Source organism: Lithobates pipiens, unplaced genomic scaffold, assembly GCF_037356315.1.
Source record: "Lithobates pipiens isolate NorthernLeopardFrog02 unplaced genomic scaffold, aLitPip1_a1.2 Scaffold_8, whole genome shotgun sequence".
Taxonomy (NCBI): domain Eukaryota; kingdom Metazoa; phylum Chordata; class Amphibia; order Anura; family Ranidae; genus Lithobates; species Lithobates pipiens.
This window is the reverse complement of record NW_027507903.1, coordinates 536,376,745-536,520,923: the sequence shown is the minus strand read 5'-3', so window position 1 is coordinate 536,520,923 and position 144,179 is coordinate 536,376,745. Positions and strand designations below refer to the sequence as shown.

The window sequence follows — 144,179 nt, the reverse complement described above, 5'->3', positions numbered from 1 at the left end:
ATACACTGACCTACCTACCTGACATACATACACTGACCTACCTGACCAGGAGACAGACTTCATGTGTCCTGCAGCAGCTCAGCTCAGCCGTGGTGTTCGGTGCACCCAACATCACAGCAGGCAGCCAGAGGAGGAGAAGAGAGCCGCCTACCCGAGCGCCGAGCGGGGATCTTACAGTGATGTGGCGCGGCGGCCGCATTGTAATTCCTGCCTTCTGGAGCCTGCAGCGCTAAGGTGGACGTCACACATCCTGCGGTCCCAGAATTGGACCAGTGGGACGTCCATCATAGGCTCTGCAGGCTCAAGAAGGCAGGACCTGCTATGTCACTCGGCCGCACTCAGTGGCGCTCGAGATAAGATTGTTCCACACTCGGTGGCGCCGGAGGCGCTCGGAGCTGACAATGGAATGGTGCATGCCTGAGACCCAGGCCTTTTCAGGGACCCAACTGTGGCTTCCCCCCCCTCCTGATGCTACTGAGCACGACGTATAAATAACTACACTGTCTTATGACCCTTATGCCCTGTACACACGGTTGGACATTCCGACAACAAAATCCGTCAGATTTTTTTCCGATGGATTTTGGCCCAAACTTGTCTTGCATACATACGGTTGCACAAAGTTGTCAGAAAATTTGATCGCTCAGAACGAGGTGATGTAAAATACATACGACGGGACTATAAAGTGGCCAGTAGCCAATAGCTTTCATCTTGTAATTTATTCTGAGCATGCATGGCACTTTGTGCGTCGGAATTGTCTACACATGATCGGAATTTAAACGATCGGATTTTGTTGTCGGAAAATTTTAGATCCAGATCTCAAACTTTGTGTGTCGCAAATTGCTTTAAAGTAATGTAGATAAAACTATTGTTCTAAATAACATGTGTCAAACACAAGGCCTGCAGGCCAACTCCGGCCCTCTAGGCCATTTAATGTGGTCCTCGCACCAGTCCTGCAACTGAGGTACCCCTTTGTCTCTGCCTCCACCTTGTCTCAGCACTTGGCAGCAGAAAGGAGAACAGATCTCCTCCACTGCATTCTGTGCTTCTCTGTGAAGCCTTGGAGAGACTCGTCTCTGCCCCCTGCCTCAGCAGTCGGCAGCAGAGAGGAGGACATAATTCCTCCTACAGATTCTGTACCTCTTTGTACAGCCGCAGCACCCCCTCATCTCCGCCTCCCCTGGTCTCAGCATTCGGTAGACTCTGGCAGCTGACTCCAGCCTTCCTCTGGTCCTCCTCCAGACCCTGCACTTTCTGCTTTCCAACTCTGCTGCAAGCTTCTTCCTGGCAGCAGCACAAGGGGGGTACACTGTGATGTAAGGGAGGGTGGAGGGCTCTTGACTTTTGATGGTGGGGGATGCACTTGACATCTTATGTAAGGAGGGGTGAGGTGCTCTGGACATCTGCTTATAATTATTATGGGAATAATACAATTCTGTTCCAGTCGGAAAGGTGGGTTACACAGCATGTGAATCAACCACAAGAAACTGTATTGGACCATGGAACCATGTTCTGTCTGAGCAGTCGCCAATGAAGATTCTAGTGCATGATATCAGTGGTATAAAAAACTTTTTTTTTTTAAATGTAAAATTGATGGATTTACTTCCACCTTATTACTAAAACCAGTAATCATTGAGTGCATGGGGCAAGTACAGTATGTATTATGATAAAGTGATACATTTGTATAGTATTACAGATACAACTGGCCCTTTCAAGGCAACCATAATGTTGATGTTGTCCATGATGAAATTGAATTTGACACCCCTGCTCTATATGGTAGGAAATGTTTTAAAAAATGAGCTTTAAAGTCTAAGTTCATCTTTTTACAAAAAAACCCCGAAAAGATAAACTATACCCCCATACTAACCCTCCACCCCCCCAGTCCCCGTGTATGATTAGCCTTCACTACCCTTGAAGACAGTACAGGGGTCCAGGGATTTGAAAACTATGGTCTTCTTTCAGGACAAATCAGAGTGCTTCTGACTTGTCCAGTCTTCGCACGTGACCACTTCAACCAATCAGAATCACTGTGATCCATCCCGGTGTCCTTAAGTAAAGAAGGGGAAGAAGACTGCGGCTTTCAAATTTACTGTCATTCAGGCTTTAGGGGGGCCGACCGTGGGGAGTAGAAAATGCCCCAACGTCAGAGAGAGGAAACCATGCCCCATCATTGGTTTTAGTGGGAGGAATAGGGTCCCTTTGTTGGTATCAGTGGGGGAATAATGCCCCATCATTGGTGTCAGTGGGAGAAATGGTGCTGCATCATTTTGTGTCTGTGGAAGGAATAATTCCAAGGGCAGGGCAAAGGCAGGCAAGGGGCAGTTTGGAGACCAGGCAATTACTCCCCCTGTTAACAGCTGTTGAGATAAGATATTAGCTGTAAAGGGTGTATTTTTCCTGAGTTGGCCAACTCTTAGGCTTGCATTGTCAGAAGAAGCAGTAAAAGCATAACCATCATATAATGATCAAATATGGCTGACCTCATATACTTAGATCATTACAATTGATATGCTCAATAAAAAAAAAAGTTTTTAAAATAAATTTGCCCAAGTATTAATAAAATAAAATATTTTTATCAAGCTGATTTGTTTCATATCAATCTTAAATAAACAAAATAAATAAAAAGACTATATGACTTACTAGAATGTAAGTGGCTGGAAAAGTCTGGGATGGGAGCTGCAGATTTACTAAAACTAATTAATATGAGGTCAAACCTAAACACTTTCAGTTTATATGCAATCAGGCAGGCCCTTAGGCCTGATTCACAGCTATGCATTTTTAGTGCTTTTTGCATTCTGCAGATTTGCACTACAGTCCATTTATCACTAAAAATGCAAAAGTGTGAATCAGGCCTTATACTACACTACAAAGTTAAAGGCAAATCTATAGGAAATTGAACAAAAAATAAATAAATTGTATAATACTGGCCATACACAGTTCGAATTTCGAAAGAATTATCTTTCGAAAATTGTATCTAAGAATTTTCATACGAATTTCGCACCATTAGCGGCTGCAGCAACGGACAATTTTTGTGCAGCAATCAAATTTGAGGAATTGGACATGTTGGAATTTTTTTTTAAAAACAAACGATTTTCTAATCAATGATGGGTGAATCATGCGAGAAATGTAATAAGAAAAAAAAATGCGCATGTGCAAGAACAGAAAATTTACGGAGAGAAAAAAGACTATTCCCGGCCACGAAAATTCTTTTCTGTAGCAACATGAGGTGAAATTGAAGGCTTGGTAAGTCAAATTTCAAAAATCAATGTCATCGGATCATAAAAAATACAAACTTTCTGATTTTGAAAAGAAAATTTGTTCGAAATTCGACCATGTATGGCCTGCTTAACACTTTTAGATTTTCTGCAGATTTTTATCTTTAGATTTACCAAAACCAGATAATAAGGTCAAACCTTAACCACTTGCTGACCAGCCTCCGCAGTTTTACTGCCGCAGAATGGCACGGCTGGGCAAAACAACATTATGTTACGCCGCTTCGCCCAGTGGCCACTAGGGGCGCGCTCGCATGCCGCTGCTCTCCCCCAGAGCCAATGCCAGTGCCTGGCGGTCATGATCACCTCCGGGCTCCTACGATCGCTGCTGACACACCGAGAACCGGGATCTGTGTGTGTAAGAAACAGATTGTCTGTTCATACAGAGTATGAACAGCGATCTGTCGTCTCCCCTACACAGCCTCCCTCCCCCCTTCAGTTAGAACACACACAATAGAGAACACAATTAACCCCTTGATCGCCCCCTAGTGTTAACCCCTTCCCTGCCAGTAACATTTTACAGTAATCGGTGCATTTTTATAGCACTGATCGCTGTATAAATGCCAATGGTCCCAAAAATGTGTCAAAAGTGTCCGATGTGTCCCGCCATAATGTCGCCACCATTACTAATAAAATAAATAAATAATAAAAATGCCATAAAAGCATCCCCTATTTTGTAGATGCTATAACTTTTGCGCAAACCAATCAATATATGCTTATTGCAATTTTTTTTACCAAAAATATGTAGAAGAATACATATCGGCCTAAACTGAGGAAAAAAATCGTTTTTTAAAATATTTTTGGGGGATATTCATTATAGCAAAAATGTAAAAATACTGTGTTTTTTTTCAAAATTGTCACTATTTTTTTGTTTATAACGCAAAAAATAAAAACCGCAGGGGTGATCAAATACCACTAAAAGAAAGCTCTATTTGTGGGAAAAAAGGACGTCAATTTTGTTTGGGTGCCATGTCGCACGGCCGCGCAATTGTCAGTTAAAGCGACACTGTGTCGAATCGTAAAAAGTGCTCTGGTCAGGAAGGGGGTAAAATCTTCCAGGGCTGAAGCGGTTAAGAGTTTAAATTTGCTTGTAATCAGGCAGGCCCTTGCACTACATGGTTTTGGTAAATCTGAATTGATGTCTTGAGAGAACTCGGTGTGTGCGGAGGAAGGCGCAAAAAATAAAAACTGCAGAGGTGATCAAATACCACTAAAAGAAAAGCTCTATTTGTGAAAAAAAAAGGACGTCAATTTTGTTTGGGTACAGCGTCGCTTTAACTGACAATTGCGCGGTCGTGCAACGTTGTAACCAAACAAAACTGACGTCCTTTTTTTCTCACAAATAGAGCTTTTCATTTAGTGGTATTTGATCAACTCTGCAGTTTTTTTTTTTTGCTCCTTCCTCCGCACACACCGAGCTCTCTCGAGACGTCTATTTAGATTTACCAAAATCTGCCTGATTACAAATTGAAACTCTTAACCACTTCAGCCCCGGAAGGATTTACCCACTACGTGACCAGGCCATGTTTTGCGATTTATGTGGTGGTGGATTCACAGTGTCCTTTGAATATTGAAGATCCCTCACAGGGTGTTTCAACATTCATTCCCCACTGAGAAGCACTCTGGAAGAGTCTTTTATAGACTATTTTATTTTATTTTTACACGTTTTAAATTTTTTGTTACATTTGTTGGTTCACCTACTATACTGTATTATTTATGACAGTCACCTATTTGTTGAATTTGTTTATGTTTATTAGATCACGCAGATTTACCGGGGCTTAGAACCGGAGATTACTGCGGTCCAGGTCAGTGGAGGCCGGGGGGGGGGGGGGGGGGTTGCAAGCAGGGGAACCTGTGTAAGTTCACCTTACAGAGTTTTCTTTAAAATGCTTTACTGAAGCTCTCATAGTGTAAACATTACAGTCACATAAGTAACATTCACAGATTCCTCCTACTAACTATCTTGGGCTGCCCAGGCATACCTTTGCAGGTAGAGATCCATACTTGGTAAAGTCCTTGCAGGTGAGCCCCCTTAGGATGGTAGTTGAGTGGTGCTCTGGGCTACATCTTCTCTTCACAATGGACTTTTTTGCTTCCCATGCAATTCCGTTGATGATCTTTTGAGTCCAGCCTTTCCCCTTTATATTTACAGACCAGCAGTGATGGCAGCCCCCCCATTCATACATCCAGCCCCCTAATCTACATGCAGGGTACCGGAGGAAAGGATTCCAATGGGTTTTGTTTTTTTTAAGCACGGGATTAGAGCCGGAGGCTCTAATAGCTTATAAAAAGCGGTCCCAGTTGTGTGACTATATGACTAATTGAGACCCGTTTCCTGATTCCTGATTGGCCAAAAGGAGAAGTGATCCTATTGGCCTAAGAGGAGGAGGAAGGAGATGCAGGGCCACCCTAATGTTGAGGAGAAGACGTAGGAGAAGTCGCTGCCCTGGAGGGAAGCGCCATAGATGGGGTAAGTGCAGGGCTGACTGACCATGGGGGGAATCGATTGACCCGACTGACCCACTGGGGGGGAATGCAGGTGACCCAACTGTCCGGAGAAGGTGGGGCTGTGGGTGCATTGTTTGCTTCTAGCTTTAAGCAGGCCATACACGGTGGTGTATTTGGATCTGTAACAGCAAATGATCCTGCTTCAGTCAACTTTCTGTTTTTATGTTCTCTGAGCAGCATACCAGCCTTTACACACAATGCAGTTTCATCCAGAACTGCCAACAATAAAAAACTTTCCTAGACTGTATCTTCCTGTATTCATAAGCCCTTGTACACACGGTCGGAGATTCCAATGGAATGTGTCCTATCGGACCGTTTTGTCAGATATTCCGACTGTGTGTGGTCTCCATCGGACTGTTTCCATCGGAATATCCGGCGGACCAACTTTTCCAACTTGCCGGTAAAATTTTCCGACAAAATGCTCCGATCGGACATACTCCGATCATGTGTAGCCTACTCCGACGGACAAAGTGCCACGCATGCTCAGATCAAATTCCTAGACCAAAGCTATTGGCTACTAGCCTGAACGTAGTCCCGTCGTAACGAAATAACGTCATTACGTTATGTACAATCGGATTTTCCGACAACTTTGTCCGACCGTGTGTATGCAACAGTTTCGGACAAAATCCGTCGGACAAAATCCAACGGATTTGGTTGTCAGAATATCCGACCGTGTATACAAGGGCTAAGACTATGGGGGAGATTTACTAAAACTGGAGAGTGAAACATCTGGTGCAGCTGTGCATGGTAGCCAATCAGCTTCTAACTTCAGCTTGTTCAATTAAGCTTTGAGAATAAAACCTGGAAGCTGATTGGTTTCTGTGCAAAGCTGCACCAATTTTTGCACTCTCCATTTTTAGTAAATATAACCTATGTTTTTTCAATTACAAGGCTAACCTTTGGTTAAGCCTTACTAGCCTACTGGAGGCTCAATCTGCACACATGAAAAGAGAAAAAGGTATCCATACAGAAGAGAACGCTGAATTGATTGGTAAAGAATGCAATGCACACACAGTTGATCAATAAGAAGGAGAGGTCATGGCCTGGATCTTTGACCTCAGACCAAAGAGCATTTGCACCCATGTAGCATAGAAAACCACACATTGATGTGATAATATCTGAAACCACTGAGTCATTGCTGTGCTCAAACAATTGCTGCAATGCTCTACCATGTAGTTTCTTTAGCCGCTGGCTTCACTGTAAAATTTTTAGACTCGATTCAAACTACTGTGATGCAACTTTGATGCATATTCAATGCAATTATGTAGTGCGACTTTGATGCAACTTTGCCTATTCTATGGGGCTGAGTTGCACAGAAATCACACCAAAGTAGTCAGTGGCGGCCCGTCCATAGGGGGCACCCCGGGCGCCGCCCCCCCCCCCCCCCCAGTGTAAAAAAGTAAAAAAAAAAAAAAAAAAAAACGGGCCCTTTAAGACATTTAAAAAAATAAAAATGTCATTTAACAATTTAACATAGTGTACTGTGGCGCCGGTCGCAGTGCACTATGAGAAGCGCCACGTCGATGCAATCACAAGATTGCATCCATGGCGCTTCATTTGCGGGTTAAAAACCCACCTTGCGGCGCACTGTAGAGCGCCGACTAGCTTCCGCTCGTAAAATCACTGTGATTCTACAGGCGGGAGCATTGTCATTCTTAGACAGGCAGGTCACTTCCGGCTTTCGGCTGCTTCACGAAACCTGGGAGTGACGACGGCAGCTCCGTTCCTCAGCCCGAGCGGAGCTGCAAGAACGGTGAGTGGCATAATTGAATCTCTGTGGAAATTTTTTTAATAATGAAGTAAATAAAAATAATAATTAATTACCAAATGCACTCCGGCCGGCCTAAGCCTTTACTAGACCACTCTCTGTGTGCTGTGCACTTGTGCAGGTCAGGAATTATTATATTAGAGGAGCAATAAGCAATTTGTAAAAGAAACAAATAATTTCATGCTTCTTGCAGGAGGATCACATCATGCCATGCGGTATTCTTATTCAGCAAAGTGCAAAAAGTAATGGTCTGCTGATGCTCTGTTGCTTGTTACTCACAGTTAATTTGCTGGCAAAGACATTTTATAAACCTTTTTTGTATTTTAGTGTAAAAATTAGATCTGAGGACTTTTTGACCCAGATCTCATATTTAAGAGGACCTGTCATGCTTTTTTCTATTACAAGGAATGTTTACATTCCTTGTAATAGGAATAAAAGTGACACCATTTTTTTTTTAAAACTGTGTAAAAAAATGTTTTTTAAAGCACCTAGTCCCGACGATCTTACGTGCATAAGCGTACGCATACGTGAGTACTGCGCCCGGCCGCCCGCATATGAAAATGGTGGTCAAACCACACATGTGAGGTATCGCCGCGATCGTTAGACTGAGCTCAATAATTCTAGCCCTAGACCTCCTCTATAACTTAAAAGATTCAACCTGTAGAATTCTTATCTTATTTTTTTATTTAAAAAAATGAATTTTTTTCCAAATAAAGTGCGCTTGTAAGACCATTGTGCAAATACAGTATGAAAATAAGTATTGCAATGACCGCAATTTTATTCTCCAGGGTGTTAGAAAAAAAAAACAATATATAATGTTTGGGGGTTTCTAAGTAATTTTATAGCAAAAAAAACTGTTTTAAAGATGTAAACACCTAAATTATAAAACGAGGCTGGTCCTTAAGTGGTTCAGAAGGCATTTGCTGTATATAACGTTTAAGACTGATAATATCACTGCTCGGTCAGATACATAAACCCAGGGCAGGGACATCTTTAAGGCCGGGCAAAAGGGGCAGCTGCCCTGGGCCCTGGCATTGTTGTGTGTCCCCAAGCAGCTGCCTCATACTTGCAAACTATCCCAGTTTAAATTCCCTTGTCCCTTGAGGTTTTAGTCCTGTGATATGTCCCAATATCTCAGTGTGAAGTTCTGTTACTAAAGCTGCCCAGCCCTATTGTTGTGTACAGATAAATCACTATGACACTATGGGTGGAAGGAAGTGGAATACAGGGGACGGATTAGGTGGATTACATAAGGGGCGTGGTTTATTAGAAGTGGGAGGGACCAAAAATGATGGGCGGGTCATGATGGGCGGGGTCTGGCGCCCCCCCATCCAAAAACTTCACCAGCCGCCACTGAAAGTAGTGCAGGAACCTTTTCCACGATCAGACTGTGCTGAGCAGTGTTGGCCAGAATGGGCACCATTAAATATAATGGGATTTTCCTTATCATGTGATTCTGTGTGACTCAAGTCGTATCAGAAGTCACACTAGTGTGACCCAGTTGTGGGAATTGTATGACTATTTGTGGTTAATTTTGTGCATTGTAAGTGGTTATTATAGCATTAAAGGTTCTCCCAGAATGTGGCCTTTTGAACTCTGCCTGTAACAGCACCTTCTATTTCTACAGCTCCTTCCTTCCCTGTATATCCTCTGGTCTGCACGTCTGCAGATGACATTATGTTCTGTTCAGATAGTACAGTGCAGGCTGTGCACGTCTATTCCGCTCCTCCACTCAGCAGTACTATGTCCAGACCAACAGCTCCATCCACACATTAAACAGTCCATCCTCTTTTTTATTCATGGCTTTCATAGATGCCAAATGTCCTGGATTTACCAGGACAGTCCTACATCTCGGTCCTTTGCCCTGATGATGCTGTGTCCAGGATCATTTCATCACCCTTATTTGGAGTTACTAAGCATGAACATTAAGAGAATAGGATTGTTTGTGGTTACCCAGGGGAGATTGATGTGAATAGGTGCGAATGGAAAGCTCCATTAAAAGTAATAGGAGCCCAACAATGGTCGCCTCTTTTCATAGCCATTTGCAGGTAATTGCTCGTGCAGTGATTACATGCAGACATAGGTGTGCGCATGGGGTGTGCCAGGTGTGCCTGGGCACACCCTAATCACCCCATGCAGCACAGATTCCCCCTGCTGACATTTCACCAAAGCCCCCCAACAGGGATTCTAAAAACAAATTGTAAAAAATAATAAAAAATACAATTGTAAAAATAATAATAATAAAAAAACAATAATAATAAACATGAAAAACTACTGACAGCGTCCACTGCCCTACTGACACCGTTCACTGCCCTACTAACACCACCCACTGCCATACTGACACCGTCCACTGCCCTACTAACACCGTCTACTGCCCTTCTGACACCGTCCACTGCCCTACTAACACCGTCCACTGCCCTACTAACACCGCCCACTGCCCTACTGACACCGTCCACTGCCCTACTGACACCGTCCACTGCCCTATTGACACCGCCCACTGCCCTACTGACACCGTCCACTACCCTACTGACACCAACCTCTGACCTTATTTATAAGAGTGTGTGTGTGTGTGTATATAAATATATATATATATATATATATACATATATATATACATATACATATACACACACACATAGGCATGTGTGTTTGAGCTGTGGGGTGCACACCATAATGCAATAGGCTGCGCACACCTATGGCTCCGGATGATTGCCCTTGGATGCAAACAGTCTGCATGGACCCTTCCTGAGTCTTTCATGGGTAATTGCAAAAGGGCCTCATTTGTGTGAAGTGTGAATTTTCTTTTGAGACATTTTTCCACAAACCTCCTACAGGCATCTCCTACTGCAGCATCTCAAGCATATTTTACAATCCACCCTTCAGTTGTCAAAAAAGTGCTTTGTTATTACATACCTTTAGGCTGTACATGGTCTGTCTAGCAAAAAAACGTAACAAAAAAAGTGCAACAGCTGCAGAGGGAGCAATTGCACACTGCGCATGCACGGTCTTTTGAGTATGTCGACAGACTCAGTCATTAATTGTTGGATTTTAGGAGCATACTTGTATCCTCTGGTCCATCCTGCCTAAATGGGAGGGTTGGGAATTCTGTACTAAGTTTTTGCAGACAGGCAGTGTACTGCTTACGGGTATGGGATGGAGGAATACAGGACTTTTAAAAAAATCAGTGGATTGAATGGAGCGGATTGTAATGTGCTTGAGATGCTGTAGTGTGTGGGGGTTTTATGGAAAATGTTCCTAAAGGTGAACTAACCCTTTAATCCAAAAAAGGGTATTAGTTGAAGGAATTGTGCCTGTGAGTAGGTGGTTCCTGTATAAGGCCCCTTTCACACTTATGCGACTTGTCCTGCGGCTTGGGACTGCAAAGTTGCATGACAAGTCATATCCCATGATTTCCAATGAGTACCATTCATATCTGTGCGACTTCAAAGTAGTCCCTGTACAACTTTGGTCCGACTTTGATGCAAATTTAGGTCCAAAGCCCTCAAGTTTACACAAGCATTCCCTGAAATGATGGCAAAATCACGTCAAAATCATGGTAAAATTGTGCGCCTTTCAAGTCTCAGCAGTGTGAAAGGGGCCTTATTAGGGGTGGCTGTGGTACTGTCCAGAAAGATCTGGTTGGACCAACCAGAAGATGGGTGTATTAAATGTGGGCCATGGGTGGGGGCCAGGGTTGGACTGGGAATAAAAACCAGCCCTGGAAAAAAAATTCATACCAGCCCCATAGCATTATTATACCAGCCCAACAGCATAACGTCATTATTTTTTTGTTCATGAAAGGGAAAATCATACATTTTAAAGCACATTTGATGAAGAGCGTATTATAGATATGAAATCACATAGGGATATATATATATATATATATATATATATATATATATATATATATGCAAATTCCAGTTAAAAGTGGTAAGTGGACAATCATCAAGGGGGACCCCAGGAACTCAGAACGTGGGGGACCACCTTCCACAGAAAGAATACACTAAGGTAAGGGGGTGGGTGCCCACCAAATGCAGCTTTACTCTGCCCGTGAATGCAGTCTTATTGTGCCCACCATTGCGGCCTCACTGTGCCCATCATTGTGGCTTCACTGTGCCCATCAAATGCAGCTTTACTGTGCCGTGAATGCAGCCCACTGTGCCCATGAATGCAGCCCCTCCTGTGTCCCATGTCCCAGTCTGCAGTCCCTGTCTGTGGGAAGGTGTGTTGTTGGTACCTTGCATACCAGCAGGATATCCATGACAGGCAGCAGCAGGCAGGGTCTGTTCTCATTTTGGATGGGGACGATGCTCCTTCCAGAGGATCTGTTTGCTGTGAGATGAAGTGGTCCCTGGTCACCTGCACCTTCAGCCATCCCCATTTTCCGGCCCCAGTCAGCCTGTCCTCTGGTCCTGGGGAAGTGGAGAGCACTGGGTGGGAGCTGGAGAGAAGGGTGAGCAGAGAGTACTGGCAGGGTTGGAGAACACATGGGTGGGGGCAAAGAGCAGGGGGTAGTGGAGATTACAGGAGTGGGGAGCAGAGAGCGCTGGGGGGGGCCAAAAAGAACAGTGGTGGAGAGCATGGTAGGCTGAGAGCACTGAGGGGGCTAAGAGTGTGGGGTGGCGAAGAACACTGGGGGGGGGGGGTCAGAAAAACAAGGGTGGAGAGCACGGGGGCTGGAGAGTACTGGGGGGGTACAAAGAGTAGGGGGGATAGCTTAAGAGCACCAGTGGGGGCCAGAAAGAACAGGGGGAAAAGCACGGGGGACTGGAGAGCATTATGGGAGGTGGAGAGCATTGGCAGGGTTGGAGAGCACATGGGTGGGGGCAAAATGCAGGGGGGAGTGGAGAGTACAGGGGTGGGGAGTGGAGAGTGCTGGGGGGAGCCAAAAAGAACAGGAGTGGAGAGCAGGGGGGGGGGGGTAGAGAGCACGGGGGGCTGGAGAGTGATGGGTGGAGCTTGAGAGCACCAGGGGGCCAGAAAGAACAGAGGTGGGGAGAATGGAGGGCTGGAGAGCACTGGGGTGGAGGCTGGAGAGTGATGGGGAGAGCTGGAGAGCACTGGGGGGGAGGGCAGTAAAAGAAGTTGGATAGGAGGATCAGCAGGGGGGCTGCATATAGAGGAAATAAGCTTTCTATATTCCTCCATGCAGCCACTGAATGCTTGATTCTCCTCCTCTCCCTAGAAAGCTAATTTCCTCTATATGCAGCTCCCCTGCTGATCCTCCTATCCAGGCACACAGGGCGGGCTGTATGGGCTGCATGTCACCCTCTTGATCACAGCGCTGGCTGGCTCTGTGTTCGGCGGCCGCTCTGCAACACGGCCCCGCCCACCCAGACCGGCTCATGTGAGCGTTGATTCTCTCTACTCTACAGGGCAGGCGGCCTACCGGGAAATCTCCCGGTCTCCCGGTAGGCCAGTGCGGCCCTGGTGGGGGCAGAGGCGTAGCTTGAAGCTTGTGGGCCCCCGATGAAAAAGTTGACCTGGGCCCCTCCCCACTACCACCCATCACTTCTACCGTGCGCTCAGATACATCCACTGCATGCCAAGATACTCAAAGTGACTTAAGAGTTTGAGTTTCCACACAATATGTGTTGCAATACACTAGCTGATAGCATACCATTGGAAATCCCCATCGGTACCTCTAGTCCATTTGAAAATTAGAATTAACAATATTAATCTCATGGAAAAAATATTTTACACCTTACATAATACAAATCATTTATATGATAAAAATGGGACCCCTGGTTCAATCATTCTAAACACTTCTTAAACCCTGAATAATAATACTTTGCATCAGAGATCATTGAAAAATATAAGTTGTTTATGGTATTTAAGGATATTACTGTCAATTTGTTAGTCAACTATAAAAAAGTACATCTATCAACTACTGTATACTTTTACATAGTCTTTCTTACTTATAAATCTCATCTAATGCATTTCTCTTGACATATGATATCACTTTTTTGTACCAATTTTTTTTGTGCCCAATAAAAAATAGTTTGTAAACAAAAAAAGATTTTGAGTTTACAGAGTTCCTCCTTACATAAGAGGACAGGGAGAGAGAGAGTGGCTGTGGGGCCCTAGGGCAGATCGGAGCTGGACTTTGTGGAGGATATGATAATATGACAGGGAGGCTGCAGGGGCCCCCTGGAGATAGGGGCGGGGTTGCGATTACGACCCCTGCAACCCCTTATGCTACACCCATGGTTGGAGGGTGTTGATAGTGTCCTGGAGACTGAGACAAATATTTGGGGGGGGGGGGGTGCAGATGGCTCCGGCTCTTAGCTGCTCACTGAGAGGTTGAGCTGCTGGTCCAAGTATCTGGGTGAAACTTTCCTGAGCCTGGACCAACTGAGTGACATCAAACCACAGCAGGATTTAGCCTGCTGTCAGCTGAATGCGGTTCACAGGAGTGCAGAATTAACTGCATTCCTGTGATCCATAAGAGAATCATAGCAAAAATAGCTTTGGCTATACTTCTCTTTTAGAGTCTTTGTATAGCAAAAACATATTTTTGTTAGTTTTGGAGAGCGTAGCGAAGGGTTAAATCCCTGAAAGTTTCATTTTCACTTCCTGTCTCAAAAATGCAACAGGAAGGTACAGGGAATTTGTCAAAGTGAAGGGAATTTTCTTTTTAGATCTTTGTCCACTTTGGAAGATTTCCCCTACCTTTTGTTGCCAGGATAGCGTTAAATTTTAGATTTGCTCTTAATATCTTTCTCAGGGACGCTGGTCATCTTTACACACTGAAGAGTGAATATCCTCAGTGGGGATACGGACAGCAATAAAAACCTGACAGAGAGTCTAATCCTTAATCACTCTAACTAGAAAAAATAACAATAGTTTAAAAAATGCCTTGAGATACTGTCCACTTTAAGCAGAACACTGCCACCTAGTGTACACTTTGTGGAAATTAGATGCCTTGCTTGAAATTTATTTGAAGCGATATTAAAGCTTAATTTTGTGTATGTAAATGTATACATACACAATCTGTATGCATATAAAGACCTGCCTCTGCGCCCACTTCCAGCCTGACTCTGTGCCCACTTCCAGCCTGCCTCTGTGCCCACTTCCTGCCTGCCTCTGTGTTCACCTCCAGAAGTGGTGTAATGTGTGTTCGCACATGCGCAAAGGTGTTAGGCACAATGGAACTTGAAATTTTCCTTAATAAATTTCATTTTAAACACCGCCGATCACTCAGTTCTTAGGGCTCCTTGAGCAGAGAGCTGGTGACTGGCAGTCACTGCTGTCTGCCCTGCCCCCCACTCACTGAGCTGGCTTTGTGATGTCAGCCGACAGCAGGCTGCTGAAAACGGGTCACAGGAGTGCAGAACACTCCTGTGATCCACAGGAAAAGTACAGCTAAATGAGCTTAAAGTGATTGTAAAGGATCGTTTTTTTTGTTTTTTTTTAAATAACAAACATGTCATACTTACCTCCACTGTGCAGCTCGCTTTGCACAGAGTGGCTCTGATCCTCTTCTTCTGGGGTCCCCCAGCGCTCTCTTGGCTCCTCCCTTCATCAGATAACCCCCTAGGAGAAGCGCTCTCCCGAGGGGTTACCTTGCGGGCGTGCTCCCAAGTCCAGCATTTGCGTCCATAGACACGAATGACGGACTCGGCCCCTCCCCCTGGCAACCACGTCATTGGATTTGATTGACAGCAGCGGGAGCCAGTGGCTGCGCTGCTATAAATCTATCCAATCAAGAGCCTGGACCCCATGGAGAGAGAGACAGCACGTTTCCGCCAAAGAGCAGAAGGGGCTCAGGTAAGTAAAACATGGGAGTTGGGGGGGATGGTGACTGACAGGTGTTTGCTGCGTGTTTTTGTTTTTTCATAAACATGTGAGCACCAGGCTTAACTTTATTTGAGTTGGCTACTGACCAAAAAAATGCTATAAATCTTTCATTTTATTCCATATTTCCTGGGTCAGAACACTGCTCAACACAATGTGCAGAGGTCAGGGTCTCTAGCTCTTTGATATGCCCCCTGCCCAGTTCTCCAAGAAACAGCCCTGCCCATTAGGCGTAAGCATTGCTGTTTTGAGCACTGAGCATAGAGAGTAAATTATTAACAAAGCTTCAAATAGACTCTAGGGTTCTATATATATATATATATATATATATATATATATATATATATATATATATATATATATAAAACATTCCCTGTGCAAATACTTCTGGTATTCTCACAATCATCACAAATAATTGCCCTAAAATGTGGATTATGTTCACTTCCTATGATCATCAGCTCCATCTAGTGACCATAATCTGGTATTTTCATAAAAAAACTCAAAATTACAAACTTACCAACTTATCAGGGGCGGCTGTCCATTAACCTCCCTGGCGGTAATCCCGAGTCTGGCTCGGGTTGGGATTTTACTATCATAAGCGGTAACCCCGAGCCAGACTCGGGATTGCATCGTTGGATACAGGGAGGACACGGAGAAGTTACTTACCTTGTCCCCTGGATCCAGCGATGTCCTCCGCGCTGTGTGATCGAGCTGTCCTCCGACAGTGCCGAATGCCGCCGAGCTCCGTTCCCTGCAACGTTACGGCGCACGGGAGCGGAGATCTGCGCCAAATTCAAAAAAGTAAAAGTACACAAAACACACACAGTACTGTAATCTTACAGATTACAGTACTGTATAAAAAAATTACACACCCCCTTTGTCCCTAGTGGTCTGTGCAATGCCCTGCATGCACTTTTATATTATAAATACTGTTTTTTCTGCCTGGAATTTGGAGATTGTCCATAGCAACAAAAAAGTGTCCCTTTTATTATTATTTAATTTATTATAAACTTTATCATACCTGGGATGTCTGCTAGACTCTGGTTTGAACAGATTTAAGAGAGTTATTCCTAAGAATTACAGGACTACAATATAAAATGCCAAATTTCCATGCAAAATAATTACCGTATTTTTCGCACTATAAGGTGCACCTAAAAGCCTTATATTTTCCTCCAGATCAGCCGCGCGCCTTATAATCCGGTGCGCCTTATGTGTGCACGGAGTTCCAAAATAAAAAAAAATCAAATCAAATAATTTCCCTCTCTGACACAGGGACGTACGCTGGCAGGCATAAACCAATCAGAGAACAGTGCTGAAATGCGGCATCATTGCTGAACAGCCACCTGGCAACGAGACTGATACCAACAATGATGACAATGAGGATAGGGAACCTGGCATGCTTGATGGCGAAATTGCCCAGATGTTCAATTCAGACACAGAAGATGAGGACTTTGATGGATTTGTGGGAGAAGATTGATTAACAAATAATGTGAGTGGTATTGTTAAATAGTGGAATAAAGTACAAGTGAACTCACTGTTTTGCTTCCGTTACCTTTTTTTTATAGAGTGTATTGTTTAGCATGCGCCTTATAATGCAGTGCGCCTTATTTATGGGTCAAGTACAGAAATAGTACCCGTAATTGAGACTGCGCCTTATAATCCGGAGCGCCTTATAGTGCGAAAAATACGGTATACCGCTTTCAGCACATAAAAACAAAATGAATCATACCGCCAGGGAGGTTAAAGGCGCATGGGCGCCACCCCCCCATCCATCACTGCCTCCCTCTATCCATGCGTCCAGACCCTTGCAGGACGCGGGATGCATGAATTCCAAAGGCGGGGGTGTTTTTTTGAAGCACCTTATTAGAACCAGAGGCTCTACGGGCATACCCCACTTTTAAGTACACAATGGGGTTTATTAACTAAAGCTGGATAGTGGAAAATCAGGCTCACTTCTGCATAGAAACCAATGAGCTTCTAACCTCGGCTTGTTCAATTAAGCTTTGGTAGCTTAATGGTAGCTTAAGCTTAAGCTTTTGGTAGCTGGAAGCACATTGGTTTCTATCCAGAAGTGAGCCTGATTTTTCACTTTCCAGCTTTAGTAAATAAACCCCATTGCGTACGTAAAAGTGGGGTATGCCTGTAATAGGTTTCAAAATAGGGTGGGTTCGGGGTGCAGAGAATGCGAACGGAGCTCACCCAGGTGTGTTACAACAGCGAATGAATATTCACTTTTGTAACCCTGATCCTCCTCCTGGCCAATTGGGAAGTGGGTTTTGAGACCCATCACGTGATTGGCTGAAAGGACAGGTGATCATATTGGACGCCTAGGAGGAGAGGAGGAGCCGCATGCTGGAAGCCACTGCCTGCCACCTGCTACCCGCCTAGATGGGGCCACTCCCAAAAAAAAACACCAGCCGCCATTGCGTATTATGATCACTAAATGGAGCTAACGATCATAGAAACAAAACCTATTAACCACTTCAGCCCCGGACCAATTGTCAGCCTAAGGACCAGAGGTATTTTTACAATTTCGCACTGCACTGCTTTAACTGGTAATTGCGCGGTCATGCAATGTTGTACCCAAACGAAATTTGCGTCCTTTTCTTCCCACAAATAGAGCTTTCTTTTGATGGTATTTGATTGCCTCTGCAATTTTTATTTTTTGCAATATAAATGGAAAAAGACAGAAAATTTCGAGAAAAAAATATATTTTCTACTTTTGTTATAAGAAAAATCGAATAAACTCAATTTTAGTCATACATTTATGCCAAAATGTATTCAGCCACATGTCTTTAGTAAAAAAAATGTCAATAAGCGTATATTTATTGGTTTGCGCAAAAGTTATAGCGTCTACAAACTAGAGTACATTTTCTGGAATTTACACAGCTTTTAATTTATGACTGCCTATCTCATTTCTTGAGGTGCTATAATGGCAGGGCAGTACAACCCCCCCCCCCAAATGACCCAATTTTGGAAAGTAGACACCCCAAGGAAATTGCTGAGGGGCATGTTGAGCCCATTGAATATTTTTTTTTTGTCCCAAGTGATTGAATAATGACACAAAAAAAAAAAATAAGTTTACAAAAAGTTGTCACTAAATTATATATTGCTCACACATGCCATAGTTATATGTGGAATTGCACCCCAAAATATATTCTGCTGCTTCTCCTGAGTATGGGGATACCACATATGTGGGACTTTTTGGGAGTCTAGCCGCGTACGGGACCCCAAAAACCAATCACTGCCTTCAGGATTTCTAAGGGTGCAAATTTTTGATTTCACTCCTCACTACCTATCACAGTTTCGAAGGCCATAAAATGCCAAAATAGCACAAAACCCCCCCAAATGACCCCATTTTGGAAAGTAGACACCCCAAGCTATTTACTGAGAGGCATGTTGAGTCCATTAAATATTTTATATTTTGCCACAAGTTGCAGGAATATTACAATTTTTTTTTTTGCACAAAGTTGTCACTAAATGATATATTGCTCACACATGCTATGGGCATAAGTGAAATTACACCCCAAAATAAATTCTGCTGCTTCTCCCGAGTACGGGGATACCACATGTTGGGGACTTTTTGGGAGCCTAGCCACGTACGGGACCCCGAAAACCAAGCACTGCCTTCAGGATTTAAATATAAAACGCTACCAAAAAAAACTGTTAGCGATCGCAGGGATTAGGCCTGACTCTGCGAATGCTGCAGTTATGTGTTTAGTGTTTTGTAAGTGACAGTGATCGATCGATACTGCACTTGGGTGGGCTGGGCGGAGGCGCAAAACGCAGGTGCCAGCAGGTATCTGGGCTGATCCCGCTAACAATGCGTTTTTTTGGAACCCTAAACTGCTGGGGACGCTAGTATAGATCTGATCAGATCAGATATTGATCTGTTCAGATTCTATACCACTACGGGAGGTTTATGCTTTGCACGTGGGTGTTAGCGGTACTGGCACTAACCTAGTGCTGCCTGGGGCGACGCAGACCCTGACCCTAAAAACTAATTGATATCACCCGCCGGGTGATCATGGGGTTAAACCTTTATTGGGTAATAAATGGTGGGTGCCCTGATGCTATAAAAAGCAAACTAACTAACCAGAGTCACCCGTAACACTTATACGGTGATCACTGGTGAAAGGGTTAACTAGGGGCAATCAGGGGGTTAAAATCTTTATTAGGTATTATATGGGGGTCCCTGGCGCTATATAAAAACCTGACGGGGAACCTAAATAACTAACTGGCTAACCAGCGTCACCAGTGGCACTTATACGGTGATCGCTGGTGAAAGGGTTAACTAGGGGCAATCAGGGGGTTAAAACCATTATTGGGTAGTATATGGGGGTACCTAGTGCTATAAAAACCTGGCGGTGAACCTAAAAAAATAACTAGCTACCTAGCGGCATCAGTGATACTAATGCAGCGATCAGAAAAATGATTGCTTAGTGATACTGGCAAAAGGGGGTGAAAGGGTTAACTAGGGGAAATCAGGGGGTTAAAACCATTATTGGGTAGTATATTGGGGTACCTAGCGCTATAAAAACCTGGCGGTGAACCTAAAAAAATAACTAGCTACCTAGCGGCATCAGTGACACTAATGCAGCGATCAGAAAAACGATCGCTTAGTGACACTGGCAAAAGGGGGTGAAAGGGTTAACTAGGGGCAATCAGGGGGTTAAAATCATTATTGGGTAGTATATCGGGGTACCTAGCGCTATAAAAACCTGGCGGTGAACCTAAAAAAATAACTAGCTACTTAGCGGCACCAGTGACACTAATGCAGCGATTAGAAAAACGATCGCTTAGTGACACTGGCAAAAGGGGGTGAAAGGGTTAACTCTAGGAGCAATCAGGGGGTTAAACTTTTATTGGGGGGTAGGGGGCTACCCTGGACCTAACACTAACTGCCCTGACACTTTTTACTGTCACAACTGACACTGAATGCAGTGATCAGTAAATAAATGATCACTGCAATCAGTGACACTGTGACTGGGAGGAGGAGGGGGGCGTGATCGGGGGGGATTTGTGTGCCTATGTGTACCTACATGTCAGTGTAGTGCTGGTGCACACTTACTTTTACTGTTCTCCTCGCAGTCCGGTCAAAAAGACCGCCCTGAGGAGAATGACATCACTTCCTCTCTGCCTGTGTTTACTATACACAGCGGGGGAAGCTTCTCATTCGCCAGGAGCGATCGAGAGGGGATGGTCAGAAACCAACAGCCATCCCCTCATCTCGGATCACTCCTACGGTGAAACGGACCGCCGCATCCAGCGGGAGGGAGTCTGATCGGACCCCCCACCTGCTGGAAGGCGAGCACGTACATGTACGTGCTTGTGCCTGTCGGTGCCATTGCACCGACGTACATTGCCATGCGGCGGTCCTTAAGTGGTTAAACAATTACGTTGTTTTTTTCAATATTCGTTTACCAAAAATGTGTCAACTTCAGGAAAAATGTAAAATAGAATTGAATAAAACAATATAACCCCCGTAGAATGCAAGGGTTAATTGTTTAGATTAGGATTAGGATATAAATACTTACCTTACCAGTTAAAAGTAAAAAAAAAAAAACCTGAAAAAAAGAAAACAAATGCAGCCACAACATCTAAAGTATAGTAAACTGCAATATATAAAAATTTTGAAACTAGGTTTAGGTACATTTTCAGAAAATACCTTTATTGTGCATTTGAAAATTGCAACATAATATCCCATAGGGGTAGAAAAACAATTTACAAGCTATTGTACAACAACATTATTTAAAAAAATATATATATATTAATGATTAGCACTTTGTAGCATTGTTCAGTTTCAATTCTTGGCCTGAATTGAGGGTCATATGAGGTGTGTCTAAAAAGTTTGGTGAATGGTATCAGAAAACAAACAAAACAGTAGATAGAAATGATCTTTTTTGGCCTTCAAAATAATCGCCATCCAACACACTATTGTCAACATTTGTAAAGCTTCTAGAAACTGTCAGCAAAGGTTTTTTTTAGTAATCGTTCGCTGAACCGCTGTCACACATTCTTGGATTGCTGCCATGTCTGCAAAATGTGCGCCTTTCATGATTTCTTGATCTTTTGCAGGTGACTTTTTTTGGGTCATGGGAAAGACGGCGAATGCCATTCCATCGATTGCTACTTGGATTCCGGATCAAACTGGTAGCACCAGGTCTCATCCCCTGTGACGATGGTTCACAGAAAGGATGTATCCTGGTCACACATGCTAATGAAATCTCCAGAGGTTTCCATCCATTTTTCTTTCTGTTTCGACTGTTAGCTTGTGCGGCACACACCGAACACAGATCTTCCGCTTACCCAAGTCTTCATGGACAGTGGTGCTAATGCCCAATTCCATCAATCGTAGAGTCAGTCGGCACTCTCGCAACGGCATTTCTCGCACTCGCTTCATTATGTCTGGGGTTCTGCTGGTCGATGGCTAACACAAACGTGGCTCATCTTCAGTCCTTTCCTTCCTGTCGTGAAAGCATTTGAAACGCGTAAACACATTTGCTTGCAGCTTCCGTCCCGTACATTTGCACCAACATTTCATGGGTCTCCATCGCCATTTTTCCCAATTTGTAGCAGAACTTGATGTTCACTCATTGCTCCTGTGACCCTACCTCTCACACTGACTACGTCTGACTGCCCGCAGCGGGTTTATCCCAACAGTCATGTGCACTCCACGCCCATGTTGCTGTTGAGATATTGGACCATTCACCAAACTTTTTACACACACCTCGTATATAAGGGTAAAAAAAAAACACATGTGGCCCAAATATAATCTTGATATGCAGTATTGATTTACAGCACTCAGCTAGAAATGCCCCTCTTGAGGAAAAACATAGAGGAAAGGAATGTATATACTCTACAGTAAAAACTTGGTTTGAGAGTAACTTGGTTTGAGAGCATTTTGCAAGACAAGCAACATTTTTAAATAAATTGTGACTTGATATACAAGTGATGTCTTGATATACAAGTAGCATCATGTCACAACTGAGTATAAAAGAAAAGAGAGGCGCCTCTAAGCGTAGCAATATGGTTTCGTTTAATGAAGGTACAACATTTAGCAACTCATATGGTTCTTGATTAAAAGAGGCACATCCAAGTATGGAGGCATCTGGGGAGTTGCTAAATGTTGTACTATCATTAAATGTAACCATATCGCTACACTTAGAGGCGCCTCTCTTCTCCTTTATCTGTAGTGCCTGCTGGAGTTTGCTTCTAATCCCCTTTGTGGAGGCTTCCATTTGTGGATGGATATTTTATGTTTACACAACCTATCACATTGCTATAATCTTTTTATATGGACTATAAACTGAAGGAGATATGGGGAAAAAGGAGGGAGCACCCACAGTGCCACATCCGCATATATCAAGGGAAAACAAGTAAGATACCGAATAGATATCAAAAGGTCAGACTTTTAAGGCATGGAAGCAAATAAGATAGCAGCAAAAATTGTTTATTAGAGAATATACAATGTCATAACAGTGTTCAAAACAATATAAAAATCATATAAAATGATACAATTTGTACATCAGAACGTGGAAAAAAGGGTAATTTTATTGATGGTAAAAAAGTGAATAAGACTTCTTTCCTGCCCCTGCTATAAGCAACTACTAATTTTTGTCTGGTAGGTATCTTCTTTGTACAACCAACCTGCAATATTGTGCATATATATATATATATATATATATTTATATATATATATATAATACACTCAAGTTAGATGGCATTTATTATCGTTTTTTTATTTTATTTATTTTTCTCCTATGTTAGTACTCATCAGAACGTGCCACTTGCTGTCTACTCTATCACAGTGCGGTTGACTGTCTCCATACATTTGGATGTGTCCGTGTTGCTATGAAATTTGTACCTGAGGTGTAGCCTTAGTTGAAGGTATTTTCAAATTTTGTTCTTCGATCATTTTTGATTATGTTTGTCTCTCTGTTTTCTGGATAGTTGAGCACATGCTTTTTTAATGTGACATACAATGCAAAGTCTATGTATATATGCGTTGTTTTGAATTTTAACTCTGATATATCTCATTTCAGATAGTGAGATTTATTTTTGCTCTCTCTTGCTACGTCTTTGAACCTCCTGAGGAAGCCTTTACGGCAAAATGCGTAGACGCGACGCACAAGGGCTCAATGTACAAATTGTATCATTTTACATGATTTTTATATTGTTTTGAACACTGTTATGGCATTGTATATTCTTTAATAAACAATTTTTGCTACTATCTTATTTGCTTCCATGCCTTAAAAGTCCGACCTTTTGATCTATTCGGTATCTTCCTTGTTTTCCCTATAAACTGAAGGCCTTATGAATAACTGGTTGTGGAACAAATCATTTGAGTTTCCATTATTTCTTATGGGGAAATTCGCTTTAATATTCAAGTGCTTTGGATTACAAGCATGTTTCTGGAATGAATTATGCTCGCAATCCAAGGTTTTACTGTACTTATAAACAGAAGAAAAAACAAAATGAAATATCCTCTTTGTACATTGCTCTCTGTCTGTATATCTCACTGACTGTAAGCCCTTGCACACACGGTCGGACATTCCGACAACAAAATCCGTCGGATTTTGTCCGAAACTGGTGTTGCATACACACGGTCAGACAAAGTTGTCGGAAAATCTGATCGTTTGGAACGTGATGACGTTATTTAATTACGATGGGACTACGTTTAGGTTAGTAGCCAATAGCTTTGGTCTAGGAATTTGATCTGAGCATGCGTGGCACTTTGTCCGATCGGAATTCTCTACAAACGATTGGACAAAGTCCGATCGGATCATGTTGTTGGAAAATTTTTATATCCAGCTCTCAAACTTTGTTGGTTGGACATTCCGGCGGAAAAAGTCCGATGAAGCCCACACGGTCGGATTTTCCGACAACACGGTCTGATCGGGCATTTTCCGTTGGAATGTCCGACCATGTGTACAATGGCTAACGCCTTACATTCACAATGGACAAATCTCAAATCTCTCAAATGTTTTATGTGAGCAAACTATTGAGTAGGGATGAGTCGAGAGGCCAGTTGAACACAAGCCTAATCATTTATTGATGTTTACTCAGGAACTTGTTGACATGAGTAAAAAATGCTGCGTATAGGCGAGTAAAGGTGCGTAAGCGTATAAGGTAGCATTCACACCTGAGCGTAGCGTTTTCAAGCAGAAAATCGCGTGAATTTACCGCACTTTGCGGTGTTTTTTGCAGCGTTTAACCGCGTTTCGCTGCGTTTTTTACCGCAATTTTGTGCACGGCAAAAGGTCACCAATGTTAAAAGAAGAAAAACACCCAAATTTGCTCAATTCGAGCGACAAAAAAGGGTCCAGAACTTGTTTGAGCTTCAGGCGTTCGGCTTCAGGCGACGTGGAGTGGAGATGTGAACCATCTCCATTGAGAATAATAGATTTTTTTCCCCTCTAGCGTTTTGTAGCTTCAGGCTTCAAGCTACAAAACGTTCAGGTGTGAATGGGGTCTAAAGGAGTACTATTCATCTTCATTGCCAGTGTTGTAATATACTCATTTATACTTGTGTAAACATGCTTATAGATGAGTAAACACACGTATGCGAATAAATTAGTGCACTCAAATGTAAAAATTTCTATTTTTGTTTTACTGCTCTCTACTCATCTCTGTACTACTGATCTTTACTCAACTGTGTGTATGGTTCCATAGACAATACATCTCATATTAAATCAGTAAAAAATGTGATGTTTTACTCCCGTGTGCATGAGACCTTAAAGAAATTTGGATGTCAAACCCAAACCTCACTGAAATCAATGGGAGCCGAATCTGTCAAATTAAAATTACCCATTTTCATAGGCAAGGAAGTGATTTGTTTTTAAATGCTTAAAGCAGGCATGTCCAAAGTCAGCAGCTCATGTTCTGGTTTTGAATGGCCTGCCTGGTAATTTGGACATGTATATCTTTTTTGTGCCCCCCAATGAATCTCTGAGCACTGGGGGCCACAAAAGATATACATGCTGGCTGTCTTGGAAGGGACAGGGAGGAGGCAGGACAAGGTGAATTTCCTGTTTGCACGGCGGCCTCTGTATGAGGAAGTCCCCTCTCCTGCGCTGCCATTGGATGACTGTTCTGTCCATTATAGGAGGCGGGGCTTTGTATTAAAGAGGCCACTGAGAAAACAGATTCCTCTATGTAATCGGTTGGCACTCGTTCCGCCCCCTCCCTGTCCCATCCGAGGCTGCAGATGGGCATCAATCAGGGGCTGCACTGATTGCAATGGGGAGGCTGCATTCATGGTAATGGGGGTGTTGAATTCCTGGCAATGGTAAGGCATTGCAATGGTAAGGCTACATTCATGGCAACGGTGGGCCTGCATTCATAGCAACGATGGGCCTGCATTCATGGCAAAGGTGGGTCTGGATTCATAGCAAACGTGAGTCTGGATTCATGGCAACAGTGGGCCTACATTCATGGCAACGGTGTGTCTGCATTCATGGCAATGGTGGCTCTACATTCATGGCAACGGTGGGTCTGCATTCATGGCAACGGTGGGTCTGCAGATGGGCACTAATTAGGCTGCATTGATGGGCACTGACCCTTATTTTATTTCACAGTTCTTTATTTAAAATGTGTTTTTTTTTCCCTGAAACTTCCCTCTTATGCCCCATACACACTATTAGATTTTCTGCAGACTTTTGTCTTCAGATTTACCAAAACCATATAATATGAGGTAAAACCTTAAGAGTTTTAATTTGTATGCAATCATGCGGGCCCTTGCACTACATGATTTTGGTAAATCTGAAGACAAAAGTCTGCATAAAGTCTAATAGTGTGTATGGGGCCTAGAAGTGAAGGTGCATGTTATACGTAGATAAATACGGTAATAGAAATAATACAAATAACATGCCTGAGCTCATTTCTTCACTACACACAGCCACAAAGGCAAGAGAATTCTTCTCGGACGAACACACTTAGACCAAACTTTAATGGTTCAAAGAATGTCAGACATGTTCACTTCATCAAATCTGGCCCTCTTTCAAAAGAGTTTGGACACCCCAGGCATAAAGGGTTATTAAACCCTTGTTTTTTTTTTTTAATAGCAAACATGTCATACTTACCTCTTCTGTGCAGTTGGTTTTGCAGAGAGTGGCCTCCGATCCTCCTCTTCTGGGGTTCCTCAGTGGTGCTCGTGGCTCCTCCTCTTCTCGAGTGCCCCATCGCTCTCCTTTGGGACACCGTCAGCAGGTCTCGGTCCCCAGGACCCACGTCATTGGATTTGATTGGCTGTGCTGCTATCAATCTATCCAATCAGGACATGAGACACAGGCTAGAGCTGGTGTGCTCATCCCCGGGGTGAGAAAGAACGGGTTCAGGTAAGTAAAACAGGGGGGTCTGGGGGGGCTGCATAGGATGCATTAAGATGAAAAAACACAAGGGTTTACATCCCCTTTATCATTGGACCTTCATCCTAAAGGTCATGTTGTATTGTCCTGCCTCCATTCCCTTCCCTTTTCTATAAATGGAATTCTTTTTTGTAACAAAATTATTTATTTGGGCTGCATGTGCCGGTTTTCCCAGCCATCTGCGCGCACACATGTTTTTCTGTACATGTGAAAAGACTGCTACCAGGGAAATCTGAAGCCTTCTCTGCCTGTACATGCGTGCATCTATGCAGATGTGCTAGTGGGCTCTTCCAGGACCCTAAGACCGGGCAGAGATTGTGGGCACATCTGTGGTACAACCAACCTGGGAGGCCGACGGTAGTGCCACTTTAAAGTGTAACATTAAAAATGCCTGATTCCTTTACATTGCATGCCTGGGGTGCCCTAATGCCTAAAATATGCAGAAGGTTTGACACCCCCCCCCCACCCCCGCCCCATGTATTGTGATTGTGGGGTACCTTTGTAGGGGTCTGTGTGCTGTTTTTTTTCTCTTTTTAAATGTCACTTTTAATGTAGCACATCCTACAGCAAGAATTGAAAACCTAATTGCATAGAGTCCCCCCATAATACATATCAGACCTTTTGGGTGAGATTTACTAAAACTGGAACACAGAATCTGGTGCAGCTGTGCATAGTAACCAATCAGCTTCCAGGTTTTATTGTCAAAGCCTAATTGAACAAGCTGAAGTTAAAAGCTGTTAGGGCCGGTTCACACAGCGAGGCGCGGCGAGGCGTCTCCGACTTGCCTCGCCGCGACCTGCGGGGACCTCAGCGGCGACTTGCAGAGGACTTCTGTATAGAAGTCAATGCAAGTCGCCCCCGAAGTCACCCAGAAGTAGTACAGGAACCTTTTTTCTGAGTCGGAGCGACTCGAGTCGCTCCTCTCAGAACGGTTCCATTGTACAGAACGGGGGCGACTTGCGGGAGCGAGGCGAGGCGAGTCGTGTCGCCTCGCATCGCCTCGCTGTGTGAACCGGCCCTTAGGGCCGGTTCACACAGGGGGCGATGCGAAGCGACACCGACTTGCCTCGCCGCGACCTGCCGCGACCTCAGCGGTGACTTGCAAATGACTTCTGTATAGAAGTCAATGCAAGTCGCCCCGAGGTCGCCCAAAAGTAGTACAGGAACCTTTTTTCTGAGTCGGAGCGACTCGAGTCGCTCCTCTCAGAACGGTTCCATTGTGCAGAACGGGTCGACTTGTCAGGTCGCAGCGAGGCAAGTCGTGTCGCCTCGCATCGCCCCCAGTGTGAACCGGCCCTTACTGTGCAGAGCTGCACCAGATTCTGTGTGCTCCAATTGTAGTAAATCTTCCCCTTTGTGTCTGATATGGATTTTAAGGGTGTACCTCACGCAAGAAAAAAAAATGCCTGAAGTTCTCCTAAAATCCATTCCAGATCCATAATCAAAGCATGACAAGGGAAAGGGGAGGGCAGAATTATCATGCTGCTTCCCTAACCTGAACTATACTAGGCCACTTGCCCTCAATATGGGGGGACCCTTCTGTCAAAGTACCCTTTCCCCATGTTGATGAGGACAGGAACCTCTTCCCCACAACCTTGACCTGGTACTTGTGGGGGTCTGTGGGCAGGGGGCTTATCGAAATCTGGAAACCCCCTTTAATAATAAGGGGCCTCCGGACACCAATCTCCCCATCTGAATGAGTATAGATGAGTATGGAAAAAAAACAAGTAACCTACAAATAAACACACCCAAACCTTTGACAAATCCTTTATTTAAAAAAATGACCCCCCCCCCCAAAAAAAATGTCTCTCATTATAAATCTATTGCTGCCTACTGACCCCCCCCAAAAAAAAATAACAGTGCTTACAACCCGTCCCATCAATACCACTGGCCAAATAACAGCTCCCAGAGGACAGTCAGGGGCAGGGATAGCTGTGACATCGTTGCCTAAATATGGCCATGTAAGGTAATGGGCTGTGACATCAGCACTTCCTAGGGGTGCGATGGGAGTAAGCACCAGCTACTTAGGAGCCAGTGACAGTGGGAAGCTGTTATGCATTGTGTATATACGTGTAGCGCACTACTTCCTTGGGAGCTGCTGGGTTGTTCATACTTTACTGCTAACATTCCTCCGTTCTTCCACCCCTGCACAAGTCACATCAGAAACAGTCTGGAAGGTTGAACAGATAACTTTATTCTCTTGGTTGTAGTCCGTTACAATTGTATTAAAGGGAAATATGAGCTGCCTCCTCCTTCTGGTTCCTTAGAGTAGTTAAGTCCCTCTCCCTTAATGAACTGACCAGTGCTCCTCTGAAAAGCACCTTGGTAAATGGATTCTGGAAGTCCCAAGTCTCAACTGCCTATATTGTCTCCTGCGATCCTCCCAGGTCAGTTCAGGAAAGTCTGGATGACATCCCGGTCTTCTCCATCCACTTTGCAACTACTTCCCACTTCTTGTAGATAGAACCATCCCAGCCCGGGATGCCTGGTTCACTTCTCCCAGGGTTTCCTTTTAGGTGTAATGGTGTTGTTGAACCATCCAGCACTGAGGTCTCTGAACCCTCAGGCCTTCAGGTTTTGGTTCCTGCTCTCCAGCACTGAGGTCTCTGAACCCTCAGGCCTTCCTGTTTTGGTTCCTGCTCTCCAGCGCTGGGGTCTCTGAACCCCCAGGCCTTCAAGCCTGCTCCTTAGAGTCACATTTTGGCTGCTTCTCTCCACTCAGTTTCTTCCCATCCTTGCCAGGAAGCATGTGCCCTCAGTTTATATATCAGTCCCGCCCCTGCCCATACAAATTAATGATTGGACCAGGGCCATCTATACAAACTACCTGCACTCCAGTCCCCAGCCCGTCTTCTTTCCAGAACATTTCTTAGGGAAAGCAAGGGAGGTTTTTCCAGGGCAGAGTACAGGTGGTCAAACCCCCCTCTATTCTACCACTCCTCCCAAACCAGATTAAACAACCAGGCCTAAACAAACAGGGTAAGGCACTGGCAATTTACTTAACACTTACCTACTAGCACCCACCTAAAGGTGGTTGGCGCTACATACAGTATATAGAAGCAGTAGAAATACTACTTCTATTTATGTTACTTCGCTACCTCCGAACAGGGGGCTGGATAGGCAAAAGTCCATCTGAACACCAGAACAGTTTGGACCAAACCATTGGCTCAGCCATACTATCGAGTTCCCTTCCGGTAAGCAATAATAGCTGAGGGATTAACTGCAAAAGAAAGCACTCTAGGGAACTACAATATAGACAGATGTAAAGACTGCTGATGTTGAGTTGATACCAGGGCTCAGCATACACTGTACGAGAATGGACTTATTGCCATACAATGTTCAGCTCCCAGTCCCCAGACCATCTGTATAAATGGGATGTTTGACAAATGCTGAATCATGAATTGAACTATGTCCCAGAAATGCTCAATACAACCAAACCCAAAGGACTAGTAGAATATACTGTATGTTGTATATATAAAAATATTGAAATTAAAGCGTATAATTGTGTGCGCAAAAGACAACATACAAGGCAATGAAATGTTCCTTTTATTTATTTATATTTTTGTTACGTGAATTAAATATTCATGGTATCATTTAACCTGTAAGCTATGAAAACCTGAAGCGATTTGCTGTATAAATGGATTCTGTTTCTACTAAAATACTGAGTTGGTCCCAGCTGTGCTGTTCTGCCAGTAATTACAGTTGTTCCAGCCATGCACGCTGACTGCTGGACATCTGCAGACTAAGAAGAGCTGACTGTATAGCAGAACCATTTATTAGGATGCAGAAGGAACATTTTTAATGATGAGATTTTGGGCACTTGTGTAATTCCTAAAATGTTTGTGTGTGTCTCAGTACAGCATGGTCGACTGCTGAAAGGGATGGGGAAGTTTCATTTAGCTGTGTGTTGGAATTCTGTTATTTACAATGTGATGGGTTGACCTTTTGTGGCAATCCTGTTAAATAATATGTTACTCCAACATTTCATATTCCAGATATATGTCTGTTGTACCATGCACTTGCTTGAGATAGTATCCTCTTCTCTTTGTATTGCTTTCCTTGTGTGAAATATCTGGTAAACCTGTCAGTCCACCTGCTTTCCTATTTTAAACTGACCATACTAGGAATGACAGCACATTCATCTCACCATAGTCAGTTTTCAGGCTGTGCTGGGAGAACAGCCTACTGTCCTCCAATGAACAGACTTGTGTTGACATGTCCCCCTGCACCACCATTCAATGAGAAGTTCAACGATTTTGACCTTTAATATTAAAGAGGAAGTAAACCCTGATGGATTTACTTCCTCTTTTTTTCCCTGCAAAGGTAAAGCATAATGGACTACTATGCATCGCATAGTAGCTCATTATGTGTCACTTACCTGACACAGGAGCCAGCGAAGTCACCGCTGTCCCCTGTAGTCCGCCGCATCCATGTTGCTGGTGGCGTCTCGCAGCTCCGACGAATCACAGCGGCGCAGCCGCGATGACGTCACTCCCGCGCATGCGCACGGGAGTCGCGTCTCGCAGCTCCGCCGCTGCCATACGGCGAAGCCGCGATGACGTCACTCCCGCGTATGCGCACGGGAGTCGACAAATTAGGCAAATCCATTCTTGGATTTGCCGCATTTAGTGCGCCTGCGCGCCGCTGTCTACGGTGCATGCGCCGTAGACAGCGGTGCCCATTTTCGGGCAAATATCTCCTAAACCATATAGGTTTAGGAGATATTGCTTGGACCTACAGGTAAGCCTTAATCTAGGCTTACCTATAGGTCCAAGTTGTTTGGAAGGGTTTACTTCCTCTTTAAGATGGTGCAAGTAAGCCAGCTGAATAACAGAAGGGGATGAACTGAAATAGGACTAAGGAAAGGATCATAATGGTGTTACCTGTCTCACAGAGAGCCCGCACAAGCAGGGCCGGTGCTACCACTAGGCAAACTAGGAAGCCGCCTAGGCCACATTACTCACTAATCCTACTAGTTCAACCAAGCCCGGGAGGTAAACCCCTAGATCCTGGGGAATTGTAATGCCAGAGAGATTAGTAATATATTTCAATAACCTAGACCAGTAGAGGGTACAGGACCAAAACACATGTGTGAAATCAGCTGGGGTGTGAGAACATCTCCAGCAGGTGGAAGAATGTTGGGTGGAAAGCTTACTCAGCCTTGTTGGTGTGAGGTAGGTACGGTAAACTATTTTGAATTGTATGAGCCTATCCCTGGCTGAAAGCAGAGGTTGGAATGGGTAATCTCAGATATCCCCCCAGTCCTGGTTGGCCAGAGAGGCCAGATCTCAAGACCATTTCTCTCTTTATCTGGGTGGATAGGGTGATGTAAGGCCTTATAAATGTTTGAGTGTTTATTTGAAAGGGGCTCAGTTCTCAAGAGGGATTCCAGCCTCGTAACAGAGAGGATAATAGTGCGGGGATCAGATTGAGAGGTACAAAGCATGTTGAAGCTGTAGAAAGCGAAAAAAAAATACCAATTTGAGAGAGAACACTGGCTTTGTAATGTAGAAAACCGTAAGTTTCTTGCGTTCAAATAAATTATATATGTACAAGGGGCCAACTATATTTGCTCCATAATCTGCATTCTTTACTGTATCTGTAACACAGTTCAAGTCTGGATCAGTGTTTGTCAACCTTTCTTCAGTCAAGGCACCCTTTAAAATTGTACAAAATCTTAAGGCACCACATTCTAAAATATAAAAACTAAACAAATAGTTTTACATATCAAAGCAGCATCCATGCATGTAGAACCCTAAGCAATGGAGGTCATTTATTCTTCCAAAGTAAATACTGCTTTGTGTACCATTGCTGACTAGTATCCCAATGTTTCTTTCCCTCGATCAGCTAATTTGCACCCAAGTGCTGATGGAGAGGGGCAGGGGAGGGGCAAACAAGGATGTTGTGCAGGGGCCCGATGTCTTCCTTATCAACCAATGATGTCATTGGTTGTTAGGAGGCCAGGGGTTGGAAGGTTGTTATGGTGCACGATGAAAACCCATGGCTTTGTGCAACTAAAAGGCAGGCTTGATACACCAGCTGGCTTGTATTAAAATATTGGGCAATGTTTAGGCATTGCACAATGCTAAGGCCCTGCTGAAGAAACCTGAAGGCACCCTGGTTGAAAAAGGCTGGTCTAGACTATGGGTCAGTCCAGACTCAATTGAGAACTATACACTCTCCGGGCAGTTTACTATGCAGTTCGTTTATCCAAGATATCCAAACAGTTGTTTAGCAAAGGTTCAGTTTCTAGAACAGAAACTAGAAGATGAATCTTAAAATATATACGTAATCATGTAATTATGTGACTTCAAACAAGTAGAACATTGACACACATTACTTAGGTAAGTTTTAGAATAAGATTTTTAACATGTTTAGCAAGGCAGATAGCAAAGTGATAGGTACAGCAACCCACAGCAGTTACGTGGTTTGTCTGGTTGCTATGCACTTCTGCACTTCACTCTTTTGCAATGCCCTATTGAAGAAGCCCAATACTGCATGCACATTGAAAATCCACTATGGAGTCCTTTTATAATACTTAAACATGCTTCTTTTTGGTATACAAACCTTGGATTTATAAAATGAAATTTTACCATGAATTGTATTTTTTCTCTAAGCTTGGTTTCAGCATACTTCTCAAGCCTTGTGGGAACACAGCAACTAGTGGGTTGCAGGATTGTGTTTTCTCTTCTCAACTTCATTGAATGGGAGATCCTCTTATCTGATCTGGCATGAGCTGTTCTATTACCCAACCTCATATACTAGAAGGGGTAGGAACAAGCACATCATTTGTGACTTAGCGAACTAAGATGGCCATACACTGAACAAATTTCTTCCAGTTCCTAATGAACTGGCTGAAATCTGCTCAGCCTGCACTACTCTGCTCTATAAATGTCGATCGATCGGTAGACTTTTGTCAATGGTTCCTGCTGGAAAATGTGTGGGTGAACAGAGGCTGCATTCATTCAGATGCAGCCACTGCTCGGGTATTCTGACAGCTGCTGGAGGCTTTTAGAACACAATAGCTGAGCAGGGATTTGACCATCTGCTCTGTTTAATGTGGCTGGAGGAATCCAATAGATGTCTTTTGTTCAGCCCTAAGGAAACATCAGCCATAAGCAGAATCTGCAAATGTAATACAAGTAGCGACCTAGTATGTTTCCAAATTCTGTTTTGTACTTGTGTGTGATGTGTAGGAAGCAGTAGGGTGCAATTAGTTTATATAGAAACATCTGCTGTAATTGCAAACAGCCATATGTCTCCTACCTCAGTCAGTCCCATCCCCACACAGTTAGAAACACTAACTAGGGAACACATTTAACCCCTTGATCGCCCCCTAGTGTTAACCCCTTCCCTGCCAGTGACATTTACACAGTAATCAGTGAATTTTTATAGCACTGATTGCTGTGTAAGTGTCAGTGGTCCCAAAAATGTGTCAAAAGTGTCTGATCTGTCCGCCCGCAATGTCGCAGTCCTGCTAAAAATCGCAGTTCACCACCCTTACTAGTAAAAAATAATAATAAATAGAAATGCCAAAAATCTATCCCCTATTTTGTAGACACTATAACTTTTGCGCAAACCAATCAATATACGCTTATTGGGATTTTTTTTTACCAAAAATATGTAGAAGAAGACATATTGGCCTAAACTGATGAAGAAATATGTTTTTGAAAAAACATTTTTGGGATATTTATTATAGCAAAAAGTAAAAATGATTGTTTTTTTTGTTTTTTTTTTAATGTAATTCTTTTTGTTTATAGCACAAAAAATTAAAACCGCAGATATGAGCAAATACCACCAAAAGAAAGATTTATTTATACTATTTGTGGGAAAAAAAGGATGTTAATTTTGTTTGGGTTTAACGTTGCAAGACCGCGCAATTGTCAGTTATAGCGACGCAGTGCCGTATCGCAAAAAATGGCCTGGTCATTAAAGAGGAAGTAAACCCTGATGGGTTTACTTCCTCTTTCATTCCCTGCAAAGGTAAAGCATAATGGACTACTATGCATCGCATAGTAGTCCATTATGTGTCACTTACCTGACACAGGAGCCAGCGAAGTCACCGCTGTCCCCTGTAGTCCGGCGCATCCATCTTCTCGTGGGTCTTGCCGCTCCGCCGCTGTCATTTGGCAAAGCCGCGATGACGTCACTCCCGCGCATGCGCATATCGCCGTTGACCGCGGCGCGCTCAGTGCGCCTGCGTGCCGCTGTCTACGATGCATGCGCCGTAGACAGCGGTGCCTGTCTTTCGGCAAATATCTCCTAAACCGTGTAGGTTTAGGTGATATTTCTTGGACCTACAGGTAAGCCTTAATCTAGGCTTACCTGTAGGTCAAAGTTGGTTGTAAGGGTTTACAACCACTTTAAGGGAGCAAATCCTTTCAGGGCTGAAGTGGCATGCTCCAGCTCTCTTTGTACGGGGGTTAACAGTCGGTGTTACGAATATTTATAACCCAACCAATTACTGGGATGTGGGGACCTGGTAATGTGCGTTATGGAGGTATTAAATATTGGGGACACTTCCTGCCACATTGTCTTTTCCTTCTTTCCTCTGCTTACGCCTTCAGAGGATAGTGCTTGAAGTGTGTTGCTGCATAGATGGAAGCTACAGATGTCTCCTCTTCTACGAGGAATCCTAAAGATTCTGGCTGTTTTTTAGCCAAACCTAGAGGAACTAACTGTGGCTCTCCCCCACAAGAGAAGCTGAAAGTGACCTACTAAGTGAGAAATCTACACATTAACCTTCTCAGCTCTCCTGCCTTAGAACACCATGATCAAGACACCACTAAAACCTTGGTCTCCAAGAAGCCATATTCTGAGTATGTATTCCCACCAGCACAGCCTGTAAGATCGTTAAGACAGAAAGGGGAATTTATCAAAACTTGAGCAGACAAAATGTGGAGCAGTTGTGCAACCAATCAGCTTCTATCTTTCATCTTTAAAGCTTAACCAAAGAAGCTGAAGCTAGAAGCTGATGCGTTGTCATACACAGCTGCTCCAGATTCTGGCTATTGCAATTTTGATAAATATCCCCCAGCATCTAAAAAAGATGTGCAGAAGACTAAGAAGCCTTTGGGTGTTTTGTGTTCCTCTACCTTTCTTTTCTTTAATGCAGTTTCTAATTAATTAATTTCTAATTAATTGTTCACCTTTAAAGTGTATCAAAATTCAAAAAGAAAATATAATATACCGGTAATATATTGCAGTTTACCAGTCCTTAGATGTGGTAGCTGCTTTTGTTTTCATTTCTCATGCAAGTACAAATTATTAGCAGCAGGATCACTAGTGGCAGATTTGCTCATCTGTGAGCAGCTTATACACTACAACAGTGGTCTCCAAACTGCAGCCCGTGGGCCGGATGCAACCCTTTGCTTGCCTTTATCCAGCCCTTGGGACACCATGTAATCCACTTACACCAATGATGGGACATCATTCCTCCTACAGACACCAGTGATGGGGCACCATTCCTCCTACAGACACCAGTGATGGGGCACCATTCCTCCAACAGATACCAACAATGGGGTACCATTCCTCCCACAGATAACAATAATGGCATAACATTCCCTCTTACAGAAACCAATAATGGGGCACCATTCCACCCACAGACACCAATGATGGGGCACCATTCCCCCAACAGATACCAATGATGGGGTACAATTTCTCCCACAGATACCAATAATGGGGTATTATTCCCTCTTAAGCCGCGTACACACGTAGCAGACTATCCGGCAGATTTAGTCTGGCGGTCTTTCCGAACGAGCTACTTGCCCACACATGGTACTTTTGCAGCGGACTAATACGGCGTACTAAGTCCGCCGGACTATCCGCCGTACTTTTGAAATGAACGGACTCGCCCACACACGCGGAGGAAAGTCCGCTCATTTTGAGCGCGTCTGCAGGTAGCCGGGGCCAGCAAAGGAGGCGTCGCTGACCCCGTCACCTGGTATGGACTTAAAGGGGAGTCCCTACGCTGAAAAATCAGCGTGGGGGTCCCCCCAGGTCCATATCAGACCCTTATCCGAGAATGCTACCCGGCCGGCCAGGAAAGGGGGTGGGGACGAGCGAGCGAGCGAGCACCCCCCATCCTGAGCCGTACCAGGCCACGTGCCCTCAACATGGGGGGGTGCCTTGGGGAAGGGGGGGCCGTGCGGCCCCCCACCCCAAAGCACCTTGTCCCCATGTTGATGAGGACAAGGGCCTCTTCCCAGGATGCTGGGACTGTGACATCATAATGGGCGGGGACATCATCCGGTATAAGTCGCCGCATGCCGCGCCTCTGTCATTGTGACCGGAGACAGTGACGAGGCAACATCTCCTGAAGAGAAGAACAGAAGGCGGCGACAGCGGCGACAGAAGACCGGGCCACCGCTTGTAAAAGAGCTAGAAGAAGGCGCGGTGGCCTGGCAAGAAGAACCGAAGAGGGGGACAAGACCCCCAAAGTCGGAAGAAGAGGGCGGCAGCGAAGAAGAAAGCCGGGCTCCTCCGCTAGCAAAAGAGCTAGTAGAAGATAGTGGAGGAGTCCGGCGAGAAGACCCCCGAAGACGGAAGAAGACCCCCGGAGCTGTGCAATAAACTATTTTAACCCTTGTGTGTTGTGTTTTTTTTTTTACTTTTTTTCACAGGTGAATGGGTAGGGGTACATTGTACCCCATACTCATTCACATAGGGTGGGGGAACGGTATCCGGGGCCCCCTTATTAAAGGGGGCTCCCGGATTCCGATAAGCCCCCCTCCCGCAGACCCCGACAACCAACGGCCAGGGTTGTCGGGAAGAGGCCCTTGTCCTCATCAACATGGGGACAAGGTGCTTTGGGGTGGGGGGGCGCATGGCCCCCCTTCCCCAAGGCACCCCCCCCCATGTTGAGGGCACGCGGCCTGGTATGGCTAAAGAGGGGGGGCACTCGCTCGTCCCTACCCCCTTTCCTGGCCGGCCGGGTAGCGTGCTCGGATAAGGGTCTCATATGGACCTAGGGGGGGACCCCCACATCGATTTTTCGGTGTAGGGATTCCCCTTTAAGTCCATACCAGGTGACGGGGCCAGCGACGCCCCGGCTACCTGGAGATGAGCTCAAAATGAGCAGACTTTTCTCCGGGCGGGAAAAGTCCATTAATTTCAAAAGTACGGTGGACTGGCACACACACGGCCGTACTGTCCACCGAAATGCGAGTCCGGCGCACAGATTGGGGTGCAAAAATACTTTCTTAGTCCGCCGGACTTTTGGGTAAAAAAAAGTCAGCCGGAGCCTACATACGGGACTTTTCCACCGGATTGTTTGATTATGTGTACGAGGCAATACAGAAACCAATGATAGGGCACCATTCCTCCCATAGACACCAAAGATTGGGCAAGGTAATGGAATGTAGGGCACTCTGGAATAACAGAACTGGCCAGAGAGGAAACTCCACAATGTGGGATAAGGTGCAGATCAGGCAAACAGAATGTCTTAGCCCTTGTACACACGGTCTGAGAATCCGTCGGAATGTGTCCTATCGGACCGTGTTGTCGGATAATCCGACTGTGTGTGGTATGCATCGGACTGATTCCGTCGGAATATCCGTCGGACCCAATTTTACAACTTGTTGGAAATTTTTCCCGACCAACTGGGCCGATCGGACATACTACAATCATGTGTAGAGAATTTTGGTCGGACCAAGTGCCACGCATGCTCAGATCAAATTCCTACATCAAAGCTATTGGCTACTAGCCTGAATGTAGTCCCATCGAAATTACGTCATCACGTTCTGAAAGATCGGATTTTTCGACAACTTTGTCCGACCGTGTGTATGCAACAGTTTCGGACAAGATCCGACGGACAAAATCCGACAGATTTGGTTGTCGAAATCTCCGATCGTGTGTACAGGGGCTTAGACAGCACTCAAGTAGCACTCCAAGAGGGAAAGCAATTCTCTAGTAAGGATAAACAAACAATAAGATGCTTCTAAGTGCAGTAAACACAAGACTTTTATTGCCCAAAAAAGTAAAAACACACTTACTAGTTGTAAAATAGAAATAGGCTTATCATAGCAGATGGATAGATAGTTCAGCGGTAAGCAGTCCCAGAAGATATCCAAGTCGCATCACGATGGAGTGGATCCCAGCCAACCAGCAGTGGGGGCTTTCACGTGTTTTTTTCAAATCTTCTGGAGAGTTCTGAAGCCTGTCAGATGACCTAAAGAACCTTATCCCTTGCTGTATTTCTTAGAAAGCTTCATCACATCCCGATATTAGATGTAGGACGCAGAAACCAATAAACCATTACTGGTCTTAATTGCTTTTGTATCCTACATCTAATATCGGGTTGTGATGAAGCTTTCTAAGAAATACATCAAGGAATAAGGTGCTTTAGGTCTCCTGACAGGCTGCAGAACTCTCCAGAAGATTTGAAAAAACACGCGAAAGCCCCCACTGCTGGTTGGCTGGGATCCACTCCATCGTGCTGCGACTTGGACTTCATCTGGGACTGTTTACCTCTGGACCATCTATCCATCTGCTATGATGAGCCTATTTCTATTTTACTTCTAGTAAGTGTGTATTTACTTTTTTGGGCAAAAAAAGTCATGTGTTTACAGCACTTAGAAGAGCCTTTTTGTTACCTTTTTTTTCTTACCTTGAATACCAATAATGGGGGACCAAGCCTTCCACTGATACCAACAATGGGGCACCATTCCTGCCACTGATACCAATAGAGCACTATTACTTCAAGTAAAACCAATATAGGGGCACTGTTTGCTTTCATCGACACCTCAGTATTTTCTAAACCCACTGACCACAATCTGACCCCTCTAAAGCCTCACGGACATTAAACTGGCTCTTTGTTCAGAAAGTTTGGAGACCCCTGGTCTACAAGATTGAGACTAACAGCATAACCCCAATGCTGGATACACTGACGTTTTTACATTGTACTCTCACAACTTTGTTATGTCATTGTTTGTTATGTAGTCTTTAATAAGAACTATCTAAAAAGTCTATATCAACCAAAATCTAACGTTCACTGCAGGTTTGAATGTGATTGGTTGCTGTGCGTCAACACCAGTTCTTCTAGTGACAAGAATGGCAACATATGAGATTGAGACGTGAAGCAGAGAGGATGAAGGGACATTACTTTTCAAATGTGTATGTTGCGGAAATTTACAGTATGTTATGAGTAGATAGTCATACAATCTCATTATATTTTACAGGCTGATATTTGAGTTAGAGAGGATGCATGATAGTCAGGCAGAGAATTAGGAACAGAAGGGATGGGGAGAGGAGGGGGTGCTGGAACACGAGTAGGAGGGAGGGATGAGCAGCGGCTGACCCCTTCTGATAACATAATCTGCAGAAGAAGATAGACCCTTGGACCTGTGAGTGTTTAGCTTTTAGGGATATGGCACTCAGAGCAGATTCAGAGCAGCCTTGAGCACAACTCAGTTCACAGCTGGCTGAAGATACACAGCAGCCATGGGCAGCATCAGCAAGGAGCACAATGTAGTCAGTGACAGCCACCAGCTGCTTGACCAACAACTTTGCTCTATAGACCCCAGCAATATTGACTTACGGACATTGAAAAGGGACTACCACCACAGGTAAGTACCAGAGACCCCAGGTCATCTCTTTCTTTACCAACACAGCTTATTGTCAGTTTAGAGCATGGGCTTGCATACATGGGCATTTACACAGGCATTGATGTCAACCACTATCTTTTACATTCAAACGCATGCGCTCAAACGCAAGTCACAGCAAATATCTGTGTTTGACCTAGCTATTGGGATGTGCATGCGTTTAAGACAAGGCAACAAAAGTCTGTTTGACCTGCCTTGACTTTAACACAAAAACATCACAACAGGACATGGTGCGTCTCAAGAGAGGCAAGAGAGACGCAGATTTAGAACTGTCCTCCACTCTTCAGACTCTGCTGACTTGCATTTGATGTGCATTTTCAAATGAACTCCAACGCAGGGAAACAACACCCGTGCACGCAAGCTTGCCAACATCTAAGGTCATACACAGCATGTGACAAATTCTTGCATCACTTGTGATAATGAGACTGAAGGGGTTAATTTCCAGATGGCAACAAGCACTTTTTGAGTTTCGGAAGTGCATGTTAACACAAATAGACTTTTCCCAACATGTTGGAAAAATATTTGCACTTCCTTAGCGATAACTACTTTTATCAGAGTTGCAGGGCAACTCATACACACAATGGTTGGGTCTTGGAGAAACTTTGTAGCGGGACCTGATATGTGTGAAGCATATTTACAACCCATATAGACATTTACAGCCCAGATTTCTGGAGCTCTGTTGAAGCATGACCATGCTTCATAGATTTATTCATTAGGTTACATTTTTTACTCAATGACACCAAGGTGCGACCATTGATTTCAATAAATGAGTAGTGCATAGGTATTTAAAAACAGTTACAAAAGGTGGAGATTTTCTAAAACTGGAGCACACAGAATCTAGTGCAGCTGTGCATGTTAGCCAAACAATTTCTAACTTCAGCTTGTTTAATTAAGCTTTGACAATAAAACCTGGAAGCTGATTGGTTTCTTTGCAATGCTTCATCAGATTTTGCACTTTCCAGATTTAGGAAATCAACCACAAAGTGTCAAACATTTATATTGTCAAATGGAAATCAGAGGTACACCCAACCTCTGATTTCAGGTAAATGGCAACATTCTATAGGTATTTTTTTTTTTTGCATAATAATCACCCATGATGGAAAATAGTCAACAATTAGCTAACGCTGTAAAAAACAATGTAGCACCACCAGCAACTCCAAGCATATTTTAAATGAACCAGTGCAGTAACCTGGAGTAACCAGATTTAATTTTAATTACATGGGCAAAATATGAATTCTCCTTGCTCTGTCCGTTATATATGTGCAGATATGTAGAAGTATTGCATTCACTCAGCTGCTTCATGGATTTATATGCTACATGAGATATCAGATTTTGTGGCTACTCACATAGTCATAAAGCGATTTTGGGAACCACTTGCAGAGTATCATAATATTGGAAAAATTAGAAGTGTGTGGATGTAATTATTATTATACAGGATTTATATAGCGCAAACAGTTTACGCAGTGCTTGGTTGTAATAGAAATATTACATGGGCACTTGAGGGTCAAAATACTGGGACACTGACAGTATCTTACTTGGGGTTCTTTAACACTTTATTGATTTACTAAAGGAGTACAGGCTGTTCACTTAAGCCGGCCATACATGGATCAAAATTCGGGTGGTTCAGCAGGGACTGGCCAAAATTTTGATCCATATTTGGGCTTGCTGGTTGATCAACTATTGATCGGCTTGAATACAATCAGCCTGTCGGGTTTCTCCTGAATGATCAGTGCTGCCTGCTATAGCTGGCAACACTGATCATTGTATTCTGCCAGCAGGAGAAGCTCCACACATCGAATATGTGGATGGGCAATCGATTCATTTAAAAAAAATAAAATAATGACTCATTCATGGCCTGCCTTAGCAAAATGGATTTTCACTTTTCTTAGTGAATGAATGAAATTGTTTTGCATTCAACCAATAATGTGCAAGCAAAAATCTTTTTTTTTTTTTTTTTTTTACATTTTCCAAGCACATTCTTTGCTATGTAAATTTCCACTTAGCTTCACCTTACTTGGGGGTTCAGTAACACTCAAGTTGGTTTACTAAAGGAATATAGGCTTTTCGCATAGCAAAGTTTATTTTCCCTTAGCTTAATGAATGGATGAAGCTGTGTTGGTGTGTTGACTTCAATCAATCATGTGTGAGCCATTTTTTTATTTTATTTTTTATTGCACATGATTGTTTTATTTATTGTTTTTTTTTTTTTTTTTTTTACACTTCCCCTTAGTTTTATCTTATTCACTGGAAACCTATAATAATGGCATGCATAAGCTTATGTCCCACAACAGAAAATAGCTGAGCAGCAAAGATCTAGATGACCGAATAGTTATCGCTAAAACCGCACAATCACCATGGCTAGCTTGTGATTAGACAGCAATTCTGTAGAGTGCCACTATCATTACTGCCAATTTCCTCTCTAGGAACATCCACCCACAAACCACAACTCTCAGATATCACAAATCACATGGGTCATTGTACTCAACACATGTTTATTTAGAAAAGCAATAGTAAACCACCTAAGCATTGTTGTACCCGGTTAGGCACAAGACATAACTGAATGTAAATTGTTACAAGTGGCTTCATACTAGTGCTTACATACATGTAGGCTATGTTGTATGGTAACCAATCACAAGGCTGGCACACCAGAGAACAGTGACAACAACCCCCATCAAATCATTCTCTGCAGCTATTACCTTTTGTACCTCCACCCCGTCCCTTTAGAATGTAAGCTGTACGAGCAGGGCCCTCCTGTACCTTTTGTATTGTACTGTAATTGTGTTGTCCCCCCTATACATTGTAAAGCGCTGCGTAAACTGTTGGCGCTATATAAATCGTGAGTAATAATAATAATTATAATAACTGTGCACACCCTATGACTCTCCACAGGTGTGTTTAGGCCCCATATCACTAAGAAAGTAACTACCAATCCGGGAGATTATTACATAATATAGTTTGTACTTACATCACAGCATCACACTGTATCATTTATAAAAGTTTCTGCAATGCTCATAAACAGAATTAACTGCCAATCTAAAATTATAGTAACAATCTAGTTGTTTTTATATGTAACCCAGAAATTTGCAATCTCTGGAACTTGGATAAATAAGGCTTTACCTGATAAAGGGTGTATTTATAAATAATTTGCAAAGCTATTCATCTTCTGAAACTGCATGTAAATTTATTGTGTGCATATAAAGGCAAAATCAAATGTTATTAGGCTATTTTCTCTCCATGTCAAATGTTTCTCATTCATAAAAATAGAGTGAATCAGGAAAATACCTAATTAAAGCCACTAGATGTAGATGATGATCATTGTATAAAGTATTTATTTCCTATGATCATCAGCTCCATTTAGTGGTCATAATGCAGTAGTTTCCTGATTCACTCTATTCTTATTTTTGTTTAATATGTGTTTATTGAAAAGAAAAAAAGAGAAAACATGACAAAGAAATACGAACAATGAGCTTGGCACACATATGGCATAACGTAAAGAGACACCTGAGTTATAAACAGCACAGGGCAGAGCTATTGACCTGGGACATTACATTACACCTGCCAGCAACCTAACAATAAGCGTCTGTCTATATGTCCATGACAACCAAGCTAGTGAAAAGAGGTAACCCCCAACCACAGTTTGTATATGCCAATGCAATGACTAGGAACATCTGGTGCGCCAGTCCACTTGCGGTAAACCCAAGCATTGAAAAAGTAGAAAACAAAAAAATATAAGTAAAAGAAAGTGAGAGCGGGGGAGAAGGAATAGGGTAGAGGAAAGAGGGAGGGAAAGAGAGAGAGAAAAAGAAAAAGGAGAGAGAAAAAGAGAAAGAGAAAAAACTGCCTCGGCCGTATCCCTGTCACCAAAATCGAATACATAAAATATATCATATATGGTATGCAATGTAAAGTAAAGTAAAATCACCGATATTCAATTAGTTTGCGCCATAATCTCTGCGTATGCAGCTGTATACTTAAAGGCTACCCAGCAGGACCAAATCCGTTTCCCCACCTCAGACTTATTTCGGAGAGAGTAAGTAAGATCTTCCAGGTGGTAAGTGCGATCAACTTCCGCAAACCATTGCTGTAAGGAAGGTACCGAACGTTCTTTCCACCAACGTGGTATAAGCGCCTTTGCCGCATTGAGCAAATGGGGGGTCACAGACTTTGTATAAGATCCTGCTGGGGAGTCCGTACAGTGAAACAGCATAACCCAAGGATCGTTCGGTATCTCATAACCCAAAATATTTTGCAACCAATGTAGGATAGATGCCCAGTAGGGCCTAATAAGGGGGCAAGACCACCAAATATGTGCATGTGAGGCAGATTCACCACAACCCCTCCAGCATAAAGGAGAAATATGCGAAAAGAGTTTATTTAGGACAGCAGGGGTATAATGCCACCTCGACAACAGTTTATAGTTCACTTCTGCCGATCTAGAAGCCGAAGATGATATATGGGCCATGGATAATACAGTCGATTTCTGTACGTCCGTAACCTTATTTTGCAAATCTTTTTCCCAATTGGACAAAAAGGTGGGATAACCCTTAATCAAAAGTTGCTGTAGGGTGTGATAGAAATAGGACAAAGGTCTCTCCACTGGTTGGGCTTCCAAAAAGGCAGTTTCAATCAGATTTAAATCTGCTAAGGAGCGAAGTGGTTTTGGGAGAGTGCGTACAAAGTCCGCCAGTTGACGATAAGTCCAGTGATCCATGGGTGTGGCCTGAGAAGGGGGCATTATGCGGGAAAGTGGGAGAATGCTATCTTGATTGGCTACGTGGTGTAACAACGGTGTAGTGCCCAGGTTCCAAGCGTAAATTCTAGGGTCAATGTTCCCCGGGGGGAAGTAGTTATGTCCGGTCAAAGGCATAATAGGAGAGTGGGGTAACCACTTGTGTTGTTTGCAAATCGAGTCCCAGACTTGTAGAGTGGAAAAGGTGAGGGGAGAGGTAGCGGGTGCAAGCGAACGATATTTGCGAGGAATCCAAATTTGGGTATATAAATCCGAACCACTAAGTGCCCTGTCGATAGCAACCCACAGCTTTGAGCGTTGGTGGTATTTCCAGTCAGATATCCTGCTGAGAGCTCCAGCCCAGGAATAAAGTTTAACGTTCGGCAAATCCAGACCCCCCATCCGTTTAGGTCTGTACAAAAGGGATCGGGACAATCTCGGACACCCTCTGTTCCACAAGTATTTGCCTATCAAAGAGTCCAAGAGCCTAAAAAAACTCGACGGCACACCCACCGGAATCATCTGCATCAGGAACAATACCCTGGGCAGAACATTCATCTTAATCACGCTAATCTTCCCTAACCAGGAATGTGCAATTTGGGACCAATGTTGGAAATCTATTCTAATAGAGTTTAGCAGGGGAATATAATTCGCGTTAAAGAGGGCCTGGGGCTTTGAAGTGAGATAGATGCCTAAATATTTCATTTTGTGTTTTTGCCAAGTAAACGGGAATGAGGTCTTGAGGAGATGGACAGTTTCCGCCGGGACCGAGATATTCAAAATTTCAGATTTGGACATGTTAATTTTAAAATTAGAAATGGGACTGAATTGTGAGAAGGCAGACAACAAATTGGGGGGAGAGATCATAGGCTGTTGAATGTAGAACAGAATATCATTGGCGTACACCGCATATTTATGTTCCCGATCACCGACCGTGATCCCATGGATATTTGGGTTGTTTCTAATTGTAGAGAGGAAGGGTTCTAAAGACAAAGCAAAAAGGATCGGGGAAAGGGGGCAGCCTTGATGTGTGCCATTATATAGTGTAAAAGGGTCACTTAAAGTGCCGTTGATACGAATTTGTGCCGTAGGAGAATGGTATAGTGCTGTAATGTGAGCTAACAAATTTTGACCAAGGCCTAAATAAGATACAGTAGTCAAAAGGTACTCCCAATCCACCCTGTCAAACGCTTTTTCTGCGTCCGTGGAAAGTAAAGCCCCGTACACACGAGCGGACTTTTCAACATCCAAAGTCCGTCAGACCGAGTCCGTCAGACTATCCGATCGTGTGTGGGCTGCAACGGACTTTAGCTCCGCAAAAGTCTGACGGACTTTAGAAATGAAGCATGCTTCAAATTTTCCCGACGGAACTCCGCCGGACCCGGTCCCCTTCGAAAAATCCGCTCGTGTGTATGCTACTCCGACGGACTAAAACCGACGCTAGGGCAGCTATTGGCTACTGGCTATGAACTTCCTTATTCGAGTCGGGTCGTACGTCATCACGTTCGAATCCGTCGGAGTTTAGTGTGATCGTGTGTGGCCAAGTCCGTTCGGCCGAAAAGTCTGTCAGAACTCCGGCGGAACTCCGGCGGAACTCCTTTGGAAGTCTGTCGGACATAAGTCCTCTCGTGTGTACGGGGCTTAACAGGGTGGACTGGGATGACCCCCGCACAAAAGACATCAGGGAGAGGGTGGGAAGGGCATTGTCCCGTGCCTCCCTACCCGTAATGAACCCAGTCTGATCGCTAGAAACCCAACTCGGAAGGAGAGGAAGTAACCTGTTTGCGATAACTTTAGCGTAAAGTTTTGCGTCCAAATTCAGGAGAGATATGGGACAATAACTCCCGCAAAGACTGGGGTCCTTCCCTGGCTTGGGAAGCACCGAGATGTGTGCGTGCAGAGTTTCCGGGCGAAAAACCCCGCCCCTCGAGATCGTGTTAGCATAGGAAGCCAGGCGTGGCAGCAAGACCCCGCAAAGGTCTTGTAGTATAAGGCCGTAAAGCCGTCAGGTCCAGGGGCCTTGCCGCTCGCCATAGCCTTCAACGGCACGTTGAACTCTTGGGTAGAAAACTCCCCTTCCAATGTAGCGAGGACTTCCGGATCCAATCTGGGCAAGTTGGCCTGCTGTAAATAATCTCGGATCAGATTTCTCTTGGTTTCCGAGTCCGACGCAGCTGGAGGGACATGGTATAAACTTTGATAAAAAGTATGGAACTCTTTAGCTATACTGGTGGTCTCATGCGTAAGGGAATCGGAAGGTGTCTTGATTTTTTCAATAAAAGTCCTAGTCTTTGCCTGCTGGAGGGACCGAGCAAGTAGCCTCCCCGGTTTATTACCCCATTCATGAAATCTTTGGGACACCCTACAGGCCTCTCTCTTCCATTGCTCATGGAATAAGGTTTTTAACTCCTCCCTTTTCACCATCAAGGTATGGAACGTCGCTTGTGCGAGGCTAGCTTTGTGTTGCGACTCAAGGACAGCGATCTCGGACAATAGTTTAGATTGTAACCGAGTGGCCTCCTTTTTCCTTCTGGACCCCAACTCCATGAGTTTACCCCTTATGTGAGCTTTATGGGCTTCCCACAGCACGCCAGGTGAAATGTCTGGGAGGTCATTGTCGTTAAAATATTTAGTGAGTTCCTCCCGCAGGAGAGAGATATCTGCCTCCTCACTAATAAGATTCTCATTCAATTTCCAGTTATTTGATTTACGGGGCATATACGATAAATTGAGTGTGATTAAAATGGGGGAGTGATCTGAGATGGGTGATGACGCTATACTTGATTTAGACAAGAGGGAGAGATGGTGGTGGTCGAGGAAAAAGAAATCAATCCTGGAGTAAGATTTATGAACACTTGAAAAAAAGGAGTAGTCCCTGTCCCGCGGATGCATCGTCCTCTACACGTCTATCAACTGGGCGTCACCCAAGCGCCTACGTATGAACGCAAGACGCTTATGGGGAACCGAAGATTTCCCCAAGGAGGTATCTAGTGCGGGTTCCAAAGAGGTATTAAAATCCCCAGCTAGGACCACGCATCCGCGGGCAAAGTCCCTCAACTTCTTCAATGTGGTAGCAATAAAGTTAGCTTGATCTCGGTTAGGTGCATAAAGGGTCGCCAGTGTGCACTGCATCCCTCCCAAACTACCCTTGAGGAACAAAAAACGTCCGAGAGGATCACTTTGCATTTCCACCAAATTAAAAGGGGTGCCTCTGCGGAACCCAATGGCCACACCCTTTGCCTTATGCACACACTCTATTCTTATAAATGAAACACGTTTGACCTGGATAGAAAATAGCCTAACAACATTTGTTTTTGATCCCATTCACACATAATGAAAGAAAATGCAATTTCCCAGGATTAATAGCTCTTCAAGTTTTTTTTTTTTTTTACAAATAAACCCTAGAAATACACTCAAACTGTATCTGATTAAATCCAATGTTAATAAATAAACCTCTAGTCTAGTGAATGCAAAGTATCTAATAAAACGTGACTACATTGTCTCCAATATCCGACAAGACGCTATATTTAATCTTAAAGACTTGTATTAATGAAATTTTTTTGCGCACAGAATTTTTGTCAATCGGAGCCTTAGCCTGGAGAAGATAAAATGTTTTGGTTTCGATATGGATTATACATTGGCAAGTAAGTTAAAGATTTTTCTCATGGCACATAAACAAATGTTTTTGGAAATCCATAAATGTTATACTAGCTCAACTGACATTTGGTGTATTACCCTGTTTCCCTGAAAATAAGACCTAGCGTGATTATCGGTGATGGCTGCAATATAAGCCCTACCCCCCAAATAAGCCCTTCCCTGTTTCCCCGAAAATAAGCCCTACCCTGAAAATAAGACCTACAAGGACTTTAACTAGGGCTTCTTTGGGGGGTAGGGCTTATATTGCAGCCATCACCGACAATTACGCTAGGTCTTATTTTCAGGAAAACAAGGTAGCTCAAGGAAATCTGTTCACACTGGTTCCCCCAAGATTTACTAATATTTACAACACACATTATAATCTGACAATACAATTTCCTTTAGCCCTGCAAAACTATGCAGTGCAAGGGCCTCCCAGATTGGATACCAATTGATTGGATGGTTTTGGAAAATCTAAAGGGATAGTACAAATACTGTACATTTAGATTGTAATGTTCACGGTCATCCTAACATGGTAAAATTGTTAAAGCATATTTTGTCTTTCTAATGAAGCAGAGGAAGTATTAAGATGGGTAGGGGACCATGTTGATGGGCCTTAATTAGTGATTGCAGCGTGCTTTTGACATCAGTTTGAGACACTTCTAAAGCAGCCCATACATGAGTCAGTTTTTTTATTCAACCAGTGGGTTTAATGAAAAAAATTGACTTGATTCCTCCATCCAAATGCTCAAGGTGGATGGAGGAATCCTCCAGCTAAACCTTTGTATTCTGACAGCAGGGAGACTTCCTTTAGGATGCACTGATCAGCATTTCCGTCTATAGCCTGCAGCACTGATCAAGCAGGAAACCCGTTGGGGCAGTTGTACAGAAGCCAATCTGAAGATTGACATCTGTACAATCACAGTGCCCATGCATGGTTCGAAATTCAGCAGGCCCCTGCTGAATCGGACTAAATTTGATAACTGCAGCTGACCTGTATGTGAACTTTTATGGGGGAGAGAATTTTTTTTTAAGTGAACAAAATCCCACTAAAGAGGCCTATAGATCAGCCCTCAAAATTTTCACTCGCCTGCTCGCATTAGGCGAGTGGAAATAAGGGCAAGTGTGGAGCAGAGCCAGACTGGGCCGGGGGGCAGGGAGGCAATTACCCCCTGGGCTGCTTTGATGCCCTGAAAAAAAGGACGCACCGCTTCTGCTAGAAGTGATTAGCCAGGAAACTGTTGGGAGGAGAGCCAGCCGAATCACTCAGAGAGAGAATCCTCTGCTGTGACACAGCTTGGATCCGAAACGCCAGCCACTGTCAAACAAAATCCCGCCTCCTGGACCACCTCCTATCATAGACAGCACACTGGTCCAATGGCAGGTAATTGAATCAGTGTGCCGTTTATTGTAGGAGTTGGTCCAGGAGGCGGGACTTTGTTTGACAGTGGCGTTTTAGATCCAAGCTGTGACACAGAGGGAGATCCTCTCTTTGTGGGATCCGGCTGCCTCTCCTCCCAATTTCTCTCTGTGATCCCCATGGAGTGATAGGCTGCATCGATGGGCACTGATTGGCACTAATGAGGCTGCACTAATGGGCACTGATAAGGCTGCACTGATGGACACTGATAAAACTGCATTGATGGGTACTGATAAGGCTGCACTGATGACCATTAAAGACACTTCACTGATGGCCACTAAAGAGGCTGCACTGATGGCCACTGATGAGGCGCCAATGACAGGCACTGATAAGCTGCACTGATAAGCTGCACTGATGATGCTGCAATGATAAGGTAGTACGATATGTGGCACCGATGGGGCTGCACTGATAGGCTGCCCTGATGGGCACTGATGAGGTTACACTGATGGGTATTTATATGCTTTATGTTAATATTGTTAAAGTTGTCATTATTAATAAAAGTGAAAGTCATGTCGACAGTAAAACAGTGAGATAATTTAAGAGGGCATTTTTACTTGCGGAATTAGGGGCAGGCAGGGGTAGGGGTTTGGTGGGGCAACTAGTGGTGAGTAATGCCCTGTACACACGATTTTCCTGTCAGAATAAACTCTGAAGGTTTTTCCGACCGAGTTCCGATGGAATTCTGCTGAAACTGTCTTGTGTACACATGATCACATCAAAATCTGCTCGTCAAGGATGCGGTGATGTACAGCACATATGACGGGACTAGAAAAAGGAAGTTCAATAGCCAGTAGCCAATAACTTCAGAGCATGCGTCGTTTTTGGTCCGTTGGAACAGCATACAGATGAGCGGTTTTCCCGATAGGAATTGGTTCCATCAGAAATATTTGGAACATGCTCTATTTCTAGGTCCGTCAGAATTTTCGAAAAAAAAAAGTCAGATGAGGCATCCACACGATCGGAATATACAATGAAAAGCTTCCGTCTGACTTTTTCTTTCGGACATTCCGCTCGTGTGTACGTGGCATTACTCTTAAGGCCTGGCTAGTAGCTCAGAACTTGAAATTTTGAGCCCCGATGTACAGTATATTTAAAGCATTGTAGAAACTGACAGCGCTATACAAGTACCTCTAATAAATGAATAATAGTTAATTTCAACGGCCAGAATAAACTCTGGCCAATGAATTGACGCCCCTAAACTCATTATAATTTTTCTGCCAAAACTCTGCTGTCAGGAGTAAGAGAGTCTAGTAGATTTAGCAAAACATCCAGTGTGGCCTAATGGTTTACGACAGACCTGGCAATTCCAGACAGAACACAGATCTCACCACTTGAAGTCCAGAGAGAGACATTATTATTATTATACAGGATCTATATAGTGCCAACAGTTTGCGCAATGCTTTACAATATAAAGGGAGACAATGCAGCAACAATACAATTCAACACAAGAGGGTTAGGAGGGCCCTGCATAAGGTGAACTATTTTCATATTTTTATTTTTTACTCAGATCTGACATGCCCGTTGTGTACAAACAGAAACTGCTATTTCAATATGTTCATGGGCGTCTGAATACTATAATGACCACGCAGGCAGTTTGCTACTAGTTTCAGTTCAATTTTGTTTAAAACCACTGCAGGCATGCTTTGAATTTTATTCATAAATATGAATACATAAAGATACATTTATATGGAGGGCGTTTCCTTTTCTAAAGTACAGGGACTTCTCTTCCTTTTAGATACTGACATTAGCCATAGACTGAGTATAGCCTCGAATACAAAATATACGTAATACATATAACAGTACCATCATCCCAATTGATAATTGTCAAGAATTGGGAATTCTAAGGATATTTGGCCCTGCACACTATACATTTGTATTCCTTGGCTACTATGGTGTTGCCCTGTTCGATCTCTCTCTATGAACATGGGTGGTGTGCACTGGATAATATAGCACAAACGGTATGTTTGGCTTTTACTTTCACACTTGTTTCACTTATATCCTTTTTACCCTATTTTTTGTGGTGGTTTGCCCTTTTCCACATTTCTTTTTCCTTTTCTTCCCAATTTGGTCACATTTCTTTGGTAATTTTTTCTTGCGTAGGACACCTTAGGATGCACAATTAAACATTTCCTTTTTATAGGCTCTTTTTACAGCCCCTATACACAGTCTATTTTCCATCCCTTTTCACCTATATATCGCTCTTTTGGTGTGTATAGGTTAATGTCTCATCTCACTTTAACTCTCATATCATATATATCTGTTTAAATTTGAAGAGTCCTTTACAACCCCCCCGCATCTGCCGTGGGAGGAAACCGATGGGTCCTGTGATCTACTGCTTCCTCCTTTGTGGGTGAGCTGATCCCCTCGCTATTTAAATTACTGTAACTCTTCTGTTATGTCATTATATGATTCGCTGCTATTTGATTATTTGCAAATATTTTTATTTACTCTGTAGACTATCCTCCTGAAGAAGCGGTTCGCCGCGAAACCGGTAGAGGAAACGTTTCTGTACCCCTCTTCAATAGAAACCTTACGGGCTTACCCGTCGGTAGTTTATTAAATTGTGGTGTATATGATTTTAGCAATATGAAAGTTTTGATGGATTTCATTTTTTTTTTTGTCCTTATTAAATTACTTGTAATTTTTTTTATAACAAAGTTTTTTATGATTTATTTAGTACCGCAATAGTCCCCTCAACAAACATTTCTGGGTGTGGATATCAAGGGAGCAGCCTCAGCAACTGCCCCAATATCCTTAGAATTCCCAATTCTTGACAATTATCAATTGGGATGATGGTACTGTTATATGTATTACGTATATTTTGTATTCGAGGCTATACTCAGTCTATGGCTATTTTCATGGGGTGGATAATACACCCAGGGTGGATAACACACCCGTTTTTTAGAGGCACCAGCCTCTGAACAGCAACAGTGGTGGGTGTCTCTTTTGAGTGCCTCTATTTTTTGTATCTAGATATACATTACTTTACTTTATTTATTTTTTCACCACGATAGCTAGTGGGATTGTCATTCCTTATGCTGTTGGTGACACTGAAGTATGGTTGTTCCCATGCTTTGTTTATTACATTATTACCTTGATTATACGATGTTTGTAGTATTATTGTTTATATATTTTTGTATTTTGTGAATAGTGTTGCTGTAAAGGAGATCCGCTCCCCCCAGGGGGAAGCTTGGGTCTTTTCCTGGATCCTTTGTTGTGTTCTCCTGTCTGGCAGATGTGCGCTCACCCTGGTGGGTCCCTTATTTTGGGTCCTTCTTGTGCTGGATGCGCCCGGACCTTTTGGTCCATGGGCCCCTCCGGCGCGCACATGCGCTGTGCGCACATCCATGCACAGTGCGTCCGCATCAGCGTGCGCGATGGTTGCATGGCCGTGCGAGTGCGCGGTGTGGGTGGGCGGACCCCCGTGACATCAGACGCCGCCGTTTAGCGGCGTACGCTGATGCCGGAAGGGTTGGGGGCTTAAATAGTGGTCTGTGTTAGACCACTGTTGAGCAGTTTTCAGGACTCCACATGCCGGGTTGCGCTGTTGGACATGTTTATACAGGTTAGAGTATTGCTGTTTTTGTACCCAATGACTAGGACCTCTAGTACCCTAGATCTCCTGGTCTTATCTTACTTTATGCCTTTTTTCATATGTGCTTAAAGTGATTGCTCTGTGTGTACCCCCACAGATGGCGATCAATACCCAGGTTCATGTTTGTTTCCTGGCTAATGAATTACCATATTAATTATCATGATTACCTGGTGTGCTAACCTGCAATACACCTGTGGTGTCCATCTACAACAGCAACCTGTGCATACATGCTTACCAGTTCCTCCCTTTGGGGAGTGTATTATATATATAGTAGGTGATACCTGCCCTGCACACTATACATTTGTATTCCTTGGCTACTATGGTGTTGCCCTGTTCGATCTCTCTCTATGAACATGGGTGGTGTGCACTGGATAATATAGCACAAACGGTATGTTTGGCTTTTACTTTCACACTTGTTTCACTTATATCCTTTTTACCCTATTTTTTGTGGTGGTTTGCCCTTTTCCACATTTCTTTTTCCTTTTCTTCCCAATTTGGTCACATTTCTTTGGTAATTTTTTCTTGCGTAGGACACCTTAGGATGCACAATTAAACATTTCCTTTTTATAGGCTCTTTTTACAGCCCCTATACACAGTCTATTTTCCATCCCTTTTCACCTATATATCGCTCTTTTGGTGTGTATAGGTTAATGTCTCATCTCACTTTAACTCTCATATCATATATATCTGTTTAAATTTGAAGAGTCCTTTACAACCCCCCCGCATCTGCCGTGGGAGGAAACCGATGGGTCCTGTGATCTACTGCTTCCTCCTTTGTGGGTGAGCTGATCCCCTCGCTATTTAAATTACTGTAACTCTTCTGTTATGTCATTATATGATTCGCTGCTATTTGATTATTTGCAAATATTTTTATTTACTCTGTAGACTATCCTCCTGAAGAAGCGGTTCGCCGCGAAACCGGTAGAGGAAACGTTTCTGTACCCCTCTTCAATAGAAACCTTACGGGCTTACCCGTCGGTAGTTTATTAAATTGTGGTGTATATGATTTTAGCAATATGAAAGTTTTGATGGATTTCATTTTTTTTTTTGTCCTTATTAAATTACTTGTAATTTTTTTTATAACAAAGTTTTTTATGATTTATTTAGTACCGCAATAGTCCCCTCAACAAACATTTTTGGGTGTGGATATCAAGGGAGCAGCCTCAGTAACTGCCCCAATATCCTTAGAATTCCCAATTCTTGACAATTATCAATTGGGATGATGGTACTGTTATATGTATTACGTATATTTTGTATTCGAGGCTATACTCAGTCTATGGCTATTTTCATGGGGTGGATAATACACCCAGGGTGGATAACACACCCGTTTTTTAGAGGCACCAGCCTCTGAACAGCAACAGTGGTGGGTGTCTCTTTTGAGTGCCTCTATTTTTTGTATCTAGATATACATTACTTTACTTTATTTATTTTTTCACCACGATAGCTAGTGGGATTGTCATTCCTTATGCTGTTGGTGACACTGAAGTATGGTTGTTCCCATGCTTTGTTTATTACATTATTACCTTGATTATACGATGTTTGTAGTATTATTGTTTATATATTTTTGTATTTTGTGAATAGTGTTGCTGTAAAGGAGATCCGCTCCCCCCAGGGGGAAGCTTGGGTCTTTTCCTGGATCCTTTGTTGTGTTCTCCTGTCTGGCAGATGTGCGCTCACCCTGGTGGGTCCCTTATTTTGGGTCCTTCTTGTGCTGGATGCGCCCGGACCTTTTGGTCCATGGGCCCCTCCGGCGCGCACATGCGCTGTGCGCACATCCATGCACAGTGCGTCCGCATCAGCGTGCGCGATGGTTGCATGGCCGTGCGAGTGCGCGGTGTGGGTGGGCGGACCCCCGTGACATCAGACGCCGCCGTTTAGCGGCGTACGCTGATGCCGGAAGGGTTGGGGGCTTAAATAGTGGTCTGTGTTAGACCACTGTTGAGCAGTTTTCAGGACTCCACATGCCGGGTTGCGCTGTTGGACATGTTTATACAGGTTAGAGTATTGCTGTTTTTGTACCCAATGACTAGGACCTCTAGTACCCTAGATCTCCTGGTCTTATCTTACTTTATGCCTTTTTTCATATGTGCTTAAAGTGATTGCTCTGTGTGTACCCCCACAGATGGCGATCAATACCCAGGTTCATGTTTGTTTCCTGGCTAATGAATTACCATATTAATTATCATGATTACCTGGTGTGCTAACCTGCAATACACCTGTGGTGTCCATCTACAACAGCAACCTGTGCATACATGCTTACCAGTTCCTCCCTTTGGGGAGTGTATTATATATATAGTAGGTGATACCTGCCCTGCACACTATACATTTGTATTCCTTGGCTACTATGGTGTTGCCCTGTTCGATCTCTCTCTATGAACATGGGTGGTGTGCACTGGATAATATAGCACAAACGGTATGTTTGGCTTTTACTTTCACACTTGTTTCACTTATATCCTTTTTACCCTATTTTTTGTGGTGGTTTGCCCTTTTCCACATTTCTTTTTCCTTTTCTTCCCAATTTGGTCACATTTCTTTGGTAATTTTTTCTTGCGTAGGACACCTTAGGATGCACAATTAAACATTTCCTTTTTATAGGCTCTTTTTACAGCCCCTATACACAGTCTATTTTCCATCCCTTTTCACCTATATATCGCTCTTTTGGTGTGTATAGGTTAATGTCTCATCTCACTTTAACTCTCATATCATATATATCTGTTTAAATTTGAAGAGTCCTTTACAACCCCCCCGCATCTGCCGTGGGAGGAAACCGATGGGTCCTGTGATCTACTGCTTCCTCCTTTGTGGGTGAGCTGATCCCCTCGCTATTTAAATTACTGTAACTCTTCTGTTATGTCATTATATGATTCGCTGCTATTTGATTATTTGCAAATATTTTTATTTACTCTGTAGACTATCCTCCTGAAGAAGCGGTTCGCCGCGAAACCGGTAGAGGAAACGTTTCTGTACCCCTCTTCAATAGAAACCTTACGGGCTTACCCGTCGGTAGTTTATTAAATTGTGGTGTATATGATTTTAGCAATATGAAAGTTTTGATGGATTTCATTTTTTTTTTTGTCCTTATTAAATTACTTGTAATTTTTTTTATAACAAAGTTTTTTATGATTTATTTAGTACCGCAATAGTCCCCTCAACAAACATTTTTGGGTGTGGATATCAAGGGAGCAGCCTCAGCAACTGCCCCAATATCCTTAGAATTCCCAATTCTTGACAGATACTGACATTAGGCTAAGTATCAGTGAAATTCATGTAGACAGTTAAACAATTTTATACGTAATTCCATACGATCGTGTAATCACTGGTCATTTCTTGCAGTGTATCGCTCCCCTGACTATGAAGAACTCGGCTTTGAGCTCCTGGTGGAGAGACTGGTCTGCATTGGATATCCCCATGAACTTCTCACATACAAGTATGATCCAACCTTCCCCACCAGGTCAGTGTTTCTTTATGGATCTCTGGGGAAATTTAGCCTGGGATCAATATGTGTTGTGATCTATTTCCCCACAGCAATGGTACAAGCAATTGTATATATTCACTCACATATGATATCTTACTGTTCTTTTTCAACAGCAGAGATACAGAGATACATTGTACAGTAATATGTTATCTTGAAAAAGAAATTTAATAATACATCTCTGCGTTCTATCCACAGCTTACAGTATATTGTATGATAATTATTATGTGCTGTGTGCTGCATTATTTAAATTAAGAAATTCAGATTTCCAATCCAAAGGAGTAAGTTTCATTGAAAAATATATTTTTTATATTCTTGGGTAAAATAGAAGACATTGCTTTCCATGTCCAGCACTAGGCATGTGCACTACTGAAAAATGTCTTTAGTTTAGTTCTCGTTTCATTTGTTTTTTTCGTTTATCGAATCATTTGCTATGATTGGCATTCGTTACTTCGGATCATTCGTAACTTCGGATGCATTTGTATTTGTTACATTCACTAATGCCGCGTACACACGACTGGACTTTGCGGCAGACTAGGTCCAACGGTCTTCCTGACTGACTTTTGGCTGATTTAGACTGACTTTCCGAAGGAATGGACTTGGCCACACATGAACAGACCAAGTTTTAGTCCATCAGAATTGAGTCCGTCGAATAGATTTGAAACATGTTCTATTTCTGGGTCCGTCCGATCGGACTAGCCCACACACGATCGGATTGTCCGACGGACTGATCTCGTCAGACCTAGTCTGCCGGAAAGTCCGGTCGTGTGTACGCGGTATAACAGTTACTTTAGCCAAATTTGAAAGGAAATTCCAATAAAAATTTAAACCATATCTATCCCAAATGAGTTGCTATGGCACGGAAACCTTAATAGAAGAATTACTGACTTCAACTATTTTACCTATAATTTAACCACTTAAGGACCGAGCCTTTTTCTGACATTTGTTGTTTACAAGTTAAAAATATTTTTTTTGGCTAGAAAATGACTTAGAACCCCCAAACATTATACATTTTTTTTCTAACACCCTGGAGAATAAAATGGCAGTTGTTGTAATACTTTCTGTCACACCGTATTTGCGCAGGGGTCTTACAAGCGCACTTTTTTTTTGGGAAAAAATATACTTTTTAAAATTAAAAATAAGACAACAGTAAAGTTAGCCCAATTTTTTTTTATATTGTGAAACATAATGTTACGCCGAGTAAATTGATACCCATCATGTCACGCTTCAAAATTGTGCCCGCTCGTGGAATGGCGACAAACTTTTACCCTTCAAAGCCTCCATAGGTGACGTTTAAAAAATTCTACAGGTTGCATGTTTTGAGTTACAGAGGTCTAGGGCTACCACACATGTGTGGTTTGAACATCGTTTTTATATGCAGGTGCTACTCATGTATGCGTTAACTTCTTCATGCAAGCTCGTCGGGATGGGGCGCATTTAAAAACTTTTTTTTTTTAGTTTTTTTTTTTTTTTTTACACTGTTCTTTTTAAAAAAAAAAAATTCACTTTTATTCCTATTACAAGGAATGTAAACATCCCTTGTAATAGAAAAAAAGCATGACAGGACCTCTTAAATATAAGATCTGGGGTCAAAAGACCTCAGATCTCATATTTACGCTAAAATGCAATTAAAAAAAAGTGTCATTTAAAAAAATTAAAAAATAATAAAAAAGGTCCATTTAAGAGCTATGGGCAGAAGTGACATTTTGACGTCGCATCCGCCCTGAAATGATATGGAGATGGATGGGGGCCATCTTCCCCTCACTCGTCTCCATGTCACACAAGGCTGAATAAAAGGCCGATAAAAGTGATCTCACAGTGAATCCGCCACAGAGACCACTTTTATCTTGAAGCGGACCGCCCGCTGAAGAAGAGGATACTGGGGTTATATTCCTCTTTATAATAATAAATAATAAATATTAATAATAATAAAAATTATAATAGTTAATCATTTAATTATAATAGAAAATACAAAAAAAAATTATCCGAATGTAATAAATTTGTTGAAACTCGTAGGTTGAATTATTTTTCGTTCTTTTGGCTTTTTGTATTTTCGTCCTTTCGGGTTTTAGTTTTTTTCTGACAATTTGTTTTCACATGCATTCGTCAAAAGAGTCTTTTGTTCATTCGGATGCTTCAAAATGAGCGATTTTGCCGAATTCCGTCTGTAAACTGATTTGTAACGAATTGCACATGTCTATCCAGCAAAAGCACTGTATCGGAATCCTACCACTGGATATAGAAAACTTCTGGTGTGGCAAGCAAAGGGGATATCTATGGTGAAAATTTTAAATCATATATTCATTTCCACATAGGGGTTGATTTACTAAAACTGGAGAGTGCAAAATCTAATGCAGCTCTGCATGTTAGCCAACCAGCTTCCAACTTGAGAAACACAAACAAACCTGGAAGCTGATTGATTTCTATGCAGAACTGCACCAGATTTTTCACTCTCCAGTTTTAGTAAATCAACCCCATTGCATTTTAATTCATTTCTAGCCTACTCATATTATTCTGAATGATCTTAAAGTTTGTAAACTTGCTTTGATAAGATCCCCACACATTTACTTTCTTTAATTCTTTGACACATATTCACTATGTCCTGTGAGTAGCACTGCTGTGTCCCACATTTCACAGAGCCTGCCTTCTGAGCAGCCTTTCTCAAACTTTTAAACACAAAGGAACCCTGGCAATAACTTCTTGGCTCCAGGGAACCCCTGCTAATAAACTATTAAATGAACAGCTCGCAGTACATTAATGTGATGATTAGCTCCTTACATTTGTGGTCAGTGGGAAAAATCCCCCCTTACATTTGTGGTCAGTGGGAAGAATCCTCCCCTTACATATGTGGCCAGTGAGAAGAATGCTCCTTATATTTGTCATGAGTGGGAAGAATCCCCCCTTACATTTGTGGTCAGTGGGAAGAATGCTGCTTACATTGGTGGTCAGTGGGAAGAATCCCCCTTACAGATAGCTAAAAAGATCATTGGGGTCCAATGCCGACCCACCTATCCATGCGTCCGGCCCCCTGATCTACATGCAGGGCACCGGACGCGTGGATTAAAAATCAGGTTTTCTTTTTTTTGAAGCACGTGACTGCATGACCTGACTGAGGGGGGAGTTTGTCATCTGATGGATTGTTTGCAGCCCTTCCCCCAAAAGAAAACCCACCAGCTGCCACTGTTGGGTTCAGTGGTTACTCATATGAGGGGCAGAAATCACCTATTGCTCAAGGAACCCCAAGCAACCTTTAGAGCAGTGGTTCTCAACTCCTGTCCTCAGGACCCACTGACAGGCCAGGTTTGCAAGATAACTGAAATACTTCACAGGTGATATAATTTGCTGCTCAGTGATTGCAGTATTCTAGTCTGCATCTCCCCAAGGTAATACTTAAAATCTGGCCTGTTAGTGGGTCCTCGGGACAGGTGCTGAGAACCAGTGCTCTAGAGGAACCCTGGTTGAGAAACCCTGAACAACAAGAAAAAAACAATGTTATCTATCTTGTCTAAACTACTTATCCCATCAAGCCACATGTACTGGAGATGAACAAACGCAGACATGTTTGAAGTCCAAGCATACATATGTTTGAAGTCCAGCCTGGATAACAACCATGGTGCCTTCCATGCATACAGTGGAAGAGTGAGCATAGACATGCAGGGGGCACCTGTTAGTTGCATGTTTACCAAGTGGGTGGCCCTGTTGGTACCCCTTGACTCCATAGACTTAATTCTGAAAATTGTAAATAAGCCAAGTGGAAAATTCTCAGTTGAAAAGGGACTGTTGTCCACACTGTTTAGCGTGGGTGGAGAACTCTAGTGATTCCCAGGTTGAACAAGAGAAATTTGAACAATTATGGTTAGCCTTGACATGGAAATTTATAAATGGGCAGCTCCTATCCTCATATTGATTAGTGGTTTCAAAATTATTAATTACTACTACAGTAGGGAACAGACACAAAAGATACACTTCACATCTTTCCAAATAACTGTTCTGCTTCATTATGATGCAATTGAAGGGTTTTTATACACATGATTATATAGGTATCACATTAATAATACAATTGTACATTTATGGTAACAAGGGGCATAACATAGGCAGACTAATTCTAATCAGGACTCAAAAGAATGCAAACATGTAATGAAAACATTATTAGTGCTGTGTGCACAGTGTGCAAAACATACAAAATAGAATACAATTATATACAGAACTTACAAACTTCCTTTACAGTCTCCTCTCTTTTGATCAATATTTTGATCACTAACCAAGCCTGCTATCGCCTTTAACCTGGAACCTCCACACGCTTAGGTGAAGGTAGTCCTGGCCAAAGAGGCAAAACTCCATTGTGGAGAATATAATAGCTGAGCAGCTTTTTTTTCATTACAAAATGACTTTTCATTGTGAAAAACAAATGATTGATAAGACATATTTACAGAGTACTGGCTGTACACTCCTGTGGCCAGAATGGCCTTCTAGCTTAATTCTGTAAACACAGACAATTCTACATAAAATGGAAGATGTACAAAAGACAAATATGACTTCAACATGGCTAAACTACTTTTCAAATCACATTTTATATATATATATATATATATATATATATATATATATATATATATATATATATATATATATATATATATATATATATATATATATATATATATATATATATATATATATATATATATATATATATAAAATCCCTTACAATTGGTATTTGAATAAATAGTACCATAGACGTGATTCCAAGAGGGAAACAAATCAAATACAGAGATTTCTTTCATTTTGTTATTTTAGCAGTGTCTCGTGTGGATTCAGGTGACTTTTCCTTCAAGTTTTGCACAACTGTACATGAAATAGATGCTGTTTTGAGTCTCCAAACATTTCCTTATATATGAATTAGGATCTGGAATTGGGGAGAAAACACATAAATGAGTTTGTCAAAAACCTTAAAAGATCATCAACATTCTCTGTGGGATCCAAATGAAGGACTTCAGCTGCTGAGACAAAATATAAGCAAGCGAGTAACACACTCCCAAACAAAATTCCATAGGGAGAGAGTTCAACATCCCCTTAGGGGCTTGATAAAATATAAGAAAACATTCATGCAAAAGTTTTCTAGTTTCTTACTCTACTTTTTCTGCTACATTGTAGACAGTAGGGAGTGTAAAAATAAGAGCTCAAAACTTCTAGTAAGGACTATCCTATAAAAATTATTTCCTCTGTTACTCTCTGTACTTACAAACTACTTCTGATAACACTTTTTACTGTGGCCTTTGCAGTAGCATTTGCCACCGGACATCCAAAAAACATGTCCATACAGACAAAATGCATACTCGTAAGATCCTGACTTGGGCATCTGGATATACCTTTTTGTAATCTCTGTAAGGTATGTTCAGCTTTTGGTAACACCTTTGGTAACAGGTAAAGCAAGAAGTGGTATGTTATAAAAAAAAAACAACTGTGGAGAACCCTGACTCTATCCCATGCTCATTTACTAAGGCAGCCATAACTGCTTGTGACTGATGACACGGTCCATCTGTCAAGCTGGAGGGACTGGCAGACATAAAAGATAAATTTTTTCCAAAATCCTGTTTCATAAAAAGTTGTCCCCTGTGGGCCACTTGTCCTTCTCGTTCTGGGGTCCTTAAAGTTGAATTATTAATCCCAGCTATACTGGGCCAGAACTAGGGTGGAATCTGTGAGTTACAAAGACCCAGCAAGTGTTTGAGGCTGTAATGCAGCATCCTTAGTCACCTGGTCTGCTTCCATATGTGAGTTTTAATGTTAGTATGGGACCATTAAAAATGAAATATTTGACCAAAATAATGTCTATCTTTGTCTAAAAAGCACTTTTGCATAAAGCTACAGCTCTAATATATTGGGGTGAACCCTTCATTACTTGCATAAATATATTATAATGGCTTGTTTTCTATCATGCTGTTTGTGTAAGAACTCCAGTTTCATGTTTCAAAAAGACAACTTTTCCTGGCAACTATTATAAATTTCTCATTGCTTGCTCTGTTGTTAGATTTAGCTAGATAACACAAATCCTTAGTTTCCATCTGCCATTATTTTCCTGATGTCATAACATAATAAATGATAATGATAACAATACCCCACGGTCATGCCAATAAATCCAAAGTATTCTTCTGCTTATACCATTGCACTTAAAAGGAAAAGGGGCACATCATTTCACAATCCACACATTCTGCTTTGGATTTAATAAAAATACATAAAAACAAAAGGACCAACAAGATGTATATGACAGAGTAGAAAGCTCTCAACCAGATCGAAAACTATAAAAAAACTGGCTGCAGGTGGCATCTATTCTAACAGGGTGTGTGGACTTGATGCGATGGGTCTGTTATATTTTAATTTTATTTATTATTACTCTCACATCATGGACCGCACATCAAGTAATTATGAGACCTTTAGATTTCATTTTTGTAGAAAAACTTCTTATGTATCCCATCCATCTTGGCTTTGTTAAATATTATGGCAACTATATTCTAATAAACAACCTCACCTTAATCTTTTTTTCTCTCAATAAGGGTGTATTGTATAAATGTACAATTACAAAATTGTTATCTTAATCTAAACTAATACCATTTTACAAATTTCCCCATTAACCTGGATTTCATTTCCAGTCAAAGGTTGTCTAAATCAGTTACAATATATCTATATTATTAATAAAATTGTTAAACGTTTATCAGAAATTAATGCTCAAGTGATAATCTCAATATCGCATCCTAGTTCTAATATATGTCCACAGATATATTTAGTTAAAGGAGGACATTTTACTTAAATTCGCTGTTTTAAATCCACTATCACAGAATATTCAATTTGTACACGGTTAAATGTAACTTAGGCCGCGTACACACGGGCGGACTGTTCGCTCAACTTTGTCCGCTGAACAGTGTTTCAGCGGACAGTCCGCTCGTGTGTGGGGCTTCAGCGGACAGTTTCAGCGGACAGTTTGACGAACAAAGTTTTTCGGAAATTCCGAAAAACTGTCCGCTGAAACTTGGTTTGAGCGGACAGTCCGCCCGTGTGTAGGCCACTTTCGAAATGAGCAAACTGTTCCCGCTCGGAGGAAAGTCTGCTCATTTCGAGCGCGTCTCCAGGTAGGCGGGGCCCGCGAAGGAGACGTCGCGGGCCCCGCCGCCTGGTATGGACTTAAAGGGGAACCCCAACGCCGAAAAAAATCGGCGTGGGAGTCCCCCCCAAAGTCCACAACAGACCCTTGTCCGAGCACGCTACCTGGCCGGCCAGGAAAGGGGGGCGAGCGAGCGCGCCCCCCCTCCCGAGCCGTACCAGGCCGCGTGCCCTCAACATGGGGGGTGCCTTGGGGAAGGGGGGGCCGCGCGGCCCCCCCCACCCCAAAGCACCTTGTCCCCATGTTGATGAGGACAAGGGCCTCTTCCCGACAACCCTGGCCGTTGGTTGTCGGGGTCTGCGGGCGGGGGGCTTATCGGAATCCGGGAGCCCCCTTTAATAAGGGGGCCCCCGGATACCGGCCCCCCACCCTATGTGAATGAGTATGGGGTACAATGTACCCCTACCCATTCACCTGTAAAATAAAAGTACCCAAAAAAAAAACACAACACACGAGATAAAATATTTTATTGCACAGCTCCGGGGGTCTTCCGTCTTCGGGGGTCTTCTCGCCGGACTCCTCCGCTATCTTCTTGTAGCTCTTTTGCTAGCGGAGGAGTCCGGCTTTCTTCCTCCCCGCCGCCGGCCTCTTCTCCCGACTTCGGGGGTCTTGTCCCCCTCTTCGGTTCTTCTGCCGGGCCACCGCGCCTTCTTATAGCTCTTTTGCAGGCGGTGGCCCGGTCTTCTGTCGCCGCCGCCTTCCGTTCTTCTGTCGGGCCACCGCGCCTTCTTATAGCTCTTTTAGAGGCGGTGGCCCGGTCTTCTGTCGCCGCTGTCGCCTTCCGGTCGCCTTCCGTTCTTCTTCTTGTTCTTCTTCTTCTTCTTCTCCAGGAGATGTTGACACGTCGCTCTCTCCGGCCGGAATGCCAGAGCCGCGCTGTGCGGCCACTTATATAGTGACAATGGGGCGGTGTCACATGGTATATGTCACATGGGTTGGTCACATGGGTTGATGTCACATGGGGACTATGACATCGTAAGGGGGCGGGGTCACCATGTGACCAACCCATGTGACATATACCATGTGACACCGCCCCATTGTCACTATATAAGTGGCCGCACTTCGCGGCTCTGGCATTCCGGCCGGAGAGAGCGACGTGTCAACATCTCCTGGAGAAGAAGAAGAACAAGAAGAAGAACGGAAGGCGACCGGAAGGCGACAGCGGCGACAGAAGACCGGGCCACCGCCTCTAAAAGAGCTATAAGAAGGCGCGGTGGCCCGGCAGAAGAACGGAAGGCGGCGGCGACAGAAGACCGGGCCACCGCCTGCAAAAGAGCTATAAGAAGGCGCAGTGGCCCGGCAGAAGAACCGAAGAGGGGGACAAGACCCCCGAAGTCGGGAGAAGAGGCCGGCGGCGGGGAGGAAGAAAGCCGGACTCCTCCGCTAGCAAAAGAGCTACAAGAAGATAGCGGAGGAGTCCGGCGAGAAGACCCCCGAAGACGGAAGACCCCCGGAGCTGTGCAATAAAATATTTTATCTCGTGTGTTGTGTTTTTTTTTTTGGGTACTTTTATTTTACAGGTGAATGGGTAGGGGTACATTGTACCCCATACTCATTCACATAGGGTGGGGGGCCGGTATCCGGGGGCCCCCTTATTAAAGGGGGCTCCCGGATTCCGATAAGCCCCCCGCCCGCAGACCCCGACAACCAATGGCCAGGGTTGTCGGGAAGAGGCCCTTGTCCTCATCAACATGGGGACAAGGTGCTTTGGGGTGGGGGGGCTGCGCGGCCCCCCCTTCCCCAAGACACCCCCCATGTTGAGGGCACGCGGCCTGGTACGGCTCGGGAGGGGGGGCGCGCTCGCTCGCCCCCCTTTCCTGGCCGGCCGGGTAGCGTGCTCGGACAAGGGTCTGTTGTGGACTTTGGGGGGACCCCCACGCCGATTTTTTTCGGCGTTGGGGTTCCCCTTTAAGTACATTCCAGGCGCCGCCTACCTGCACACGCGCTCAAAATGAGCGGACTGTTGCCTCGTGTGTGGGCGAGTCCGTTCATTTCAAAAGTTGCGCGGACTTAGTACGACGAACAAAGTTTGCCGTATTTGTCCGCTCAAAAAGTGCCGTGTGTGGGCGTGTTCGTTCATTCAAAAGTTTGAGCGGACTGTTTGACGAACTTAGTTTCGGCAGACAGTCCCCGCGTGTGTACGCGGCCTTACAGTTTCCATGTTTGGAAAACCGATTAAAAAAATAATTGTGATCACATTGTTCATCATTGGATTAATTAACCTGGCACATTTTGTTATAAATGTTTTGTCTAGAAATTGGCATGGTGTCCTTCCAGCTTATCACTGTTCTTTCATCCCATCTACATTATTACATGAGAGTGCAAAGGAGGGGGTCACATCTGCATACATGACACACACAAGAGATAGCATTAAAGGTTCCAGCATTCACAGACATACACAAATATCTCTTTAAAATGACTTACGTTTTTCTCTCACTTTCTTTTAACTCTCTTTAATATTACCCTTCTTTAAAGCGGACCTCCACCCCAAAGTGGAAGTTCTGCTCATCGGAACCCTCCTCCCCTCTGGTTCCACAATTGGCATCCAGATATCTGCACCCACTTCCGGGAATAGCTAGCCGCAGCTAGCCGCAGATGTCCTGCCCCCCCATTGTGTTCTGGGAAACACACAGTTCCCAGGACACAACGGGACCAGTGAAGATGCGCAGCGCCACTCGCGTATGTGCAGTAGGGAACCGGGCAGTGAAGCTGCAACGCTTCACTTCCCGATTCCCTGACAGAGGATGGCGACGGAGGCAGCCGAGAGACGAGCGATTGCTCGTCATCTGAAGCCGACATCGCTGGACCCTGGAACAGGTAAGTGTCCATTTATTAAGTCAGCAGCTGCAGTATTTGTAGCTGCTGACTTTTAATATTTTTTTAAGGTTGCACTCCTCTTTAAAGTTGTTGTAAACCCTTATAGACCACTAGATTAAGGCTTACCTGTAGGTACAAGAAGTATCTCCTTAACCTACATGGTTAAGGAGATATTTTCCAAAAAACGGGCATGCGCGCCGTAGACAACTGCACAGGCGCATTGAGCATGCCATTAGTAAAGGCGATTATGCCGTAACTAATGGCTCCAGTGCGCATGAGCGGTCACAGCGCCGGAGGGGCGCTACCCGGAAGTCACTCCGGGAGATATGGCGGCGACGGAGGAGGTGAACGAGGGTCACTGCAGGGGCTTCGATCTCTATTAAAGCGGGAGTTCCGCCGTTTTTTTTAAAAAAAAGCTAGCAGCTACAAATACTGCAGCTGCTGACTTTTAAAATAATGACACTTACCCGCCCAGCGCGCCCGCGATGTCGGCACCCGAAGCCGATCTCTCGATCGTCTCTCGGGTGCTGCCGCCACCATCTTGGGTATGGGAATCAGGAAGTGGAGCCTTGCGGCTTCATTTCCCGGTTCCCTACTGCGCATGCGCGAGTCGCCCTGCGCAATAAGGATGGTCCCTGCTGTCTCTGGGATCCGTGTGTTTCCCAGCAGACAGCGGGGGACCTGCGGAAAGGGGCGTAGATTCTGCGGACAGGGGCGTATATTCTGCAGATATCTATGCCGGAAGTGGGTGCAGATACCTGTACTGTACAGGTACCTGCCAATTGTGGCGCCGGAGGGGGGGAGGGTTCCAATGAGCGGAAGCTCCACTTTAGGGTGGAGCTCCGCTTTAAGTAATTTATAATGAGCTAGTATGCTATGCCTTTGTCCTGCAGGGTGTTTTTTTTTTTTAAAGAAGCTTTACTTCCTCTTTAAATTCTGCTTTTCTTATTTTGTTCTGATATCCTTTGCATCCCATGTATTGTATCCCATACTTCAGATACTCTAGCTTCTATGATTCTATGATCAGACGGCCAGCCATAGTGCTCATCCCATCTTCCCTCTCTGACAACATATAAAGTATTCTGTTTAACCCTAATTTCTCTGTTTTGACTTTACTAGTGGTAGTGCCTGACCCCAAATTCATCCCACAACTTAACATCAAAATGTTCCTTTCTGTCTAGTGTTAATTGTCACCCTTGATCCATCCTGCTCACAAAGATAGCTGTTTCTCTAGCTGTTTACTCTGCATGATTCTTAGTCCTTGTGGACTTTGGTAACCCAGTTATCCATTGTGGATCCCTGTCCACTCTTGCCATTTATCTAGGGGCTCAGTTTAGGCGGAACCGCAACTTCGGTTCATATATTTTATAGCGGTCCTCTTGCGCTGGGCATTTTTGAGGGTCTCTTACCCTTACTTAATTTAATGCCCATAATGACTGACCAGTCTTCTCTCTTCTCTACTTGTACCTATCCCCTCTTGGCTCTAAACGACTTTATCTAGCAGATGTGTACTACATATACCTGTGAACAGCACTATTCTTCCCTTTCTTATCTATAACACTCCAATGGACAGTAGGCAGTGACAACATATAACCACCAATCAATACAGTTCGATTAAGGGGAGCAAAATAGGAACCCTTTGTCCCAAAAATGCCTTACCGATCAAGGAATCTGATAACTCAAATGTAAGCAAAAGGCTTACCTCAGCCGGCTGATTATCAGAAATTCTCGGATTGTCTCAAGCTCCTCGTTTCGGATTCTCAGGGTCACCTGTAAATCCCCCCTAGGCAAAGCTCGCCACCTGACATGGCAACTTCTATCCTCATATTGATTAGTGGTTCCAAATTATTAATAACTACTGCAGTAGGGAACGGACACAAAAGATACACTCCACATCTTTCCAAATAACTGTTCTGCTTTATTACGATGCAATTGAAGTTTTTTTTTTTACACATGGTTACGTAGGTATCACATTAATATTACAATTGTAGAAGTTTGACAAAATATGGGCAGCTTGGGTTGAGGCTAGACAACTTACACTATAGATGCATTCTGCTATTCTCCCTTTAGGAGATTAACAGATCAATGATAGAAGTCTCGATCTTACCCCGCACTGCAGGAGGCTCTGACACATGCAGGTGTCAAACTCTGTTGCATAATAGATCAGGTCCCTTCCTCACTCTCTTACCTTCCTCCTAAATCCCTTCCCTTTTTCTTTGGATTCCCCATAGATCCGATTAGGTAGATATCGGATTATTTTCCTTCTGGCGCCCATCTTGCCCCCCCTGTTCCCCCCTTTCTCCTTTCTCCCCCTTCTTTCCTTCTCTCTCCTCACTCCTCTCCCTCCCCCACCCCCCCTCCCCCTCTTACCTATGAAAGGAACCTGGAACTCGGAATCAATAGTCCTATGTGGTTGATTCCACTTTATATAAGATACATGGTTTCATGTGAAGCTTGCAGACTAAGGCCGCGTACACACGGGCGGATTGTCTGCCCAACTAAGTTCGTCAGACAATCCGACAGACAGTCCGTTCAAAATTTGCATGAACGGACTTGACCACACACGATGAGCAGACAGTCCGCTGAAAGCGTGCGCGATGACGTGTACAGCACGTATGACGGGACTAGAAAAACGACGTCCTATACACTGCAATGCAACCTTCGGCCGTGTAAATCCTTTCTGAGCATGCGCCATACTTAGTTCGTCCAACTTGCCTACACACGAGCGGACTGTCCGCTGAAACCAAGTTTGGACGGACGAAACCAAGTTTGAACGGACAAAATTTCGGAAATTCCGTAAGACTTTGTTCGTCAGACAGTCCGCTGAAAAAGTCCGCTGAAGCCCACACACGAGCGGATTGTCCGCTGAAACACGGTTCAGCAGACTAAGTTGGACAGACAATCTGCCCGTGTGTACGCCTTAGTTAGTTTTGGATTTGGATCTTACATTAATGTAAACGGATAACAGCTTGAAGGAAAAGACTCCCTACCTAGGATGCACTTCTGTGAATATACCAGCATAATTTGTACACCCTGTTTTAATGTGTTTCTGTTTAAGATGTACATTTGTGCATTTTCAAGTGTAATGTACAGTTCATTCCATAAACATTACCTGTGTTAAAAAAAAAAAAAATATTACAATTGTACGTCTATGGTAACAAGGGGCGTAACATAGGCAGACTAATTCTAATCAGGACTTGAAAGAATGCAAACATATAATGAAAACATTATTAGTGCCGCGTGCACAGTATAATACATACAAAATAGAATACAATTATATACAGAACTTACAAATTTCCTTTACAGCCTTATTTTCAAAAAAGTGACAGGTGAAAACTATAGTTACATGGTTAGAATAAAGATACTTATCCTTGTGTTAAAACAGAACTAAAGTTTGCAGAATACTCCCTCCTAACCAATGCGAGCTGGGAGAGGGGGGTTGGGATTTAAATTTCACTGCCTGTGACCACCAATGCAGGTGGAGGGGTGGGCGTTAACTCTCACTACCCACAAAAATAGAACTCACTGTGCTCAACCTGGCCGGACCTGATATTTGTGTGCAATAAGCAGTGTTCGTTGTAAAAGCTACCATATGCCTTATGTATCCATTTGAAGGGTAAAGGTTTAACTCTCACTGCCACTGACTACCAATGTAGATGGGGGTCAATTTAACTGCCATTACCACCAATGATGGGGGGAGGGTGATAAATTACACTGCTTGAGACCACCAATGCAGACGGGGAGTTTACTGCCACTACCACTGTAGGTGGGGATTAAATTCAACTGTGATAACCACCAATGTGGGGGGGGTGTTAACTTTCACAGCCACTGATCACCAATGCGGGGGGAGTTAAATTTCACTGCCACTGATCTCCAAAGTTAATAGTACTGACACCTGTGCTGGGGGCTATTATTGCATTCACTGACATCAATAGTGGGGGGATTATTTCATCCACTGATACCAATGCTGGGGGTTATCATTGCATCCACTGATACTAAAACTGGGGGTTATTATTGTGTTCCGTAACACACCAGTACTGGGTGCTATTAATGTGTCCACTGATATCAGTGCTGGGAACTATAACTGTGTTCACTGACAGTAGTGCTGTGGATTATTATTGCATCCACTGATACCAATGCTGGGGACTATTATTTCATTCACAGATACAAATGCTAGGGACTATTATTGTGTCCATAGACCCTAATGCTGGGGGCTATTATTGTGTTCGCTGACACCAGTGCTGGGGGTTATTATTGCATCCACTGACATGAATGCTGGGGACTATTATTGCGTTCACAGATACCAATGCTAGGGGTTATTATTGTGTCCACTGACACTCTGACACTAATGCTGGGGGTTAATATTGTGTTCAGGGACACCAATGTTAGGGATATTATTGCATCCACTGACACCAATGCTGGGCACTATTATTGTGTTCACTGACACTAGTGCTGGGGGATATTATTGCATCCGCTGACACCAATGCTGGAGGTTGTTGGGTCCACTGACACCAAAGTTGGGGATTATTATTGCGTCTGAAACCAGTATTGGGCAGTGACAGCCGCTCATAATGGGTGCAGGGGTGCCACTCCCCCATCTCCATATGCCCGGCCCCTAATCTAACCCCCAAAAAATTGATCACCAGCCACCACTGCTATTGGGGTTTATTATTGCATTCAATGACAGCAATGCTGGGGTTTATTATTGCTATCAGTGACACCAATGTTGGGTGTTATTATTGAATCCACTGTCACCAATATTGGGGGTTATTATCTCTTCCACTGACACCAATGCGGGGGGGGGGGGTTATTATTGCGGCCAATAATTCCAATGCCGGGGGTTATTATTGCAGCCATTAACTCCATTGCTGAGAGTTAATGCACTCCAGCTTCTTTAGTATGCATTGCAAAATGCTCCAAAAAATGCAGCAAGACCAAAATGTTTGAGTGTTGAGGTACCAAAATGCACTGCTACTGTGTGGTCCTCCTGGAGGTGTCCTTGGCCACAATTGAGGGTGTTCCATAGGGCAGCATTTTCAAACATGTTTGTAAGCACTATACATTCAGATCACCACTGAAAACCTTGGCCTGAATGATTGCCTGCAAGAGGGGGTCCCTTGATGGTTGTGATGTCACTGCTCTTTTCTCTTTTCTCATGTATTTTGATGTTATGTACACGGCTGATAACATTATCTGTCTATACACCCATGATGCAGTGTGTAAACAGATTAAACTCTGTTGCTCTTGCTTTTTTCCTACGTACATCAATACAGAGATGATACAGCATAATTTCCCCTGTATAGAGATAATGCCCTGTGTTTTCCATCTGGAAAACTATCTGAGCTTTTTCCAACCAAAATTCCGACCATGTATACACAGCATCAGGCTTTTCTTCCACTTTAAAGAAAAACATTAAAAAGCAGACTAATGTTTTAAAAGGAATGCCAAACAATTTATTATTTAGATTTGGTTTTCTTTTCCACACTATCTCCTCTCCTTGCCCCCTATTATACCACAATGCTTAATACTCTGGCCCCTTTTTGGTCCTAATCATCTCTCAGTCAACTTAGTGTACAGCCCTGTATACATGGGCCGAATATCAGCTGCTTCAGCACATACCGGCCCATGTGTACAGTTCCTGGTCTGACAGAAGCTGATCTCACGACCGGCTTCTGTCAAACAAGCATGCTGGAAAAACAGCATCCGATCAGCGCTTGCAGCCAAAAGCACACCAAGCTCCCCACTGGGTTGAAAAAAAAAAGCTTACCGTGTGTACCAGCCATAACTTCTAGGTGCCAATATTACTTCCTATCTTCCTATACAGTTATTATATTGTGTCTCTGATGGTCTAACTGATATTTCCCTTTCTGATTTATTCATTTTCAACAGAGTGTGAGGATAATGAGGTCTGAGTACCCCAAAGTTGCGTTAAAATTAGCAAGCAAGCAGTGACAGTTTTTAGAAAAGAAGACTGTATTTAACTTTTGGAACAGTGTTTTTTTTTTTTTTTGGGGGGGCAAACAACCACCTCCCCTGTCAGCTGGTGTCAAGTCCCCCACCAACACACTGCCACACCCCCCAGCTCGGTTGGGTCACCAGCACACCCCCCCCCTCCTGCATGGCCATCCAGCCCCGCACTTACCCCATCTAGGTTTCGGGGCAGGCAGCACTCCTACAGGCGACATGTGGTCATCTCCCCCTCCTCTGCATCATGGCGGCTTCCGCCGTGCGTCTCCTCACTCCACCTCCTAGGATTGCCTGTCCTTTCAGCCAATCGGGTGCATGTAGATTAGGGGCCTGGAAACATGTTTTGGGGGGCAGGGCCCATGCACCCCTAATGGACGGGGCACCACTGTATTTCATTTCAAATATAGATGATTTATCACCTTTTTGTTCCTACTCCTTATCCCTCTAGTTTGTAAGGTGGCACATTAAAGTGATTGTAAAATCTAATTTTTTTTTCTATTAAAATAACAAACATGTTATACTCACCTACCCTGTGCAGTGGTTTTGCACAGAACAGCCTGAATCCTCCTCTTCTCAGGTCCCTGGCTGTAGCTCCTGGCCCCTCCCTCCTGTTGAGTGCCCCCACAGCAAGCAGCTTGCTATGGAGGCACCTGAGCTACAGCTCCATGTATCCATTCAGACATGGAGCTGTGGTTCGGCCACACCCCCTCTCTCTCCTGATTGGCTAACCGAGGTTGATTGCCAGCAGCTGGAGCCAATGGCACAGTGTCTCAGCCAATCAGCCAATTAAAATGCATTAATATAGAAAACCTTCTGATTTTACAACCACTTTAAGGGCTGAACATATGGTCACTAGAACCATTGTGTGTTTTTGTGTTAAATGTATTATTCTCCCTTTCTTTTTTGCCACTGAGGCTTGGTTCAGACTTCTGCGACTTAGGATCCAACTTTGAGACCCAAAGTCACAGGACATGTATCTCCTATGAGTGCCGTTCTAATTAACACTACTGAAGTCGCTGCCACTTCAGAAAAGGTTCCTTCACTACTTTTATCCGACTTTGACACAGCTCCAATGCCAGAGAGTGTAAAAGTGTTGAAGTCAATTAATAAGAATAAGAACAGCTTAGCATCTAACATTTTCAGCATAGTAGCTAGCTCCCATAATTCTGACATAACAGATTTACTCTAAAGGGCCAATCCATACATAAGTGATGGTGGGCCAAATCAGTCAATGACTTCTTATATAATCTCCTAATTTCCCACTCTGTTTCTGAAGAAATTGTCAGGTGGTTTAGTTCTCCAGCATCCACTAAAAAGTTAAATAATATTAAATGTATAACTGGCAACCCTGTCCATTACAACCTGCTAACTTGCAATACAACTCATGCATCGAAAGAGCAGAACATCCCTTATTTCTTATTACTCTGCTATGGTATACAAAGGAGCAGGATTGGCCACAAAGGAAAAGAAATGTAAATTTCTGCACATATAGTTTTGCAGCAATGATCCATCATAAATGAAAGCTTGTTTCACAATAGTAACTTTTCAAGTTGATATATGTTCCTCTGCTTTATGCCACCATGGAGGGTAATGATATTCTTTTCTCTGGCAGGGGCCTAGTGTTTGACAGCCTTTATGGAAACCTATTGAAAGTGGATTCTAATGGGAACGTACTTGTCTGTGTTCATGGCTTCCGTTTCTTGAAAGGGTAAGTGAATAGACATCTATACAAATCACACCTATTGAGTGGAGTGACGGGAGCCAGTGCAAGCTGAGCCTGGAAATCTGGGCCTGGAGTGAGTAAGATGTCACTGGGGTGCTGTCATGATGCTAAATACTGCCCTGCAGATCCCTGAGGGTTTAATATTGCTATTTATAAATCCATTGTCCAGTGGCCAGGATTCCTTTCAGTCTCCTCTTTGTCCTCTGACAGTTTCCTCCATTGACCTGTGTCATGATGTGTACAACCCTTTCACCCTACTGACACCCTTCATACAAACAATAATCATTAAAGTGATTGTAAGGGTTCATTTTTTTTCTTTTTTAAATAACAACATATCATACCTCCACTGTGCAGCTCTTCTGGGGTCCCCCAGTGGCTTTCGCAGCTCCTCCCCACATCAGATAACCCCCTGGGAGAAGCACTCTCCCGAGGGGGTTACCTTGCGTATGCCATATGGCCGCCAAATGTATGACTCAGCCCCGCCCCCACATCATTGGATTTGATTTGATTGACCGCAGCAGGAGCCAATTGCTGCGCTGCTATCAATCTAGCCAATCAAGAGCCAAGAACCCCCAGCAGATAGACAAGCGTGTCCCCACCAGGTCAAGTTCCAGGTCTCAGGTAAGTTGGGGGACTGGTCACTGGCAGGTGTTTTTTCACCTTAATGCACAGGATGCATTAAAGTGAAAAAAACACTAAGGTTTACAGCCCTTTTAAACATAAATTGCTTATATAAAACAGCTATAATAGAAGACCTTTTAACAAGTGGACCAACCTTATTTTCTTCTTAATTGTTGCAATATGGAGAAATTCCTTTTTCAATGTATCTGTTTTATATTGCCCTCTGATTCCTTTTGTATTGAATTGTATTGTAACTGTACTGTCTGGCCTGATTCTGTAAAGCGCTGCACAAACTGTTGGCACTATACAAATCCTGTATAATAATAATAATGATGTGAAAAAAGTAATTAGGTTCAAGTATAATAAAATGCTGACACGTGATTATTTTTGTAAAAATAGTGGTCTGTTATAAAGCTTCCTATATGTTGAATTGTCAACTGTACAGGCCACCGGAAAAAAAGGGGGAGATGGCTTCATGTTTCCTAAACTTTATAAAATCTTTTGTTTTCTCTCAACATTCCCTGTACCTCCTTCACCCTACAGTTCACCTTGCTGAATTCAATCACAGATGTTCCGAGGTGGCCAGGAAAAATTATTACAATTTGATTATTTTGAGGTTTGATGCTGCCACCACTACCTTTAACTGCTCTCCTGGTTCAGTGGTTAAATGCACCCCTATATAAGGCAAAAAGGGAGATGTGTGTCCTATATAAGTAACATATGTGAATAATCTCCTACAAACAAAGAAACTTCTGGAACATGCCATATTTTGCATTTAAGGCCTGCAAGTTAATGCCTTAACAATTGTGAATGCTTCATCTATCCTATGGATAGTTAATACTTGCACTCTGGATTAAAAGCTTTCCAAAGGCTTGAATACAGTTTGCAGATCACAATTCAATGGATTTGATTTTGAAAAGTGGTTCTGGGGCACCAAGGAGGCAGAATACCACATAATGCGTATGCAGTAACACACCACAATGCATGGTAGCAGTGTGAAGGGGCCCTTACACAGTAATTCATTTTCATAGCGAAGGCCATTAATCACTATACATGGTAGGGCAATTGTGTACTTAGATATCAGCATTGGTGGCATGTGAAGTGTGGTTTAAAATAGTGGCCACAACAAAAAAGAATATTTCAGCACTATTTTATGGTTGCTGATAAACAGTATTATATGCTTTCGTTTTTATCAGGGACTCCAGATGTACAGTAAGATATTTTCACAAAAAATCCCAGTTCTGTTCAATTGGTGTAACCATCACCTAGATAAAAGACGATGTCACAATTTCTTGATTAACTCTCCAGGATGTAGAAAAAAAAACAAATAATGGAAGGATGAAAAGACACAAACTCACTATTTGAACCTTTGTAAGATAAAAGAACCAGGGTGAAATATCTGGCTTGGGTGAAGTTGACCTTACACACTGGGGATTTTTATTAAATAAACTTGTATGTCAAGACAAGCAACAGAGAGATCATCTTCCCCTTGTTGCTTAGAGGAAGGAGTCTTGAGTCCGCTACATGGGGTTTTGACAGGACTGGAAGATTTTCCTGATACCTATGGATAACATCAAACTTTATCAGACAGCCCGGCCAAACAAAGTAGCAAAGTAAATACTACTAGCCAGGTTGGGTCACTATGACTGATTATTGTAACCTCAAGACAAAAATGGTGGTCTACTGTGCACATTGGAAAGCAATATGATACAATATAGCGTGTTGTGTGTTTAGATCATTTGCTAGCATTTGTCGGTCATCTGATGTAACTGGCAAAAAAAAAGTTTGTTAATCAGTCAACTCTGATTGTCACCTTCTCTTTTCTATCCTTGACTTTCAGGGCCGAGGTTTGGAGTAAATACCCCAACAAATTCATCCAAAGAGATGACACCAAGAGGTTCCATGTTCTAAATACTCTATTTAATCTGTCAGGTAAGGAATGTGTTCATCAACTTCCCCCAAAGCTTTCACATGTGTCACAGAGATCCACAGCATAGCTGAGAAGGCAAGCTTAAGAGTGAAGGCAGACTTAAAAGAGAAGTATGGGTTTGGGCTCTTTTGATGATTAGTACTTACCTAGGTGGATGCAGCATCGGTCTGATGCTGCATCTGTCCCCCGGTACCTCTGCACTGAGAACTGAGCGATTGAACACTGACGATCTTGGTTCTGACAGCTCCCTGAGCAGAGAGCTTCTGACTGTCACAGCTCTGTGCTCTGCCCCCTCCTCGCTCACAGGAGTGCTGAGCTGTGGAGGGGGTGGAACGGCTGAGAGCCTGAGCCGGGTATCAGTCCAGGGACCTGGTGGATCACGAATTCTATTGCGATGACACGGACCTTGGACCGACTTCTGTGATGTCAGCAGAGAGCAGACTTCAGCCGCTCTCTGCTGACAACGGGTCACAGAAGTGCAAACCTAATTGCACTCCTGTGATCCATAGGAGAAGTACAGCCAAATGAGCTTTGGCTACACTTCTCCTTTAAGCCACCCATAGATGATTTGATTTTCTTTCCTTCGGTTTATCAGATGGAAGGAAGAAATTCACTCCATTCCCCTGCAGCGCCAATGTGTTCAGCCAGGGGGGGGGGCATGAGGATCCTTCCTGTCTGGCAGAGCACAATGATAATCAAATGTAAAAATCAGACAGGCTGGTTGTACCCAAGTCAATCCATCAATCAGCCTGCTCATAGATGGATCAAATCTTGGCTGGTCCCAGCTGAACTGGCTGAATTTCGAACCATGTATGGCCAGCTTTAGGAAATTGTAGTACTGGTCAGGATTAGGACAGAGATGGGCAAAAAACTGTCTGCATGCAATCAGTACCAATCATAATTAAATTCCCAGCTAAGTGATAGAAGCAGTGCACATTCTGTGAATTCTTTGTTGCCTTTTCTTCAGACTAAAGAGAACAGTCAGCATTGGGATGTGCCAAGATTTTCCAACATATCTGAAAATCTTGGCATGCCATGAAAAACTCCTTTTTACTTGTTTTGTTATACTCTACCCTGCCCTTTTATCACAATAGGTGTTTGACGAGATGTAAATCTAACAGCATTTATCATTGTTTGTCACAGATATGGAACTACTGGCCTTGAAAGTAGCACATTGACTCTTAAAGTGGAAGTAAACTCCCCTATCGTTTTCATCCACGGAAGCTGCCATCTTTGCCTCTGTTTAATCTTCAGCTGCCATGGTGCTGCACATGTGATCCTTTATGACACCAGCCATTGGGTGGTTTGACAGTTTGGTTAAGAGCACAGCCAATGTGCAGTTAGCATTCCCGGCATGCCATTTTTTGAAACTGTTTAAATTGATGGGTTTACTTCCACTTTAAGGCCTGAACAATACATGATCTCTTTACCTATGATAAGAACTGTGTTTGAGGAGGGTACTCAATTGTAATCCTAGCACTGGAACCATTTGTCTTGGTCCTTCATTGGATTGTCATGTAGGACAATTAAGGTGAAGGTCTTGAACCACAATGAGTGATGAAAAAGCACTCAAGGCTAACAATAGTAGTAGTTATAGTATATTCAGGCAGGTGTAGTAATATAACTTCATAGAAGCTAATGATGAGAGATGTTTGCTTTTGTCTCCACAGAGACCTATCTGTATGCTTGTCTGGTGGACTACTTCACTGACTGCTCCCGATACGTAAAGTACATATTCCCACCTGTACACAATTTTTGGGGGTTTGTTCATTACAGTAGATTAGGATCTCAGTGTTCTAATGGGGTATTTTAACAACCACCACTATGCCTTGGGTAGTGCAAGTTTTCCTGTTTACAAATTTCTAAAGTGGACCTTCACTCATTTCCTCAAAGTAAAAAGTAAAGGCACTTCTTAAAACATTTAAAAAAAAAAAAACCTCTAAAAACACTTTTTTTAAATTAATTAAAATTTCCTTTTGTATTCCTGCCCTCCTCTTCTGGTGGTCATTGTTAGTAAGGACTGAGGATCCTCTCTTCCTTTCCCCTTTCAGAATGGTTTCTGCCCCCACATGAAGACATCTGTGCACTCATCACTCTACCCATTCTCTCTATACATACTCAGAAGGGAGAAAGGGTATTTTCTCCAAAATCTCACGAGATTTCATAGTGTCCTGACGAGATCTTTCTGTTTCAATCGTTTTTATTGTTTTTTTGTTTTTTAAAACAAGATAAAGAAAAGGGAGATCTTATAATGGAGCAGTGAACAATCCTTGTATGTTTCAAGCATGTAACAGGAAAAAATACAAATACAAGACTAGGTAGAAACTAGTGAGGACCAAAGCACCTTGAAAATCACTGCCGCGGGTACCTCTAATATATGTTAACTGGAGTTTATAGATTACACCAACATATAACATAATTCAACTAGAGCGTTTTAGCAATATAAATGCAGGAGGTTCACCAGACGAGTTCTTTCTGAAGGCACTGGTGACATAGTCTTCCCAGGAGGCAACTGTGAGGTCAGGGCCTCACAAACTAGAAAATGGGATCCTGTTATATATACAGTGTGTAAAGAAAAGAATCACCCCCTTTAACCACTTAAGGACCGAGCCTCTTTCTGAGATTTGGTGTTTACAAGTTAAAAACATTTTTATTTTGCTAGAAAATTACTTAGAACCCCCAAACATTATTTATATTTATATTATTTTTTCTAACACCCTGGAGAATAAAATGGAGGTCATTGCAATACTTTCTGCCACATCGTATCTGTGCAGCGGTCTTAGCCCTTGTACACACGGTCGGACATTCCGACAACAAAATCCGTTGGATTTTGTCCGACGGATTTTGTCGGAAACTGGTGTTGCATACACACGGTCGGACAAAGTTGTCGGAAAATCCGATCGTACGTAACGTGATGACGTTATTTAGTTACGACGGGGCTACGTTCAGGCTAGTAGCCAATAGCTTTGGTCTAGGAATTTGATCTGAGCATGCGTGGCACTTTGTCCGATCAGAATTCTCTACACACAATCGGACAAAGTCCGAATGGATCATGTTGTCGGAAAGTTTTATAGCCCAGCTCTAAAACTTTGTCGGTCAAATATTCCCACAGAAACAGTCCGATGGAGCCCACACACAGTCGGATTATCCGACAACACGGTCCGATCGGACATTTTCCGTCGGAATATCCGACCGTGTGTACAAGGGATTAGAAGCGCACTTTTTTTGGAAAAAATACACTTTTTTGAATGAAAAAATAAGTCATGCTTCAAAATTGCGCCCGCACGTAGAACGGTGACAAACTTTTACCCTTAAAAATCTCCATAGGCGACGTTTAAAAAATTCTACAGGTTGCAAGATTTGAGTTACAAAGGAGGTCTAGGGCTAGAATTATTGCTCTCGCTCTAACGATCGCGACAATATATCACATGTGTGGTTTGAACACCGTTTTCGCATGCGACCGCTGCTCACGGATGGGCCGCGTTTAAAAAAATATATTATTATTTATTTTTACGCTGTTCTTTTTTTTTTTTATTAAATTGTGTCACTTTTATTCCTATTACAAGGAATGTAAACATTCCTTTTAATAGGAAAAAAAAACATGACAGGACCTCTTAAATATGAGATCTGGGGTTAAAATGACCTCAGATCTCATATTTACACTCAAATGCAATAACAAAAAATAAATAAAAATTAAAAGTCATTTGATTAAAAAAAAAGTCTCTTTAAGAGCTATGGACAGAAGTAACTTTTTGACATCGTTGCCGCCCTGCAGCGGTATGAAGACGGCTGGGACCCATCTTTCCCTCACTCATTTCCACACCACAGACGTGACAGGACCCGATTGCCTCCGCTGGTACTGAAGGATCCTGTAAGTCACGGAGGGCACCGGAGGGTGGCGGGAGGGGGGCCTTCTCCCGCTTCCGATAAGAGTGATCTTGAGGCGATTCCACAGCAGAGACCACTTTTATCTGAAAAGGGACCGACCACTGAAGAAGAAGATACCGGGGTTATGGCAGCTAGCTGCTGCCATAACAACAATATCCCTCTTCAAAGTACCGACGAAGGCGGGCGGTCCGTAAGTGGTTAAAATGTAATGCCACTTTGTTGCTTTGCAGCCTGAAATGAAGACAGACATCCTTTTTGTTTTATCCAGCTGTATTAACTAGTGCAACTTATAACATCCAAGTGAAAGATATAACACCACTGTATCAGAAAAAATAAATCAATTTAAAAACAGAAGCACAGAGTTGGAAAAAGGATCAAGCCCCTCATGTCAGTATTTTGTTGAACCACCTTTTGCTTTAATTACAGCCTTTAGCCTGTTGCGATATGCCTCTACTAACTTTGCCCATCCAGACTGCAGTCTTCAAGTCATTCCACAGATTTTCAATGTGGTTTAAAGAGGAAGTAAACTCTCCCACTCTGATGCTTCTTTTCATTTAGTCCATTATAATAAGTAATGATCAAACTATAGCCACTGTAATCCAGCCCAAATCACATATTACTTGCTGTTTAAAGAAACTTTAACCCTTTCATGACTAAGCCTATTTTTGACATTTGGTGTTTACAAGTTAAAATCCATATTTTTTGCTAGAAATTTACTTAGAACCCCCATACATTATATATATTTTGTTAGCAGAAAATCTAGAGAATAAAATGGCAATTGTTGCAATATTTTATGTCACACGATATTTGTGCAGCGGTGTTTTACATGCAACTTTTTGGGGAAAGGGACACTTTCATGAATTAAAAAAAACCAAAACAGTAAAGTTAGCCCATGTTTTTTTATATAATGTGAAAGATGGTGTTACACTGAGTAAATAGATACCAAACATGTCACACTTTATAATTGAACACACTCATGGAATGATGACAAACTACGGTACCTAAAAATCTCCATCGGCGACGCTTTAAAAATTTTTTACGGTTACCAGGTTAGAGTTACAGAGGAGTTCTAGTGTTAGAATTATTGCTCTGGCTCTTACAATCGTGGTGATACCTCACATGTGGGGTTTGAACACCGTTTACATATGCGGGTGCGACTTCCGTATGTGTTTTCTTTGCTGCGCGAGCTCGCAGCGACGGGGGGCACTTTAAAAAAAAAATAATTCTTAGTTATTTTAAAATTAATAAATTGTTTTACAAAAAAATTTTAATCTCTTTTATTGCTGTCAGAAGGAATGTAAACATCCCTTGTGACAATAATAGGTGGTGACAGGTACTCTTTATGGAGGGATCGGGGGTCTCCTTTACACTTCAAAGTATTCAGATCGCCATTTTTGTTGATTCTGAATACTGTATATATTTTTTAAACCGGAGCCATTGGCAGTCGAGTAAACAGAAAATGACGTCATGACATCGCTTCCGTGTTTATGATCAGGACACTGGAATGAAGCCACTTATGGCTTCATTCCAGTCTGGCCCTAGCCGCCAGAAGCAGTGGTTTGTTGATCGGGGGTCCCGATTGAACGAGAGCACCAGTAAGAGCGGCGGGAGGCAGCGGGAGGGGGGCGTCCCCTCCCGCTCCTCCGGCATAACAGCCGAGCGGCTTTTAGCTGCATTGGTTGTTATAGCTGGAAAGCCAATCGCCCTTTCTGAAAAATGGTACTGCAGCTGCGGGCATCATCCCGGTATGACCCCCGAAAGCCGAGTGCGCACATCTGCGTACGCTCGGCGGCAAGGGGTTAAAAAACTTGTTTCCAGGGGTTAGGCAGCGCCATCTTAAGTATTGTTTTCTGAGTCCACAGTGGGGTGTATTTCCGCCCTTACATTGAGCACTTCCTGTACTGTTACCAAGCCTCCTTCTCAATCCAACGTTTCTATGGCAACACTGCTTCCCTGTTCATAGCTGACTTGTTTTATTTCATAGTATTTACTTGTGCAGATTGTCTAATGTTTGCCTTTGTCAGTTTTATCAGCTTCAACTGATAAGACTGCAGTAATGGCCAGGTTTACACTGGATGTGGGGTCACATGGTGTGTAGGTGGAAGCTCTGAATGATTCTGCAGTCTCCTGGGAGTTCAGTGTTATGTGCTGTAGGAAGTCCTGATAACAGATAGACAAGCACATAGAGAGTGTGCTGTAAATCAGGGGAGATCTGGGCATGCTCAGTGACATGTAAACTCTCCCCCACAACTTTGTCCCATGTAAATCAGCATAAAAAAACCCTAATGAACACTGCTTGTAGATATCTCCTTACTGGCTTAGTATTGTTGTAATCCTTTTTGTTCTTTAGAATGATGTCACTGAGCATGCCCAGATCTCCCCTGATTTACAGCACACTCTCTATGTGCTTGTCTATCTGTTATCAGGACTTCCTACAGCACATCCTACAGCTACATAATAGCTTGTAGATATCTCCTTACTTGCTTAGTATTGTTGTAATCCTTTTTGTTCTTTAGAATTAGGTCACTGAGCATGCTCAGATCTCCGATTTATGGCACACTCTGTGTGCCTGTCTGTCTATTATCAGGACTTCCTATGGTACACCACTGAAATCACACAAGACTGATTTTTTTTTTCTTTTTTCTGACATGTTGGTGTTATATCTTTCACTTGGATGTGATAAGTTGCACTGAGTAAATACGGCTGGATAAAACAAAACGGTGTCTTCATTTCAGGCTGTAAAGCAACATGTAATAATTTTATAGGGGGTGATTCTTTACTATAGCCACTCTAAGTAAAAAGTGGCTTTTAGTTGCATGGAGTATGATATATTTACCTAACATGCAAGCTTCATGTTTGGGAAATATTCCATTTGCATATGCATGGGTAAACGCTGATGAAAAGAAGCAATGGTGTGTACAAGAGTACAGCTGCGTACATATTACCTGCAGTTCCCTGGGCACGGAAAAACAGGAATAAAAAATGTCTAAACATGTACATGTGCATAAACTCTTAGTGCCCGTTCACACAGGGGCGACGCGACTTGCAGCGCGACTCACAGACGCGACCTGCACACGACTTCAGCGCCGACTTGCAAAACGACTTCTGTATAGAAGTCAATGCAAGTCGCCTGAAGTCGCCCCAAAAATAGTACAGGAACCTTTTTCTAAGTCGGAGCGACTTGAGTCGCTCCTATTAAAACGGTTCCATAGTACAGAACGGAGCGCGACTAAGTCGCCTGACAAGTCACGGTAGTGTGAACGGGCACTTAATGTAATGTTATTAAATTTTAAAGATCACAACAAAGGCTCTAGAGTGAGGTTTCAGTAGCTGTCTAAAAGCTTAGAAACACCTGCTGGTTGTTTACATTAGGTTTATAAGGTGCCAAGATCTACTTACCATAAAAAAAGAAAAAGAAAAAAAAAAGACAACTTTGAAAACCACATTTCTCCACAGCACTTGTAGCTTCATAGATGAATGAGGGCTGGTTTTTAGAGTTCTTTTTTAGAGTGTTTTTAGAGTGCTTTTACTGCCTTTTTAGCATAGCATACTATACTTTATCATAAATGATCTGGGTCCAGGTTTACTTTAAAGCCCAGTCATAGCCAAAACTTTTTTCTTCTTTTTTTTTATTGCGTTTTGCATTTTGTATAGGAGTACAGGAAGTGATGAGAAATCTCTCTAATTAGGACAAAAACAAAATTACTTTTTAGTAAAGCGAGGAAGGGTTAGGCTGGCCATAGATGGATACTTTTTTTTTTTATTAGCCAGCCGTCTGATCAGTAAAAAATGAACAGATTCCCCCATTCACACAATTGAAGTGGATGAAAGAATCCTCTTTGTTGTGCTATTGTATTCTGACACTGGGGGGGGGGTTATTTATGGAAGGCAAATCCACTTTGCACTGCAAGTGCAGTCGCTGTAGATCTGAGGGGGACATGCAAGGAAAATAAAAAACAGCATTTTAGCTTGCACATGATTGGATGATAAAATCAGCAGAGCTTCCCCTCATTTCAGATCTTCCCCTCAGACCTACAGCGACTGGACTTCCAAGTGCACTTGTAATGCGAGACATTGTCCTGATGTGCGGCTGCAGAGATCGGGAAATGTCTCACTGCCTGTGATTAGCGCAGCGCTGCGCCGACTTTCTGGCGGGCTCTGCAAGTGGACCATGCAAACACGCTTGAGCTCATCCCTACTGGAAACAAACTGCTTCATACACAAGCATAACTTTCATTAATTTCTATGAACTGATTGCTCATCTATATAATATCTGGTGGCTACCTGTAACTGCTGGGACTTCCATTGTCAACCAAGTTTCCCAGTAGTTGCACAGTGGTACACTATATTGTGCCTTTGCACACACATGAACTTTAATGGCATCCCAGTCTTAGTCTGTAGGGTTCAATATTGAGTTGACCCACCCTGTTCTGGGAACCACAAGGTTTAGAAGTGTGTCTATGGGAATGTTTGACCATTCTTCCAGAAGTACATTCAGGCACTGATGTTGGATGAAAAGGTCTCCACTCTAATTCATCCCAAAGGTGCTCTATTGGGTTGAGGTCAGGACTCTGTGCAGGCCAGTCAAGTTTCTCCACCCCAAACTCGCTCATCCATGTCTTTATGGACCTTGTTTTGTGCTCTGGTGAGCAGTCATGTTGGAACAGAAAGGAGTCATCCCCAAACTGTTGTCCAAAATACCTTGGTACTCTGACACCTTAAGAGTTCCCTTCACTGTAACTAAGGGGCCAAGGCCTACTCTTGAAAAACAATCCCACATCATAATCCCCTCTCCACCAAATGATTTGGACCAGTGCACAAAGCAAGGTCCATAAAGACATGGATGAGCGAGTTTGGGGTGGAGGAACTTGACTGGCCTGTACAGAGTCCTGACCTCAACCCGATAGAACACCTGCGAGCCAGGCCTTCTCGTCCAACATCCATGCCTAACCTCACAAATGCACTTCTGGAAGAATGATCAACCATTCCCATAGACACACTCCTAAACCTTGTGCACAGCCTTCCCGGATGAATTGAAGCTTTTGTAGCTGCAAAGGGTGGGCCAACTCAATATTGAACCCTACGGACTAAGACTGGGATGCCATTAAAGTTCATGTGTGTGTAAAGGTAGGTGTCTCAATACTTTTGATGATATACATTTCAATGGTCACATTTACACATTATTAAAATCACATTTTTAAAAATGGATACATGTTTAAATGTATAACTTATTTGCAAGTGACCCAGTGTCTCAAATTCCTCCACAGCTACGACACCGGTTACAGACACGGCAATCTGTTCATGTCCTTTAAGAGCATGTTCCAGGACATACGAGATGCAATGGACTATGTGCATGATTCGGTGAGAGCCAGGGAGGGGTTTGGAAGGAATATTTACTATCTCTTCATCATGCGTGTAGGCAGCACGTCACAAGAAACACAGTGTGGAGGAGATAAGTGTATAAATACCATCACTCTACGCCTTTCTGTGCTGAGGCACAATGTTCATGCTACACAACCCTGCCCAGGCCTCTGATGTGCGTTCCTCATCACATCAACACACTCATGTGAATTTACATCACAGTTGCCATTTAGACATCCATTTTTCCTCTGGCTATATTACGGGTTCATGAACAATGTCACGTTTTTACAGTCTGTTCCCAATTAATGTTCATTGTTATTGTGTATCCTCCCTGCTGTTAGCCTGTTCCAGAAAAAAAACTAAGCAAACCTCCAAGAGGTTCATCTCTGTGTAGGGCTTAAAGTTTATCTTGGAAGGATACCTCAGGTATTTCTGAAAACAGCAAGGTCCAGAGTTATGGAGAGGCTACAAAAGCAACGCTTTAGGAGGAGAACGATCTAGTTATGGTTAGATTTGGAGCCTACACTATGTTTAATGAAGGGTTGCCATGCAACTGGTAATTTACCAAACTGGCTGGCAAAATTATTCCTTATGGCTGGGTTCACACCGCTGCGGGTGGGAGACCCGGATGTGATTCGCACCGCACTGCAGTGCAAATCAGATCCGATCTCTGTGCGATGCGAGTTCAGCCATACAGATAGTATGGCTGAATTCCCATCGCACCCGCCGCAAACTCGCACAGGACCCTTTTTTGGTCCGCAGCAGAATCGGATCGCATGGGTGTTCATACCATGTGATCCGATCCCTGTCCGAGTTTGCAGATCGCACTGCGATATGCGGACTGATCTGGGGGTGTCATTAATATTTCATTGACACTCCCAGCAGTCCGCATAGGGCAGTGTGAACTGCCGACGGGAGGCATGCGATGCGGGAAAACGCCGCGGATTTGCGGCGTTCCCGCATCGCTCCGGTGTGAACCCAGCCTATAAGCAATCTGACCATTCCAGGAAGAGTAAATTACCTAGTCACAGTTCCCCATCACTTCTGCCATGTGGTAGCCCTCTCCTCTTCTATTGTCTAATCACTGCCTTTACTGATCCAGCATGGTGTTTTACATATTAACCTGCATTGCATTAAGGCAGCCCATTCATTTAGAAAATTTAGCAATGGAAAAAGTCCTTACAGTATACTATATATACAAAGTATCTCACAAAAGTGAGTATACCCCTCACATTTTTGTAAATATTTAATTATATCTTTTTTGATGTGGCAACACTGAAGAAATGACACTTTGCTACAGTGTAAAGTAGTGAGTGTACAGCTTGTATAACAGTGTACATTTGCTGTCCCCTCAAAATTACTCAACACAGAGCTATTAATGTCTAAACCACTGGAAACAAAAGCGAGTACACCCCTAAGTGAAAATGACCAAATTGTGGAAATATTTTGTGTGGCCACCATTTTTTTCCAGCACTGCTTTAACCCGCTTGGGCACGGAGTTCACCAGAGTTTCAATGGTTGCCACTGGAGTCCTCTTCCCCTCCTCCATGACATCACGGAACTGGTGAATGTTAGAGACCTTGCTCTCCTCCACCTTCCATTTGAGGATGCCCCACAGATGCTCAATAGGGTTTAGGTCTGGAGACATGCTTGGCCAGTCCATCACCTTTACCCTCAGCTTCTTTATCAAGGCAGTGGTTGTCTTGGAGGTGTTCTCTGTCGTTTTTATGTTGGAATCCTGCCCTGCGGCAGTAGCTCCCCAGTGTCGGCATCACTCATGCAGCCCCAGACCATGACACTCCCACCACCATGCTTGACTGTAGCCAAGACACACTTGTCTTTGTACTCCTCACCTGGTTGCCACCACACACGCTTGACACCATCTGAACCAAATAAGTTTATCTTGGTCTCATCAGACCACAGGACTTGGTTCCAGTAATCCATGTCCTTAGTCTGCTTGTCTTCAGCAAACTGTTTGGGGGCTTTCCTGTGCATCATCTTTAGAAGAGGCTTCCTTCTGGGACGACAGCCATACAGACCAATTTGATGCAGTGCGTGGGGTATGGTCTGAACACTGACAGGCTGATTCCACCCCACCTCTTCAACCTCTGCAGGGATGCTGGCAGCACTCATACTCTCATATTTCCCAAAGACAACCTCGGAATATAACCCTGAGCATGTGCACTCAAATTCTTTGGTTAACCATGGCGAGGCCTGTTTTGAGTGGAACCTGTTCTGTTAAACTACTGCTTGACCACCATGCTACAGCTCGGTTTCAGGGTCTTGGCAATCTTCTTGTAGCCTAGGCCATCTTTATGTAGAGCAACAATTCTTATTTTTTTCAGATCCTCAGAGTTCTTTGCCATGAGGTGCCATGTTGAACTTCCAGTGACCAATATGAGAAAGTGAGAGCGATAACACCAAATGTAACACACCTGCTCCCCATTCACACCTGAGACCGTGTGACACTAACGAGTCACATGACACTGGGGAGGGAAAATGGCTAATTGGGCCCAATTTGGACTTTTTCACTTAGGTGTGTACTTACTTTTGTTGCCAGTGGTTTTGACAGTAGAGATGGCCTTGCGGTTCACCTCGCGGTCGGTTTGCGGCAAACTTTGCTCGTTCACTATTCGCCGAACCGGCGAACATATGGCGCTATTTACGGCCTCCATATTCTTTTACATTGTGAAGAACTTTAACCCATGACACATCCATCATGTGGTACAGGACAGCCAATTGAGACATTTCAGCACATGGACATACCCGCTACCTTATAAATAGACCTGATCTGGCTACCATTTAACATTCTATCTTTTGTCAGTGTAGGGAGAGGTTGCTGTGTGGAGCAGGGACAGACTGTAGTGACACAAATCGCTAACTAATAGGTCCACAAAAGTCCTGTTAAGGGCTGGTATAGGTGTACTATTGTTTGGGGGGCATATCGGGGTGTAATACACTTATAATATACTTTCAAATATAGAAAGCATATTATAGTGGATTTATATTGTGCAGCATTGTGACTGCTGACTGAGTGGTTCTGCAGCGATACTACAACTACAAAGAGTGACAAACGCAATTAGAAAAAAATTATTATAACTGGTGTGATAGACCAGTGGCCCCTCAAAACAACAGATTGAAACTGGGTGTTATATAGCTTCTTCCACATATACTGCACTTCTCTAGAGACTTTTGTCACAGGGTCATTTAATAAAATGACAGACAGAGGAAGAGGCAGGCCCTTCTGCAGGGGTGGTAGGGGTAGGGCAGGATCACCAGGCCGGAGCCAAAGTGGGAAGTTGCAGAAGGTGCATTCGATTACGTCAAAGGAGGGACCAGACTTGGTTTATTGGCTCACTCAGCCTTCCTCTTCTGCACCCTCCTCATCCTCTCTATCTGCACCCTCTTCACTCTCTGCTATGTGCACCCCCAAAGACACTACCACCAACATCACCATATACCCTCCGCTTGAGTCACATGAATTATTTTCTGATCCATCACAAGACATTTCTGATGCACAGCCATTCTTGGCATTGGATCAGGAAGAGGAGGTAGCAACAACCGCCACTCGGCAGTCTGACGACAGTAGCCAGATCAGCCCAAGGAGGTTGGTCCCCATTGTTGCTGACGTTGATGATGACATGTCTATGGACGTCACGTGGGTGACCACAAGAGAGGAAGAGGAGGGGAGTTCAGAGGGAGAGATGGACCAGCAGATAGGGAGGAGAAGCAGGCCGAACTTACATTGCACAGGAGGGACAAACCAGACTGCTAATGTATCAGGAGCGAGCCATCAACCATGTACGGTCACATCTGGCACTCCCAGGACGCAGGCACATGGCTTCGCAGTGTGGGCTTTTTTTATTGTGTCCGCTGCTGACAATAGTGTTGCCATCTGCAGCCTTTTCAGCCAACGCATAAGTCACGGTAAGCCCAACACTCACCTAGGGAGTAAAGCCTTAAGAAGGTACATGAACTCCCATCACAGAACCCACAAAGCCACACTCCAGGCTCTCACTGTCCAGCCTCTTCTACTTCTCCTTCTCCTCTCTCCTCAGAATTGTCCTCCACTCCACCTTCCATCATGCCGTCCTCACGTTTTTCTGGAAAAAGGCAGGCTTCTGTGGGCCAAAAGTTTGAGCATAAAAAAATTATGACGCCGGATAACCCTCTTGCCCAACGGTTTGTCGGAACTGATAGCCCGCCAACTACTGCCATATAAACTGGTGGATTCAGAGGCCTTTTGAAAATTTGTGGCCATTGGAACACCATAATGGAGGTCCCAGGAAGGAAATATTTCTCACAGAAGGACGTACCAGAGCTATATGGCCATGTTCAGCACCAAGTGAATGTATCTCTGGCACACAGTCTCGGTACATCTGACCACAGACACGTGGTCTAGCAAACACAGGCAGGGAAGGTATATAACTTTTACTGCCCACTGGGTGAACCTTCAGATGGTCATCAAGCATGTAACCCGTGGCACCTGTGTAGATTTGGTTTTACCGCCACAGATTGCATGCAGGTCTGCCTCTTCTTCTCCTCCTCCTGCGCCATCCTCCCTCTCCTCCTTAAATTACTCCTCCTTTTCCGCTGCTACCGTCTCTTCTGCTGCACCGCCCAAGATCCCCAGAACCTATTCGACATGCCAGGTGAGACATTGCCATGCTGTGCTGCGTCTGTTGTGCCTGGAAGCCAAGAGCCACACTGGCCCTGCACTCCTTTCAGCTTTGCGTTCACAGGCAGATCAGTGGCTAACACTGCTCAATTTGACAATTGGTAAAGTGGTGTGCGACAACAGTGCCAATCTGCTGAGCATGTTGAAACAGGGCAAAATTACACATGTGCCATGCATGGCACACGTCTTGAACTTGGTCATGCAGTGATTCGTTGTCAAATACCCTGGGGTCCAGGACGTCTTGCGGCAGGCAAGGAAAATCTCGGCCCATTTCAGAAGATCTTACACGGTCATGGCTCGCCTTGCTGACATTCAGCGGCGACACAATCTGCCGTCAGACGTCTTATTTGTGACTGCCTGACGCGATGGAACGAAACCTTGTATATGCTTGATAGGCTGCTCCAGCAGAAACGTGCAGTTAACGACTACCTGTACAAACTCTGCGGCAGGACAGGTTCTGGGGAGCTTGGTTTTTTTTCACCATGTCAGGGGCTGCTCATGCGTGATGCATGCAGACTTCTGCGGCCATTTGATGAGATCACCAAACTGGTCAGTCGCAGCCATGGCACCATCAGTGACATTGTACCTTACGCCTTCTTTATGGAGTGTGCATTGCGTCATGTCATTGATTAAGCCGTCGAGGAAGAGGAGCAGGAAGATGAAGAAGTCGCAATGCTGGATGAATTCCCGGGGGGGGGGGGGGCTACCCCAGCTGAGACAAGTCAACAACGGGAGTCTAAAGAGAAGTCAGAGGAGAATGATGTCGGGGCGAATGAGGAGGAGCAAGAAGAGCATGCTTTAAGCCTTTCTGGGATCCCTGTTGTTGTCCGTGGATGGGGGGAGGAGAACGAGGAAGACATTATCCTGGATAATGAGCAGGAGCCAGGCCACCACACCGCTTCCAGTTTAGTGTAAATGAGGGGCCTTCATGCTCCAGTGTTTTAAGAGGGACCCCCGTATAAAAAGCATAAAGGGCAAGGACCAGTATTGTTTGGCAACGTACTTAGACGTCTGGTACAAACAAAAAATGCCGGAAATGTTACCACCATCACAGAGGGCTGTCAGAATGGAGCACTTCCAGGCCTTGCTTTGAGAAATGCTGCATTCTGCTTTTAAGTGCCCTGGCAGAGGAATTTCCACTCACAGAGAAACAGTTGCGGGCACCAATCCAACAGCGCCTGCAAGAAGAGGGCGGTTTGAAGATGTGTTGGTCACTTCTGATATGATCATTCTTTCAGCCGACCCATCGACAGCTGTCATCCGGACCCAGCATCAGTGAACACCTAGACCGACAGGTGTCCAACTACATCGGGTTAATGGCCAATGTGGACGCTCTGAGAAGTGATGAACCCCTGGACTATTGGTGGGCAGGCTTGACCTCTTGCCAGAGCTTGCACAATTTGCAATGGAACTGTTGGCTTGCCCCTCGTCCAGTGTCCTGTCCGAAAGGACGTTCGGCGCAGCTGGGGGGATCGTGACCGATAAGCACACTCGCCTAGCTCACGACAGTGTTGACTACCTCACATTTCTAAAAATGAATGAGGCATTGATCTCGGAGGAATTCAACACATGTGACCAGTAGACCATGTTTGATTCAAATTCCTTATGACAGGCCACAAATATCCGCCACCCATAATAATTCATGGTCCCTGTCTTAGGTAAATACAGCGGCATAAAAGGCCTTTTATGTCCGTTGAATGCCTAATTTTTGGGGCCTGTTATAATACTATAAACGATTTATATAACTTATATAAAAATAATAAAAAATTTATGAAACTTTTCCAATAGCAGGATCATCTCTGCAACCCCTTCATAGCCTGGCCTTGCCTCTCCTCCATGGCCTTCATGCGCTCCTGAATTGACGAAATTTCGCAGATAAAAAAAGAATGCTTGTCGATCGCAGATTCGCTTAAAACTTCTTGTATGTCAGTGTCCATGTTGTGGGACTATGTGTGCACAGCTAGTAAGTATTTTGTGGCTGCAAATATGACCTGGAGGTTTTTCATGTTCGCCTGCCATTAAAATAAATGGGACCCGCAGCGAACCAAACATTTGCGCGCGCGCGAACCGTCCCATCATATGTTCGTCCATTACTATTAGACATTAATGGCTGCGTGTTGAGTTATTTTGAGGGGATAGCAAATTTACAAGCTTGTTATACAAGCTGTACACTCACTACATTACATTGTAGCAAATTGTAATTTCTTCAGTGTTGTCGCTTGAAAAGATATAATAAAATATTTACAAAAATGTGAGGGGTGTACTCACATTTGTGAGATACTGTGTATTTTTTTTTTTTTAGGAGAGTGAACCACAACAGACATTAGCAGCATAGCATGCTGTAGGGCTATATATAATTTTCATGGGGAAAGGGGATATTAGTCATGGGCACCTAAAGAAAAATAATTAGGTGGTGGGCACAGCGTGCTGCGGTGAATTTTGAGTTTGGTAAAATTGCGCTAACAGTGGGAGGGGCTTAAAACTTGAGCCTACTCATTATGTACACAGTAACAAACAACAGTCTTTGTGCTCAAACAATATTCTTTAATTACTGTGTTATAAGTCTAACAGACAGAAATAAACCTCATAACAATCATTTGCAAAAAAATCAAACTCTGCCATTATATATGCTTTTCTGCCTGCACATAGCCTACCTTAAAGAAGCACTTCATTAACCTGACTAACATCACTGACTAATGAATGACCAGCAACTGCTGTACAATATAGCATAAAGAATGCAGTAATCAGAAGAATTAAATACACAACATAGTGTATATATTGCAGGGGTCAAGAGTGCAACACAGAGTCCAGTTCAGCTTGTGCATAATGTACAGAGCGCCTGGGTCAGGAGTGTGTAATGCAGAAAGTACAGGGGTCAGGAGTGTGTAATGAAGAAGGTATAGGGTTTAGCAGTGTGTAACTCAGAATTCAGAGATCAGGAGTGTGTAATGCAGAGAGTCCAGGGGTCAGGAGTGTGTAATGCAGAGAGTACAGGGGTCAGGAGTGTGTGATGCAGAAAGTACAGGGTACGGGAATGTGTAACACAGGATGCAGGGGTCAGGAGTGTATAATGAAGGGAGTACAGGGTTTAGGAATGTGTAACACACAAAATGCAGGGGTCAGGAGTGTGTAATGAAGAGACTGCAGAGTTTAGGAGTGTGTAACACACAGAATGCAGGGGTCAGGAGTGTGTAATGAAGAGAGTACAGGGCTTAGGGGTGTGTAACATGCAGAATGCAGGGGTAAGGAGTGTGTAACACAGAGAATGTAGGGGTCAGGCATGTGTAAGGCACAGGTCAATGAACAGTGTACAAAAGAATTGACCTCCCAAGCTAAAATCTCCCCTAGTACAGATCCCCTCCCCCAGTACAGATCTCTCCTCCCAGTACACAACCCTACCCAGTGAAGACCTCTCCCCTCCAGTACAGTTCTCCACCAATACAGACCCCCCGCCCCCCTCAAGTACAGCTGCCCCATTGCCCAGTAAAGCTCCTTCTCCAGTACAGGACTCCCTCCTAGTACAATCCTCCTCCCAGTACAGATCCCACCTGCCCATTACAACTCTCCCACTATGGTTTCCCCTCCCCCCCAGTACAGCTCCCCCTCCAAGACAAGCCTCACACCAGGACAAGCCTCACCCCAGTACAGAGCTCACACTCCATACAGATCCCCACAGTACAGATTTTTTTCCCCTCCATGAAACAATCACCAGTCGACCAGGCATTTCAAAGTGAGGAGAAGACCGCCCTAGACTGTGTCATGCGACCAGAGCCGAGGAGGAAATAAGAGCCTTCGCCACTCTGAGTTGCTGCTGCTTGTGTCTGACAGGCAGCAGGAACAGCGGCTACAGCCCCTTGGGTAAAGTGCAACTATAACCTCAAGTTGCTGTGCCATGGACGCTCGGGGGGGGGGGGGGGATTTGTACCCCCCCTTATCCCCCTTTATATACACCCATGGGTTACCTTCTGAGTAGTGCTTTTGTAAGTAACCCCTTCAGGGTAAAGGACCACGCTATATCAGGATTCAACCCAAACAGTGAGCAAGCTTAGTTATGCAATAACTTGGCCTGGACTAAACCCAGATGTTTGTGACAAGCAGAAAAGTATGGAAGATCAGAGGACAGGGCTGGACTGGGACAAAAATTTGGCCCTGGACTTCATCATGACCGGCCCACTTTAATTTTGAGTGTCTCCATCAGCACTTCCCCTTACATCAGTGTCCTCCCTCTCCTCCCCCTCCCACGTGTACGCACAGTTTTGAAGGCAGCTTCTCATTCCTCTCTCCAGTCATATGATAAGTGACAAGTGATAAAGGGAAAGAGGATGGAACGTCTGACAGCTGTCTATCTCCCCTTGAAGGGCTGGAGGGAGCAGAAAGCCTAATGCTCTCTCCAGCAAGTGACGGCAGATGTTCCTCCTAACAGGAGTGAAATCGCGATCACTCACTGTCAGAGAGGAGCAGCTCTAGGACTGCACCTGACCAGCCCACTGAGCCATCGGCCCACTGGGAAACTCCCTGTAGTCCCGATGGCCAGTACATGCCTGTCAGAGGACCCATATGCTACTTGTACCAGCTTATTGGGGGACACATATATTGTTAGTCGACTGGGACTGGGCTTGGGCCTGGGCCATACTATGTTATGTAAATGGACAATATAATTGGGTGATCCTGTTAATGAGCTGAGTTTTTACATGCTCCATCAAAATGAAGTATTCAAGGCACTGCATCACAATAGTTAACAATTTTGTTAATTTAAACTGTGCCAATGCTTTTTGCTATCTGAATGTGCTCAAAAGGCTGACACGTGTAAAAGGCTAACACTTTTGCAGGAGTTTGGTGTTTTTAAAGCCTGTGAACACAGTTCTATGATACCCAAAAGAGGTTGGAAACCACTCCTAAATTCTCTTTCATGATTTTCCTTAGGGCTGCCTGAAGGAGAAAACACTAAAGAATCTAGATAAATACGTACTGAAAGATGTAAGTTCTTTTTGTTCACATTTTTTTAGATATTTTGCTTTTTAATATTATTTGTGCATTGTGTTTAATGATTGTAATGATAGCTTACTAGTTGCATTTAGTTCTGGGATAACCATGCCTTGGATGACACAGTGATGTAGGAGTCCACCTACATTTGCAAGGCTTGTACTTATATTAGGAAACAGAGTCAGTACAACCAGCCCTCCTGTACTGGGCCTAGGCACCACCAGTTCAAAAGGGGGGCCCGGGCACCTGCTGAGCAGGAGGGCCGGCTGTACTTTCTTATTGCAGTCACCGATCCTCTTCTGCCTCCCCTGTTGTGGAGAGACACCACCTTCTTTTATATTGTGTTGTATTGTATTGAATCTTTAACTAACCCTGGTGGAAGGGTTTCTGAATTGTCACAGCCTGTGTTGTCAAATCCTTATATGGTCATTCACATCCTGTGTTGTTCATTTCCTGTGAGGTCACAATCTGTGTAGGAGGCTATTGGTTGTTGGAGCCAATCCCTCTCCTTTGTAATTTATTTTGTTGTCTGTGAATGAAAGGAATTATGGGCTGCTGAGAGGCAGCCATGCTGAGATGAGGACGTAAGAATGTGGTAATGTCTGTTTACTGGGGAATGGGGAACCAGAGGGGAGACATGGAATGATAGGTAAGGTACATTATATCATTAAAACAGAAATGGGTGCTTACCACAAAAGATTTGGCTGTGTACTCTGCATACAGCCAAATTGCTACCACGCCCCCTGCTAGGCTGCCAGCTTCTCCTCTTTATCCCTCTGGCTGCAATTCAGGGGGATTGGTCCTAGCACATGCGCCCCTTCCATCTGCTGTCTGCACTTCTGGCTTCCTTGATCTCCTTTCCTGCAGGAAGCTGCAGGCACAAAGGGAGATGTTTCAGGATAGAGAGTGGGGGAAGGGGCCGGTAAATATGTAATTTATTGGTGCCTTCCTTTCCTGAATGAACACAGTGAGCGATTGGTACCAATTACACCTGTGTTCATTACCGAAGCATAGTAAACTGTGTTTACTATGCTTCAGTTTGTGAATGAGCAGGAAGCCGCAGAGTACTTTCTATTCATTAATCTGGGCTGCTGAGGCAGAAAAGAAAGGGACTGATAAACCTATGTCCTCAGTCACTTTTGGCTGGTAAGGGGGGGGGGGGGCTGTCAGGTAGGATGTATCGGGCCCTGTGATTTCTAACAGCAGCCCTGTCTAGCATGAATTCTATTCTGTCATCATAGAAAGAAAAAAAAAGAGCTATCACTTCCTCAGAAATTATTTACACAACATATATATAGTAGATGGGCAAAAAAAACTGTATTGTACCAGTAGAATTCCAAATGTTGCTTCCTACATGTAATGCTCATGATTTATAATATTGGGTATAAGGATATGAGCTACTATGGGAATAATTTTAATCTCTGCTGCAGAGTACTGAACAAATCAGTGTCGTTCTTTTACATTTTTTTATTTTTGTATGGAATGGGGAAGGGTTGGAACCCCTGTCAGATTGTTTTATGCTGTGTGTGTCTATGAAAGTAAGGGAAAAACATCTGAGTTGTCAGTGGAACAAGAGTAGAGAACTCTTCCTTTCAGGGCACTTGTTTTGGTGACCCAAAAATGGTCAAAACAGCTCAGGTCTTCTATTAGCAATTAATATTACTGTTGGCCCTGTAAGAGAAACCAAGCAGATTGGAATGACCCCATGAGAGCAGTCACTGTCTCTTGTCAATTGTCATCGTTAAGTTGATTCTAGTCCTTTGACCCTATGCAGACAGTCACAGTGAGATTGCCTTGCAATTTACTTCAACAACAGCTTCTCCCAAGCTCTCCAGGACCCCCTTCAGTACAGAATCCTCCTCCTAAGATGATTCATACAGGCAGCCATCTTCCTGCTCTGGATATACCCCCCAGCTGGGCAGCTAAAATTCAGTACAGGCCCCTGGCTGGGGCATGGACCAGTTGAGTAGGGTTGCGTCCTCATCCCTTTAAAACCACATAACACATTCATTAGACAGGCTCTGTGGCTGATTACAGTGGTAAATAAACTCACTTAGTGCCTTATCTGCATTATATTAGCCACAGAACCTGTGTTATTAATATGTGTTCCGTTTTAAAGGGATGAGGTGACAACCCTATAGTCAAGAGAGTCTTCTCACAGTGGCATCCTCACCAGCCAGAAGCCCAGCAAGGAAGACTCTTCCCTCAGCGCACAACACTTGACAAAAACCCTCAGTGATTGTCTAGGGTGAATAAATATCTTTACACACAAATAATCAATGCCCTGAACTTGAGAAAAAAAAATAGCACAGTAAATATCAGGTACCAAAGTGCTGGAGGCCAATGGAGAGAGGGCTTCCCTAGCAGCCCAGTTCCAGACTCCCCTGGAGGTGAGACAGGAGGAGTCAGGCCAAAAGTAGCACAGGTTGCGTGCAGAATTGCTTGCAGAATAGGCTCAGGAACAAGGTTGATGTGCAGGCAGGTGGTACCTGTGAGATGTAGCAGGTAACCAGGGTCACTGAGACAGAGGGTAGTAGGTACAAGCAGAGGTTCGGTGCCAGGTGCAAAGAAGAGGAGACAAGGTCAGATGGGAGCCGAGGTCAAGGAGATCCGTTAAACAAGCCAAAGTCAAGGTCAGGAGACAGGTCTGGAACAAGCTGGGTCGGTAATCAAGAATCACAGGAAACACAGGAACGTAGGTAATATCTGGAGATCAAACAGCACTTCAGTCAAGGGCTGACGTCCTTATAAAGGCCCCTGTGATGTGCTGGCGGAAGTGCTGGGTCCTAGAGCCCTTCTCCTGCCCTGACAGATGCTCTGTCCTAGGGTCCTCCTGCTATTGGTACCCTGACAGGAAATATAAATAAAACTCAGGTTAGTTACAGCCTAACTGCAAGAATAACACTAAATTTAACTAGGGGCACTCCAGCTTAAGGCAGGGTCCCCACCAGGAGCCATTAGGGGTGTAGGGGTGCCACCCCCATCAGGACGGCGGACTCATACATTTGTATGAGTTTTCTTTTTTCCAAGCCAGATGATTAGAGCTCTAATTGACTTGAAAAATGTTGGGTTTGGGGCACAGAGCATTGCACCTTGAACCCACCCACTTGTGACAATAGAAAATTGTGAGTGTGAAGGGAGACCGTCACTGTGGAAAGGTGAATGCCGGGGGGGGGGGGGGGGCATCACCGTGGCTGAGTGTGGACGGACCTGGGGGGGGGGGTTAGTTTGCCACCACCCTAAAAAATTTAGCATCAGCCGCCACTGATCCCTACATATGTATACAGGAGGCAGCCATTTGCTTCCTGCTTTGCAGTGCTAAAGAATGGATATACTTTAAAATGCAAGAATATGGAGAGGATTTATTAAAACTGGTTTACACAGAATCTGGTGCAATTGTGCATTGTAACCAATCAGCTTTTAGATTTTATTGTCAAAGCTTAATTAAACAAGCTGAAGTTAGAAGCTGATTGGTTACTATGCATGGCTGCACCAGTTTTAGTAAACCTCCTTCCCTTATATGTCTATTGCTCCCAACTTTCTAAGATGGGAAAGGGGGACACCTTTTAGTGCAAGTTATGTAGCCAAAGGACATACCCCCAACACACCCCCAGTTACGCAGATTGTAAACAAGGAATAGGTAGACAATGATTAGCTAAACCCACAAGTCATTTTAACCACTAATTCTCCTTCATATTGGCTGTTCAAAACAAATGTAAGAACTCACAAGATGGATGAAAGGTTTAGCATAGTATAAAAGAAAATAGAGGTTGGATGAAAGACGCAGTGCAGACTGCAGTAAAACACACTTGGTAGGTAAATATTTTTTTTAAATGAAGTTCTATATATCAGAGGGGCAGCTGAGAGGGATTTTGGATAGGCCCTTTAAATAAGCGACAGTTGAATGCTATTCCCATATAGTTCTGATGTCTTTGCATTTTCCCCCTCCTTTCCAGGACAGAATACCTTTGCTACTAAGCCGAATAAGAGAGGTGGGAAAGATTTTTCTAGCCACAAACAGTGATTACAAATACACAGATGTGAGTATTTAAACTTTGCATCCACGAGGACCTGACATCACCAATGTGTAATTTCCACAGCCTCACTGTTCGCCTTTTCCTTGCAGGCTATTATGTCCTATCTGTTTGGCGATGACAAAATAGATAAGGTTGGTATACTTTCATTATCTTATTTGTGTAGCAGTATGGATCCCATTTTTAAAGATTAAGCAAATGAAAGCCGGCCATACATGGACTGAACTTTGTGTGGTTTAGCAGGAACCAGCCAAATTACGATCCATGTACTGGGTAGGCTGCTTGTACACAAGTCTGTATATGGACTTGCGTGCAACTAGCCTGTCCGTTTTTTCCCCCAAACTATCAGACGGCAGCACTGACTATTGTATTGTAAGTCTCCCCACTGTCAGAATACTGTACCACAGTGAGAAGGATTCCCCCATCCACCTTGAATGTTTGGATGGGGGAATTATGTTTTTTTTTCATTCAACCCACTTATTATACTAAAAAAAAAAAAAAATATCAAGGTATCTGCTGCCTAACCCACTATGAGCACAAATTTGGACTGGACAGTCTAAACAAATGTAGCCCAAAAAAATATGAGTATACAGTTTGGTCTATCTTTTTTAGATCCAAATCATTGCAACATACAAAGAAAACAATCACATGCTGACCAAATACACAATAACCAAGCTGATAATAATCCCTACCACCATATGTAGCACTACCCCCAGAGGAGCCTTTTAAGTATGTTTGGTTCCATACTCTATACCCTAAGAACAGTCTCAGGCTCAGCCCCTCTTGGCACACATGGCAATAGTGTAAGTGCAGTGACCAATGAGAAAAACACATGTTGTGATAAAACACAGAAATTGTCTTTTCTGCAATATTTCTGTGGAAGAATAACAGACAGTAACAGTATATATTTAAGTAATCAGCCAAAGAGCAATCACTGAGATCAAGAGCAATATAGCTCAATACTCAATAGCTCAATACTCAATACTATATTCAGGATGCTCTCAGGGGATTTCAACCCTGAGAATAACCCCAAGAAGTGTCCTTGGTGCCTGCAAATGGGCCAAAGCTCTCTCACCGATCCCGTGGTCAAGGCCCAAACAAATGTCCTGGAACAGGCAGACCTAGTGACTGGTCAGCTCACACTGGAATGCTTCACACTGTCTATGCAGGTGCATCTGGATATGCACCTGGGATTCCCCTCTCTCGGGCTGGATTTCCCCAATCAGCTCTGGATGCCAAAAATAACGTGATGGACTGACCCGGGAGGCAGCACTTCTCCCCTAAGTCCAGTCCTAAGTCCTAACTGAATTCCCTCAGGCAAACAAGTTGGAGTCTTTGGTTCCTTTACTCCAGAGCATGCTGGCTCTTGTAGTTCCATACAGTTCAATCTGAATGTGAAGCTTGTGTCCTGGGACTACAATTCCCTGTATGCTTTGCTCCCTGGTGGTAATCACTCTGCTGACAGGATGTAATGACACAGTCTTAGCTGGCACTAGAGAGAAACAGTTTCACTGCAACAAAGTTGCAGAGTGTCTTCTGATACTGCAGGTAAGATAGACAGTCATTGTATGTGTAGCAGGGATCTGGCTGTCACCAAATAGTGTCAAAAGCTGACCATACATGGATCAAAATTTAACCTCTTTAGCATTGACCAGCAGATTTTTGATATATGTATTGGCAAGATGATTGTACAGTCTGACTTCTGTGCAACTAGCCTGTTGGACAATTTCCACCGATAGCGCTGCTGACTATAGCCAGCAGTATACTGATGACAGGGAAGTCTCCCCACTACCAAATCACAATAGCTCAAATGGAGCCATTCCCCTACATGTATATTTGCTGTCTTCAGCTTTATTTACTGTTTAGAAAGTGTACATTGTGTTATAATTTTCACTTCCTCATTCAGCAGTAGCAGTGTAGTGTTGGATTACACTGGGAGACAGCTGATTGAATGAATGAATGAATGAATAACTTGTAAAGCGCTACAATGCGAACTGAATCACCTCAAGGCACTGGATTTGTCCTGTGTTGTCAAGCTTCTTAGAATAGGTAGGTCTTGAGTTTTTTCCTGCAGGCCAGATGGTTTTCTTCCATGTGGATGTAAGTCGGTAGAGCGTTCCATAGCCGTGGTCCTTGGACTGCGAATCTCTGTTCTCCCTTTGATTTGTAACGGGATTTGGGAGTGTGGAGAAGGTTTTGGTTAGATGATCGAAGGTTGCGATTGGGTGTATAGTGTTTTATTTTCTCGCGTAGGTATTGAGGAGCGTCTCCATGTGTGCATTTGTGGGTGAGGCAGAGGGTCTTGAATGTGATCCGATTCTTTACGGTTAGCCAATGTAGGCTCCTCGGGGAAGGGGAGATGGATTCCCAGTTTTTTTTTCCTGTTATCAGTCTTGCCGCCGTGTTTTGGATGAGTTGTAAGCGCGCAAGTTGATATTGGGGTAGTCCTATGTAGAGGGAGTTTGCATAGTCGAGTCGTGAATTAATGACTGTTCCAACTACCGCTGCTTTGTCCTCTTTTGGAATGAAGGGGATGAGTCTACGTAGCAGGCGGAGGGAATGGTGGGATCCGCTGACTACTCATTCTATTTGTGCATCCATTGACATTTCTGAGTCAAAAATGACTCAGAGACTCTTGGCCTTGGTCCTTGGAGAGATGGTCTGTCCAAAGATGGTGGGTGGTGTCCAGGGGGTCTTGGTTACTGATTGGAGGAAACACACATGTCACCTTCCACATAGGCAGAGATTTTCAGAGCTGTCCTGTGAGTAGAGCAGCTTTCTGCTAATCTATTTATAGTACCCACCCTGACACAAAATTCAGGCTGGCTTTATCACATGTATTGGAGAACTTGTCAGAAGTTATCATGCTAATAACAGAAGAATGGAGCAGGAGAATACCACGGGACTTAGTGCTTTGAAGAGAGATGAGAAAATACTGCAAATATATGTGCCCAGCTCAAATTTCATGCATTAGGCTTACATGCACTTTAAGGCTACTTGGCGAATCCTCCTTTAACTGTGGCTGTGGGGGGAACCCGGTAAGTAGCCCATGACCGGGAAATGAAGGGAGCCTAAGTCCCGTCCACACCCCACATATTCTCAGGAGATACCGGACACCCAATTGATCTGCCTCAATAGAATGTCCAGACTCCGCAACCCATCAAGGTATGGTAAAGTACGGACCTGCGATTGTGCAATCGTCCGGATTCATACCACCGCTGCCGCAGCCTCTCCAACAGCAAGATGGTGCCGAACAGCACCACAGTTGGAAGCAAGGGTAGCCCTCGTCTTCCTTCTTCTCAACATGACAACCTCCAGGGAAGGGTGAGTCACGGCAATCCCAGGCTTCCAGTCTTGCTCACCCCCTCCTATTCTCTCCTCCTGATGACACTGACTCCCCTGCAATTCCACTCCATGTGACGGAGCACACAGAGCCTACCCTGACTCAGATCACAGAGGCTATACAGCACAGCCATACCTCTCTCACAACACAGATAGATTCCATTAAAACGGATCTCTCATTCCTGAAACATGATGTTCATACCCTCCGTCATAGAGTGACAAATGCAGAACAACGCATAGGGGACCTAGAAGATGAAACGCGTCCCTTACAGGGCTCTGTTAGGGAGCTGCATCAGACCCAAACCTATACTGCTGACAAGCTCATGGATATGGAGGACCGCTTGAGACGCATCAAGTTGCGCTTCTTGGGGTTCCTAGAGAGCTCAGAGGGCAGAGACCCGGAGGCCTTCATGGAGCACTGGCTGACCACCACATTTGGGCCTCCATCTTCTCACGGCTGTTCGCCATCGAACGGACACATAGTTCCCCTATGCCCCGTGCCTCCTGGAGCCCCGCCACGGGCCATCCTCATCAAATTATTACACTTCAGAGACAGGGAAACCATTCTCAGAGCTGCCTGAGAAAAGGGCAAAATATTCCTCAACGGCAATGGAATCACTATCTTTCCTGATTTCTCAGCAGTCACTCAGAAACAGGACAAAAAAAAAAGGACTACCTTTCTGCCCATCAAAAGGAGGCTAAGAGAGCTCCATCTACCCTATGGTATGATTTATCCAGCAAAATTGAGGATCACTTATCAAGGCAAGGCCTACTTCTTCACAGATCCTAAGGAGGCATCGCATTGATTACGTATAGTTTCCTGGAATGTTTGGGGGCTTAACTCTAAAGTGAAACGACCCCTTATGTTTGAATATCTGGCGAGACATAATCTGCATGTGATCCTTCTCCAGGAAACTGACCTCCATGGTTCTAGGGCAGTGATGGCGAACCTTGGCACTCCAGATGTTTTGGAACTACATTTCCCATGATGCTCCATCACACTGCAGAGTCCTTGAGCATCATGGGAAATGTAGTTCCAAAACATCAGGGGTGCCAAGGTTCGCCATCACTGTTCTAGGGTCATGGCCCGTAAGAGAGCGAAAATTGCGTACGCCATCCACTCCACGTACTCTAGGGGCACATCCATCCTCATAGCCAAATCAACACCCACCAGCATTAAACATATCGAACTCGATCCTAATGGCTGCTTTGTAAGAGTTGTGCTTGAACTCCTGGGTAAGCCATACACAGTGAGTAGTATATATGCTCCGCCACCCTTCACTAATCTGTTCTTTGACCGGGTGATGAGCTCCATACTGGCAATAGCGGAGGGCCCTTTATTAATAGCGGGTGACTATAATACAGTACTGGATAACTGTATTGATAGGTTCCGTTGCTCTACACTGCCCCCCATACCCTTGGGTTATTTTCTGACTCAATTTGATTTAGTGAAGGCCTGGAGATGGAAGCATGCGGATAAGAGAGAGTACTCGTGTCAGTCAGAATCACATGGTACCTATATCTCGTATTGATCTCTGTCTAGTCTCGTCAGATTTGCTCAATATGATGATTGAGGTTAAGTATCTCCCCAGGGAGGTACCTGATCACTCCCCTTTAATGGTAGACCTTGCCCTGGATTCCCCCTCCTCTTATCGGGTGTGGAGACCGAGTCCTTTGTGGCTAGCTGATCAGGCCTTTGTGGACCAAAGTATGGCCGAAATGAAATCCTATTGGACAACTAACAAACAGAGCACCCCCTTTCCAGTGGTCTGGGATGCTTTTAAGGCCACCGCATGCGGCTATTTTGCTGCAGCAATTGGGCAAGCCCACAGGGCATCTAATTCCAGACTGGTGGATGCGGAAAGGGGTCTCAGGGAGGCGGAAGCTGCATATTCTGCAGCCCCCACCCGAGACACACACAGTCTGGAAGCACAGGGCCAGGGAACTAGACTTGGTGCTTTTGGAGCACACCAAGAAGAAGTTGCTGTATCAGAATCAATGACTCTTTGAGTTTGGTGACAAAAACAGTTGCCTACTGGCTTATCTCTCCAGACCCGTCTATCAGCCATGTAGCATCCCAAGAATTAAAAACGTGGAGGGAATAGTGGTAGAACAAAACAAAGAAATAATGGATGCGTTTGTCGCATTTTATTCCTCATTATATAAAAAGGGAAAACACTGCGCTATAGTTTGTGAAAAAATGGCCACAACGGCCACAACAGCAGCCAACACCAAAAACAAACAAAGTTCAACAGATAAAATAAAAAATAGTGTAGCGCTTCAATAATAAGTGTAATCAACACAAATTCTGTAAAGATAATAGTAGCAAAACAGAGATCGCACAGAACCAAATGCCTAGAAATCAAAGTCCAACATAAAACAATCATTCAACTGTGTTGATGGCGTAGAAGTGACCAAACCGTCACATAGAAGGACAATGGTGTACTGGACGAATGTGTTCATGCGGGTAAACTTGATTGTAAGCATCAAAATGAAAAGTGAATAAATACTTCTTACCGGAACGGTTGGACTCACACAGTCATATGACGGTTGAGTCTAGAAGGCTTGGGGTCACACTCTGGGACCAAAGACTGTAAGGAGAGAGGTCAGTTGGGCTGGTGGAGGAGCTCCAGACGGTTGTAGGCTCAAAGGTGGATCCTTTCAGATGAAACATCAAAGGTCAAGATGATCAAGCCCAGACGCAGCTCGTTGTACCAATAATCCTGCCTCCCCCGAATGGGGAGGGGGGTGTTTGTAAAATTTTACACCAAAGCAATGGAGAGGAGAAAAAAGAAAAAAAGGCTCCACATGGTGCGGGTCAAACAATGTAAAAAAGTTGATTTATTAAAGTCAAAAAGGTAATAAATGACTTAGTGATCACATAAAAAGCAAAATGAACTAAAAGCAATGTGGGGTGCCAACAGCTCGCCCGACGCGTTTCGACATATGTGTCTTCAACTGGGGCATTATACACTACCAGGGCTCATTACACGATTGTGGAATTGGATGACTACCTATCTGATATCTCGCTGCCAAGACTTCAGGATCATCAGGCTTCACTTCTTGATGCCCCTCTAATGGCTGAGGAAATTGGGGAAGCCATACAATCCTTGGCCAGAAATAAAACGCCAGGGTTGGATGGATTCCACATTGAGTGGTATTGGCGCTGATTGTCCTCATTCCCAAACCCCATAAAGATCATCTGTTCTGTGATGGATAGACCAATTTCGCTCATTAATTCAGACATCAAGATTCTGGCCAAGGTGCTCGCCCGGTGACTGAACACAGTCATCACTGCTATTATTAGCGCAAACCAAACTGTTCATCTCTGGGCGATCAACCTCCATCAATTTTCGTAGGCTTTTTACTAATCTGCCAGTCACTCATTATAATGTGGGATCTGGGGCCGTATTGGCGTTGGACGCACACAAGGCATTTGACTCAGTCGAATGGCCATACCTGTTGGAAGTTTTAGCAAAATTCAGATTCGGCAACACCTTTATCAGGTGGGTGCAACTACTCTACCTGAAGCCCACCGCTAGACTAAGAGTAAACGCAACCGTGTCTGATCCCTTTCTGATAAAGAGAGGCACTAGACAGGGATGTCCCCTATCGCCGCTGCTATTTGCATTGGTGCTAGAACCTCTGGCACTGCTAATAAGATCCAGTGGGGAGGTAGTGGGAGACGATTGGGAGTCTGGAAGAAAAGGTGTCTTTGTACGCTGATGATATGTTAATTTACCTGTCAGACCCCCAATCGTCTCTCCCAGCCCTGCTGGAAATTATTCTGAGGTTTGGTCACTTTTCTGGGTTCCAGGTCAACTGGGACAAATCCCTTCTGTTTATGATAGACCAAGCAACGTCGATAGTGCCACCTCCCTCCTGTCCCTTGCAAATAGTCAGCTCCTTCTGATATCTGGGGGTTATGATACAACAACCAATCTCCTTCTACATCAAAATTAACCTAGATCCTCTTATTGGAAGACTAAGAACCACATTAAAGACGTGGACCAATCTCCCCCTAATACTAGGCAGGATAAACATTTTTAAAATTATCTTTTTACCACGATTTCTGTACATCCTGAGTAATTCGCCAGTATAGGTCACTAAGGTCAAATTTAAGGAAATAGACTAAATTCTTACCACTTTTATTTGGGGGGGGGGGAGCAGTTAGGATTGCGAAAAACACCCTACAGTTGCCAGTAATGGAGGGCGGACTGGCTTTACCTTGCTGTCAAACCTATTTTATCGCCTTGCAGTTGGCCCACGCGCACTGGTGGTTTTATCCTGAAACCAACAATGCGGCCACTGCCTTGGAGGTTGCTATACTGACCTCCTATGAGTCTCTTCAAAACTTGATTCATCTTATGTCCCTTAGAGGGATAGAGGATACAACTATACTAGCAATGTCCCTATGGATTTTTCGGCTCACTAAAATGCTGCCATCCACGAATGCAATACATACTCACCAAATACACCACTATGGGGAAATCCGAATTTGCAGGAATTCTACCACAGAACTGATGGGGGATTCTGGTCTACACAGGGTGTGAAAACGATCATACACCTATTTTCAAATAATATGTTTCGTCCTTTTGAGGAATTTCGTCGGGAATATAACCCACCCAATACGGCACACTTTCTATATTTGCAGATACGTCACATTGCAGCAGTTTGGCCTTCGTAACATAGTTGTTCAACTCTCTCTGCTAGAACGATTACTGACTGATTCCTCTCACACTAAACTAGTTTCATCATATTATAGATCCCTCCTACATTCTACAACTCATAGGCTCAGCAGTATGGATGATAAATGGAGTGCTGACATCCCTGAATTGACGGAGGACATCTGGCAGGAAGTTCTTCCCCTCCAGGTCCCCTCAGTCATTTCTTCCTGTGACAAGGTGATACAGACAAAATTGCTATACAGATCCTACTTCACACCATGTTTACTATACAAATTAAACGGATTACCTTCTGCATTATGCTTTTGATGTGGCACGGCAGATGGCACATTCTTTCATCTGATGTGGGAGTGCACCCCGATTAGGAAGTTCTGGTCGGAGGTCACGGCCTTCATCAGCTGCTTAACTCAGATACCCAATATCTGAACCTCTACGGTGCTTACTGGGATATATTGATGATGAAGGTATATCTGAAAATGTACAAACCTTTCTGCGCATAGTATTATTCTATGCCAAGAAATGCATAACCATCCACTGGAAGTCTCAATCCTCACCCACTATAGCCTTTTATATCACTACCATTAATCACGCAATACCATTATATAAGTTGACATATGAGGCCAGAGGATGCCCAAAAAAACTCCTTAAGATTTGGGGCTCTTGGGTCAGCTCCGAAAGTACCATACCACCACCTACTTGAAAGACTAAACAAAGCCCCTTGATCATTGATTGGGTCCAATTAAGCAGAATAGACATGTGACCTTTAGGTTGTCACATACCCACTAAATGTATACCAGTTTACCAGATTATGTAATGGTTTGAGCGATGTTCGCTCCATATACAGTTTGTTTTCTGTATTGTTTGCTGTGTATGAAAATAAATAAAATTCTACTTTAAAAAAAAAAAGGTTACTTGGCTGTCATTTGGCAAGTTGTCATTTCAGCTCCATAAATTTTCTATAGGATTAAGGTCTGGAGACTGGCTAGGCCACTACATGACCTAATATGCTTCTTCTTGAGCCACTCCTTTGTTGCCTTGGCGGCATGTTTTGGGTTATTGTTATGCTGGAAGACCCATCCATGACCCATTTTATTTTTCTGGCTGAGGGAAGAAGGTTCTCATCCAAGATTTTCAATATATGGCCCCATCCATTGGCCCCTCATTGTGGCAAATATGACCTGTACCTTTAGCAGAGGAACGGCCCCGAAGCATATTGTTTCCACCTTCATGCTTGACTGTAGGTATAGTGTTCTTAGGGTCATAGTCAGCATTTTTCTTCCTCCAAACTCGGCGAGTCCCCCTCCTCAAGAAGTCACATGTAGAGGCCCGTCTTTTGCCAGTTCATTTGCCAATGAACATTTAAATGACTCAGAGAAGGATTGGGAGAAAGTGCTGTGGTCAGATGAGACCAAAATTGAGCACCTTGGCATTAACTCGACTCACGATGTAGTAGGAACAAAAATGCTGACTATGAAACTAAGAACAACATCCATACAGTCAAGCACGGAGGTGGAAACATTATGCTTTGGGGCTGTTTTTCCTGCGAAAGGTACAGGCCAACTTTGACGCATTGAGGGGTCAATGGACAGGACCATGTATTGTAAAATCTTGGATGAAAACTTTCTTCTCTCAGTCAGAACACTGAAGATGGGTCGTGGATGGGTCTTACAGCATGACAATGACCCAAAACATGTCGCCAAGGCAACAAACTAGTGGCTCAAGAAGAAGCACATTAAGGTCATGGAGTGGCCTAGCCGTTCTCCAGACCTTAATCCTATAGAAAATGTATGGAGAGAGCTGAAACTTCGAGTTGCCAAGCGTCAGCCAAGAAACCTTAAGGATTTCGAGAGGATCTGTAAAGAAGAGTGGACCAAAATCCATCCTGAGATGTGTACAAACTTGGTCACCAACTACAAGAAACGTCTTATCTCTGTGCTTGCCAACAAGGGTTTCTCAACCAGGTACTAAGTCATGTTTTGCTTGGGGATCAATGAACTGCAACTCAATTTATAACATTTGTATCATGGGTTTTTTCTGGATTTTTAGTTGATGTTCTGTCTCTATCAATAAAAATACACCTATGATACAAAGAAATTAAGGATCTATAATTTTTAAGTGGGCAAACTTACAAAATCTGCAGGGGATCAAATAATTATTTACTGCATAGCAATCAATTCAGATCTGCACCAGACGATGAAGAACACCGAGGGTTTGGATTTATTTGGTTGCTATGGGGAAATATAGGCGACTCCTATTTTGAATATTTTGATTAGTGGGCCTAATTCTTACAATACAAAGCCCTGTCTTAGATACATTTAAGCCATTCATGGATTCCCACTACAAAACAACAGGTGGATATAACCAGAGCACCTGATTATTTTTAGGAGCTGCCTAGGCTGGATACCCACTTCAGAGGGCGGTGAGAAATCCCCCATAAACCTGAGCCTCTTCTAGTAATGCTCATCACAACATTGGGATTTGTCACGCATTCATCGCAGGATGAGAGAATGTACAGTCCCCTGTAGCAATAGGAAAACAACATGACAAGAGATATATTTATATACACACGCATCGGTGATCAACATTCTAGAGTACCCCAGTTCATCCATCAGTGTATGTACCCTTAGTTTCTCAGACAAAATCAAGCATATGAATACTATGTATACAAAATACCACCTATACATCTAGAAACTATCAGTGAAAACCTCTCCTGAACGATTTAAATTGACAGATAGTAACCAGCGTTTAAAAATGTCCATTTTGCCACGTTTAGACACATTTTTTTTTTAAAACTAGTCAAACATTTATCTTCATGTAAACAAAACACGGCTAAACGCAAGTTACCACGTTTACACGCGTTTACAAGCTGTTACTGGCATTTGGCATTTCAAATGCGTCTGAACATGTGTCCTGAATGCATTTTTTTTTGCTTTCCAAAAAATGTATCTAAACTCAACTGCCTAGAAACTACTATAAACGACTCTGTGTACATGTACTGATAAAATAACATAGACAGTTGAAGGGCAGCTGAAAAAAACACCAAACTGCTCCTAAACATCCGTTTACCAGCAGCTGTGTACATGAAGCCTTAGCCCTTGTACACACGGTTGGAGATTCCGACGGAATATGTCCTATCGGACCGTTTTGTCGGATATTCCGACTGTGTGTGGTATGCATCGGACTGTTTCCGTCGGAATATCCGTCGGACCAAATTTTCCAACTTGCTGGAAATATTTTCCGACAAACTGCTCTGATCGGACATACTCCGATCATGTGTAGAGAATTCCGAATGGACAAAGTGCCACGCATGCTCAGCTCAAATTCCTACATCAAAGCTATTGGCTACTAGCCTGAACGTAGTCCCATCGTAACGAAATAACGTCATCACGTTCTGAACGATCGGATTTTCCGTCAACTTCGTCCGACCATGTGTATACAACAGTTTTGGACAAAATCCGTCGGACAAAATCCAACGGATTTGGTTGACAGAATGTCCGACCGTGTGTACAGGGGCTAAGAAGTAAAGAAAAATCAACTAGTAGACAGAATGGGCCCAGCAATTACAATCATAAATCAATAGAAATAAATGACATAGGAAGCCCAAACAGACACTAGACACATGGCTACTATAACTCAGAAGAAGTCATTTGCAGCAAAGGGCAAAGCAGGGAACTTCAGGTACATGTAAAGAAAAATTAAAGATAAAACAAAAAAAACTAAAAGATAAAACAGGAAAAAAAGTCAAAGCTGCATCTCAGTGTGACTTTTGGTGCAGCTTCATGCACAGATGTCTATTCAAGTCGCACCCAAAATCGCCAAAAGTAGTGCGTGTACTACTTTTTGAAATCAATGTGGCAACACAAAGTCGGCATTGCACCGGTTTGAACAGTGCCATTCCTGGCAATAGGATGCAACCTGACCTTTGACCTGTCAAATCGCATGACAAGTTGCTCCAATGTGAACAGGGGTTGAGTGTAGTATCAAAAACAGTAGGATTTATTCAATAAAAACACTCATAGCCAGTGCACTCACAAATGTAGTCTTGTACCATTGCATGTAACAGTGCAGTGGGATTAAGCCTCATGGTCCCAAGCAGCCCTGGCCATGGGAAGCAAGGGAGTCCTCTGTATGGAGAAAGGCTGGGAAGCCTCTTGGGGAACCAATCCTAACTGCTGTCAGAAGAAGCCACACCCACTGTGATAGCATCACGCTCATGTGAACAAAGCCATAGGCTGGCCATATATTATACAATTTTCCCACCATACAATTTGTATGCAATCAGGCAGGACTTTGCATTACATAGTTGAAGGTAAATCTAAGGGAAATTGAAAAAAAAAAAGTATAATGTATTGCCAGCTTTAGAGTAGACCTGTGCTGGGACATATACTGTATATGTAGACTTCAGTTGCTGACCCCTCCTTCTGAAAAAGCTAGTTGCCTGATTGTTAAGCTGATCAATTGGGTTTAAAACTTTCTACCATAAACAAGTCACTTACCACATGCTTTTTCCATGTCAACGATTCCAAGAAATTCATTAAACGACAGGTAGAAGCCAGCTAGTATTTTCCAAAAGGAGTCAGCAATGACCTTGTATTTCTCTAGTATTTTTCCTAAAACGGAATTCTGGACGCACAGCGCTGCCAGGCCTGTCGTTTTCTAAACAGACCAGGGTATAATACACAAATGTTGATGACATTACTTAACTGTATTATTTTCTGTCTGGCTCTGCAATGATTTAATCACCTGTGCTGGGACATTGGGGACCTGATTGTGACATATCTTGATTATTATGTTACTGGCTGCCAGTACACCAGGACTGTGTGATGAAGTGTGTACTATTGAAGCGCAGCTGTGCCAGGTTAGGTTGATACCTTCCTAATCCCCTCCAAAGCCCCCTACTCTTGTAATTAGTGCATTATTTGTTTTAGGATTCACCCTGTTATTCTCTTACTTAATCTCAAGTTGACAGCTGAAGGTAACAAGCGCTAACATTTCGGACAATGTGTTTTTTAGTCTCTTTAAATTTGGCTACCTAGCACCACTTGGTGAATGTCTGAAGGGTTCAGATGGCTGGAGTTTTAGTAAAAGAAGACGCTCAGCTGTTCTATATAACTCAGTATAAACCTGCTTTAATTCCCTTCTTAACTTCTGGCAGTCAAGTGGATATGCTCTGTACAATCAGTGTCTCATGTTAGAATTAGATTGTAAACAGCATTAGAATGTCTAATTCTATAGACACATATAGAAATGGGCTCAGGCGTGTTAGAAATTCCACGTGGCTGATCCCGCCAGGAAGACTGCGCAAGGCTAACCACAGACAGTGAGACATTTCCCGGGTCGCAGCTGCACAGATCGGGAAATGTCTCACTGCCTGTGATTAGCCATGTGCCGTGTCGGCTTCCTGGCGGGATTGGGCACGTAGGTTTTCGAACATGCCCGAGTCCAGCTCTATATGGGTCTATAGAATTAAACACATATTGTGGAGAAACAGTAGGCCAAAAAATATATAACGCCTTATTTATGAACTTATAATAGGTTGATGCCTATGTCCCGTGCACACCTTTGAGCTTTAGCACACATGTTGACATGTCCATCAATGCATGCACACAGCTTTGACGGAAAGGTGTGAACCCACCATCAGGGGTATAGCTATGAAAAGTAGCACATTTGGCAAGTACTGAAACTTCACCCTGTACACATTGCGAAAAAAAATTAAGACAGCATTATATTGAATGTACCAATATATATTGATAACAGAGAGTAGTTGACTCACTAACTCAGCAGCCTATTACCTTGGCACAGTGTAGTTCTCCCCTGTTTCCACAGTGTCGGTGAGTCAGTGAACTGTCCTGGAACCCACAGAGCACCAAATGGTTCTATGAATATTTGCACCATCCCCATCACTGAGTGCCCCCTTTAAATGGCAACAAGGGTACTTGCCCTTTTAAAACACCACTTCCTAGCCTTAGCCTCTATTCTGATTGGACTTCCTGCATGAAAAGTGTTTAAAATGAGATGAAAAATATTCTTCAGGACTGTCCGCTTAAGCTTCTAAAAATCTGGGAGCCCTTGGCTTACTTTTGCCCTCCCATCCGTGAATACCACTAGCCTTAGCTATATGCATCTCTCTATTGTGGACCTGAGTAATGGGGCGAAACCCCCAGCCCCTTCTGTTGTCCTTACCAATCCCTTAACCCTTTTGCTTTCCCTTGGCAGTATACTTTTTCCCTGTCTCTTCTGCCCCTTCACCCACCCCACTTCTCTTTTACCTCCTTCCCAACCTCCCTCCTCCACCACTTTGCCAAAGATCAGCTACTTATGCTGAGTTACATCCCTGAAGGTAAACAAGGTGAGAGACCAATGAGTGCATATTGGTCCTAGACAATAAGCCACTAAGACACTGTTTCTTGCAATTATTGTCTTCAGAAATATTTCTGCATGTTTTGTTCTATTCATTCATCTTTTTCCCCTGTGTGGGCTATACAGTTGAACCTCTTAAAATCAATAACAATAATGAAAGCATAAAGTGTCCAAAAGGAAAAGTGTCACATGGCATTCAATTAATTTCTGTTGGTATTTGCATTCAATCAGAAACTAGGTTCCGTATTGCACAGAATGCATAGCAATATAACAATAAAAAAAAAATACCTAACTTTGTGTTGAAAAATTACCTTTAATTCTGGGTGTAATATTAATAGTGTAATAGTATCCAATGTAAACAAAAGAATGCACATTTATTTTTCAAAGCCAAGCTATCCTCCATTCATAGATCCTGTTAAATGTATAGAAGCTGTAGTACAGCTATGAATGGAGCAGCTGGGCACAAATGGCGGGCATAGTCAGGGTCTCTTGATAAGAGCCTGAGACAGCCCATTAGCTGTATTAAATTCTGCTGCACTGTTAGTTTACGGATACACTGGGTAAGGTGGGTAAGGCAGAAGGAAGATTTTCACTAACAGAAAAAGAATCTATATTATTAAAGACTATCACTTTATGTTTAACAGTCAATTGTGCAATATTGATAATACTATTGATGCAATGTTTTGTATTTTCAAAATGAGATTTTTGTGTAATTTTTCTACAATAGATATCAATTTTCTATATATTAAATTTTATATTTTTTCAATTGCCTACAAAATCCCACATTGAGGTTCATGCTATGTATTACCAAGGGATGGTGGCAATTTACATGTGTGGCCCGGTGAATCAGCCAATTCTTTTTTAAATGTTTGGCATATTAGGTGATGCATGATAACTGTTAGATCTAACTGAGGACACTGTCTCAGATGTCTCCCAGCTTTTGGGGCTTGCAAGTCAAATGGTTTTCTTAAATGAAACTGTCTGACAAATGTTGCTCAATTCTGCATTCAGTAATATTTCCTCCTCTCTTCATCACTATTATGCAGTATCATGACCCGACTAGGAAAACATGGCGCTCGTATTTTGATTTGATTGTCGTGGACACAAGGAAGCCACTGTTCTTTGCTGAGGGGACAGTTCTGCGCCAAGTCAACACAGTAAGAGCTGAATTTTTAAAACAGATCGATTTGTTACAGTAGCTCAAACTATTGACAATCAATATTTTATTGTAGTTGTTAATATGCTCTGGAGGATTTTTTGTGAAATTAAACCAAATGAAAAAAAAAAAAATTGGCCTTTGGCAATTTAAACACTCAATGTTTTGTTAATAGGATAATGGGAAGCTAAGGATTGGAACTTACACGGGTCCCCACCAGCATTGTGCTGTGTACTCTGGAGGTAGGTGTCATGGGTCTCTTCTCAGTGCATCTCAAAGAATCATACGATGTTTGGTCCTTGGACATAGAATACAAATAGGAGTAATGACAGTATGAAAATACTGGACATTTTGTGCAGATTTAATTCTTCAGTAGTTAGTGGTTGAACCTTCTTTAAAGTAGAACTAAAGAAGAAAACTTTTTTTTTTCACTTTGGATTAGGGGATGGCTATAACCCCTCTGTAATTGGGGAGATTTCTATTCACTTCTTCTGCCATAGCCAAAACATGGTGGTGGTGTTGGGGGTGCCCTGTGTACGTACTAAGCTAGATTGAAGCTTACAAACTGATACACAGTCATTTTGGTAGGGAAAAAGGTAGTGTGGGAAATAGAGTACTGAGGGAACGTATGGAAGAAGATGCCGCTATCCAGCACATGTATTCCTGAATGGGCAAAATGCAAGTCCACTTGAAGTGATACAGTTAGTCACCGAACCAGCCTCAGTCTGTTGATGGGGCAGTGAAAAGGTATCATTATACTAATGATGTCATCACTCTGCTCTCTCTTCCTGTTAACAAGCTCCCAGTGTTAACCTGACAATAGTATGCAATACAATTCTGCTCCTCCCTGTTCCCTGTCTAAGGTTGGCCATACACTAGTAGATTTTCAAACAAATGTTTGTAAGAATATTCTAACAAACATTTGTATGAAAATTCTCAGTAAATTCAAAGACTTGACAATTGTCATTTGAAAGTACTTCAGAATTTTGTTTGCTTTCAACATTTGACTTAGGAATGAATGTACGGTATTTCCTGAAAGAAAACCATGACATACACTGTTAGTAATTTGCTCATTCTAGAAAAATCTTCCTTCTTGCTCCTTCAAACTTTTTTGTCACTATGGTCGAAAAATAATTATTTGAACCCACCAACAATTAGAAATCAAACATTTTGGATGTAATTCTACTAGTGTAAGACCAGCTTAAGCCCTGCTTATATTTCTACATTTAAAAATACCTTTTTTATTTAATAAATACAAAACTGGAGTAATTGTAGTTTAAAATAATGCTTGACGACGTATTCATTCAATTTTACTATCCCTTTCCTGTTTGCCTTTTCATTGGCCTATGCAAAAAAACTGAAAATAATGATTGGGAATGGAATAAACCAAAGGTAAACGGATGTGTCTTTATCGGAATCTGCCATAGGAGATACTTAATTTGACTTTCCTGTGTCTAAAGATACCTTTAAAGTGTATTTACACCCAAAAGTGGAACTTCCGGGTTAAGGGCTCCTCATCCACATGCCACATTTGGGGGGGGGGGGGTACCTAGTTTTGACGGGTACCCGGCTCCCACTTCCGCCACCTTGGCGACTGGAGCGGAAATTCTCCTCTCCCTCCCTGCAATCTTCTGGGACACATCACAGATCCCAGAAGATTGCCCAGCCAATGAGGAGGTGCAGTGCAACTCTAACATGCGCAGTGCGCACCCAGCTGTGAAGCCGCAAGATGCCACAGCCAGGTGCCCACATTTGTGATGCCACCTCCGGAGAGAACTGAGGGCTTGGGCGGTCGCATTGCTGGACAGGTGAGTGTGTGTTTATTAAAAGTCAGCAGCTACACTTTGTGTAGCTGCTGACTTTTGACAGACACAAAACCAAGTGGAACTCTGCTTTGAATATAAATGTGTTTAAATGGCAACTCTTGGTAAATGTATATAGTAGTTAATTGCATTCAACTGAACTTGTTCTGTAATGTTGAGGACTATTTGTAGCTTATGTGAGCAATTACCGACATGGTGATCCAATCACCATGGGAAGGCTATCATTTGCCTTTCCATGGTGATTGGATCAAGGTGCTTGTGCTCCCTGTGCCACTATGTTTGGCAAATGTTGGGATATTTTCATGACAACTGTTAGAAGTGAAGAAGTGGATAAGCTAGCAAATGTCTTTATCATTACAGAACAAGTTTGGCTGAATGTAACTATTATAGATCTACCATGACCTTCAAACATGTGTGATCATGCCTTACATTTGAATTCTGATATAAAGCTGATCGTTTTCCAATCTGTTCTATCATATAATACAAAGGTATAGGCTCAAAGAAGATGTTATATACTGTATGTTTGCATATAAATTACACATGTATGGATACCTCTGGTTAACATTTCCAGTTTGGTTTATTCCCCCATCTCTCTTTGCCAGGATCATCGGATATTGTGAGTGACCTCCTTGGAGTGAAGGGGAAGGAAATTATGTACGTGGGAGATCACATATTTGGGGACATCCTGAAGTCAAAGAAAAGGCAGGGATGGAGAACATTTCTTGTTGTGCCTGAGCTGGCCAAAGAGCTCAGTATCTGGACTGAGAAAAGCGGTGATTATCTGCAGTATTCTAGGGGAAGATTTTGGACATCCTCAATGCTAAGATTTAGCACAGATTTATATTGTAGCACACTACAAGCGCAAGTGCAGTATTTCGATAAAGGGTGTTTAAAGTCTGCCTTTAAATTGACAAATAGTGTTATAAATTGGTTTTCTATTCACCGACTATAACCCAAATAACTACGTTGTGCAATTCTTAGTCAGTCGCTCTGATACCAACAGCATTGATTACAGCCATTGACTAGTTGGTCTTGTCTGAAAATCACCTTTTCTTAGCATGCATAGTAGCAGGTGAATGGAGCCTGTAGCAGTTTGTTATTATATTTATGATGCAACCTTTGTTATGTAACAAAGTATGCAGTTTAGGTTGCAGTAGGGTTTGTAAAAGTGTTTAGATCAGTTATATGGTTTATGCCACTTAAAACAAAATGCTACTAATAATATGTGCAAATATTCTACAAACATTCAAAATAACTAACCATAGTAAATATTTACTATATGTATTGTACAAGGCTACATTTATACTATCTTTTACAAAGAAATCACATAACCACCACAAATAACAGTTGGTCATTTTTAGTATTTTGTACTGAGTTTCTAGTTGAAGAGGGCTTTTGGCTTTTCAATTCCCACTTCCCTGTGTGCTTTTTTGTGACATATTCTTTTAGCACTGTCCATTATCATTCAGTATCATAAACAATATTTTTAGTATAAAAGTCTACGCTATGTGATTCTATATAAGGTAGACTTACATTTGCTCTATATACCATATTATGACCTTCAATCATATTGTTCTTTCCCCAGAGCTGTTCAATGAGCTGAAGAGTCTGGATATTTTTCTGGCAGAATTATACCAGTAAGTCTCATGTGCATGCTCATGCTGTTTTCCGTACAGTAGACCTGTCAGATATTGATTTAAACTGGTCATATGATGAAAAATGCAGAGGTTACTTTCTGCAATGTATGTGCTGCCACTGTAAAAACTAGAATTATTAATAATATTCTCTTTTTTTTTTTGTAGAGACATGGATAGCGGTAGTAGTGAGCACCCCAATATCAGCAAAATTCAGAAACAGATCCAGGTACACTTGTTCTACTTCTCTGGCCTTTGGTATTTTGTTGGCGCCCATGGGCCCCATTAGCCAGTATATTTTTTGCCTAGGTGTTTTCTGAACAGTAAAGGGGAATCTCATTGTTTCTATTAGCTAAAGTATTTGGATTATTATTTATTTCACACTTTTTCTGTCCTGTCCATTCTTTTTTGTGTATTTCTTTCCTCTGACAGTGACCTTTTTTATTTGATTTTGTTGAGAGAAATGTCAAATGCGGTGCCAGTAATTTTTATGAGGGCTGTAAGAAGCACTTGTAAATGGTAGTAATCACTAGCAATCTCTTGGACCATGTTCCAATTCCTTTGTAATGTCACCAGCATGTCCTCAGTCTCCAGCCATGCCTATGCCATGGCTGTATTTTGTAAACCATTTTCTGTAGAATGACCACAGTGTAGTCTACAGACAATCTACTGTAGTATGCCGTGGTGTAGCCCATAGACCATCTCTTGTAGTGTGCCTATGGTGTAGTCTGCAGACTACCAAAGGTAGCATGCCCTTGCTGTAGTCTGTATACCACTTACTGTAAAATGCCTGCAGTGTAGTTTGTAGACAATCTCCTGTAGCAATGTGCAGCCCATCTCTCATAGCATATCTGTGATGTAGTCTGTAGACCATCTACTGTAGCATGCCTGTGGTGTAGTCTGAAGACCATCTACTGTAGCATTCCCACTGTGTAGTGTGTAGACCATGTCCTGTAGCATGCCTGCAGTGGGGTAGTTTGTAGACCATGTCCTGTAGCATTAGTGCAATGTAGTTTGTAGACCATTTCTTGTAGCATGACTGCAATGTAGTTTGTAGTCCATGTCCTATAGCATGCTCTAACTATCTCCTGTAGTATGTCCATATTCTAACTGTTTTCTATTGCATTACATATACTGGACAATATGTACAACCCTTTGGTGATGTCAGGGGCTACACTCAAGGCCTCCTGTGTCAAGTAAGGTGATTACTACTGTAAAGAAATAACAGTAACTATTATTTTGTCAGGAACAGTAACAAATAATTTTTTATCACTCTTCTCTGAAATCTGTTGTGTTTATTAGTGCAGCTAAATGCTTTAAAAGTAGAAGTCTGGACTATAACTAACTAAGCTTACAACTCCTCCCACCCACTTTCTAATGCCTATATTAACTACCCTGTAGAAAGAAGATGCTTATACTTAACTATTCTCAGGGCATTTCAGTCCTGTTACACGACCAGCATCCTGAGGCTGGCTTCAGGGGATTGGAGGGACCACTGACAATTAGTGATGGACGAACTTCCGACGGGACGTTTCGCGAACGCGAAACGCGAACGGACACAAACGTTCGCGAAAACGACCGTTCGCCGCGGGCTCCATTGACTTCAATGGGAGGCGAATTTCGCAAACCTTTAGGTCGAATTTGCGGCCACGGGGTAATTATTAGGGGGTAGCACGTAGTCCCACCACCTGGACAATAGCATAATACATGTATGAGGTGAATTTGGGATCGATAACTACAAGCATTTTTTTTTTATTTGGGAAATTGTTCTGACAATTCAGGACTATGGAGCTAATGAAGGCAATGGAGGAGAGGGAAGGTCAGGGACCAGGGTAGGCAAACAAGAGGGTGCAGGAGATACAGAGCACTGACAGCAGCACCGTAATACAGAGCACTGACATCAGCACCGTGACATACAGCGCTGACAGCAGCTCCGTGACATACAGCGCTGACAGCAGCTCCGTGACATACAGCGCTGACAGCAGCTCCGTGACATACAGCGCTGACAGCAGCTCCGTGACATACAGCGCTGACAGCAGCTCCGTGACATACAGCGCTGACAGCAGCACCGTGACATACAGCGCTGACAGCAGCTCCGTGACATACAGCGCTGACAGCAGCTCCGTGACATACAGCGCTGACAGCAGCTCCGTGACATACAGCACTGACAGCAGCTCCGTGACATACAGCGCTGACAGCAGCTCCGTGACATACAGCGCTGACAGCAGCACCGTGACATACAGCGCTGACAGCAGCTCCGTGACATACAGCGCTGACAGCAGCTCCGTGACATACAGCGCTGACAGCAGCTCCGTGACATACAGCGCTGACAGCAGCTCCGTGACATACAGCGCTGACAGCAGCTCCGTGACATACAGCGCTGACAGCAGCTCCGTGACATACAGCGCTGACAGCAGCTCCGTGACATACAGCGCTGACAGCAGCTCCGTGACATACAGCGCTGACAGCAGCTCCGTGACATACAGCGCTGACAGCAGCACCGTAAGCAGCCCCAGGAGGAAGTCAGCACAGCACAGGGATGGTGTGATCCCCTCATAATAAGAACCCCCAGGAGGAAGTCAGCACAGCACAGGGATGGTGGGAGCCCCTCATAATAAGAACACCCAGGAGGAAGTCAGCACAGCACAGGGATGGTGGGAACCCCTCATAATAAGCAGCCCCAGTAGAAATATGACACCGCTCAACCTCTTCAAAGAGGAGGGTAGGGGCATATAGTACGGTGTGCTTTTTTGGGTCAGGGAAGTGAGCCAAATGAATTAAGAAGGTCTGTGTGCTTGATTCCAAAAATTGTTTATAGACATATACATGGTCTACTGATCACATGTGTTGAATTCCTCCGAGATCCATGCCTCATTCATTTTTAGAAATGTGAGGTAGTTAACACTGTGGTGAGCTAGGCGAGTACGCTTATCGGTCACAATCCCCCCTGCTGCGCTGAACGTCCTTTCGGACAGGACACTGGATGAGGGGCAAGCCAACAGTTCGATTGCAAATTGGGCAAGCTCTGGCCAGAGGTCAAGCCTGCCCACCCAGTAGTCTAGGGGTTCATCACTCCTCAGAGCGTCCACATCGGCCGTTAACCCAATGTAGTCGGACACCTGACGGTCTAGGCGTTCCCTGATGCTGGATCCGGATGACACCTGTCGATGGGTCGGCTGAAAGAATGACCTCATATCCGAAGTCACCAACACATCTTCAAACCGGCCTCTTCTTGCAGGCGCTGTTGGATTGGTACCCGCAAATCCTTCTCTGGGAGTGGGAATTGCTCCTCTGCCAGCGCACGCAAAAGCAGAATGCAGCATTTCTCGAAGCAAGGCCTGGAAGTGCTGCATTCTGACAGCCCTCTGCGACGGCGGTAACATTTCCGCCATTTTGTGTTTGTACCGGGGGTCTAAGTACGTTGCCACCCAGTACTGGTCCTTGACCCTCATGCTTTTTATACGGGGGTCCCTATTAAAACACTGGAGCATGAAGGCCCCCATTTGCACTAAAGTGGAAGCGGTGTGGTGGCCTGGCTCCTGCTCATCATCCAGGATAATGTCGTCCTCTTCATTCTCCTCTCCCCATCCTCGCACAACAGGGATCCCAGAAAGGTTTAAAGCATGCTCTTCTTGCTCCTGCTCATCCGCCCCGGCACCATCCTCCTCTGACTCCTCATCAGACTCCTGTTGTTGACTTGTCTCAGATAGAGTAGCCCCCCCTGGGAATTCATCCAGCATTGCGACTTCCTCATCTTCCCGCTCCTGCTCCTCCACAGCCTGATCAATGACACGACGCAATGCACGCTCCAGAAAGAAGGCATAAGGTACCATGTCACTGATGGCGCCATGGCTGCGACTGACCAGTTTGGTGATCTCCTCAAATGGCCGCAGAAGTCTGCATGTGTCGCGCATGAGCAGCCACTGGCGCGGTGAAAAAAAACCCAGCTCCCCAGAACCGTTTCTTTCGCAGAGTTCATACAGGTAGACGTTAACTGCACGTTTCTGCTGGAGCAGCCTATCAAGCATATAGAAGGTTGAGTTCCATCGCGTCGGGCAATCGCAAATAAGACGTCTGACCGGCAGATGGTGTCGCCGCTGAATGTCAGCAAGGCGAGCCATGGCCGTGTAAGATCTTCTGAAATGGGCCGAGATTTTCCTTGCCTGCCGCAAGATGTCCTGGACCCCAGGGTATTTGACAAGGAATCGCTGCACGACCAAGTTTAAGACGTGTGCCATGCACGGCACGTGCGTGATTTTGCCCTGTTTCAATGCGCTAAGCAGATTGGCACCGTTGTCACACACCACTTTACCAACTGTCAAATTGAGCGGTGTTAGCCACTCATCTGCCTGTGAACGCAAAGCTGAAAGGAGTGCCGGGCCAGTGTGGCTCTTTGCTTCCAGGCACAACAGACGCAGCACGGCATGGCAACGTCTCACCTGGCATGTGGAATAGGTTCTGGGGAGCTTGGGCGGTGCAGTGGAAGAGACGCTAGCAGCGGAAAAGGAGGAGGCAGCTGAGGAGGAGAGGGAGGAGGATGGAGTAGGAGGAGGAGAAGAAGAGTCAGGCCTGCATGCAATCCGTGGCGGTAAAACCAAATCTACACGGGTGCCACGGGTTACATGCTTGACGGCCGTCAGAAGGTTCACCCAGTGGGCAGTAAAACTGATATACCTTCCCTGCCCGTGTTTGCTAGACCACGTGTCTGTGGTCAGATGTATCTTGGCACCGACACTGTGTGCCAGAGATACATTCACTTGCCGCTGAACATGGCCATATAGCTCTGGGATGCCCTTCTCTGAGAAATACTTCCTTCCTGGGACCTTCCATTGTGGTGTTCCAATGGCCACAAATTTGCGAAAGGCCTCCGAGTCCACCAGTTTATATGGCAGTAGTTGGCGGGCTATGAGTTCTGACAAGCCAGCCGCCAACCGTTGGGCAAGAGGGTTATCCGGCGTCATCATTTTTTTACGCTCAAACATTAGGCCCACGGAAGCCTGCCTTTTTGCAGAAAAATGTGAGCTTGGCGTGATGGAAGGTGGAGTGGAGGACAATTGTGAGGAGAGAGGAGAAGGAGAAGTAGAAGACGAGGCTGGACGGTGAGAGCCTGCAGTGTGGCTTTGTGTGTTCCGTTGCTCCCACTGGGCTCGGTGATGGCTGCTCATGTGCCTTCTTAAGGCGGTCGTCCCTAGGTGAGTATTGGGCTTACCGCGACTAACGCGTTGACTGCAAAGATTGCAGATGGCAACGCTATTGTCAGCAGCGGACACGTTAAAAAAAGCCCACACTGCGGAGCCATGTGCCGGTGTCCTGGGAGCGCCAGATGTGACCGTACATGGTCGATGACTCGCTCCTGATACATTTGCAGTCTGCTTTGTCCCTGCTGTGCAATGTAAGTCATTGCTGCTTCTCCTCCCTATCTGCTGGTCCATATCTCCCTCTGAACTCCCCTCCTCTTCCTCTCTTGTGGGCACCCACGTGACATCACTAGACACGTCATCATCAACGTCACCTTCCCCACCGCTATAAGTAGAGTAGGCAGCAACACCGGGGACCAACCTCCTCCTTGGGCTGATCTGGGTACTGGCGTCAGACTGCTGAGTAGCGCTTGTTGCTACCTCCTCTTCCTGATCCAATACCAAGAGTGGCTGCGCATCAGAAATGTCCTCTTGATATGGATCGGAAAATAATTCCAGTGACTCAAGCGGAAGGTATGTGGTGGTGGTGGTGGTCGTGTTGTTGGTGGTAGTGTCTTTGGGGGTGCACATAGCAGAGAGTGAAGAAGAGGGTGCAGATCGAGAGGATGAGGAGGGTGCAGAAGAGTAAGGCTGAGCGAGCCACTCAACCAAGTCTGGTGCATCCTTTAAAGTAATTGAACGCACCTTCTGCAACTTCCCACTTTGGCTCAAGCCTGTTGCTCCTGCCCTACCCCTACCACCCCTGCGGAAGGGCCTGCCTCTTCCTCTGCATGTCATTTTTTAAATGACCCTGTGACAAAACTCTTAGTCCCTATACCGCTGAAGGACTGCTGCAGTATAGGTGAGCGGTCAGCAGTGGTGCACGTCAACCCTATCTATTGTGGACCTATAGCGGTCCTTACAGAACAGCAGACTGTACCGCACTCAAGCCTATGTACCGTAGCACCCTATACCAAGTTACCAGTCCTTATAAGAACTTTTGTGGACCAAGCAGGTTGTGTATTAGTGTTTAGCAGACTGTACGTCAGTCCCTATACCGCTGAAGGACTGCTGCAGTATAGGGCAGCGGTCAGCAGTGGTGCACGTCAACCCTATCTATTGTGGACCGATAGCGGTCCTTACAGAACAGCAGACTGTACCGCACTCAAGCCTATGTACCGTAGCACCCTATACCAAGTTACCAGTCCTTATAAGAACTTTTGTGGACCAAGCAGGTTGTGTATTAGTGTTTAGCAGACTGTACGTCAGTCCCTATACCGCTGAAGGACTGCTGCAGTATAGGGCAGCGGTCAGCAGTGGTGCACGTCAACCCTATCTATTGTGGACCGATAGCGGTCCTTACAGAACAGCAGACTGTACCGCACTCAAGCCTATGTACCGTAGCACCCTATACCAAGTTACCAGTCCTTATAAGAACTTTTGTGGAACAAGCAGGTTGTGTGTTAGTGATTAGCAGACTGTACGTCAGTCCCTATACCAATGAAGGACTGCTGCAGTATAGGGCAGCGGTCAGCAGTAGTGCACGGCAACCCTATGTATTGTGGACCGATAGCGGTCCTTACAGAACAGCAGACTGTACTGCACTCAGGCCTATGTACCGTAGCACCCTATACCAAGTTACCAGTCCTTATAAGAACTTTTGTGGACCAAGCAGGTTGTGTGTTAGTGTTTAGCAGACTGTGCGTCAGTCCCTATACCGCTGAAGGACTGCTGCAGTATAGGGCAGCGGTCAGCAGTAGTGCACGGCAACCCTATGTATTGTGGACCGATAGCGGTCCTTACAGAACAGCAGACTGTAACGCACTCAGGCCTATGTACCGTAGCACCCTATACCAAGTTACCAGTCCTTATAAGAACTTTTGTGGACCAAGCAGGTTGTGTGTTAGTGATTAGCAGACTGTACGTCAGTCCCTATACCAATGAAGGACTGCTGCAGTATAGGGCAGCGGTCAGCAGTAGTGCACGGCAACCCTATGTATTGTGGACCGATAGCGGTCCTTACAGAACAGCAGACTGTAACGCACTCAGGCCTATGTACCGTAGCACCCTATACCAAGTTACCAGTCCTTATAAAAACTTTTGTGGACCAAGCAGGTTGTGTGTTAGTGTTTAGCAGACTGTGCGTCAGTCCCTATACCGCTGAAGGACTGCTGCAGTATAGGGCAGCGGTCAGCAGTAGTGCACGGCAACCCTATGTATTGTGGACCGATAGCGGTCCTTACAGAACAGCAGACTGTAACGCACTCAGGCCTATGTACCGTAGCACCCTATACCAAGTTACCAGTCCTTATAAGAACTTTTGTGGACCAAGCAGGTTGTGTGTTAGTGATTAGCAGACTGTACGTCAGTCCCTATACCAATGAAGGACTGCTGCAGTATAGGGCAGCGGTCAGCAGTAGTGCACGGCAACCCTATGTATTGTGGACCGATAGCGGTCCTTACAGAACAGCAGACTGTAACGCACTCAGGCCTATGTACCGTAGCACCCTATACCAAGTTACCAGTCCTTATAAGAACTTTTGTGGAACAAGCAGGTTGTGTGTTAGTGATTAGCAGACTGTACGTCAGTCCCTATACCAATGAAGGACTGCTGCAGTATAGGGCAGCGGTCAGCAGTAGTGCACGGCAACCCTATGTATTGTGGACCGATAGCGGTCCTTACAGAACAGCAGACTGTAACGCACTCAGGCCTATGTACCGTAGCACCCTATACCAAGTTACCAGTCCTTATAAGAACTTTTGTGGACCAAGCAGGTTGTGTGTTAGTGATTAGCAGACTGTACGTCAGTCCCTATACCAATGAAGGACTGCTGCAGTATAGGGCAGCGGTCAGCAGTAGTGCACGGCAACCCTATGTATTGTGGACCGATAGCGGTCCTTACAGAACAGCAGACTGTACTGCACTCAGGCCTATGTACCGTAGCACCCTATACCAAGTTACCAGTCCTTATAAAAACTTTTGTGGACCAAGCAGGTTGTGTGTTAGTGTTTAGCAGACTGTGCGTCAGTCCCTATACCGCTGAAGGACTGCTGCAGTATAGGGCAGCGGTCAGCAGTAGTGCACGGCAACCCTATGTATTGTGGACCGATAGCGGTCCTTACAGAACAGCAGACTGTAACGCACTCAGGCCTATGTACCGTAGCACCCTATACCAAGTTACCAGTCCTTATAAGAACTTTTGTGGACCAAGCAGGTTGTGTGTTAGTGATTAGCAGACTGTACGTCAGTCCCTATACCAATGAAGGACTGCTGCAGTATAGGGCAGCGGTCAGCAGTAGTGCACGGCAACCCTATGTATTGTGGACCGATAGCGGTCCTTACAGAACAGCAGACTGTACCGCACCCAAGCCTATGTACCGTAGCACCCTAGACAGACCAAGTTACCAGTCCTGATAAAGAGCTTTGTGGAACAAGTGAGTTGTGAATGATTAGCAGACTGCAGCAGAAGGGCAGCAGTCAAGTATAATATTCTTTCTATATTTGGAAGAAAGAATATTATACGTGTACAAGCCTATTACCGTACCACTGATACCAGTCCTGAAAAGAACCTTTGTGGAACTAATAGTAACAGCAAGTCTTTAAAATTATCCTCACTGCCTGACACACTGCTTCCTGCCTGTCCCTATACAAATTGGCAAAAAAGAGTAGGCTGGAACGATTAGCTGGAACAGCTCTTTTGTGGACCTGATAGTAACAGCTAATGATGATGATGATGATGATGATGAAGAAAGACTAATCTGGCTGAGCTGTCCCTAAAATAGCAGCATACAGCGCTCTGTCCCTTTATCTAAACTGACAAAAGAAACTCAGGCTGCTGACCTAACACCTATACCAGTCCTGAAAAGAACTTTTGTGTACCAAATAGCTAGCGTTTTCTCTGTCCCTACTCCACACAGGATCCTTTCCCTACAGTGACAGAAGAAAGAATGTAAAATGGCCACCGGATCGGGTGTATTTATAGGTTAGGGGGAATGTCCAAGTGTCCATGAGCTGTCATGTCTCAATTGGTTGTCCTGTAACACATGATAAACGTGTCACGAAAGGTTAAAGTTCTTGTATACATTAAACACGTAAGTCCGCCGGGGCGAACGACGGAAAAAGGCGTTCGAACCCGCGGACGGCGAAAGTCGGAAATTCGCCGCGAAACGACCGCCGGGCGAACCGTTCGGCCATCACTACTGACAATCAATAGTAAGGCTATGGGTGACATCACCACCCTGGCATTCCATCTACTGTCAGCACTCTTCTCTGCCCTGAAGCTGGCCACTGGGGAGGTTACTTGACTGTACCAGAGTGCTTTGAGAACAGGTATGCATCTTCCTTTTACAGGGTAGTTAGCATAGGAGTTAGAAGGTGGGTGGGAGCTGGTTTAAAAGTGGTTATAAAGATTATTATTATTTTATATGTGTGTATATATATATATATATATATATATATATATATATATATATATATATATATATATATATATATATATATATATATATATATATATATATATATATATATATATATATAAATAACAAACATGCCTATAGTTATCTGCTCTGTGCAATAGTTTTTCACAGAGCAGGCCTGATCCTCTTCTTCTGGGATCTCTCGCCAGCGCTCCAGACCCCTCCTCTTCATTGGGTGCCCCCAGGGAAAGCAGCTTTCCCTGGGGGCACCCGTGTGTGCTTGCTCCTGAACACCGCTGCTGCCTCCATTGGCGCAGACTCTGCCCCTCCCATGTCACCAGTTTTGATTGACAGCAGCGGGGGCCAATCACCCCCACTGCTATCAATCTGTCCAATGAGAAGAGAGACAGCGGTTGGAGCCGCTGCACTCGTGCCCATCGCTGGATTCGATGGGCTCAGGTAAGGAAAAGTAGAAGGGGGGGTGTCTGGGGGAGCTGCAGTACAGAAGGTTTTTCACCTTATTGCTTTTAGGTAGAAAGCTTAAGGCTTTAGAACTACTTTAAGCTTCGTTAGTTCTAGCTTGGACTTTCAAGTTGAAGTTTAATATGTTTATATTTCAACTTCCCTGGTTCTTCCTTGCCCCCATCAACATGCTATTTTTTTCTCATTTTCATTACATACCTTAGTTTTAGATCCAGTGATGTCATCATTGAGTCTTTGCGGAATGCAGACAATATCACAGCTGGTGTGAGGTGCTACAGCCAGCAGCTACAGCTTCTATTGCGCACTGTGAGATATGCATTGAAAAAGAGTAAAAATATTCAGCGGGGCCTGTACACCTGTTTAACATAAGGCTGGGAGTACAGCTTTCATGATTTTTAAGTCAAGGACAGGAATGTACTAAATAAAATATAAATAGCAATATTAAAAAAAATGCTATGAACTCTGTATTATAGGTATCAATATTATTATAAACCATTTGTCTTGAAATGAAAAACAAGACATTTACTTGACTCTTCTTACCACTCTGTACACAGAAAGTTACTCATGAGATGGACATGTGTTACGGGAAGACAGGCAGCTTGTTCCGCAGCGGGTCCCGGCAGACGCTCTTCTCCAGCCAGCTGATACGTTACGCTGATTTGTATGCAGCTACATTCCTGAACCTCCTCTACTATCCATTCAGCTACTTGTTCCGTGCATTGCCTGTACTGGTGAGTCCCTGCTACACCAAAACGAGATACATTTCACAATACTGACCCTCCGAGCATAGCAGGTGCCACATATCCTCCAAATATAATTACAAATGAGTTATATGGGCTTTGTAGCCTTCCCTTCAATTAAATGTCCAGTACAAACAGCTGTTAAGAAGGGGGAGCTCAGACAGAGTTTTAATTATTGGCAACAGGGAAGTGAAAAACTGCACTGAGTTGACATAACATAAGCCTTTACGGTTGTGTTACGCCACAGGAAAGACACATGGAATATCATCTGCTTTTATTTAACGTTTCATCCCAGTTATTATGGTTGTTTGTTTGGGCCCCCACTGGGAGAGTGCCTGAATATAATTTGAGAAATGGCTGAAGCTACAAATACAGAATATGCATACTTGTATGATGATGGAGACAAAAGCAAGATTTTGTACCCATTTGTGCATGTGGTCTACCATAGGCTATGGGTTGAAGATGGCCTTTGGATATCCCTGTCTACTGTCTTGAAATGATCTCTTAAAAGAACAAGACAATCTCCATATAGCTATTTCTAGCAGACAACGCAGATCTCTTCCTTCATTTTTAATCTTCCAGGAGTGTCTAGTGATGGCCAAGCACAGCTACACTTACAAAAGAAAAAAAAAAAAGACACATTGGGAATGGGCTTTACTACTGCACCTTCAAAGGACCTGTGTTGATGTGTTTTTGTTCCCTTCAGAACTACTTCTCTACCAATAAACTGTAAGTCTATGGGAATTCAAAAGCATGTAAAAGTCAAACTGAGGTCACCTGCACCTACAATGAATTCTTAGAATGATGTCAAAAGTATGGTGCATGTGCCCACTGAAGCTCATGGACAGAGGCCCTTTATCTACTGCCCCAGGCACAGGAATGCTGCACTATGACAGATTTAGCCCTTGATCAGCAACACTGGCACTTTGCATTTGCTCCATTATTACTGGTGACTCCTATTCTTTTTTCATTTCTACATTATAAATCCAGATGTATTAATGAAAGTTATTGTCATCATCACTTAAAGTAAAACTAAACATGCAATGTTTAATTGCCATTATCCCTTCTATTTATGTATAAAGTTCATGCCACTGTATTTAATTTAATATAAAAAAAAAAAGCCAGTCACAAGACATTTCCCCGGTCTTTCTTAGTACTCTGCTGTTGTATGAATCTTTGTCTGCACCAGTGGCGGATGCTTCATTAGGGGTGCCGCCCCCTAATCTACATGCAGGATGCCAGACTCATGGATTTCAATGTTTTTGCTTTTTTTAAGCACATGTTTAGAGTCTGATGCTCTAATTGGCTTCAAAAAAGGGTGTGCTTGGAGCACTGCGCCCTGAACCCACCCAGTTGTGTGACAATAGCAAATTAATATTTGCTATTATCTTCCTGATTCTCCTCCCTGCCAATCAGGGAGCGGGTCCTGAGACCCGATTAGCCGAGAGAAGCGACCTCATTGGCCATTGAGCAGGAGACACTGAGGAGTAGACGCAGGCCCGCGACCTAGATGGGGTAAGTGCAGGGTTTACTGGTGGACAGATTTGTTTGCTGCTGCTGCCACCCCAAAAAAATAGAGCACCAGCCACCACTGGTTTGCACATCGTTAATTGGTGCTGTACAGGTCACATGACAAAGTTTTTTTAGAATAGAGAATTAACGTAAATAATTAATAACAACAACACAGTTAATGCTTCAATCAAATCTATTTTTCAAAGCAAATGTTTATTTTTTTGAAGTAACATGGTGTAGGCGGAGTTTAAGTTGACTGACAATAGCTTTCGCTTTGTTCATACTGTAAAGAGATCTGGAAGAGGTTCTACCATTCACAGGCTGTTTTGCGCCCCTCCACCCTGTGTCTATGGTGTATATGTGCTGGGACTAACAGGGAGGTGAAGCCTCCATCAATCATTTTATATCCAGCCCCCATAGTGATTAGCAATATGAGGAGGGGGAGCAGGCTATTATTTACCACTTTGTATATACGACCACATGTATGACTCTATAGTCATATGGGCTGTTCAGATAAGGAGCAAATGAACAGCTTAGAAGGGAAGATAAACTGGAGCATGCTACAGAAAACAAATGCTCTAGTGGATGAGTATGAACATAATGTAATATAGCATGTATTGACAGTTTTTGATGGTTTGGGTTTAATGACACAAACACATTTATATTTACAGATGCCACATGAATCCACAGTGGACTATGTAAGTGTGGACGGTGCAGATACTAGCAAGGCACTTGATCAGCAGTTGAAACACATCAAAAGGGAACATGTAAGTGCTTGACATCTGTGTCACCATATGTTACAAAAAAGTATTCATACCCCTTGAAATTTTTTTCATTTTCATGTTACAACCAAAAACATAAATTTATTTTGATAGACCAACACAAAGGGGCACATAATTATGAAGTGGAAGGAAAATGATAAACGGTTTTCAATATTTTTTCCAGATTAATATGTGAAAGGTGTGGTGTGCATTTGTATTCAGCCCCCTCTACTCCAATACCCCTAACTAAAATCTAGTGGTGCCAATTGCCTTCAGAAGTCACCTAATTAGTAAATAGAGTCCACCTGTGTGTAATTTAATCTCAGTATAAATACAGCTGTTCTGTGAAGCCCTCAGAGATTTGTTAGAACAAGCAGCATCACAAAGGTCAAGGAACACACCAGACAGGTCAGGGATAAAGTTGTGGAGAAGTTTAAAGCAGGGTTGGGTCATAAAAAAAAAAGCCCAGCTTTGAACATTCCATGGGGCACTGTTCAATCCATTGTCTGAAAATGGAGTATGGCACAACTTCAAACCTACCAAGACATGGCCGTCCATCTAAAACATGGGCAAGGAGAGCATTAATGCAACTAAAAAGGTAACTCTGGAGGAGATGCAGAGATCCACAGCTCAGGTGGGAGAATCTGTCCACAGGACAACCATTAGTACTCCACAAATCTGGCCTTTATAGAAGAGTGGCAAGAAGAAAGGCATTGTTGAAAGAAAGTGATAAGAAGTCCTGTTTACAGTTTGTGAGAAACCATGTGGGGGACACAACAAACATGTGGAAGAAGGTGCTCTGATCAGATGAGGCCAAAATGTAACATTTTGGCCTAAAAGCAAAACACTATGTGTGGAGGAAAACTAACACTGCAAATGACCCTAAACACACCATCCTCACCCTGAAACATGGTGGTGGCAGCATCATGTTGTGGGGATGCTTTTCTTCAGCAAGGACAAGGTAGCTGGTCAGAGTTGATGGGTAAAAAGGATGGAGCCAAATACAGGGCACTCTTAGAAGAAAACCTGTTAAAGTTTGCAAAAGACTTGAGATTGGGGAGGAGGTTCTAAACTTACAGCCAGAGCTACAATGGAATGGTTTACATCAAAGCATTTTCATGAGTTAGAATGGCCCAGTCAAAGTCCAGACCTAAATTCAACTGAGAATCTGTGGCAAGACTTTGCTGTTCAGACACTCTCCATCCAATCTGACAGAGCTTGAGCTATTTTGCAAAGCAGAATGGGCAAAAATGTCACTCTCTAGATGTGCAAAGCTGGTAGAGAAATCCCCAAAAAGACTTGAAGCTGTAATTGCAGCAAAAGGTGGATCTACAAAGTATTGACTCAGGGGAGCCGAGTACAATTGCACGCCACACTTTTCACATATGTATAAAAAAAATTTTTTAAAAACATTTATCATTTTCCTTCCACTATACAATGTGCCATATTGTGTTGGTCTATCACATAAAATACATCTATGTTTTTTGGTTGTAACATGACAAAATGTGGAAAATGTCAAAGGGTATGAATACTTTTTCAAGGCACTGTACCAGTGGAAGTATCTAAGACAAGAGATACCCGTATATGTGTCAGATATTCTGCTGGACCAATTTTTCTGAGAAATTACTTATGTATGAGAAGTAAACAAATCTGACATCCAAAGTTTGTTTATTTTTTTTACCACTAAAATGTATTTAGGACAGGATGAAAAACCTGGATTCAACATGATACAATCTGTCATAATGTAAAATATGCATAATATTGTGCATTATTCATTTTCCCCCTCTATATCCAAGTTGGGGCACACATGGTAAACATCCCTTGGGGACATTTTATACTAAATATAAAGGAAAGAGCAGCACATTCTACCTTATTTGATGGCATACACCACTTTATTTGTGGGATTAATAACATTTTGTGGCAATGCGTGTAGAGTTCAACAGATAATAGCACTTAAATATAGCGGGCTAACGTGCCCAACAGGAACAATGCTCTTAGGCTACTTTCACACTGGAGCGGTGGGACGTTAGCGCTAAAACTAGCGGTACTTTTCTGCCACTAGCGGGGCGCTTTTAACCCCTGCTAGTGGCCAGGGAAAGCACCCCAAAAAGCAGTTCTTCCTACTGATTTCAACGGCAGGGGTGGTGCAGGAGCAGTGTATACACCGCTCCTGCACCACCCCAAAGATGCTGCTTGCAGGCATTTTTTTTTTTTTGCTGTCCTGCAAGTGCACCGGCCCAGTGAGAAAGCACTCGGACTTTCACATTGGGGCTGAAGAGGCATTTTACAGGCGCTATTTTAGTGCAAAAACACCTGTAAAACACCTAAGTATGAAAGTGCCCTTAATAGAACAAGATCACTAATAACTGATAAGGCATCTTACAAGACCTCCTGTTAAGCCTGGTACCCACTAACAGCTGGGTTGCATGGAGAAAAAAAAAAAAAAAAAAACCGACAGCTCCGGTCAGAGCCATTGTACTAACCATGCAAGGTTAGTTCAGAGATCACCCCCACTGAGCTATTGTGTTTCTGTTATGACACGACAGATTGGGAGTCGGGCGGCTGCTGATTTTCCAGCATGCACGGCTGGCTTCTGTCAGACAGACTAACATACATACGGATCGAATGTTGGACTTTTTTTTTTTTTTTACTTGCCGTTGTCTCCCAACATTTGGCCCATGTGTACGCAGCTTAAGACTTTCTGACCGAATCCAGAGTCTATCGAGGCCTGAACATCCACCTGGTAAAACTTAGTAAATGTATCAGCAGAAGACCAGGTGGCAGCCTTACAGATCTGGGAAACCAGGATGAAAAGACCACAAAATCTCACACTTCTGGTGCAGTAGGCCTTCACAGGAAAGGGAATAATCCTGTCCTAAGTGATGATTTGTCAAGCTAGCAATTGTGGATCGAGAAACAGCTTGCTCCTTCTAGGAGCCTTCAGAAAACAAAGTCAGACTGAAAAATCAAGTCTGTGGCTGCAAGGCGACAGCCATGAGAAAGGCAATTTTTTGGGACAGGAAGAAGAGAAATATCCCAGACTGTTTTACATGGTGGCCTTTATAAGAACAGTATCACCAGATTGAGGTCCAACAGAGTTATTATGGGGGAGCATATGGGTGGAACAATGTGAGCCATCCCTTTGCACAAAGGCTCCGAAAAAGAAGTGGGAAGCTAGCAGTCTCTGAAGAGCCCCACCAAGTCTGAGTTCTATAGTCTTCAGATCTATCGCCTTGTCGAGTCCTGACTGAAGGAAGGATAAAACCTGTGCCACAGAGTATATCCCGTCATGAAGCTTTGCTTGTGTGGTGGCAAATCATGCTGGAAAAGGGCATTCTGGCCTTCAAAGAAGGAATCACGGATTCCGCAATGCCACCGTTTCTCAGGACTTGAGCTTCAACGGCCAACCTTTCAGGACAAGTTACCATGAAGCAGGATGGAACACAGGACCTGGGGAAAGAATTCCAATCTTCCTCTGACTGGCCAAGGCAGACAGAGGGGGGCGCGCATAGAACAGGAAGTCTCCATCCTGATGCCAGAACACAGCACTGTATACTGCATGTAGCCAAGGTTACATACAGTTCTGAGAGAAGCTCAATGCCTTAGGCTGGCCATAGATGGGTAGCATTTCACAAAAATTCTGGGGAAATTTTTTTTCTAAGAAAGTTCTTTCATTTTTGTAATCATTAGTAGGTCAAATTTACCATCATTTTCAACTGCAGTGACAAGAAATTGGAATTTTTTTCTCAAACTAATTACTGTATGTGCTTTTCATTCAGTAAAGTCCATTACTTCTAAAATCAAATGTTAAAAATACACTTTAAATGGAATTCAAATGTTGTATGAATTTTCCTAAGACTTTTTCTTAGAATTTTAGATTGATATTCTATCCATCTATGGCCAGCTTTAGGGAAGCAAATAGTTAATTTGTGCCAGCTTTTGTAAGTAAAAAATCCTGTTTTCGTAACCATACCTCACAGGAGAGCACCTTCATGAATACTCGCGTGCTGTGGCCAGGCTGAAAGACAGAGACACAAACTGAATTTTTTTTACCCCATTGCAGGTAGTACTGGTGCAGTAGAAATGGGATGTGGCAGTACAACTCCTTGATATCCACAGAGACAGGGAAGTAACCAAGATGCAAGTGAACTGAATGTACAGATTCCATACTGAACATGTTTAAGTCCAGAATGGGCCACGCATCGCCATTTAGCTTGGGCACCATGAACAGGTTGGAACCTTTCTGGTGCAGGAACAGGGAATGACTCCTGAAAGAGCAACCGATCCAGAGGAACTAACAGGGATTTTTTTTGTTGAGTGCAGTAGGTACCTTTTACAACATGAAGTGTGGAGGTGGCAAGATGCAAAACTCCAGATTTTAGCCTCAGGACACAGCCTTTTGAATCCAATAAGTCAATATGGCTGCCAAGGGCACCAAACATCACCCCCACTTGCCCCTTCATTGGAAAGGTTTGTTGCCTGCCTTGGCAGACTTGTAGCTTCTCTAAAAAAAAAAAAAAAAGGAAGGAGGTTTTCTCTTTCCTCCCCAAGTTCTGACAGAAAAGAAACCTTCTTGGCTTTAGAAGAAGATGGTTTCTGCTCCAAAGGCTTCTGCCATTAAGAGTTATTTCCTCCTGTAATTTTTTGGATACATGTATCCAGAGCATTGCAAAAAGGGGTTCACCCACAAAAGGCAGATTTTCCATCTCCTTCTTGCATGGAGGCTCTGCTTCTGTCACAGAACTCACCTCATGTGCACCGATATAATCAGGTAAGAGTGGCCAGAGAAAATCTCCCAATCACTAAAGAAGAGCAATGCTTCAGCGAGAGCTCCAAGTGGTGTCTGGCCAATGAACTGGACCTAAGGGCTAAAGTTGTTTTTGTCATGGTCTTTGCCCATACCAACAAAGCCTGAAAAACCCGCATAGATACAATTATGGTTTGTTTGGCCAGGAAAAAGGACACCTTTAAAAAGGGAATCAAACCTTTCGTCCACAGGGGTACTGTAAGGGTCTTCTTCCAGTATGACACTGCAGGGTACACAGCAGGGAGAGCGCAAATATCTTGTCCAGATTGGCCCATTCTTTGTACAGATCTTCAGTCTGACAATGCAATGGAAAGGACTTTAGGGCAGGGATCCTCAAACTACGGCCCTCCAGCTGTTGTGAAACTACACATCCCATGAGGCATTGTAAAACTCTGACATTCACAGACATGACTAGGCATGATGGGAATTGTAGTTCCTGAACAACTGGAGGGCCATAGTTTGAAGACCCATGGTTTAGGGGGAAGTGACCGAGGCCTAGACTTCTTATAGCCCATCTCTCTGCAAATGCTCATGGATATCTTGCAGTGGTTTCAATACAGTGGAAAAGACAGGCGAGAATCATTCCTTGGACACAAAGGTCTGTGAGAAAGGAGCCCCTGAAGGAGTCAGTGAAAAACAGATGTTGATTGAGAGCCAGAACCAGTTTTGCTGCCCCATAAATAAGTTGGTGGAAGTACAGTCTCCTAAAATCAGAGTATTTAGTCGTCCTGGTCCCGATTTTATTCGTGCTATATCTGCCATGCTTGCATTATACTCACAATTGAGAGGAGGGGGTACCTTCTCAGTGTCCCACCACCTGGATACTCAGGGGCCCTGATCATAGTGAAGCCTATACTGCTCAGTTGTAAAAGGGCTGAATCCCAAGCTGGCTTTCCGCAGATGTAAAGTACGTCCTTCTGGCCGTGCCTGTGCAGCATTGCAGCTAGTAATGTCTGAGCACTGGACACAATAAGGAGAAATCTGAACCTGCCTCAGCCATAAGCTGGTGTCAAACACAAACTAACAAATTCACCAGGACCCTGAAACGGCATCCACCAAACCGGGACACTGCAGCTCACAGGTGCGGCAGGGACACCATTTCTTCCCAAATGCCCAGGAGCAGGAGACAGCATTAGGGACCCCCACAAAAAAGGCACTTTGACTACATGCTCTTCCCACTGTGTTCCAGGTACAGGTCTTCTGGGATATAGCCATACAGAGCGACCATTCCAGAAAACGAACTGCTATAGAGCTCCAAGACGCAGCAAAAATAAAAAAAATGAGCACACTCAGCAGAGAAAGACAGGTCCATCACCTCACATAGACACTACCAAAAAAATTGAGGCAATGCTGAACAGTGTCAAGCTATGCCAGCTTCTATACACCTGGGAGGTGGAGCATAACACAATCCAAGAATGAACTCTCCTGTAATCTATAGAAAAATAGATTTTAGAATACATATGATTTCAAATGACTGGGCTGCACACAACTACTGTATATACACAGGTACCCTCCTATTCTGCAACCAGACATCCCTATACACAGCTGCCTGATGCACTTCCATTCTACCATAGATCCATCAGCCAGTGCATCCAAACAGAAAAGGCCAATGTACGTAGTTTTGGAAAAAGTGGAGAGGGTTTAGAAGTAAATACCTGTAGGGTTTCTATCTGTGTCCTTGTGGGAATTCAACTCTCTTTGTCCCCATTGAAGCGACACGAAGTCTTCCCAATTACCATATTTTTTTCAAATCATGTGTCCCATTGTAAAAGTTACCTTTAAATTTTCCCCAGAGAGAACCTTTACCAGAATAAGGATTTGTTTTCCCAACGAAGGCATAACCCTTCTGCACTTTATTCAAAATCAAGGAAAGTTTTGACTAGCGTTACACACCACCACAAACTTTTTTTTTTTTTTTTTTTTTTAACAAGGGTTAACTAGTAAAAGAAAATCTCTTTTTCCCTTTACAGGTTCAAGAAGACTGGGTCAAGCTGGTGAACACTGCCAGGTTAAGTCTTGAGGACACACCTGCGATAAAGAATGAACCAGAGAAGAACCCACCATTCGTCATGCTCTACTAACATCGCTGAGTGGACACAGAATTGCAGAGGGAGTTGTGCATTGTTTAAACATTAGTTAGAATTAGCATTGCTATTTCTTGCATTAGTGATGTCCATGCTATATTAAGCTCTGTAGAGATCTATTAAGTTTTACTGGTTACCATTACAACTTATTCAAAACACAGTCAAGGGATTAGGTTTACTTTAACACTATGCAAGTGTAACAGAACTATGCCACACATCAACATACTATAGTTTAGTCTTATAGTAGTTCTGCAAAACATATATGTATGGTATCTAAGCTGCTCTAAAAGTTGCACTGAAATCATGACAGGCTAGAAAACTTCAAGATGACAGCCACTTGAACAGGTTGCAACTGTTATAAAATGCTGCTCTCTGGTGGTCAGCATGGGAATAACATGAAGCCAGAATCTTCCTAATCTGCAACAGTATTAGGTCAATTTATGTCATGTCTGTTAGATTTGACACAAAAAAAAAAAAAAAACTTGGTCTAATTCTATTTTGTGTAACATTTAAAATGGAAATGAACATAAGCTGACGCTCTTTCAGTAATTTCTTGCAGCCCTTGGACCAAATGAACAATGAAGGAAATTTGGTTGGCTAATTCATGTCAATGCAATCTAAGTGATTAAAAAGCTACAGTGATTACCAAAATACGATGACTGCCTACGTAATCGCCAGTGATTAAGCTACAATGATTAAAATCTCTGCATGATCAGAAGTACACTTGACAAGGGCTGCAATACTTGCAGATAAAGGGAAGCACACACATATATATATATATATATATATATATATATATATATATATATATATATATATATATATATATATATATATATATATATATATATATATAGTCTGATGTGATTTTCAAACTGACCAAAGCTACAAATATTTAATAGATTGTTTATACCATTACAATATAGGTAGTTATGTTTATCTATGAATTTTCTTTGTAACTTTTTTTTTTTTTTATGTTTAAATTATGTGAAGACTAATAAAAGCATATTGTGTTCTAGTGTATGGATAGGTAGACTACCCTTGAAGGTATTGCCATGTTCACCATCGCTATGCAAGTCCTTTCTATACCTTTAACAAATTACATATTGGAAATCAGTACTATATATGTTGTTTCTAATCACATTTCCTGTACAGGTTCATGAGGAATGTTATAACATTTATCCTGGATCCTATTTCCATTTTATGTAGACAGCTTGTGTCACCAGGACACTTTCTAGAGACGGTTGGTGCCCAGACTTATTTGGACATTCTGAATCTCAGAAAAAGTAAATAAGAGCCTGTGGTACACAGTGGGAATAGGAGTCTATATAAAAATAGGCATAGGGTTGTTGGGAGGTCTTGAAAGTAAAAAATGGCATATCTATACTTGGAGGTTGTTTCTATGTTGTACACCCTTGCCACATCTATCACAGCAGCTCAAAAACTTTATAGAAAAAATACTAATTTCCATTTTCAGTTTTATAAGGAGTTGCAAGAGAGCTGAAGTGATAAGAGGGAGAAATAAAAAGCTAGCCACAGTCTCTATGGACAGACCGTTTGATGTGATAGCAAGCATAATGGCTTGGGCTTAAGGGGTGGTTGTCATTTTTCTGCAATTGCCAATTTCCTGATCATGTGTGTGTGTGTGTTTTTTTTTTTTTTTTTAATCAAAAAGGTTTTTATGGCTCAAAAAACAAACAGTGCATACAAACACGAAACTCAATACACGTTGTTCAGATCTCAGATTCTCCGACATACAATCCGTGGTTACATTTGTCAACACATTTAGGTTAGCTTCCGCTCCTAGTATCTTCTTATATAAACCATTACATTTATCAGTCTGTGCCATATAGATACCCTTTGCCGTCTCATCCATGCCACCTGTGCTCTTGTCCCTAACAGTGGTTCAATATCCATTTGGATGTCTCGTTCATTTTGTACCTGTACCCCTCTGATCAGTCTCATTTGTACTAGCTCCGTGGGGCTTATTCCTGGTGTATCGAGCCAAGCGTCCACAGTTTGTCAAATTTACCAGGGTTTTCCCTGTGCTGATATATGCATTTCTCCATTATGAGTGTTTTACCCATGTTTTAGTCTTTGGCGGTACAGCTGATTTCCAGCTGATAGGGATTGTTTTCCTAGCCTGGAACAGTGCTCAGGCAAAGGCAACTCTTGCCCCCTCCAGAACTCCCAGCAAACATCTTAGTGGGTCAAGGGGAACATTGGTCTGGAACACCTGATTCAGTGTAGCCAAAACCTCGGTCCAGTATCTATGAAGCTTCGGGCAACGCCAGAGGTGGTGAATCAGATCCCCAGGCACTGTTCTACACCTACCGCACAGAGGATGAGGTATTCTGCCCATTTTGTGTAAGTTTACGGGTGTATAGTGTACTCTCAGTAGTATGTATAGTTGGGAAACCTTTTGTGCCACATTTAGTGAACATGTGTTAACTGCCTGTAGGGCCTATTCCCACAGTTCCCCTGCAATGGGCCCCAGGTCCGCCTCCCATTGTGTCACTGCCTTCATGGGGTTCCCTTCTAGGAACGACAACATTAGCATATTATAACATTGGGAAATTATGACTTTTGTGTCAGACGCATCCTGCAGCATATGAAAGACAGGAGTGGGGGAACTGACTCCACTCCATAGCGAGCATCAGGTTTACCTATTTGCTTTAATACTTTATCCCTTACCTGGAACAGGTATGGCAATAAGGAGAACAAAATAAATATTCTTTGTACAGAAACAGCACGTAGGCAATTCATCCAGAGCTCAGTTAATAAAACCATAAACCTGTAAAGTCCATATGATGTAATCCAAATCAATGAAAACCCCTGTTAGACTTACCGGTAACGGTATTTCCATGAATCTTCCAGGACAGCTACTTGAGAGATGATTGGCTCACCCTCTACAGGAAACACAAATCAGACAGAAAATTTAAAAGGCCCCTCCCTCTTCTCCGGCCCTCAGTTGTTTGAAGATCAAGTAAACCTCCACCAAAAGTGCGCTTGGCAGAGGAACAACGAAACTCACTAAAAAACACCAAGTAAACAAAAGGAGACCAGTGAATGCAGAATAGGGTGGGAATATAGACTCTTTCATGGAAATACCATTACCGGTAAGTCTAATTTTCAGGACAGCTACTTGAGAGGCCAAGCAAGATTCTCTACCTTAGGGAAGGACGACAGCCTGAAGTACTTTCCTACCAAAGGAGAGGTCCTGGCTGGAGAGCATTTGGACTCTAATGCTTGATAAACACATAAGAGGACCAGACACCAGCTTTAGCAATTTCTTCCCACGATGCGCCTGCTCTTTCTGCCCATGACGCAGTCAAAGATCTCATTGAATGAGCTCCATCTCTGGAGGGAGGGATGTGACCTGACGCTCTGGAAACTTCACAACTTGCTTTCCTAATCCATCTGGAAATTGAACTTCTAGATGCCTTGGTCCCCTTTTTGGGGTCACTGAACACTAAGAGTTGGGAGGATCTCCTAAACCTCACTAGACCTTTCTAGATAAAGCAGAAGGCATCTTTTCACTTCCAAAAAGCTAAATCTTTCCTCTTCCGCATTCTTGGGGGAGGAACAAAAACTAGGAAGAACTACCTCCTGGGAGCTGTGAAAGCTGGAACAAACTTTGGGTAGGTACAAAGGATCGAGCCTAATTACTACCCTGTCCTCTAAAATCCTCAGGAAAGGGTCCTTACAGGAAAGATTCTAGATCAAAAGAAAGGTACTCTTTAAGGAAATCAACTTCAAGAGGCCTCATGCAATGGCTCAAAAGGAGCCCTAGTTAGAGCATTTAATACTGACAGATTCCAGGCTGAAAGGAACCTCTTGAGCAAAGGGTCCTTAGCCAGTCTTTCTGCAAATAGACAGGGCAGTAGCCTAAACCCTAAGGGTGCTGACAGAAAGTCATTTCTCCACTCCGCTCTGCAAAAAATCTAGTATACAGGCAGTAGAAAAAAATCCATTCCTGTCTTCTGCCAGGAAACAAAAGTTTTCAAACGTCCCTATAGATCTTTCTTGTGGCTAACTTATGGCTGTCCAGAATAGTCTCAATAATAGTCTCTGTGCACCCCTTTAGCTGTAGGATGCGCCGTTCAGCCTCCAAGCTGTCAAATGGAAGGTCTGAGGGTTTGGATGGAGTACTGGCCCCTGATGGCAAAGATCCCTCCACTCTGGCAGGGGCCAGGGGGGTTCTATTGAGAGAGAGCTTTCAGCGAGGAGCACCAACTCCTCCTGAGCCACCAAGGGGCAATCAGAATAACTTCTGCTTGATCCTGAACAATCTTCCAAACCACCAGTGGTAAGAGGAAATGGGGGGGGAGGCGTAGGCTAGAGTGAAATTCCACAGGAGAGTGCATCTGTCCTTAACGACTCAGTCTCTCTTTCCAGCGAGAACAAAATCAATCGTTTTTTGTTGAGACTGGATGCACTCTGGGAACACCCCACCTTAACACGATCTCTTGGAATGTGTCTTCAGTTCCCAACTGGTGGCACTGATGTTTACTCTGCTCAGATAGTCCACCAGAACATTCGCTGTCCCACTGATGTGCACCGCCATCACTGAAGAGACATTGTTCTCTGCCCAGGACAGAATCTGCTGGCTTAACAATAGAAGAGTATCCAAGCGAGTGCCCCCTTGCTTGTTTAAGCCACGGTCGTGGCATTCTCTGAAAAAAAATCAGCACGTCTTTTGAATTGACCCTCTCCTCCAGAGTAATTAAAGCCTTCCCCACTGCTAACAGTTCCCTGAAATGCAATGACTGGCATGCCTCCTCTGGCAGCCGGGCTCCCTGTCAGTCCGAGTGAGCTCCCCAGACTGGCATCTCTAGTAATTTTCATTGAGGAATACTGTGCCCAGTCCT

General features: G+C 43.6%; 1 protein-coding gene across 3 annotated transcripts; it reads left to right on the top strand.

Annotated features, from left to right (window-relative positions):
- Positions 1–40,009: 40,009 nt before the first annotated feature.
- On the top strand, positions 40,010–139,959 carry LOC143960753 (cytosolic purine 5'-nucleotidase-like). Of its 3 annotated transcripts, none has more exons than XM_077469595.1 (19): positions 40,010–40,276; positions 48,612–48,685; positions 57,026–57,143; positions 74,720–74,815; positions 77,292–77,383; positions 79,052–79,109; positions 86,537–86,630; positions 96,232–96,285; positions 100,248–100,331; positions 100,418–100,455; positions 115,758–115,869; positions 116,044–116,110; positions 118,294–118,464; positions 119,277–119,328; positions 119,494–119,554; positions 120,494–120,526; positions 129,959–130,135; positions 132,328–132,423; positions 139,195–139,959. In XM_077469595.1, the coding sequence occupies exons 1-19, from the start codon at positions 40,152–40,154 to the stop codon at positions 139,303–139,305; spliced, it is 1,713 nt and encodes a 570-aa protein (XP_077325721.1). In that variant the 5' UTR covers positions 40,010–40,151; the 3' UTR covers positions 139,306–139,959. The 3 variants fall into 3 exon arrangements, with proteins under 3 accessions (XP_077325721.1, XP_077325720.1, XP_077325722.1); XM_077469594.1 differs by having other exon boundaries at positions 40,012–40,276; positions 100,418–100,459; positions 115,759–115,869; XM_077469596.1 differs by lacking the exon at positions 120,494–120,526 and having other exon boundaries at positions 40,014–40,276; positions 100,418–100,459; positions 115,759–115,869.
- Positions 139,960–144,179: the final 4,220 nt, after the last annotated feature.

Bases quoted from the DNA above. Each gene is read 5' to 3' on its own strand.
- LOC143960753 (XM_077469594.1), top strand. From the start codon at position 40,152: ATGGGCAGCATCAGCAAGGAGCACAATGTAGTCAGTGACAGCCACCAG. The intron at 40,277-48,611 runs GTAAGTACCAGA...TTTTGCGCACAG, and splicing joins AAAAGGGACTACCACCACAG to AATTTTTGTCAATCGGAGCC. The intron at 132,424-139,194 runs GTAAGTGCTTGA...TTCCCTTTACAG, and splicing joins AACACATCAAAAGGGAACAT to GTTCAAGAAGACTGGGTCAA.